At 41.4% G+C, this 144179-nt stretch overlaps 1 protein-coding gene and 1 long non-coding RNA gene across 6 annotated transcripts; one reads left to right on the top strand and one right to left on the bottom strand.

Moving 5' to 3' along the window:
- The first annotated feature begins 17098 nt into the window (after nt 1–17098).
- Nucleotides 17099–22422, top strand: LOC309444745. Its single transcript, XR_014185151.1, has 3 exons — nt 17099–17238; nt 18088–18227; nt 22341–22422. It is a non-coding gene; the product is annotated as an uncharacterized lncRNA (long non-coding RNA).
- A 17635-nt stretch (nt 22423–40057) lies between these two features.
- Nucleotides 40058–113186, bottom strand: ADAMTS18 (ADAM metallopeptidase with thrombospondin type 1 motif 18). Of its 5 annotated transcripts, none has more exons than XM_082062591.1 (23): nt 112855–113186; nt 112612–112690; nt 110450–110766; nt 85149–85431; nt 83913–84112; nt 83102–83185; nt 82108–82267; nt 81377–81482; nt 78509–78646; nt 76892–77045; nt 75795–75890; nt 74678–74826; nt 69948–70120; nt 68090–68220; nt 67830–67953; nt 66374–66618; nt 56303–56444; nt 54697–54823; nt 49740–49944; nt 47301–47492; nt 46812–47024; nt 45243–45390; nt 40058–42066 (listed from the first exon to the last, which is right to left on the bottom strand). In XM_082062591.1, exons 1-23 carry the CDS (start codon nt 112954–112956, stop codon nt 41951–41953), a joined length of 3684 nt encoding a protein of 1227 aa, XP_081918717.1. In that variant the 5' UTR covers nt 112957–113186; the 3' UTR covers nt 40058–41950. The 5 variants fall into 5 exon arrangements, with proteins under 5 accessions (XP_081918717.1, XP_081918716.1, XP_081918718.1 ...); XM_082062590.1 differs by having other exon boundaries at nt 112804–113186; XM_082062592.1 differs by having other exon boundaries at nt 112851–112955.
- Between the last annotated feature and the right edge of the window lie 30993 nt (nt 113187–144179).

The raw sequence follows: 144179 nt of genomic DNA on the forward strand, positions 1-144179 counted from the left end.
CAATGCATGTAAATGTCTGTTACAGTAATGTTAGTGAGGTTTTTTGCCTACTTCAAATCAGGAAACTGAATAAAGTATTATGTCTTCTGTGAATAGTTTGCTGATGAAAGCAAGGGGGGAAAAAAGAGAACGGATGAAATGGCAGGTCCAGAATTACTGGGCAGTGACACGTCCAGGTTTCCTGATACTCTGCCCTGAACCACCTGCTTCTCCCTTATTGCTAATGATGTTATTGCTACTAGTAGTATTATAAGTGTGATTATCATCATCATTACTTTTACTCTAAGCAACTGCATGCATGCATGCGTGTTTCACTTGAAAAAAAGTAACTTATTTAAATAGTTATCTAATTGGGACTTCTGATGACATAGAAACTCCAATAATTATCTCCAGCATGTGTGAATACATACAGCCCTGAACAAAAGAGAATGGGCCCATCCCCAAATTATTCCATCTGGCAGAGTCACTACCTGCTGTAGTTCACACATGAATAGCATCAATTTGCATGTAAATAGAGGCCTACATGCTTCTGTGGAGCTAAAAGCTGTATTTCAACATTTCACAGTGGAATTAGGCAGTGGGCACATCACTACATGATGGTTCAACCTTGTAGTGACGTGCCAGCTAAAATCATTTTAAATGCTCTTCTCCATATTTCCCGGTAGGATTATTTATTGAAGTAGTGTGTAAGAGCTCAGAAGAATCCTCTATTGAAATGCTGCCAGCTCCCAGCTACGATTCTGACATTGATGTTGTCAACTGAGATTAAGCATTGGTCTTAATGAATGCTGACAGTCATGTTTCTTAGGTATGGTCTTTCAGCAAAGAACCAAAATAGAAAGGCTGGACATGAAGAGAAAGATTTAGTAGCCCTGATGTTTACCTGCTACTTGAGCTTTGTTTTTTCTCATTTCTGCTGCTTTCCTTGAGAGGTGCAGCACTAACAGTTAACGTTTTCATATGGAGATGTAACAGCAAATGATGCTCTGTCAGTTTCAGGTAAAATAAATATATGTGCTGTGTTCCTCCAGCAATGTTTTCGGAGAAACTGGGAAATTCCAAACTGACTATACAGAATAAAATGAGCCTGTTTTTCCACTGTGTTGATTCAGTATTTCCTTTGAGAGGCTGGTTAATATTTCATTCTCCTTGCCCACATAAACGTTAGGTTTGATCATGTTTGTCTTTTGACCCCTTTCAAATGTATATAGGGTTGGGATTTGTTGACAGTGTGCCCTGTAGTTAAGTCCCAGTGGTATTCAGACAGGTGCTCAACTGAGACTCAATTTCAGAGCCTGAAACTTCATGTGATTTTAAATTGGTTTAGTTCATTTGCACATAGTTCTTGGGACATCCATAGTCTAGAAAGCTCCTTGTCTGTGATTGCAGGGAATGCTTTACTTTGTCATTTCACAAACATCATGTTTTGTTGCAAAAGGAAGGTGAGGCTGTTAAATTCAATAGCATCCCTTTCATGCCAAAATCCTCCTGAGCAAAACCTCATGACTAACTCCTCTAGTTACTGCATATGAAAAAGAGGGAGGCAAACAGTGATAGAGACTGGGAGCTGCAGAGTGCAAGGAACTTTCCTCTGGGGTGAACATCAAGGGTGTTCCTGCTCTTGCGAGAGCAGGCGGGCCCATCTCTGAGTGTCAGCAGCCAGGCACACTTCACTGGGGAGACAACAGGGCAGTGAAGGATGAGAGCAGCCAGAATCACGTCCACCTCGGCTGAGGGGCAGGGTGGACCGAACACACAGGGGGATCAGCCAGGATCACATCCACCTGGGCTGAGGGGCAGGGTGGACCGAACACACAGGGGGATCAGCCAGGATCACATCCACCTGGGCTGAGGGGCAGGGAGGGACCGAACACACAGGGGGATCAGCCTCCAACAACCCACCGTGTTCCCACATTCTCCTTCACTGGGAAACTCAAAAAGAAGTTGCACTGAAGCACCAGGGATGTGTTTCCTTATAAATGTTTATTGCAGCTTTAAGGCAGAAATCAAGCAATTTCAGCAGTGGCAGGATTGAAACCTGAGTGCATAAAGTGCCCTTAATACTTATCCAACCCACAGAGGGTGGTACATGCTCTGTGTGTCAGTAGCTGAAAGTGGATCAGGACAGACTTCAAGGTATATCCCTTTAAGTAAAACAAATAGATTGCGCTTGTTGTTTCTGCTCCATTGCCAACATGTTATTAACAGCTTGCATATTGAAAAAAAGAAAGCAGTGACGGAGAAATAAAAATCAGGCTGGCCTTCCAGAAACAAGGTAAAGTTTTGCTGATGATGAGAAAAAATGTTCCATGTAAGCACATGGCCTGGGCTTCTTAATGGTTTGCTGTGAGATTTGCAGTCCTGTGTCAGATAAGAAGAGGTAACAAAGAGTAGACAGCAGGATCATCATGATGGGAAGTTAGAACTAAAGGACAATCAGGGTCTGACTTCCATTTGACATTGAAGTGGCAGCGGTTGAATTTGGGCCATTACTGTATTTCAGTGAGTACAGAAGCCCTCCCTCTCCTTCCCATTACTTTTCTACTGTCAGGAAAAAAGCCTGCATGGTAAAACCTCATCAATTGGCATGCACAGTTACATCTGGGTGCATACCTTTCCTCCAGCACATGAAGAATGGGTCAGTATAGTGTACCGGGTTAATAAGAGTGAAGAGGGCTGCATGAAGCATTACTGTCAATAGGCAATTGACCCCAGCCTGCTCTTTGTGCACTAGCACAAGTGGCATAAAGTGACACATCCTTGGGAGCGGCTCGAGAAACAAATGCCCCACCCGCAAAGCTGCTTCTGTTCCTGTTTATTGTCATTGCCAATTTGTTTCAGAAAGTTAAGTGGATGAACGAAATACCCCTATTGACACTTATCTTACAGGGATGCCATCACATTTTTGTATTAACAAAATTCCTTCAAGTGCAGGGCAATTATTGACAGTTCTTTAATATCTATCTTGGAGGCAATCTCCAGGTCCTTACTTTGTTTTCTTTAAATATACCATACTATTGCAGAGCCAGGCTATTTGCACAAAGAAATGAGTTATACCTTTATACCAAGTGCTGTTAAATAGGATTATAAATAGGCTTTAGACTACAGACTATAGCTTTGCTTTACACTTGGAAAAATACATCAATCACCTGGCTGAGACTAAATCCTAACATCTCACCTTCCTAACAGATTTTAAAGGTCACAGATGTATAGAAATGTTCAGCTTAATCTTAAATGCATTGACTAGTCTGGCAAAAGCATTTTAGGGTCTTTTCCTTTTTATTTTCTGCTAGCTATTTAAATTGTGAGCAGAGTGTCACTTCTAACCAGAGAGTGGATCTTTAAGGGAAGGCAGAGGATCAGAGATCAGGCTCGAATCTTGGAAAGGTCTCTGCAGCTCTGCTCTGCTTCTCAGTCAATCTGATTGGTGGTGTTTACAGATTGCACTGGTTCACCCCCACTCCCTCCAACGGGTTATCAGCAATCAGCTACATGCTGAGGACAGAGAATAACTTCAAATGACGTCTGGCCTAAAAATAGCCATTTTCAAATTAAAATTTGGAATCAGGCAGGAGAATGGGTTGCAGCTGGGACATCTTTTATTTGCTTATGTTACTAACGGCAATCACCTACGACAACAAAACCTCTTCTGCATCCTAAAGTTGTTGGGATTCTCCTTACTAAGTGCATTTTATTTTGAAATGATGTAATAGAAACACAAATTAAGCTGCAAGATGATTTCAGATGCCTGACAGTGGAATAAATAGGGCCATTTTCAGTCTACATTCATCTCAATATAACTATGATTAATGTTCAAATTTACCCCACAAAACTGACACCTAGGTAAGGAATGTACCTGCTGTATATATATTGCTGTATGTTAACAGAAATCAAGAGGCACCCAAAGAAGATTCAGAGCCTATTTGATCTGAGGTCTCCTCCAGTGGTGTATAACTCACTGTTGACAGTATAATGAGACCATAGGTAACATCCCTAAAGTTCAGGCTATTATTTTCAAAAAAGTCTAGTGAGAGACACAAGATAGATCTGAGATATTTTCATTATTCTTGTCCCTTGTCATTGTGTCTTTTTCACTCCTCTTTCCAATCTCTGCTTCACTTTTTAAATTCCACCGGTTGCAAAACCATTTGGGAAAAGATCCAAATGGGAATGATGCCTTTTGTAGATCCTCTTGCTGAGTGATTTCTTCTTGGTACTCTAGTCATAATTTCTGAAGGAATATTTATCTCATTGAGTAAAGGTAGAATTCTGGCAGGGGGTAAGGGCAATGGCACATGGGAGTAGTATGTCACAACAACCTAAGTTTACCTTCCCATCCTCGGTGGATTAAGTTCTAGCACGATGAAATGGAATAGAAGATGGCTTACTGGGCTGGGTGCCTAGCCTCGTAAGCATTAGAGAATGGAAGGAAGCTGGATGCCCTCCTCAAAGATATGCTATAATTCAGGCACAACTTACTGGATCTAAGGACCGCTAACGTGGTAGGAAGCAATAATTCATTTGATAGCAGGATTTATTGGATGAAATTCTTTGGCCTGAGCGATGCAAATGAAAGTGGATAGTCATAAGTGCCTTTGCTTACTTTAAAATCCATGAACCCTGCGGGCTGAATCAGCTGGTGTTTGGTGAGGTTGTGTTAATTTCCTTATCTCCAAGGCTTGCTGAAATAAGACCTTAGGAACGGACATCTTAGACTGCATGTATTTTAAAGATTGTGTAACAATTGTTTAGGAACAGACATTTTATCTCCCTTTATCTAAAATTCTCTCTCTTTTCAGTGTTGTTTCCTTTATGTATCTCAAAGGTTTAGTAACGGTAACAATATGTATCTGTTAAGAATCTAAATGAAAATATTCAAAGCCAAACTATATCCTATTTAAAGCCAAGTTACATAGAGTAAAAGTAACAAAAAGTACGCTTCTGATAGTGTCCGTCTGTCTGCTTATTCAGGAGTAATTTGACTGTGGTGGGTTCTCACACTGCTGTTTCAAAATGGGGTTTATTCAATACCAGAGATTGGTTATCACAAAGATAGTTTTCATATATCCTTTTGTGAGCACAAGATCAGTTAAGCTGCTAAGATGGCAAACGATGGCAGGACCATGGTGTGAGCATCCTCACGGGTGCATGGGCCGTCTGCCTAACTGGTAAATGAACTACGAACAAGCAATAGTCATTTGCTAAAAATGCAGTTTCCGATTTCTTTCACATTCAGAAGATTTTTTGCTTGAAGAAGGAAAACTAGAAAGAATCGAGTTTTTGTTTCTTACATTTCAGAAAACAATAATTTGAATTTGTTTATATATAAATTTACTTAAAGGTCATTTAGATGCTTATGAGAAAAAAATCCTGAAAAATAAACCCCGAAACACTTGTGTTTTGAAATTAAAAAAAAGTTTCAGTAGATTCAGAGGAATTTTCTCATTTTGAGAGAAAAATCCCCGCACTCATGATTTATAATATTAAACTAAACTGGAGAAGCATTTCCTCCTGCTATTTCTATTTGGTTAGGACTTTGCCAGTGGTGGAAGAAAAGAAGGTAAAGGCTGTGTAATAAGGATGACTGAGCAGTATGAAAACCAGAGGAAAAACAAAAATACAAGGATTTGTTTGAGGAAATCCAGCTTCCTTGAAAGGCAAAAACAGGCTGGGGGAGACATTCACGGGGTAAAGCGACTGCTGCTGAACAAAGAACTTCTTGACCTAAGGACGTGAAGGAGTGTAAGTTGTCTCCAGTCTTCTATGGCTGTGAGGCAGCGCATCTCACTAGCCAAGCACTGGAGTGTGTCATTAGATAAGAATAATAACGTAAATAACCTGCTTGTGTTTGGTTTCATTTTCATGTGCTTTAAATTTTTGCTGCATGTGCTTAATAATTTACTTGCTTGATAAATATAATATTGGTAACAGGATCCTGAGGAGAGAAAAACACATATCTGGTTTGACCTTCATATATTAATCAATAAAAACCAGGGCATATAGAGATCCATATGAAAAATGGAATACCTACACTAACAGGGAATAGGTGCAGCCACAGAAGTCAGGAAGGAGATGAGAAGGGTAATTATTTCTATAACTATGACACTTTACTAACGGCATATTTAGAATATTTTTGTAAATAAGTAGTTGTTTAGATCCCATCATTTTCCACAGTGACCTCCCAGCACTATTAGTTCCTGGTACACGCATGGAATAAATATGGATATAGCCTTGAGCTGCCATCAGTTGCCATTACACTTGGAGAACTGGCATTTGCTTTGCAAAACAAAAGCAACATTGCAGTGCCCTTGGTTACCCTTGTAACCATTGTACTGTACTCGGGTTGAAAAAGGTAGAAAGGCTCCTTTTGAAACTTGTCTTCTCTTATCGCGTATGGATTTCGATACCTGGTAGTGCAGTATGTGGTAAGTCTATGTATCAGGTGAGATGCTCATGGAAGGGGAAAACCACTTGGATTGACTTAACAAGCTTAGTCTCCTGGCCATGATACAAACTGTGGCAGTATTGTCTGCTTGTTCTGTGGCATATCCTGGACCAGCCATTCTGAAATATGACATGATGCTTTTTACAGGAACAACGTCTCTGAACCTTAGAGGGAAAACATAAAAATAACTCTCCCTTCCCTGCAAACCCTATTTGCATTATATAACCAGAACTGCACTTGCTTACTAGATATCTCTCATGAAATAGAGCTCTCCTCTCCCTCCTCTCAGCTGGAGTGGTAACTTCAACACAAATCCTTTTCTGTGAAACATCCTGTCTCCAGAGTGAGCGGGGTGGAAGATGAGGGTAATGTTTAAGGAATAGGGATGTGACAGTGAAGTTTTTCCATCATCCAGTGCGCTGGACTTGCTGCTGTTGCACGTGGACCAAAAGACACCAAAAGACAGACTTGTTTTTTACTGAGGTAAAATAAGGTAGATGACTCCACGACTCAAAATCTGCGGGACTTCAACATATACAAGGCGTGTGCTCAGTGATCCACTTAATATAGCCAAATTATATACCAATGACAATGGATCCTAAATCAGATTTTAAGTTTTTTTGACATCTCATCCTAAGTATTTCTCCAGTTCATTCCAACAACTGCTGGTAAAGGCTATAATAAGGGGATAAGAAGGAGGGAGGGTGGGAAGGGTCTCTAAGAGCTGAGGTGACAGCCTTTTCCACTCTGTCGTGAACAGTCCACGGTCACCTCAGTGCCTGGGGGAGCACACGTGGGCTCCTCTTCTTCCTGCCATGCACCGATGAATTCCAGCAGAGGAGAGGCTGAAACTACCTTAGTTGCCACAGGTTAATTTAGAGCCGGTGGTGACCGTGCGGCGGATCTCTGGGCAGGCTCTCTGGCAGGAGTCAGCCAAAGACACTGAATTATGCGGTAAGGAATTTACATGCTTCAGTGAGCAGATGATACCCTGAGTGTGTCCATGGCAGAATTTGCTCAGAAGCTCAGCTCTAACCACTGTTTTGTGAGTGCTAACTGAAGGTGCAAGGCAGGATTTCTTAATGTGTGAGGAGTGGGAAAAATGCTTAGTAAACCAACTAGTTGAGAGATATGCAAAGATATACAAAATATACAGATTAGTTAACCCATACACAACCTAAAATGTAAACTCTGCATTAGTGAGTGGGGTGATAACATGAATCTGTTAAAAAGATACAACTAATGGACGTCTCTGTTGTAGTAAAGTGGCTTTTTTCAAATCCTAATGCAGCTGGAGTCAATATGAAAAGTCCCACTGCCTGCAGTAATTCTTGGATCATGCTTGGAAGAGTAAGGCTGCATTGCTTTATCCAATTGTCTTTAGCTTTCATTACAATAGTACAGAAGGAATGATCTCGTTTGCGCACTTATAGAGAAATAGTTGAAGTTAATTGCCCTATTAAACAATTAATTCAATAAGTGGGTGTTATACACTAGCATTCAGGTTATACGAGGTAAATTGTCTAAAGCATAAACAGAAACTATGGTCCAAAATAAGAGTCATACACAAGCACTCCAAGAGTGAGAAATGACATAAAAAGAGAACAGGTTTAGAGAGACCTCTAGTGTTCCTTAGCAAGAAAATGTATTACACAATGCTGTTCTTCTAACAATCAAAAGTGCTCAGCATAACCAGATCATTGGTTCTATTAAATCTCGTTCAGCATTCCAGGGTATTTTTAATACAATGCATCAAAAAATAGCTATACACTCTCAAGTATATAAATATTAGCCAGAACTCCCATTTCTGCTGTACTGCATAAACAGCACTGATGATCTAAGGCTGTTGTATCAGAGTAGTCGAAGTGGCCCTAGGGTAACAGAGAATCAGACATACGTCTTTTCAAGTAGGTCTTCCATTTAATGAGCAATCTTAGCATGAATACATTATTATGGCATCTTTCTTTCGGCAAGCCATCAAATTATCGTCTTGCTAGGTGTGGATTTTTTCAGTTTAAACAATTGCAGTATCATAAGGATTATAACACACATTTCTCAGAGCATTTCATTTTTAAATTGTAACTTCGCTAAAAATCGTGATCTTCGTACTGCCTGTAAATGTGAACAATTTTCTGTGTACAATTTATCTTGTGGCATTATCTGCGTAAGAAAACTTGCATATTTAACTATTATATAGGCTTACATGGAAGCTCTTAAGACCGCCTTGCTCTGATGGACAATAATGAATGTCTGTGTTGGCAGCTTTCAGAATTAGTCCACCTCCTCCAATACTCTGCTGTAAATTAAAGGTCTGATATTAGGCGAGCAGTGGAAGTATTTATGAAGAGGGGCTCACTAAGGTGATCAACATGTTCTTTCATGTTCAGAGGGCAAATTGTTTCCCTTGGCCCTTGTTTATTACCCTAAGCTGAGGGGGAGCGAGCAGATCACGTCTCGCTGAAGGAGAAGACCCCACGGGCCCGCTTGTCCCCGGGCTCTGTGGCAGACGTGCTCTCTGCTGGAGCACAAGGTCTCGTGAACACCCACCAGCGTGTCCTCCTGCCCAGTGCAGCATGTCAGCGGTGCTGCCCTGGCCGCTGTGTCCCCTTGGCTCCAGAGGTCCCCTTGTGAATCTCCTGATGCGAGAAGACGCTTCCATGTTTGCCTGGCCGTTCGGTCGCTGAGAACAGCTGGCTAGAAGAGATTAGGCTGGCTTTTCCTAACTGTACAAACTGATAGCTTCATATTGCTGAAAGCGATAAGAAAATGCGTACTGAAGCCCTTGTAAAACGGATGGAGGAGGTGAGGAGTTTCTTAAAAGCAAACAGCTCTCCAGGATACTGTTTAGGACTGGCTGTTAGTTTTCAGCCCCAGTAGTTTCTGCTAATTCACTTGCTCCCACAGCTGAGGTTTCAAATTACTCAGAAAACCTTCAGGTCAGCAGAGTTCCTCTACTAGTCATGTTCTGTAGTCTTTAACAAATGCTTGGATGACCATCCCAGTTGACCATCCTCATTTTAGTATAAAGTCAGTTAATTCGATCTGAAGGTGAAAAATCCCCTTGTGCCCTAACTCGCCGCTTCTGTGAACACCCCAAGGATTTGTTTCTTATCCTTCAGAGATAACTGCATTTAAATAAATCACTGAACAGGAATAAAACTTGCTTGTGATGCAGTTCCAGGGGATTTTCTTAACCCACCACTGACAGGGTGTTCTGCTTTCTCAGAAATGTGCGAGTATTATAACAACTGAGAGAAGATCTGTTACAAAGAATGTCACCCTAATATTTTTCAATAGGCAATTGGTATGTCGTGGAAAGTGAAGATGGTTTTGTTTGTACCAGCCTAATGGGGGTTTGGCGTTTGGTCACCTCCAAAAACTGATGAAGCTCAGCTGAAACAAGGCTGAGACACCAAGAGAGTGAGTTGTGACGTTACCTGATGTATGGGGAACAGTGAGGAGCTATTGCTACTCCAAAGGTGAGATGTAATCAAGCAAATTTGGCTATTTGTGTTTCTAAGAATGTGTTTTGTCATGGGTTGATTTTTGATCTTGAGATCTCTCCTGTTCTTCTCGTGTTGCATTTATGGCTTTTGTTCTTTTCATGCAGGTCTAGGATTTCTGAAGTGTTTGGAGCATGAGGCATGTGGACAAGAAGTGGTGGCATTTCCAAACAAGGTATTTGCCATATCTGTTGTATGCCTCCATAACTCCAGCCTTCTGCCATTTCTGCTTTTAAATATACTATTTTTAGTAAATGAATAAGCAATTGCGAAGATTAGAATTTTTTCAGAGAAGAATATGTTGAGGGCCTTTTCCTTTTCCTCAGTTGTTTCTGGTGTGTTAATAACTCCATCTACAGTTCATCACTGAAATAGTTCCAGAAGTACTGGAAATATGAGCCTGAACCAGCTCACTAATAAGATAAAACCTGGATTCTGTTCACATTTTAAACAACGGCCTGAGTGAGGAGAATACACTAGTGTAAGGTAAAACTATAACATTTGGATGTGTTTTGCTGGCACCATGGGACTTTTTCCATGGGACAGAGCAGAAGGAGCAGCAGCACTCAGTTGAAGCTGTTGTGCAGTGGGTGTTGGCCAGTTTCTGGTTTGGTGCTGGGGACTTCACGGGCTGTGGACAGATGTCGGTGGGAAGGGTGCTAGCGCGCTTTCTCCCAGTGGGGTAGTAACGCCCTGAAACCATACCCAGAATGGGCAAAACAAGCACTTCTCATGCCAAAGGCAGATTTGGAGGGGAAAAAAAAAGTGAACAAAGCTGTGATCAGATGCAGACAGAGCTGCATTTGCTTTCCCCATCCTGGAGCGGGAAGGACAAGCCGGTTTGGTTCTGGCCAGGTGTCCGCGGGCTGTTGATGGGCTGGCACACAGCTCCCAGACACTGCTCTGAACTCCATCTGCGGTTACAGCCCCAGGCACCGCGCTCTGGTAGAAGATGGACAACAGAGTGCTTGATAATGGTCAGTGATATTCCCATCGTACACAGAATTAAATTTTCACTGATTATTCTTCTACTCTTATCAGTGATACTTTTGGCAGTAGACCTGAGTAGCATTAAACAAACATACAATCCTTGTGCATGGACTACAAAAACTCTGTGTTGAGTGTTTTCATGTAAGCGTGCTCGTCTGCTTGTGACCTGCATTGCCATGTCCAGAATAGATACGTGTTAAAAATTACCAGTGTGTATTCATGTAAAAGAAAGAGGTATTGAACTTCAAAAAGAAGTTTAAGTACTAATCAGTTATTATTATGCCTGAGGTCACAATATTTGTGTTAATAAATCAGTTTTAACGTGTACGTCCACATGTGGGCAGATGTATTAAAACAGCTCTGCTTTCAGAGAGGCTTAAGATTTGCAGCTTTCACCACCTTTGGAAGCTGTGGGAACTCTGTGCTTCTGGGATCATTATTTTGTAGGAATCTAAAGGTGTATTCCAGTATCTTAATTACTTCAGGTTCCTCCATTTTTTTTTTTTTAATTTATCAGTCAAACCAACTGTAAATTTATTAACCAAAGACTTACATAGTAAGTGAGCTGCTTAAAAAAACATCACTGTTAACAAATTTAGGCAGACAGAAATATAAAATGGTTTTCTAAGACCAAAAAACAAGAAGAAAATAGCCAGGGTATCATGGTACTCATGTGGTGTTTTTTAGCATGTTATAAACATAAATACCTTTTCTGCCACAGCAGGATTTTGCAATAGGTACCGTATTGTAGGTGCAGAGGTTAGACCGCTGTAAAAACCGTGGCCCGATGCCTTTCATCCTTGTTGCTGGTGAATTCTCATGTTGCACCATCTTCTTCCTGTGTGGTTGTCTTTCAACACTGCTGGCAACTTTGGCAAAAACCTTATGACAAAATAACTCTAAAACCAGTATTTGAGCGAGGCATTTAAGAAAGTAATATAATTTATTCTAAACAATCATGATAGTTAAATATTTTCTTTGAGAATCAATTTTTTCCTGGTGTTATTTGCTCTTGAAATCCTTGGGAATTATATTCTAGTGACATCTGTTAACACTGCTGCACTTAACACATAATTAGGAAGGGAAAAAAAGAAAACAGAAAACAAAAGCCTATGCCAATCTAAACGTGCTTGAAAGGTGCCAGATTGATAACTCTGGGGAATGGAGTCCTCTGTTTATCCTCTGAATTAGTGCAGCAAAATCAATAGCGGCACAAGCTTCCTGGTGTCACCCTGAGCGTCTGGTGCTCGCTGAGCTGTGGGGGCAGCCTGGCCCCGGTGGCGCCGGCAGCCCGTGGGACGCCAGCAGGGACGGTGTGGAGGATGCCGTCCTGTGCTGGAAGGACTGTACCGACAACACTGAACCCATTTCACATACATTTCTGACTGTCCATCGGAGGTCAAACTTTTGGCTGTACTTTGCAGTTCCAGCATAGATTACAAATGGTGATTTTGAACTAAAAGGCTTTATTGCGCTTTTCCAATCTTCAGCCATCTAATCCCCTGGTGTGTTTTATTTAATGCATAAACTTCCATTGACATGACAGAACCAGAGGCATTACAATCTATCATGTCAAGACTTCATACATTAACAGTTCTTGTTAGCACGCATTGGCACAATACACTGTAATAGTTCTGAATTATGCTAATGATCCACGGATAATGGGTCGCCAGGAGGTTTTTGAACTGTACCTTTAAACCAACGCCACAGTGCTTTTAGGATGTGTCAAAGTGCACGGAGGCTTGGCACTATAACACGCTTTAATGCATCTTCAGAGCACCTTATCTTGTATGCTTTGCTTTAATTGAGATTAAATGGCTTTGAAGGACCTAACACAATTTCAAGGACAATGCAATATCTCATATTCTCAGTGAAAGGTTTTTAATGTATTTCCTGAAAACCAAGACAAATATTCCATACAAACACATTACACTAAACTGATGTTAAAGGTCTGTCTCAAACTTAGAGAAGCCAGCACAATTTGAATTAAAAGCGTGGCATAGTATTCCTGAGGATGTCACTAGGATGGGGTGAGAATATTGCATAGGATCTTGAGTTCTGCAAGAGTCCCAGTTATACAGGTAGCAAGAGAAGCAACGCTTTTTGGAAAGCAGAGGTGCTTAGGTCCTCTGAGTCAGACTGAATTTGTGCCAAGGAAAGCTTGTGAGAGTTTTCTTCTGGGGGTATGTACTCTGAATTCAGTGCACGGTGTCAAGGCAGAAGCAAAGCCATCCTGAAAGTTTGCTTTAGTTTGTCCCCCAGTCTTTACTACATTCCTGTAATAACGGTTTAAGAAAATTTAGAGAGATGTCGTATGAAAACAGAAATAATAAAAAAGAGACTGTCGTCGTTCCCCCCCCCCACCTGCCTCTTTTTGTAGTTTCAGTTTAATACTTGGCATTTTATTTAGTTGCAAACTTGTCCTCTCAGCCTTGCTTCTGTACTGATAAAAAGGTGCTGCAGTGTCTTGGAAGATGCTGTTGTATTCCAATAACAATAACTGTGTAGTTTCATGAACCTCCTGAGCTTACACTTGAGGACTCTTTGGAAAAAAACACCATCATATCACAAGGATGTGAAGTGTAATAGTGCCAATTTTTTGAATTATTCATTAGTTGGAAGGAAAAATAAGCAAAAAAGATACAGGCTTCCTTTTATTTATGGTTTTATTAATCTTTATGTTTCTTAAGTGAATACAAATTTTCCACCTTTTCCATAACAACAACTGAAAAAGCAAAGAAAATGTGTATGCTTGAAAAGTTGGGATTTCTGGGAATACGTTTTCCTCTTTTAACTCACATTTGAACACGAGGTAAAACATTTTTTTGACAAGGTAAGTAGAGTAAACAAAGATCAGTGAGAAAGCAGGAATTATTGAAGTACTGGAAAAACTGCTGCAGGCTACTTTTTCACACATTGCTGCTCAAGTCAGGATTACGCTATGACAGTTCTAACTCTCCTGCTGACATCCTTATAGACTCTGTTACATTATTTACTTCTTGTAAAATAACATTCTATTACAGCTCCTTCATGTCCTGCTGCTATTCCAAGTTCAAGGGGAAGAAATTCTGCTCAACCATAATTCCTCTCTTCCAGCTCGTTAATACCGCTCAGAGGAGATCATTATTAAAAAGACTGATATGCAGCCTCTATTTCATGCCCCATTTTCTGGTGCAGCAACAACTGTATTTCTAGGGTGTTGGTCTTCACTTAAATCAACACACTGCATAAGATGCATTAGTGTGTGTCTCGAATATCAGATGAAGCATGCCCACCCTGTGCTGAAGACAGAATGTCATTTTTCCGTCTGTAAGGGAGAAAGCTTTCAGATATTTCTCTTGCTTTTTCATTGCAGGGAAAAGCAAAGCCAGGCATGCAATCATACCCAATTTCAAAAGAAAAGGAATTGATTCTCAGTAGACTTGCCAGGAACATCTGTGGACAGACCAGGGTTAGCAGCAGACAGGTTACTTGAACACCGAAAACTGGCTTAGGTCTCTTTTCCAGTGTCAGCAGATAATCACACACATATCACTGAGTCCCACATAAAGGGTCTGTTGAAATTTGTTTTCTGGGAAGACATACTTATTAGTACCCAGAAAATGAATTTGCCTATTGTCTCTGCATTCCCACTGTAAGTCCCATTAGCAGCTAGGCGTACCACTAGCAAAATATTCCTACAGTGGGGGAGAATGCTCCCAAAGCACCGGCCTTTGAAAAGCAGCGCTTTCATGACTGCCTGAAATCACCCTGGCAAGTCAGTCGTCAGCCCTGCTGCTTGCAGCGTGAATCATGAAAGCAGCACTCGACACTTAAGAACTGGCATCAAACCAAGCAGCAGTGACCACACGCTTTGAGATGGTCAGAGGACAGGGAACCCCTGGCACTACACACACAGCTCGGAGCAGTGCACTTCATCAGCTTTCAAAACCCATGTGGACCATCCCTAATGAAATGTCGGTAGCATTTCATCAGTGATAATACCGACAACATGATAATTATCTAATTATCCAGTCCTTGGGAAGAGATGCTTAATAAACTTCCTAGCAAAACGTGAATCATATGTGCTCTTTCTTCAAGGCAAACACTGAAACAGCTACAAAATCAGCACTGGCTACAGCAGCATTGCATTATGTATGTGGTGAGTCCAGATAAGAGCAGTGCAGAGCGTTTGGCAGTGGATCTCTGAAGTTTGGCAGGGACTGTGTGGGAATTAAGGGTGACTTTTGCCATGTACCTCTACCTGAACCAGGACTTCAGTCACTCTCTATTATTTTCACAGTTTGTTGCTCAGTGTAGAGTTCTGGCACTGAAACTGGGACTAAAGTTACATACATGAGTGCGCTGGGTCAGAAGGTGGTGATTGTTAACTCTGCATGGTGATGGCCATGGGTAATTAAATACCTCATTCACCAGGAGGAGGTTTTCTGATGATCCTTCCAAGAGGCAAGAGGTGGGAGTGGCCAAAGGTCCAATTTCAACAATGTGGGTACTAATTCTACTAGAGTAATCAAATGGGATAGATACCTCATGTTTCTTTCAGATATGGGGCTCTTAGTCAACCTGAAAGAATTCTTTAGATTCCTGGTAGCCTTTGATTTCAAGGGAGTTTGGGACAGATTCCCATTATTTTGCTTCACAACCTTCTTTGTGGGTTATTCTGTGGAGTCCCTGGGTGGGTCACATAAGCAAAATATGGCCACATATTTATCACCAGCAAAGAAAAAAGCAGGTTGCTTGCTAGTGCTTCAGAGTTTCATTTCCCTTAGGCATGAAAGATGATCCTCTTCTTCATCCACTTACCTCTCTATTTCCCCAGTCTGACCCGCTTCTTCTGTAGGGAGGGTTGATTCTTCTCTGGGAAACACATTTTGAAAGAATTTCGGTAAAAATACCATGAATTTCGGTAAAAATACCACGAATAACCAGCCATTATAGCCATTTAGTTCAGTGTTTTTAAGATTAGTGTCCTAGCTCAGTTTGCACAGTTAATCCAGTCTCTGAACCAGGGAGTCATTATGTTTATCTGTTTGGGTTGGGTTTTAGATACTACCAATTACTGTTATCAAAACATGTTGAATTAAATGTGTTCTAGGAAAGCAGATAATTTCACTGCAGACTGGTAAATATCTGTTTATAAATGAAGCTACCTTTTATTTATTGCAAAGGCTAGCACATTCATCAGCATGCCTAATTAAAATTTAACAATTAATAAGCAGTGGCAGACCCTGTATGAAGGTCAGTAACAACCTAAGCAAACTTATCAAAAATGCAAAGGGGTTTAGAGTTTTTGAAAAGTTCATTCTGTCCTTAATTAACAGATCTAATTACAGCTCTGCCATAGCGAAATGCAAAATGATCTCTTCAAAAGACAAGAGGTCAAAGGTTTAATAGTGCAGATAACCTTCTTCTTCAGTACATAGCGACCCAAGTGTAGAAGGGAATTTCACCAAGCAGTCAGCAGAGTTGATTGGATGGCTTTGACAGGAACTGAAGCCGAGCAATACACAGAAAACCCCAAACAACAAAGGAATAAAAACTCTTGTGTCTTGGGATTTGAAATAACACCAAGTCAAGACTTTGGATGATCTCCTTTCTTAGCAAGTTGTCATTGTATTTATTCTGTGACATTTGCTGGTTAGTTTTGAATAACACTTTCTGTTCCATAGACTGTGTTTAATTATCACCTCATTTAACCAAAATGGACATTACAAAAATCAAGCATAATCTAGCACAGTACCACTAAATACAATTGAGAGAAACGCTTGAGATTCCTGCAGTTACTAGTCAGCATTTGGGAGCTGAAGGGCAACTTTCCAAGTGTCACGGAAGGGTTTAGTTCTGCATTACTTCTTCCAGGAGACCAAGAAAAATCTGAGCGATATGTTCAGAGTTGTGCAGGAAGAGGATGGAAATGAACAGAACTGGATTCATCAGTAAGCAAATTAAATCTTCCTGGCTGATTTATGTGGGCAAGGGTCATTACATGTGGGTAATATAAAGTGGCTGAAAGAAAAATTAGGCTGCTTAAAATTAATAATATATAGCTGAAATGAATTGTTACTATTCGTCTCTACGTTTGGATTAGCAGAAGGAACACCAGTATGAGAGGCGAGGTCTCTTCAGGGAAACCTGACCTGTGTGAATATCCTGATTGTTTCTTTTCCAACCCCGCCAATGAGGAAGTGAATGCAGACCTACAGAACATAGGTACAGAAAGTAGAAACTATTGAATCTCAGTCATTGTCTTGGAGAGGCTCAAAAATACAGGAGCCATATTCATCTTTCCCTGGAAATGAAGTAAGTGATAACAAATATTTCAACCAATAGGCTCATTAAACACAACATGAAAACAGAGAGTCTTTTCTGAGCATGAATTGTCCTCTAGCTTCACAGCTGCACCATCCTGACCTGGATTAATTAATGTGGCATGACAATTTTCTGTTGGCTGTAGGAGGAAAAAAATGAAGCTCACCCAGACTCAGGAGCACTTTAATACTTCTATTTCATTGTTTTTCTTAAAAATCATATAATCTGTTTTTTAACTGTCTGGCTTGAACAGATAGGTAGCATCAACCATCAATAACGTGCCATACTAATGTTGCCTAACGCTGGTCTTCTGGCGTATATTTGAAAGCAGAAACGGTGGGGCTTTTAAATGCAACAAACACATTCTTTTTCTGCTCAAAGGAGCCAGATATCCTGTGTGGCCATGACATGATCCCCACCTCACCTTTAAGGAAATTATAGTTATCTGTCTAAAATGTGGTTGCTCGAAAAGAGTTTTAGCTGCTATTTGGTCCTTCTCTGCAACCTGCCTCAGCAGAGGAGACAAAACGGGTCCTGCCACATTGCTTAAAAACACAGAGAGCAGAAAACACCACATTATCACATTTCTTTCTTTGTTACCAATTGCTTTAAGATAAGAAATGAAAATAATTACTTGAGTTCTGCTGGTGGAAATTAAAATCTAAGAGGTAGGCATTGTTACTGTTGTTGTTGTTGTTGTTGTTATTATTATTATTATTATTATTATTATTATTATTGAAGTGGTAGGAAGTGCAGTGCTATAAAAACTCTTCTAAGCAATGTTACTCCTCCTTACAGACCATTAAAGGTTCACTTCACACTTATATCTCTTTTTTCCAGACTGGATCCCGGATCGTTAATTTTGCACTTGATGTTCCTAAAAGAAAGCTTTTCTGAAGCAAAACCTTCTCTTGATGTCTGGACGCACCCTGAAGATGTTCATCACCAGAGCTGTAAATTCAAGACAAAAAGCCATCCAGGTACCTTGAATTTATTGAGACTTGAAAGCAATAAGATGCAAAGACTTTTGTTTTCTTTTCTAGCACCATACAATGTCCAAGCTTTAGACAATATCCTTTATTCATAGCAATCTGAGAAAGCAAAGGTGCTGAAAATAATATATGGCCCAAGACACTATATGAAAGGGTGATAAACTAGATTTATGATTAAAGGGAATCAAACCTAATCCTTTCTCCGCCACCTTGCCAAACTCAGCTTACAGATCAAGTAGCTTTAAAGATACAACTTAGAGAGTAAGGGTAAGTACAATCTTTGGGTTCTACAGGTAACATACCCCTAACGAAGAGATAATTTGGTTTTTTTATATTCTACCTACCTCTATAAACTTATTTTTATTCTTCTCTTTCTCCCTTGATTTTCCCATTTTCTCTCTAATTTCCTCCTTTCCTTTCCTTTCCTTTCCTTTCCTTTCCTTTCCTTTCCTTTCCTTTCCTTTCCTTTCCTTTCCTTTCCTTTCCTTTCCTTTCCTTTCCTTTCCTTTCCTTTCCTGTCCTGTCCTGTCCTGTCCTGTCCTGTCCTGTCCTGTCCTGTCCTGTCCTGTCCTTTCCAAGAGATTTTTCTCCCTTGGTGCTTCACCAAGATCCTTATTAAATCCAGAGATCTTAAAATCAGATTTAAAGGATTTTGACAAGAATGAGATACTAAAAATTTTCTAAACTGTCTATAGGCATTTATCTACATCTTTCAAAATGAAACATCTTTTAACTGTGACCCTAATCACTTTCTGAGGAGAGTAGACCATGACATTCCAGTACTGGGTGTATTACATGACACTTCTAAAACCCATTTTGCCAACATTTTTATGTGTCTCCTTGACCTGTCTACAAGAAATTAGTATTCAGACAGCTTTGAGAGGATGATTTAAAATCTGATCTTCAACAAGTCACTATTTTTCTAAAAAATTGCAAATGTCTCTAACATTTCATGCTCTGAAACTCTTTTTTAAACGATGCTCATAACTAGGTTTTTATGGTGAATCTTTATGATTCAGAGAAATCTAATCTCAGAGTGATTTGTGCCCCCCCACCTTAGCTATGGTTATAGCTTTATAGTAATCTTAGGATGTGCACTAGTTGTCTTTTATATTCAAGGCCCATTAAAAGATTTATGTCTGAAGCCAAATGGGTAAATGCACTGCAGGTTGCACAGTTTCCTAGTGCATCATGAGGCCAATTGTCTAATGTATGTGGCTGGAGCGAGAGGTTTTCCAGGCAGGAGTTCCACCAGCGCCAGGGAAGACTTCAGAGCAGCCACAAAAACATCTGAAGGTTTCCTTCATAGCCCACAGCAACTGCAGCCATCACCGTTGTAAACACTTGTCTCCGTGGAGGAACCTGTTGGGGTAAGCACAGCAGAGAGGCACTTGGCATCGCTCTTCATGTGTGTTAAACACATTTCTACCAACGTGAGAGGAGACTTCACACAACCCAACAAAAGACACAGTGTGGAAATAAGCTCTGGCTGTTTGTTTTCTGTTGTGAGGAGCACAGCTGTACTGGCTGATGCTAATGAACCTGCCAGCTGTGATCTCTGAGCAAAGGAACCAGCATGGTGCACAAGCTCCCTTCATCTGCTGGCTCTGGGACGCTGCTGCCTTTGGGTCATGACTGAACTTGTTGCACTCCTGATTTACTATCGAGCCATGCACAGTAGTAGTGTATGTAAGGAGGATTGCACCTTTACCTCTAGTTTGAACTGGACATGAACAGGATATTTTTCATGGTCAGAATGCAAGGGCTGTTTAACTTTGGGGGGATTTATTCCTTAATGTTAGCAAAAGCAACCCAGACTGGAAGGTGGGCTGCTGGGGAATGCAAGAAAATCCTTCTGAGTTCAGAAAACTTAGAGGTCATTGCTTGCACCTGCCTGTCCCTGTGTTCTTCCACTCCTGCGCCAAAATGGAGCCACGGACAGTCATCCCTCCATACTCATTAGGTCTGTTCCCTGTGTGACTTTTTCCTTTTATATGGCAAAAAATCCTTTAGTCCTGTAGAATAAACAGAGTGGTCGGGAAGTAGTTTGGATTATTTTTTTTTCTCTCTTACATTAACAATAGAGTTTTAACTAATACACCACTTCAAAAGAGCAGTAATGAAATGCACAAGTCAAGGAGAACACAGCTGTGACTTTCAGAGTTTGCAGGGCTGTCAGCGAGAGAAGCCGCATCTTTACCTGTAAAGTGGGAAAATTTATTCTGTAAGACTTTGAGAGAAAATAAATTTGGAACTTCACAATGCTATTTATTCAGAGTCACTTTTCAGCATATAACTACTTCTTAAAGTTCTCGTAATAGTCAGTAAGAATCTCATAAGCATCTCAATGCACCTTACATTCTTACCTCTGTCAAGAGCCAGCAACCAAGTTTATAACAAGACCTATCTTCTTTTATTTTGCTGGAGAGACTCTTTTAATCAGTTCACAGCTGCCTGGTATGGGTCTAATTTTATGCAGGAAGAAGATGAGCATATCCTTACTGACTTAGCAAGTTCAGAGGTATTTTGCTTTGAAATTTACAAACAGATAGGATCCATGACTGGAATTACAAATGTAGATAAGCATAACGCATTTAGAATTGTATTGCTTTTCTTCTAAATTGTTTCTCTGCAGCTTGTCATTGCTTGTGTAACATATCAGCAGACTCAGGACAGGCTCAGGAACACAAATGTCATTGGGCCACAGAGCAGGATGCAAACTCTGCTTTCATATATGCAAATACATATTTTAAGATTGCTCACATTTTAAAAGAAAGCTGTACATGAGATATATGGGAGAATAACAAGGAACTAGAAAAGTTCAGCTTTAAATGTATCCTACCAGTATGTCTGGAAAATCTCTACTGTATTCTGTAGAGTTTAAATCTGTACTGAGAAAATAATATGCCCCTGGAAATAGCACAGGACTACATTGTGTAGGTCTAGGCAGGAGCATGCTGAGCTGGAAGAAGAATTGGGCCTGTGTGGTTTCAGACCGTAGTTTCTGCCTTGAGCCCCATAAAGCAGAACGACAGCTAAAAGCCTGTATTAAGCATCATTCTTTAGCTTAGAAGCTAATGTCTTAAGGGTTTTGGTGGTATTACATATACCTCCAAGCAGGTACTTACCATCTAATGCATTTTAATGGAAGCAATTTGATTCAAGACTTTAAATGTTAAGTGGTAGCTCATATTGGGTTTTGAAGGTCCAAGTAGCTTAAGCCTTACTAGTTTTGGTACCTAGGGTCAAGCTCCTCTTCGTGTTCTCAGAATCATACCTGTCCTTTGTGCCTGTAAGGTGTGAGCACAAGTGTGACCTGGCCTTCACATGCTGGGCTTCTTCTAACTAGAGAGCAAGAGGGTTCAATGTGGAGGGCTGCACCTCTTAGGGTTTGGGTTCACACCCTCTGAGGTACATGGCCTTCAGCTGGCACAAGAGGCAAGAGGTAATAGGTGCTTATCTTTATTTAGGGTCTAGATCTCAGGTGCTGGAACCAATTAGCTCCTTAAATCACTGCTGAATGGAAGGTGCAGAATGAAAAAACTTTTTACCTTCAGCATAGTCCTTTCCAAATTAGGATGAGATGTTTGCTAAGGATAGAAAATAGCTTGACCATGCTGTAGTTGCACTATACCTGTTCCATAGCTACGCAGAGCACTCACAGTGCTGGCATCTCTCCCAGACTCTGTTTCAACCAGTTTAGTAGTAAAAGATTCTTCTTTTGCAGTAGCTACAAATATCAGAATTCCCACTGTGAGGAAACATTTAAATATTCAGAAATTACCTTTCAAAGCATTAGTTGAAAACCACTATAAAATATTCTGCTCTTGTCTTTGTCTTTTATCTTGTGAAGAAAAGCAAAACCATAAAACATGAAGAAACAAAATCTGTCTTTGACCTTGCTCTTGCTTGGATTGAGCACACACATATATGGAACTAGGGTACTGTTAGTCAGCAACTGAACGCGTTTGCAAGTTTAATGATGCAGTGGCCAGCCTATTCAATTACAATAATAGAGCTTAATCCCACTAATATCAAGCTCTTAGAGACCTGAAAGTCATATTCTGCTGATACTTGCGACTTTTCTTCTACCTGTTACAGAGCACTTGGGCATCCGCTACCTTTGGCAAATTCAAGTTGACGTTGTCTCAGAGAGGCAAGAGAAGAGCACAGCTGCGTGCCCTGATTGGCATTCCAGAGAACCTGAACTGGGCCAGCTGTGGAAAATCGAGGCGCTTCCTTGGTTCAGTGCAAAAAGAATCTGGTAAGTGCTCTTCTTGTTGACTGTTTTTAGGGCAGAAGGGAGGTCTTTAGGGAAAGCCCTTAGGTGAAAACACTATTACAGAAAGTTTTTCAGAGTTTTTGAGTTCTGTGTTTTAGTTCTTGATGACTTTCTTTTTAATGGTCAGGCTGAAGAGCTGTCCCTTTGTTCTTAAGCTCTGTGTTTAGCATACAGGAAATTACTTGTCTTTCTAAGAGGCTATAACTGTAGGCTTTGAAACTGTAGTTGGCTTGATATGTTCTTAGCTTGCTGACTTTGCTTTATCCTCTTAACAGAATAAATGATCTCATGTAATAGCAAACCTGACAGATCTTCATAATTGATCACTATTCCTCGCAGACAAAGCGCACAGGATGCAAGCGGAATGAAGCAATGTAAGTATTGTGCAATTTAAGTATTGATTCTTTTAATAGCAGTGCTGCTTTCCTCTGTAAGTGCTCACCTCAGCAACAAGAAATTATGGAGGGAAAAATAGAAGTGGGAAGTAAAATTAGACTTAAATGAAAAAAAATATGTATCTGATAATTCACTGAAAGCCTGCCAAGGAGTCTCATTGCCTAAGGGTTCAGCTTTACAGAAGGTCCTTAACTATGCTGATAGATTCCTTTTGGACTAGTGAAAGCTAAAACAAGTATAAGTGGGGGAGGAGTGATAAATCAGCCCTGCTTGTACTAGACACAATTTAGTAGTGTTCAAAACCCCTTTATATCATTAGAATGATTTAGAGATGGGTGATTGGCATGGGCTAAGAGGTGCTGTGGGTAACGGGTAGTGTGGTGTGGGGAGGGTCGCTCACACCTCGTACAGCAAAATTATAATCTAGCAAATTGTACTTTCAAAGCCTGATATCCTTGATTAACAAGAAATGGCAATACTTATTAAAGCGTAGTCCAATCATTGTTATACCCTGACACTGGAAGAGACAGGTGTCAGGTTCTGTTACTGCTGAAGTTTTCGCAGCATCCCAATGATCTCTTTGGAGGTGTGTGAGAAGGCACATTGGCACAGACGGTGTGCACACCTATTCCCAAACCTGCGAAACCACTGCAGGAGCCCTTTAACCTGATCCTTCATCTTCTCTTATACACCACCGTTGTCTTGCAATCTGCTCCCACTGAGCATGCTGCAGTTGTCTAATGAATTTCACATTCAGATGGTTGACTCACATTGCACTCCACAGGGTCATATAAATGTTCTGAAACTGACAGTTGTGATTACAAGTTAGTTGGGTAAGAAGAGGACCCCTGGGCGCAAATCTCTGATGTACCTGAAAATCTTTTTGGCAGCAGTGACTAAATCTATCCCAAGCCTACAAGGTCAATTTGCAGCTCGGTTGCCATCTGTATTTATCTGCATCACACATTGAAATTTTACTCTGACAGTGATTGGATCTCTAGGAAATACCTCAAGTAGATTGTTTCCATGGGTAGCCTGTAATCCTCATTCTCTTGAAACAAGCTTCCAGGATATGTCATTCTCCTGATTATTCCATCTTATGTGAAGTTTTGGGGTTTGTTTTTCAAAAATTACAAATCTCGGTGGCGTGTAACTTGGTACAACTTGGTCAGCAAGTGTGGGCATTGTTCTGCTAAACAGTGGAGGGAAGGGGTTGGCTGCTAGAAGGGACAAAGAATACAGTGCAAGATCATTAAGTAACTTAAATTTCTCATGTTAGTTGTGAATCATGTTGTGAGGGCACTTACAAATAGAAAAACATGGAAAACGAGGAAAATCCAGCTACACATACAGTCTCCTTTCTTCTAGGGATCTTCAGTTTCTGATAATTTGTCATTAGGAGTTTCTGCTGAGAACTAATATATTTAATGAGAGTAACAGTGAGACAAAACACTAGATAACTACAGTTATGAAAGCAATCATTCCTACGTGTATCGTGTGGATTTTAGAAGCAAGTGGAGGGCAGAGAAAATCAGACTCTTGAAACTGGTTTTAAAGCATTGGGCAAGTTTTAAAGTATTTAGCATGAGTTGTTTGAGTTTTCAGATGAGTCTCTTGAGAGAACCACTTGTCTTGGTCCATGATCAAGGCTGTATGTGGCCTTCTGTGGTACAGGGGCATGCCTGAAATGGAAGAAGGTTTTCATTAGGATGTTTTAATTCACAAAATGAAATGGTTGATCCTTTTCAGCTCTCAGCACAAGCCACTTCTGAACTGTTAAATATCGGAAAATCTGAGACAGTCGTTCCTTTGAAGTATCTGTTTGATATTGAGACAATGCAGGTGGGCAGCTGGTACTTTTGTCTGGTGTTTTGGGGGTATTTTGGGGGGAGGAGGGTTTGTTTCTTTGTTTTTTCAAGAACAAAAGGATGTAAAACAAGGGGGCTGCTCAATGGCTAGGAAAAAAACCTCTTCTTTTTTTTTTTTGGTGGTAGACTGTAAAATGAGCACTGCATGGGAAGGAAAATAACTTTCTCTAGCTCTGTCTTATACATGTTCCTTAAGTTGTGAAGTATCTGTGTAGCATGAGGGTTCAAGAACTTCAGCATTCAAATGCTGTCACTGCAACTAACTGCACCAGGGGCCTAGTAGAACGTGTGCTGAAGGAAAGAGTCCTGTTGACTTCAGCTAGAATGGATGTTGGATCAGGTTCAACACAACACAGAAATGCAAGCTCTGCAGCTCTCGCTCTCAGAGGAGCTCTCTATGGTGTCAGCTGAAGTAAACTCTCCATTAGCTAAGTTCATATTGTCATCTGCAATACTGAACACAGACAATTCTTCAAAATAAGCCATGTACTAGGAGGTAGGGATAGGCACTAGATGTAGGTGAGTATAATACATATCTTCAGAAACACCATCTCTGTGTGTATGTGCTATGATGCGCATTATGCAAAGTTGCTGCTCAGCAGAATTAGTCTTTATTATTATTTAATTTTTGATATTTAATCAAAAGACTGTATTTTATAGCTAGTCAACAGGAAGTGTTCCATAAGATAGGGAACTAACATGCAGGGAGATGGATGTGAAAGGTTTTTTCTGTACCTGTGCATTGATGTTCTTCATGACCCAAGGCAAAGTTGCTGTAGCGTCCTCCATCATTATTCAATTGCTAAAATAGCAATAAGGCTTAACTAGGGGCCACAAAATGCTACCAGTGTTCTAGTGTGATTGTGTCATCTTGCTCTTCACAACCTGGAATCTTAGTCCTGTGAAATTTCGCTTTTTATTTACAGCTCTCTAAGTACATTTCTAGGGCTGGATAAAACAGTCTTTGTCAGAGTTACAAGCAATAAAACATTACTATATAGCTGGCATCTCTGAAGCTAGAATACAACCCAATCAAACTGACAGAACCGATAAAATTCAGTGCTGCAACTCTCGCAAAGTGTTTGCAGCACTCTGAAGTGCTTGACTACAGAGTGGTCTTGAAATCAGTATGGTTTTGCCATAAAAGCAGCCAGCATCAGTGCCAGAGAACAGTGTCCTTCATGGCACTGAGTTAGATCTTCAGGCCAACCCCATTCTCATCAGGAACTGGTCACCAGGGACAGCTCCAAAGTACTTTGCTGCTTTCATGCAAGAAATCTAAATTAGTGGAAGATTCAGGTGGAGTTGTATGTTTTCTTTTGCTACCAGAAAAACCTCTGTCCTTCACATCAATAAAACCAATTGATTGTAAATTTGATGATTATGTTGAAAAAAAGGTTTTATTGTACTCTCTTCAAATCTAGTAAATGGGAATGGAAAATGATAGTTACAGTAGATGGGGTATCATGTAGATGGTGAGTCACAGCCTGTTGGGGTGGTGTTTTGTTTTAAGAAGTAATCTAAGGCTATGTTATAAATGTACCTTCAGCACAGAGTATTCTTTATCACTTTTCTCTTAAAAAGCTAACTTTGTATTAGGTAGCAAAGTATTCATGTGCACAGGAAGAGGAGGTTTTGGTCTCATATTATCACTGCCCATTTGATGACAGGAGAAAATACTAACCATGTGCATTTTTGAGGTATCTGTGGTGATATGGTACCCAGCATCACAGGTGCCACTCCTCCTCTATACAATTCATTAAAGAAATTCACTGATTCTTGTACCTTATTGAGCCTGAAAGCTCATTCAGTAGCTGCATGGCTTTTAACCACTTGGACTTTTTGTCCTCTCTTCAGCCCCACAGGAGCAACATCAATTTAAATGAAAGATGATTCATAGTGTTTAGAAATAACATGGTATATGTTAACTTGTAAGTGTCAAATATCATTAGACTCGATGGGAAGGATGAAAATGATTGTATTCTGTGCACTGTTTGTGACACAAGCTTGCAGCAAAAATCCCACCCCAGCATGTTTCCTTTCCATTTTGCTGCAGGTGATACCAGAGACTTAAACAAAGAGAAACAGATTTTACTCTTTCTAAGTTGCATCTTTCCTTCTTTCATCTCTTCTCTGCTTATCTCTCGCTGCTGTTCAGATCCCCCTCTAGGAGGAAGATTAAAGAACAATATGGAAAAACAAAGGAAATAGCAAGAATGTTTTATTTTAAGGAAACTTTTCTCAGAGTCTCTGCTCTCACACGCTTACCTTCAGATTTTAATTTTGCTGTTTGTTTTTTTGTGTTTAAACGCATTCCACTCTGTCATAAACACTCCTCGTACTCTTTCCAGCGCGAGGAAGGAAATCTGGGGCTTGAATTGATTGTGTAAAGGTACAGTTACAAGGAGAAGCAGATGGAAGAGAAAATGTTGGGAGAGATTTTTTGTCTGTCCAGCCACCCGTTCATTTATTGTTCATTTCCATCTGTCTTTGCCTGGATTCCAAGATTGCATCGTGTATGTCTCTAAGTGCTGCTAAGTGCCAGAGATTTGACTGAGTGTGGCACCCATGCTACCCTGGCTTACTTCAAGAAGAAATAGTATTTAGTTATACTGAATTGGGTTTGTGTTCAGTGGTTTTTATAGCTTATTTTTTTTACACATAGTTGTTCATGGATCTGCAGAAGACTCTTGTGACAGGTTTATCGTGTAGCCCATTTTAAATGAAGATATGTTGCCTACAACGTAGGAATGTGCTTCAGGGTTATTTTGCTTCAGTGCTCATATCTTTATTTGTATTGAAACTTTTTAATCATTATTCTACTTTTTCAGCTAGATTGCCTCTTGATACTTTTTGTTATTTTCTTTAAGATTTATTCAGCAATGTATTTTGAGACTTTGTTAGCCTGGGGAAGGAAAGGAATTCAGCAAGGTAGCTGGGATTACATACAGGTTTTAAGGTGAATTTCCTGAATTCTAAGCAGGTCCGATCCTATTGGCAGGTGTTACTTTAGAAGGCACATAAACTGGAGCATGGAGATGCTAATGCTGCTTTCTCAATGCCAAATGGCTGTTGAAAATGATAGTTACCTAGTATTAACTGCTTACTGTTGTACACACTGTGCTGGTAGTTGTAAAGCACTGCAGCCTCAAACACTCACAAAACCTGGCGGTTTTAAGCCCACTTGACACTTTGTTCACATAAACACCAGTATTTTACATGTAAAGTGAAAATCTGTGTATGTGTATATATCAATATGCTAAATTCGTTGTTCAGATTACCAGCAGCTTTGGGTTAGAGAACTGAAATGACCCAAACCAAAACTACTAAAATGTCACTGAATCCTGCTTAGAATAACGATGGAAATGTGCAGTGAGCTGAATGACGCAATGCTAACAATTCCTGGGTATAGAAAGTGAGATATAGCTACTGTAAAGTCAGCCAGCCAGGGCTAATGGCCAGGGGCTGATGTCAGGAGCTTTTAGGGAGAGACAGGTCAGATCTGCACCTGGGAGGGGATGTGTGTTTTGGAGGCAAGATCAAGGGCTGGGGGTACGGGTACTTATCTTCAGGTCATCACAGCAAAATGGTGGTTTTAATGACTTAAAAATACAAATTCTGACATCTTTCAAAACCTACTGCTCTGTTCTCGGTCTGGTTCTCTTTTAACTCTTCATTCAATCGCTCATCTTTTCTCTGATTTCTTGTCCTGAAATAACAACTGTATGAACTGACTGGAAAACTCCACAAAATTACATAAGGCTCTAACAGGTTCTCAGCCTTGGGGGGTGGGATCCTTCTTCCTGTTTCCAAGATCCTTGTCGCTTTCCTCTTGAAGATAGGTGCACTGATTTCTTCAGTTAGCTCTGTTTGGGAAAGAATTAAATGCTGCATTGAATATCAATGCAGACACAGCTCAGCTATGATATGCCACACAACCCTATCAGCAATTGCTAAGCTGTTGTGAAAAAAAAGGATCATAGGCAGGTTCTTTCTCAAGTTTGTCTCAAGACAAACATCTCACTTACTGTCTCAAGACAAACATCTGTTTCTTTGTGAAGCTTAAATATGTTACTAGTTTTTTTCATTATTATTTTTCCCTCACTTGAGAGCGCTTCTTTATGCAGTAAACTTCAGTGGAAGCCATTTGAGGAAGAATTATAGGATTAAGAAACATAGGATTAGAAACTTTCTTCATGGAAAAGATTGTTGTTTTCTCTCTAAGCAATTATTTTTTGGAGTTTGACTGGAAGTTCCCCAAAAGCTCATACCTGCATTTCTGAAAAGAGTAATTCATTCATGATCATTTCCATATGTTTTATAAAAAGAAATAGCTGTCTGTACTCAATTTGCTTCAGCGATAGGCATTAAAATATTTGTTATATATTCATAGTGGACATAGATACAGCATATATTTTTATGTCTTGTAAATAAATATTGTTTTCTGTTTCCTGGCCAATTTCTTGGTATCAGCCTTTCTGAGATAACATGTCAGCTAAGGTTTCAATAGGATGGTTTGTCTCCTGCCTTTTTATAACAATTCAGTAGTTTGGGACTTCAATTATAATACATTCCTCAATCTGATTAATTTTGTTACTTTATTTCTAAAGTTGCATGGTGACCACAGAGCTGCCTCGATGTTCAGAGTGTCCAACTTGTTTTGCAAACTTGGCAACAGGAAATTATGAATTGGTGTTGGCATGTACTGTTCTTTAGTATTCTCAAGGGAGTTTCCTGGTATGAGGAGTCTCCAGTCTGCGTAAAAATACCACAACCGGCTCCTTTGCCATAGAGAATGTGAGAACATAGAAATATTATGTCTAACGTCTGCTGAAGCACTGCATTCTCCTTAATTGTTTATGAAAGAGGAAGATACAGCTCTTACACTGCCATGTCTTTCCAACCCCACAGTTATCTGGCAATAAATACTTGGATAGGAGTAAGATTAAGTTGTGAAATTGAATCATATCTCAACAGATAGTCATAAGCAGCCTAAAGATGAGGTGAGAGCATCATATGTTTGACTTGACTCTGAGAGCAAAATTTGTACAGTTATATTCTACCTTTAAAGGAAACACCTAAATACCTTTGCTATTCTAGATCTGTACTACATTAACTCTAAAAGACACACAATATCTCCACTGCACTCTAAGGGAGATTATTGGTTCTTCTGAGCCAGAGGACATGTTAAAAAATGACAAAAGGGAATAGGATCCTATTGAATTTACCAGATCAGGTTGATGAATTGTATGCAAAAAGGGAGGCTGGAAGTATAAATATGTTCTACATCCTTTCCATGACAGGCCATGGAGTATTTATTATAAATGGAAACATAAAGCAGGAATAATCTTCCCCATGACCTCACTGTGACAAACTGGCTTTCTAATTCTTGCTGAGTGCTGATTATTACTTGGCTAACGTTCTGAGCTCAAGATGAAGCATGTGCTAACTTGCAGGAATTCTTACAAATAGGCTGAGCTGTTTTCAGAAGGGCAATTTTAAGGACATATTCATGTTTTTACTTGAAGGACTATTTTTTCTTAAAGCATATGAGTAGATCCACGTATGTGCAAAACCTTCATGCAAACAATACGCATGCAATTGCTCACTTACATATTGTGTTTAGTGTCTGGTTCAATGAAGCAGGTTTGTGAAGTGGGGGTTAGAGAGTCTGGTTACATGCTATGAAGGCACTCTTATGAAACATCTTCTTGGAGATCTATATTAAAGGAACAGGTGAAGCATTAATATCAACTGTGAGAGGATGCTACTGGCAAAGGTAGTTTAGAATAGATGGGTATAACTAGAGTTAAGAGGTTCCATATTAAATTTCGTCACTTGCTGGCAGCAACTGGACTATATGTACAGGCTTTCCTCATGGAAGGAAGCAAGGACCCTTCTTCTTGTGGCACTGTGGCTGCTCTGCCATGTGTTTCTATACAGTGCTTTCAGAAGGCTGGAGAGAAGAAATACAGTGAAATCACAGAAAGAAATAGACAATCATTACTAGTTCTGTGAAATTAAGAATTGTGCCATTCTTCATGCAAGGTTTCCCCTATGTACCATCTTGATGATTTTACCATGATCTGAATTAAGCCACAGCTGCTTCTGGTCTGTGCTTTGGAGGTGGCAATGACCTTAAGCACAGACTTGCCAGATCTGTCTGACCGTCTCCTCTCCAGACCTGTAACTGTAGCTATGAGGAGCCAACCGCTCTAGTGTGCTCTGAGCAGTGTAACACAGGCTTTATACTGCTTAGGTTTAACCTGGACAGAGTTTAACCTAGCAAGCAGGTCAAGCCAGTGAGATCTACCTAAACAGTTGTCTTGTTGTTCCACACCTTTTCCATGTTGCATGATGTGCTCTTCCAAATCTCACACTGACCTTTGGTCAATTCCTCTTATACTTACATAGCAATGAGCCATAGTCGGGGACCTCTGCAAGACCTTCTTCCCCTGTTTTCAGAGCCTGTTAGCGTTAACCTCTGGGCAGTTTTGTTCTGCACCCTCTGGATGTGTAGGTACAGGAACAAGGGCAAAAAAGGTAAAGAGTTTTCAGGTCTTACTGATACTGAATAGCACACTTCTGGGATGGTGGTTACAGCATTTCTTCTAATAACGTCCAAAAAGTGTTTAAGGGAAGAATTTATCAATCATTTTGTAATATGCTAAACACCTGTAATTTGCTTTCAAAGTTTTCCCATATGACATAAGAGTTTCTCTACAACTTACTCTACTATCTCACCATGCAGTCGGCTTCTGTGATACAACACTTCTGTTCTGGAATTAAGACCACTAGGAGAGATCAGTGGAGGGAATTGTCTCACATGAAGAGAGTAAAACATCAAACAGAATGAGCAAACACCTCTTTTAAGTTCTGGATGAGCTGTGGGAAGTTTTTGCTTCTATGAAGTTTCACACACGGATTTTAAATCTCCTAAATCTGTGAAAACAGCGAGGTGGTTTTGTTGTCTTGCTGTGTTGTGTATCTCATGTTCACAGGATAACACAAACTTCTACATAAAATATATTGGAGATCTAAACATATGCTTGCTTAGTACTGTGGGTTATCCTGCAGGTCAGATTTTTAAAAAACGTAGTAAAATAATTTCTGGTAAATGTTTAATTTCATATCCGTGAGAGTTATGTTGAGCGTGTTATGTCAATGTACAGTGTTATTCCTGTAAATGGCTTTACTCTGACTTCAGAGGTGCATTTCAGTGGTTCCATGCTTCAAGTTCTCACCAGCTTCAGCTGCAATTTCATGGTCTTGCCTGCCTTCAAAACTTAAACAGAAAACCTCTTGTTTCTATTGGGGATAGAAACAAGAAAATAATCCAACCTCTGTGTTTTGAAATGTCTATGAAGTTTTCAAAGGAATGTTTCTGTAGTTAAAGATCTGGGAAGCAACAAAAATCCACCAAATTGTCCTCTGTGAGAGAATTAATAGTTCTAATTTTGCCAGTCCACTTAGAATGTTTTCCAGAGGCTTTGGGGGATATCAAATCTCCATTTACAGGGTAGTTCACCAGAGAGAATGGCAGCATTTATTTTTAAATTAGAAGAGCCCGGAGAGATATTTTTGCCCTGAGTCATTAAAGGTTAAACACCTGATCACAGAGATGTTCACTCAAATCCTGCCCTTATTTTCAAACCATGGAAAGGTGGACGTAACTTAATGGTCGTTGATATGAGAAGTTGGATATTTTTCTAGGGGTCACAGAAAGTTGGTCTGCTCACAGTTCCTTGGGTCCTTTCAGTTCGACTTTTCACTGAATATGGCAGGACAGTGGTATTTAACAAATTGTCCAATGAATGAACCCAAGTCCTAGAACAAAATTGCAGGTTATGGCTGGACCTGTATGTAGGCTCAGAAGTTGTTCCCATCATTGTTTCTTCAAGCCTAAACTCTGCAGTGTCTTATGGCTCTTAATTGGTACCTCGTGGGGTGATTCTAGTTACAAGGTTGTGTCAGAACAAAAGGTCGTGGTGGGGGGAACCCTGAATCAGGCTTCAGGGGAGAGATGTTTCTCCATAGCAGATGTCTATAAACATGCAACACTCAGCCACCTTGCAGGATCAGAGGTCAAATACTCAGAAAGGGACCTCTAGACACGTCTGCTCCAGGGGAACACAAGTATTTGGCTTGTGATACTTAACACAGGATATGTTTGAACACATAGTACAAACGCACACACAAAATCAAACAAAAAATCTGTACTTAAATATACTCAGGACCAGGAAAGGATAAATCATACAAGAACAAGCTGCAGGACTTTGTTAACTAGGACAACCAGTATGTGTTATACTGAAGAGGCTGAAGTAATTCTAGTATTTGTAAATATCTACTTGGAGCAAAGAGGATACGCATATCATTCCAATTCTCGTGGAGTATAATTTTCAGTACTTACTATCAATAAGTATGGCTGGGAAAGGGGGAGGTGGAAGAGACTACTTTAGAGATGTCCTGGTTCTTTAATGCCAGAGCCTTAAGTTTGGGTTGGAACTGAGGGACTGAGAAGTGCTTATCTCGCCTGTCACCGAACACCACAGCATCGTGGCACAAATTCCTCCCTGGCTACAAAAGAGATGAAAACTGAGGTTTGTGGAGGGAGATGGTGTAAGCACACGTTTGTCAGCAGCTGCTGTGGTGGTACCCTCAGTGACACCCTCCGTGTCTGCTGAGCTGCCACCAGGATTTCAGTCCCTTTGCCGTGTAAGGAAGGCAGCGAGATCTGAGTTTGTGTTCCAGTGGCTGGGCTGATGGAAGAACCGCTTGTGCCCGTGGGAGGATAAAGGGGCTGTGACTCTTATCTGGGATAAATAAATACTGTTTCTCCTCCTCCACAGATCTTGTGTGGAAGCTTTGTGCATATGTTCAGCTTCTGCACAGAAGCAAGCCATATGTGCAGGGTAGCTCTTCCTCAGGTACAAAAAATAAGAAACTGGTAAATGGCAAGAGCCCCACATGTCTGGGGAGTCTCAGAACTGAAGCTCTGAAGGCTGGGTGACCATAAATTCTTAAGGAATGGGGAGAAACTGGGACAGAAGAGCAGCAAATAGTGTGAAAGGGAAAGGACCTGAGCACAGCGTGTGATCTCGGTGTGACCGAGCGCTGCGTGGGGAGCTCAGCCATGTGAGGCCAGCGAGATACTGAGTGAGACCTCATTAAAATCATCTGCGCCTCATAAGGGAGAGTTCTTTTTCCTTGCAATTATTTTGTGTGTGTCGAGGATATTTAATTAGGCATGCAGACCTGATGTTTCTGAAGGGAATTTAAAGTGCACTCACAGCTATTTTTGATATATTATTATATTGTTTGACTTGGGGATTACAAACACTGCAAGTCTATAAGAACAAAGAAACTGTATGTCCAAGGCTGCAGCAATGGTTCAGGAATGACTTGATCCATAGCTACGGCAGTTATCTGTGTGAGATTTTTGGGAGGCAATGAATATCTAAGTAGACATTCTACAGCATCCCAAACAGAGTAGCATCTGCAGGGTGTAATCGTTTCTTCTTTGACCTACTCACTCCCCTGCAGCTATTCTGTGACATACTAATAGTAGGTGAAACTTTGGAGAACCATGGTTTTTATATCATTTTCCATAGCATCTTAATTTTTCATTTCAGCTGATTTTTATTTTTCTTTTCAATAACCACAGTTATAAAAAGAGACCATCTCAGAGATTTCTTGTGTGTGATCTAGTGGTCTTCATAGCAAGAAGTATTTCAGCAAGCAGTGATTAATGGGCAGCTGCTGAAATGATGAGGTGCAAACTGGCAGCTTCATTACACTTGCGCTCGTTCCGCATCTTTCTATCATGGGGATAAAGTTGCACACTGTGGCTCTGTGAATGTCCAGAGCACTAGTGCAGATGTGAGACCATCAGTGTGTAACTTTGTTGGACTTCTCCCCTGAATAACTGTGCAAAGATAAGCTCAGAAATCATACCTGAATGTTTTTCTGTGCACTCTTTAGGTTGAGGGCTTTCTTTCTTCCATTCATAGAGCTGGAATTTAGCACGCACAACCAGTGAATGCAAATGCTATTCTTGATATGAACTGGACTCATAGGTTCTCTTATCTTACTTGAAAGATAGCAGGAATGGTAGAATACAAACACGCCAGCAAAGTGTGAATTCCCAGGGCAGCTCTGAGGATCTCTCCCTCTGGACTCTGCCCATTTTGTTATATTGCACGGTATAAGGGTTTTCAGTGAATAGTAATGTTTTGATTTAGAAATGAGTACATAAGAAAAAGGTTAGGTGAATATATATATATATGTGTGTGTGTGTGTGTGTATATGTATACATACATATACACACACACACACATATATATATAAAAGCATACACGTATACTTGTTTCTAAACGAAATTTTGGAAATCACTTAACCCTCAGACATTACTTTTAATACCTGAACTCTCACCCAAACATTCATTTCTAGAACTGTAAAATGATCAAGAATCTTGTGTCACAACTGTTAAGTAATTCAAGGGTCCTTCTGCTCTCCTACTGTATTTATTATGAGGTAGAAAGCCTATCGAATCCATTGCTGACTTTAGCGCTGTAGTTGTAATGCATCTCCCATCTCTGGGGGAGCTCCCTGGATCTCCGTTGGCTCTCGGTTCCCCGCACAGCTCACTAGATGGCTGTCTAAGCACACACATGGTGTTTCACCAGCCGAACGGCATCTCTCGCTGCCGTGCGGTTCTCCGGCCCCACGCTGGAGCGCAGCCTCTCCCCAGCCACAGCGCCGGGCTCGCTCCGGCCTGAAGGAACCCGGCCCCACACCCACTGGACACAGATCCCTTCGACTAAACCACCTTGTTCTTCAAGGCAGAATTGTTTATACCAACGAAGCCCAAGCCTCGCTTGAACGACTTCTTGCAACACCAGATTTTTGAATTCTCTGCAGTATTCACATGAGTTAAGTAAAAACGGGGAATAGGTGGACTGTTCATAACTAAAGCCAGTTTGTCCTTCCAGTAAGCTGGAGAGGAGTGAGGCAAAGCAGCTTCCAGAATCTGGAAATTGTGGTTTGTACGTGAAGGAATAGATTATGAAAAAAGTGCTCTTTGCTTCACAATCCTTTTTGTTGTTAAACTCCTTATTACCAGATGTGGCTTGAGTTTGGCTCGTATGCAGTGTATGGTTATGAATCCTTTAGCTTAAGGGAAATTATTTCTGATTGAAATGAAAATTGGACCCCAAGGCTCAGGCTGAACTGAAGTTCAGGCATGTGTCTCAGTTTTCCAACGCTCTTCGTTGGAAACCCTGACTGAAGAAGGAAAGTATGCATGGATCTATCTCCAGCCCGTGTGTCATCCTATTGTCTGCAGTGCTGCAGAATACAAAGTGGGGAATAAGACCACACAGGGCTGCATCTTTCTAAAGCAGCTCTCAATCTTTCTTGCAGGGTTTGTGTTACTCTGTACTACCCCAGAAAGACGAGGTAGGGAATAGGCAGCATATTGTCTCCTCTAATGCGATAGCAGCAAAGCCCAATCGACACATGGCTGGGAATGATCTGAATTGCTTATGCACGGAGAAACAAAGGGGAAGGTGGGATAATAATAGGGACTATAAATATTATCTGTACTTAATCAGTTTTTCCCCATCACTCTGTTTTCAACAGGATACTTACATTCCATAAAACCATTTTTCTTTTAGTTTAGCCTTGTTGAAAAAGCTAGATTTAGCTGACACTTTAACAATTTTCAGTTGGAAGCACTGAAACAAGATACTTAGTCTGAGGGCTGGGTCCATTCCATATCTTCCAGAAAATCTCAGACTGTGAAATACTTTGTTTCCTGTCATCAGGACAGAAAATGCTGATTTACAGCTCTCCAGTGCCTCCTGGGAGTTGTAATTCGCTTGTTCTCTGCCCAGCTCTGGTATTTTTTGGCACCTTGCAACTACACGATACCTTTTCCACATGAAGATAGATACATAGTTTTAAGCCTTCGTTTGCCATAAATCTTAATTTGCATATTGCAAGTTTAGCTGAAATAATAACAAATTGCCCAAGTGTTTCTGCCTGGCCGTAAGGCGAGCATGAAAGCTTGCATTCTTGGCTCGGAATCTGCGGGATTAACGTGAAACGCTAAAACATTATGATCAAACCGTGCAGCCTACACCTGAGGGGAATTTTTCTCATGGAATTCATAAAAATGTCCTTATTTTCTCCTGATTAGATGTGACTGTTAAGGTTTAAATAGAAAGCAGCAACTCGTACTTGGACAGCAGTGGGAGCTTTGCTGTTCCAAAGCCGTAACTTTTAATCAGCGCTGTTCCCTGTCAGAGCACATTACCCCAAGACACTTCACAACCCGCTCTGCTCCCCACCCCCCGGTGGCTTCGGGGGGAGCCGTGGGACGGGAGGAGAGAAGCGGTGAAAGGGGGACGCAATTGTCCGAGAGAGACGGAGCTACGTGCCAAAACGTCTGAAGGTTTCAGGGCTCTATGATTCTCACATTATTGGGACTTCATTTTTTAATCGACTGCTGTTTTTCAAAAGGCAAATCCACTGTTTGCCTTCCTCTTCTCTATAGTCAGTATGCCACAGTAACACAATTTGGAAACTGAGGTGTAAACTCTCCTTTCAGGAGTTCTTTGGTAGCTGAAGGATGCTGGCTGGGGTCCATCCAGTAGACACGAGGTTCAGAAGGTTAATGAGAAGTGCAGGGAAGAGCATTTACAAAACCAGCACCAAGAATAACCCAGTTCTTGAAGGACTCTGTTCCTGGGCAAAGTTTGATTGTGCAATTGAGGAAGCTGGGAACTAATTTACTCTGGCTGTTTCCTGAATAAGGAGACATAGAATATATGAAATAGTTTTGGGGTTTTTTTCTACCTTAATTAAGTTCCTTATATATAAAAAAAAGAGCTAGGTTAACAGCCTGGAAGAGTTATACAGTATGTATTGTATAAACGTGAGTAAGAAGAGTTTTTGAGTGGCCAATCCCAAAATTGGTCTTATTAGAGGAATCTTTACTCTGAACTAAAAGAAGACCTTTAATCTCCCTTTGTCACGATCTCTCAGCAGATTGATGCTGCTATCAGTACCGGTCAACACAAGGGCCCCGTTGCATTTGCCTTCCTGCAGGCACGAGGGGTGAGTTGTGCCTGCCCTAAATAAAATCAACCATTTAACCCAACTAATCAACCATCACCCATTATATAACCAGCTCATTGAACTTGTGGCGCTGACGAAGTGTTGTCAGCGGCGCTCAGGACCAGCCGCAGCGCGGCACAGGGACCTGGAGCCTTCAGCTCTGCCTGACCAACAGCAGCGTGGCTGCTGGAACTCGGCAGGGTTCTCCAAAAATGTGCAGTCTAGGGTAGAATCACTGTGCTAAGGAAGAATTGAAATGGCTGGTGAGCGTCCCAGATGTTAAATGTGTCTTAGTGAGTTACGTGTTTTATATCAGCTACCTGAGAGCTGCTCTCGTATGGTCTCCAATCGGTGGGGCTGATGTAACGTAGGTGTAGTCCCACTTAGCAGACTGTTTCTGACACGTGAGCAAGCTGCATGCTTATCTCAACAGCAAGCTCATCACAAGTTCATGATTTTCATCACAAGCTCATTGCAATTGAGAAATAAAATTTAAGAAGTCAGCATTAGATGTTAAGTGGCCACAAGGCACAGCAGGAATTCCCATTCAGAAGCCGTATATCACGGCAGCCCCAGAGCCCAGCAGTGCGCAGCGTTTGCTTTGCAAACAGAGTCAAGATAAAGTTCTTGAGTATGGCTCTCTCAGCTCTTATCTGCACGGAGCTGCGTCTGAACTGCTCTGCGGTGTCCACACAGTGAGCCACCAGCAGCACGTGTTCTGCTCATCACAATGAGCTCACTGTTAACGGGTCCTTTTCCCATTGTTTCCGGCTGTGCCGTTGGGACTGTAAGCCTTTGGTGACATGTGTACACAGTGTTGTACACAATGGGATCCTAGTGACTCAGTAGGGTTGGACTTCTGTTACAATAGAAATAATAATGTTTATTTATTTTATTGATGCTTCTGAATAGGATTTGTTGAAAAATGAAGGGAATACGGGATGTAGATCATGTTACCGTAAAACCGCATGCAGGGAATTGTTCATCTGTCTCCGACATTTCATGTCTTCTGGGCATCCGAGATAGTTGAGTTTGATTTACACAATCAAGCCATTCATTAAATATCTGTTTGAGTTGAGGCAGATGCATCCTTTACCTGAGTGATGAAATCTGACTACAGGAAGTGGAGTATTCGTTTGTGAAAAGAGCCCATTCTGCTTTATAAAGTGAGCCTTGCAGCAATGTACTTCTAGAAAACTGCCAAGCTTTGTATACCAAATAGCGTTGGAAGGGCTCGGCAGTAAAACAGTTGTGGACTTGGGACTGATCCAACCCCACCATAGCACATCTTTATGCAATATTTCCTCTTTCAACATCCATCTCCAACACTGTAATTCACTGACAACCGTCAGTTCATTTAAATTCCAAAATTCTAGCCCAGAACACAAAGTAGTTTAGAGTCTGAATTCTTGTGTGGGCATATTAATTATTTAAATCACTAGTCCAAATCTTGTTCAAAGAGAGCTTGCTGGGAATCTTTCACGAGCAGACTGATCTATTGCTTATTATTGCCTAGTGGGTGATGCTGTAAGTCAGAAGCATGCTCAGTATTTCCTATCAACACTAGCCAATCCTGCCTTCTGTCGTCAGAGAACCGAGTGTTGGTGAATGAAGGGAAAAATGGCCAATATATGTTAGAGAAAGTCTGTATAAAACGATCCAGTGAATTTACGTCGTCCCTACTAGGGGCTGCCTGGGAAACTTCTTAGCAGAGCCGTTTTTAGAAAGATACAAGTATCCCAGGCAGATGGGAGAAGCTGTGAAACCTAATGCGATGTTGAATGAGGCTTCTTATCTTGCAAACCACCTTGCAGAGAAACACGTGCAGGGAAGAATCGCGCTGGTTCTGCGACGCGCAGGTTTCCGCTTTCCTTGCTGAGAGGAGCTATAGGTCAGTTTTGTCTTGCACATGGGGGGAGCAACTGTATTTCTGTGTGTTTTAGCGTTTGTGTTGCTATGAAAATAAGCCCATGAAGTCAGGTCCGTATTGCCTCTTTGTGCCTGAAATGGGCACAATCCAATTGCTTCAATGGTAGGGTGGTCATCCAGATGAGAATCATCTTCTGCTCTTAAAAGGCAGCTACAATGTATCCACGCTGTTGAGTAGCTACTACATGACAATCAACACAAAAGCAAATAAATGCATGTACAACTTCTATTACTTGATATTTACTTATAACCTCCATATTTTATTCTTGAATTTTACAATTCCAAATATAATGAAACAGTTAGAGTACTTTATTACAAAGCTGATAAAATAATTAAATATTACACTTATATTTTTTGCTTTTTTTACACCATAATTCATACTTTGTGACACTACCATTTCCTGTCCTCGGATGTCACTTAAGCAAGTGAGCAAAGAAATATAAAGGAAAAACTATGCATTAATAAATTAATTATTTTACATCAAATAATAAAAAAGGACACAATTGCAAAAACAAAACAAGAAAAACCTCATAGTTTTCCTAGGAAAAAAAGGTTATAATTACACAATGTCCAATTTTGAGACAGAGCGATGTAGGTTGAGATATGTTTCCAATCATCATTTCTTAAAGTATCATAGAATAAATGTTTTTAATTTAAATTGTTCAAAAGGAACTGCTAATTTTAAGTGCCCACTGTCTGGTATTAGTGCTGAGCTGGCTAATCTTACCCTGAAAAGATACTTTAAAAAACCAGTAAAACTGAACTACATTCATCAAACAAAGTTGTGGGATTGGGTGGAATTAGATAAATATGCCCCTCATAGGAAATTACAGCAGGACGCGGCTCCGTCTCCGAATGGGTTTGGCAAATGGGTCGGGTGTTCTTTCAATGCAGAAACTTCTAAGTTGTACCATTTGATATATAGTGTCACCAAACATCTCAATACTGAATGAGTACAAATATCATTATGCTTACAGTTCTTTTGTTTGCTGGTGCATTCGGAGTTAAATAAAACTATTAGGAGGATGTATAAAAATAGAATTGATTTTTATTCAGTTAGAATAAATCATCCACTTTTTTTTTTCATATAACCTGTGTGAATAAATAACTACTTAGAAAAGTTTAGCATGAATTAATGGACTGCAATATTCTTGCTATTTCCTTTGGGTAATGGATGAATCAAATTTGCAGAGAGATTTAAGACTGAAAGGAAGACATTCTTCAGTATCTCGGCATTCCAACAACCTAGCTTCTGAGAAAACTACTTTAAAATATCAACTTTAAATTACAAAATTACATATCTAATGAGTTTAGAAAGTTGAAAACATAACCAGTGAGCTCAATAACTCTGAGTTCCTTGAGTTAGTTGCAGTATGAAATTCTATTTTACTTGTAACACAGCAATATTAAAAGTCCAAATATTCTAATGGTGAATGTTTCTAGGAATACGTTTCAAGTTGCTCTTTAACCACCTCTGAGTTTCCACACAAAGCAGAAAATGAATTCTTCAAAACTTGCTTTTCCAGCAGCAAGTCTAAGAGAAGCACCATGTATCTCTGTAGTGCACCATTGACTCCTCGCGGCCCCAGGCGTGAGGTTGTGTTCAACAACAGCCGCGGGCGAGCGTCCTTCGGTGAGCCTGTGAACACCTTCCTTACCCTGGGACCACAGTACCATAGGAAATAAGAAAGGAAATGCTTTCGGTAGCAGGATCTGTCGTGCTGCCATGCTGTAACCTTCCTCCTTGAGCTCCCGATCTCTTCTGCGTTCTGGTAAATTAGCCAGAAAAGGCTTCCTTACCTTAATTTCTTCCTCAAAACACACAACAGTGCAAAACGACACGTCTAAAGAACGAAGAACTGCCCCTCGAGTCTCAGTGTTCAAGTGATCTGGAGTACCCTGTACTTTAGCGAGGTCAGCAAATAAAGAAAAAAAAATAGAAACATTCCTTTTTCAACATATCCAACAATTACTGCACCTCAAACGTTCCCTCAGAAAACACGTCTCTTCCATCAGTGGTTTATGTGGCACCATGTCTTGCCTCAAAGCAAAGTTAATTCCAACGTAAATTGAAGAAGAGAATGCTGTCACTGAAGGGTTCAGATAACACGCTGCTATCAGTTCTTCTTTGTGCAAGATTTACAGCATTGCTTGCCGTAAAATTTGTGGTTACAGACACCATGCTGGGGTACCAGATGACACCACGTGAAGAAATCCACACAAGAAGGATCGTCTGAAGGAAAGAAAGCCAAGCAATATGGTAAGACGGTGTTTATTGAGACTCCAGGTCAGGCAATAGTTCCGCACACCCGTATGCATTTGGTAGTACTAAAAACACGATGGGAGGCTCAATTCAAAGAGGAGCTAAGAACCAGCTTTCAGCTCACAAATACTAGTTGCTTTTTTAATTTGTTAAGGGATGTTTAATTTGTTGATTTGTTAGAGACAGAGCTAATGTAACAGGAGGGTCAGAGGCTAAAGGAATTAGCACACGGTGCCAGCCACGTGCTGTGTCCCAGCGCTTCCCACAAGGACTCATTTCCCTGTTTGACTATGCGGGGAGGCCCAGAAATCTCTCTTCTTAGACACTTTAGTTTGGTGGCATGAATCAGGCTTTTAGGAATTTGACTATAGCATGTTGGTGAAATCTTAATTAACTGCAATGGGAGATGAGACAGGCTGACGATGTTTAGTTCTGAAAAGCCTAGCTTTTAATTGCAAATATAAATAAACTGTATTTTTCAATTAAGATTTTATTTCACTTAAATTTATGTACAGACCGTTTCTCCATACAGCCCAGTTGCTTTAAAAACATTTCATAGCTGCTGTGTTCTATAGTTTTGTAGTGGATGCTTTCTGTTTCTTTAAAAGAGCAAAGTGATCATTCATGTGGATGATTTATAAACAAATTCACCACGTCTGCAAAAGCAGTAAAGACATTTAAATGAGGTTTAGCAAAATTTATAGCTAAGCTGCAATCTCCTGTGAGCATGGGAAAAGATTCCAGTTCACTCTCAGAACTACTGTTTACATGGTCAATAAAAGGAATTTAGAGGGAGACAGTGAGGAACAATCTGGGCACCGCTGTCTGTGCTCCCAGATCAGCTGAGCCACACAAGGTAAACGCTCCCTCCCCGACAGCTTCTTGTGGGCCAGGACTCACTCGGTCCTTCTATAGGAACTTCTTTTGATTAGTCACTACTTGCTTGGGTTTGTTTAATTCCCTTTTATATAATGGCAAAGGTGGGTCTGTATACCTCTGTCAACCTCAAATTTATTTGAATGAATAAGAAAATAATTTAATAATAATAATATATTTTAAAGATGGCATTTTATTCCTCTTTTTAAAAACAAAAGCCTGTCTGTAAATGCTAAAGGTATGTAAAGAAAATACCCCCGCAGCCCTTTCCTGCAGAGCATTGCAGCATTGCTTGTGTTCAGCTGGGTGTCAGAGGGGACGGAACGGGGAGTTCAGCACAAAGCGAGGAAAGCTGTTCCGATTAAGTTAGGAAAAAGCTCTCCTGCCATGGAAGGTAATTTTGTTTAACAAAAGACTGTATAAGCGCGGAGGAGGCAAGGTTCATAAATCTCCATGTCCCTTTTGAAGATGGGAGTGCAGTGCTACCATTACAGAGGTATGGCCAACACCTTCACCCTTGGGACCTAAGCCAAAGACCATTGGAGTGAACACAAAGAGTCCCACAAACTTCAATGGCTGTGGCTCAGGCCATCAGTTCCTTATTTTTATTTACTCAATATTGATATGTTGTTTAAATTTCCCTTCATTTTAAGCAGTTGGATTTACTAGGAGTTATGGTGACCGTAACTGCATCTAACAGAGGGATGGAAACGACCCAGTTTGTCTAGGAAAGTGTAAACTCTCCCTGAAACAATAATTTCTTGACTGTGATCACTGAGCTGGAGCTGCATGGCTGATAATAGAGACTGATTTGCTTCAACGTGATTCCAGCACAGCTGGTTCCCTGTTTTCGCTGGTTTAGACAGAAAGTTAGAGAGCGGTGGAGAGAGAATTGATCTCTAGAGCCTGACGACCCAGTTAAAATGAAGGGGAATGGGCTCCTGCAGATGTGAGGAGAGAGGAAAACAGGCCAAAGCCAAAATTAATAACAGACATTACTCCAGACATGAAATATAGCAGAGGAAGGCAGGGCTGAAAGAAAAGTGCTTGCTATATCGTGACAGAAAACAATGTAATACAGAAACTCCGAGGTACAGCAGCACTTTTTAGGAAGGTTCATTTGAAGTGTTGAGAACATTCACTTATAAAAACAGCAGAACTATTTACTTATCCCTCTTAGGACTGTTTCATCTCTATATCCTTGTTTGGATTCAGGTCCCCTGATGTATCAGTTTGACACTCTGCATGTCTGGAACAGTCTGAGCGGAGCTGGGTGGGTTTTACAGGGTGCTGTGCACAGTGAGTGCCGGGAACCCGCACGGGTCAGGGTGCTGCTGGTGTCGATTTACGGGGTGCAGGGCCAGTGTGTGCCCTTTGTTCCCAACTCCATTTACCCCTTCTCCTGCAATCCGGCCTAAGTTTCATAGAGGTTACTTTCAGCTCCCAGTTTTAAAATGGTAACCAGACAGTTACTGTATGGTACTTTGAAAGTTAATGTGTAAAGTGTTTTAGCAAACTGAGCTAACCAGTGAATGGACAAACCTGGACCTCCATGAGCTTTTTTCCTGCAGGTAAGTCACAAACTGTGATCAGCTTGTGAGCAAGTACATGGCATGGGGCTAATGTACCTCTCTCTGTGGTGTCTGAGATCATTTCACTTCCATCATTCAGAGTGACACAAAACATCTGATTCCTCCGGCTCCTCTAGAATCCCAAACACACTGAAGGGGCAGAAAGGGACAGAGCAGCCCCAGGTGGGACAGAGCTTCATTTCACATCATACGCTGATCAGAAGCAATAAGAAGAGGAAGCACATTCTAAACCAAGCATTTTTTGACTCCTGGGATATGGGTGCAATCTGAAGCTTGGGTAGACTGACAATAAATGGCAAGTTCTTAGTGCTTAGTTCAAGAGTTGCTATTTTTAATCATAAAACATTAGCAGCATAGTATTCTCCTGTGTTGTTCAAAAAGATAGCGTAAAGATGCAGAACCAAATGACATGCCTTTTTTTTTTTAACATATCCCTGTTTTAAACTCTCCTGTCTCACGTACACTCCCAAGTCTGCTTTAAGAGGGTTCACTTTGAGAAGAGAGATGCTGTAGTATCAGAGAGTAACTGGAAAGCTGGAAAGTCTGGGAAAAACTAATTTGTGTAAGGAACACACCAAACAGTAAATCTTCAGCAGGTGTAAGCGCAAAGGGTGATTTTTGCCGGATATGGAGTTCTAGGCAAGCAGCGCTGCTGTGGCATGCAGAGCGGAGTTTTACCTCTTTTCCCAGGGATGGGGCAGAAGTTGGTGTTGCAGGCTCTCAGGACGGCAGGTTTCTGCTGGGGCGAGCACCCTGACGCTGGTCTGCCGAGGCGCAGGCACTGCACGCTCCGGGTCTGCACTCCCCCTCCACACGTCACCGTGCACTGCACGAAGGGACAAAGCAAAGTCGTCTTTCACTGCACAGATTCTCTGGGAGCCCATGAAAGCCGAGGAGTAACTTTCAAGGGCTTCGGATGAGGCTTTCAAAGACAAAGGGGTCAGGATTAGGTGTGTTGCCATTCAGCAACCCCCGTCAGGACCGACTTTCCAAAGATGTGTGCATCTGTTCTCCCTTCGCAGAGTTTAGTTACATAAGGACTCTGATGAAAATTTGGTTTCTTACTTGGGCATCAGGACAGAAACTGAAAAATGTAGAAAACCTGTTCCTGATTGTCTGCACTGATTTATTTTGAACGCTGAGCCCCTCGGCCCAATCCTGCTGTCTGAACAAAGAGAAAACTCCCACAGGAGCCATAGTTATGGCAGCATCTGGGGAAAAACGCTATGCATTTACAGCAAGATCTATGAAGTATTTTTTAAATGAATAAGCCTTTTACTTGTATGTGTTTCATGAAAAGTTGTCTCTAAGATAAATGTGATCATTTTCATCTGATTGCAATTGTCAGGCATACATTGTTTCATGTAGATGTTATTAAATGCGTGTGTGTGTCATTGATATGTGACTCATAAAGCAGATAAGTTCCAGAAATACAGAAGCTTGTTTGCAAGAATGTAGAAACAAATACAGACTGATCCCATAATTAATCATAGTATTTAGGGAATTCCAGGCAATCTGTGCAGATGCTAAAATACACTGTGCATATAGATATGTAACAGTTCAACCACAGTGCAGTTTGAAGAAGACTGAGAAACAAGCATTGGAAAATGAGTGTGGAATGTAGTGCTTCTTGAGCATGAATAATATTTTTAGGTGACATTCTTCAGTTTCAGTAAAAAGAAATGAGCTGCAGCAATGGCACACGATGGACCAGCTGCATCATGTTTCAGTGGCTGAGTGGTGTGACCTGTGGGGAATGGCGACATGCAGGGTACGCCTGTGGACTGTTGGTGCTGGAGATGTCTCCTCTGCACAATTGAACGTTGGACTACAGCTCACTGTAAGACTGGAGCTGGCTTTACTGCAGGGAGCTTGGACTCACATTGCTTAAAGTCACAGTGGTGTGGTCTTCAGGATTTTACACCTGCCAGGTGTTTGTGCCACTCTCACAGTGTCCATTCTGGGGCATATGACACGGACTCTTCTAGGTTTGGTGCTCTCTAAGCCTGTACTGCAACCTCGGCTTCTCATTACGGTGGATGCACCGTCCAAGAGTCAACAGACACATCACCGTTGTTCTGTTCTTTAATGCTGTGCAGTGAAAAGCACTGGGGGATGCTACTTGAGCTACTGTGTAGAGAAACTTGCCCCTTTTTGTAAACTCCATAAAAGCCAAGACATGAAACAGTGCTAGAGAAAGCGCTAGCTGCACAGGGAGAGAGAGGTGAGAAAGTTTTCCATTCCTACCTGCTGCCAGGGTGAGGAATACCAGCCAGACACCATGTTGTACACTGTTTGTGATGGACAGGCTCCCTTGTTACACGCTTCTTCCAAGTTCATGTTTGGTTTCTTGATGTTCCTACATCTTCTCTGAGGAAAGGTGATCAACTTCCCATTGATGCTTTTCTCCACGCATTTTAGTTCTCGCTTTTGTACACCTGGGCCACAGGAGGCTGAGCACTGCAAAAGCAAAGCACACCTTGGAAATCTACAGAAACCCTTTCAGACAAAGGAGAACATATACGCAAGAGACCCCAAATTATGCGAAACTACAAAAGCATTATATAACTAAAACCACAAACAGCATGTTTCATAATGCGTAAACTGAAATATGGATCTAAGTCAGTGGAAGTCCTGAAAAACAAAAACATAGAGGGTACATCTAACCACATCCGGATGTAAAGAACTGGCAGCAAGGGCAGGCAAGGGAGATGACAAGGAGCTGCAGCGCTTTACCTCGCTCCAGGAAGAGATCACCCACTGGAGCCGCTCGTTTTTGGGGCAGCGTCCCAGCACACAGCTCTGCTGGGATTCGGGTTTGTGGTCTCTGCTGCACATACTTTCGGGCAAGATCTTAGCATTGGGAGAACCGGTACTTTTGCAGTAGACATCCCGCTTCTTAACACCTCTCCCACAAGTCTTGGAGCACTGTGAGGGAAAGAAAGAGTCATTTGAACCAGAGGAAATGAAAATTGCCATTATCTGTATTTTATAGCAGAGCATAGAAACTATGGCTAATGTGCTGTGTAGCTCCCATTATAGTATAAGTAAACTTGACATTTTATGGGTAAATAAGTAACAGTAACATCTGTATGTCACTTCTAAAACATTGTTCTAAGTGCTCTCTTAGTCTAAACCGTGAGCTCTTCCAGTCCCCATGTAGGACAGAAAAGCAATATCTCTCTTCCGCAGATGAGGAAAGCTGGACTGTGAGCAAAACGCTTTTTTCCCTGGACGGCATCATTGAAAGCTGGTCCTGACTTCCCATCGCACAATCTCCCACAGCAAGACGTTCTCAGCTATTTGTTATTTTGTCCTCACCTTGGCCCAGAGGGATGAGCCAGAGGCAGAGAAAACCACCCGGGGAATCTGTACATAATCCTTCACCAAATGAATCTCGCTACAGGACAGAATCTGATACAGACAATGGTGAAGAAGTTTGACCAGATGTATTTCAATTGCCAAGATTACAACTGAGGCTTAGGACAAGTTGCCAGTGAATAAATACACATTGCTGCACTTCGGTTCAGCTGAAAAGACATTCAATAGTTTTCATTGCCTTAGCGTACAACAAAACGCACAAATGAGCCATTTCTGATGAAATGAAGAAATAAACAGTCCTGAAATAATGCTGCCAGCTTTACACCTTCTTGCATCCTCTTCTAATTGTCCTCCCTGTTACTAATGACTAAGGTGCACATTCCAAAACAGAATCCTGCACTATCACCCTCCGTATTAAATCCCAACTGTTTTTTTGAAGATTAACGAAAGCAGAGTTGTACTGAGGATGCAGCAGAAACATCCGCATGCTGAAAACCTGTGGTTTTAATCTAACTGCTTTCATTAAAAGTTCCTCTCATTCGTGCAGCAAGGCTGGGGATTTTGCATTTTTTTCCTCTTAACTCCTTTGAGTCTGCTATAACAGCTTTCAGCTGAATCTTCACATCCTCACTAACTCGTGCGATAGGCCGGTTCACTGCACTTCAGCAGGACTTGTGAACTTAATTTTTATAGGCTTATTTGAAAATCCCAACTTGAAGTGTACACGTCCTCAAGGGAAGGAAAATAGCCTTTTTAGTATTATTTTAATTTTAGAGGAAGGAAAGTTGAATGTGTTTAAAGACTCGGCTGTTGCTTTCTAAGTATCTACTCATACCTGGTTTTTATAATCTCCTGCCACACTAAGGTTTCCTTCACATACACTGGAAGAAAAAGTCACTTTTTGGCTGTTCAGACGCTGTTAGGATGGACTATGGAGTAGTTACTCATCCACCATGGGACACTAGAGCGCGCTGCCCTGAGAGGCGGCTGCGCTTCTCCGCTGGGAACGCTCAGGTCAAGGCGTTCTCGGACGCCTAAAGAGTAACAGTACCAAGAAGTGTACACACAAGGAATAGATGCTCCAGTAAATTTAAATCTACATTGAATCGCACTAAATGAAGGTGGAAGAATAAAAATAATGTAGCTCCTTTTGATATAAGTGTACCATGAGCTCTCTCTTAAATCCCAGGTTTCCCAGTACCTCATTTATCCTTACATTAACAGCTTATACCGGCATCAACAGTAATGAAAAAAGGGCAGAGATGAGGTTTGTGTAAGCGTGTGTGTGGTTTTAAACTGGGGCTGGTTTAACGTCAGGCGGTTCATGGAGCAGGGTGTGTGCACACAGAGTCTGCCCATGGCAACTCACTGCAGTGAGCTCTGTCTGCAGGGGAATAGCTACTCTAACAAAGGCAAAGATACAGAAGAGATTAGCGAACGTCAACCAGAAATTTATCAACCCACAATTCACACATATGTGTGCATGAATATGCAATCTAACCCCAGTTATTTCTTCGTCCTTTGAGTGCCTGTCATTTCTGAGAGAAGTTAATATTGCTGTGGGAAGTAGTCTCAGAGGGAGGTTAATGGCTTTGAAGAATGCACAGAGCCTTAAGTTATGAAACCAGAAAAAATTATCCATCTACTTGTATGTACCAAAAAGGACACGTGTCCTCTTCTGTCCTGGTACCTAGGAAGGCGAGTTAAAATATATACATAGCTTATGTATTATCTTAATGAACACTTGAGAAATGCTGATCTTCACAAAGTTTGCACTATTCCTTTTGAGCAAAGTTTTGGGCAATATTTTCATTATGCCAGCAGAAAGAACAAGTAAGTTTTTCTCCCAGTTACCTGAGACCACAGCCCAAGGCTCCACTCGGGGGGGCAGTCCTGGCTGTTGCAGGGCCGCACCTGCGCGGGGGTGCTGACGGGACACAGCGAGTGCGCCACGGCCTCCTCTCTTTGGAAAGCCCTTTTCTGGACGCATTGAATGAGACGGCTTTGTTGTCCTCCTCCACAGGATTTGCTGCACTCGCTCCATTCACCTGTTGACCAGCTTAAGTGAGAAAAATATACGTCCATTTAGCTTTGGAAAACCAACACACATGAGCCACCTATCAAATGTGAATCGCTCAGGACTCTGCTCAGCCCGCTCTCGGATGCACTGATATCTGTTCAAGCAATCAAAAAGCCTCAGTTACATAAGCTATCTTTAAGGCTTGGAGCATTTTGCTAGGGATGAAATAGAAGTCACAGAACTAGAAAAACCAGTATTACTTACGTACAGTTCCCATCTACCAGAACCGACTTGCCCACAAACCCGATCTGGAATTCCACAGGGACTGAGGGAGATGCTGCTGTTGAGGCTGGTGGGATATCTAGAAGATCTAAGGGTCTGGCTAACAAGTCACCATTCCTTTTTAACCACATCTAGGCTTTTAACTGAAAAAAATCTCTCTAAAACAGAAGAAGAATGATCCTCTGTCACTTTACCTGCTGGAGAGACCTCTAAATACACGAACAGGCGTGAGGCCAAAGAAGCCAGATAGATGGAGAGGAGTTCAATAAATCCATGAGGTTCGATTATTGGAAAGTTCTGCCCTTTGTCATGACATTTTTTTCCTTTTTACATCCCTCTCATAAGACAGGGTGGAGGAGGAAGATTCACCTAAGCGGATATAAGGGAAGAAGGGGCACGGCAGGGAAGGACTGGGACCAGTTTAGCTGAACATGCACCTCCCAACGCATTTGTGTGCCGTTACACTCACACCGGGCACCCAGCGTTGGCAACAAGGTGCCATCCAGGGCTGTTTATGTCAAAACTCACTGGCCTCTAAAAGAACTTGCTTTCTAAAATCAGCACTCCTGTCATTCCTGTCTGGAGGGTTTAAATGTCTAATAAATTGGGCAGACAGATGATGCGGAATCTAAATAAAAGAGAGGAAATTTAACAAGCAAATGCTGTTGGGCAAATCTCTACCCCAGTCGCAGGCACCCTTCAGTTACGTGTCATGGCACTGAAGTTACACGAAGTCTGAAGAACTATTGTGAACGTCTCGGGTTTGAAATGCCAATAGCTGCTCAGTATTTCTACTACTGATGCACTGAGCCGTCCCCAGACCTTGTGGACACTTTGCTAACGTACAACCAAGTGTCTCTGTCCTCCAGGCTTACAATGGAACACCATAAATAACAACGCAATGATAGGAAAACAGAAGTGAAGAAACAAAGGAGATCATGACTAAATTATTATTCAAGTTGAGAACTCTTATTCAAAGGCAGGACTGAATTTAAACTAAAGATTTTAAACCAGCACATTGCCACTAAAAGGTTCTAGTCTCAAATTCAACTGTGAAATTAAACCCACTGCCTGTCTCTTCATGTCTGCCTGAAAACAAAGCTAATTTTTGTTTGTAAAAAACATATAAAAAGCCTGTTTCGGGAAAATCCCTTTGGGAACAGAAGAAATCCCAACTCTCGGTCTAGTAACTTCAGCAACTGCCAAAAGCAGTGGGAAATATAAAAAGCGCTAATTTAAGGACAAAGACATACTAATGTGAAAAGTCAGTAGTTATGTAATTCCAGAACACGACAGAAGTTTCCTTTTCGTCTGTTTTATAAATATCTGGAGCATTGCAATACACACTTCTAGAAAAAAACTTATTGTTTTAACCCATTCTACAAGTTTTAATTGTTTTGCCTGGACGTTTCTGACAATGGCGATGGGTAGAGCAACCAGAAGTGTTCATTCTAACGGTTTACTCACTGTAGCTGCCCGGGACATTCCCCTCCTTGCAGAGGAGAAAGCAATAAACCTACTTGAATGTCCTCTAGTAAACCGCCATTTTCCAAGAGTATCTGGGCTGCGATCCAAGAGTATCTTTCATTAGCTCAAATAACCAAATAATTATGACCAGATTTGGCAGCTCTGAAATCCAACAACAACAGCGTGCAGTTCTGCCGCCTCTCTGTGTTCTTACTGTTGGGACGGTAGTTTGTTCCTACTCAGACTAATAAGTCTTTGTTCTTATGCAGCAATTATTCCTCTCTGACCTTTATAAGTCTGCAGTCTCTTTTATGTCACAAAACTGACACGCTTGTGTCTCATCTACTATTCACCTCCCTCCCTTGCCTATTATTCTTAACCATATTTTGTTTTGCTTTATTTGTTGGCTGTTAAGTATTCTTTGTTTCCTCTGTGGTATTTAGGAATACATGTTTTGCTGTTGGCAGTCTTGGTTCTATGGGATGTATTACATGCCGTGACTTTCTGGGCAGAGCACTCAGCAGAGATATTCTAGCATAGTTTCACTCAGCTGAATGGCAATCTGTTAATTGAAGACACGGTCCCACATATAGATCCTCCATACATGAATATATCCCAAGGATTTTTAAAATAACTAATTAGCGAGTTGAATAGATGGCTCGAGGATTTTACAATTTTTCTTTCTGTAATCATTTTAGGGTTCAACTCACTAACTGTTTTAAAGTAGTAAACCTAAGAATATCAGAGCAATTTCAGCATAAAAACATTTCCCTGTGAGTCAAAATTCAGCATTTTCAGTGACAGTGAATATTCAAAATACACCGTGATCTCTGGCTAATAGAAATGGGAAATTGTGTGTGTGGTCAATAGAACTGACTCTGATTTTGGTGAAGCTCTATAGCATAGCGATGCTGCATCAAAGTGAAGGTGTGCACCAACAGCTCAGGAAGACTCCTGGGAACATGACAGACACATTTCTGCGCTCATTGGATAAAAATACTTCTGGCAGAAGATAAGTCGCATATGAACAGATTGTGTTTGGCTACAAACATTACTTAAAATCGATACTGAGAAAATCATGTGGCTAAACACAATCTAAAGAAACTGCTGAAGCAGGAACTTGGGGCTCTCACGTCACATCTTACAGTTATTTAAATTTTCTCTCTATTGTTTTGTGGTCACAGTGTATAATTTGCCATTTGGATTTTGTGTACTCTGCTGTAATTTTTAAATTTTGCAGGAAATTCCAGACTATTACTGGACTATTTTCTAGTGTGTTCAACATATTACGATCTATGGATTTTTAAGTAAAACCAAAACCACTGTAGAACATATACATCTTTCTGCTTTGCCCCATCATCCTCTTCCAGACTAGGGGAGATGGGGAATGCTTCCTATTAAACTTCATTAAATGTGGTGCTTTATGAAGTATGGGGGGTGGCACTTTGCCAATTGCTTTTACAGACCATTGTGTTTATGACCGCAAAGCACAGCCCAGAGATGACACCAGGGCTGGAGCTTCCTCCATGTCCTCTGCCTTCTGCTGCCTGTGCGCCTCAAGGCATCTCCAACTGTCTTTATTTTCCACTGAAACACGTTAATATTTTTCATCTTTAGAAAAATCTCCTGTTCTGGAAGACAAAATGCCTCATCCAACATAGTACAGCTTTTCTGATCTCTAATATAAAATTAAAATAATGCTAAGGTTGCAAACTTAGGAATCCAGAAGTGAAAAAACCAGCAGAAGATGTCCAATGTGTCCTTAACTCTACCTGTTTATATTCTAAGCCACTTAATACTGTCTTTAATTATGTGAGCACACAACATTTTTTTTCCAAAGGACCCTTACCGCAGCTACCATAAATCAGTGTAACTCCCTTGTTTTTAAAGGAGCTCTGTTGATTTAGACCAGCTGGATTCTAAATGCTTATCTATACGTCAATGTCTTCCTTTGCATCTCACCTTTCTTTTCTTTTTCAGAAATTAAGATTGTTCACATGGGCAATGTCACCATATTTATTTTTGTGGGTGCCAGGAGCATTGCTCCTGGGAGCACCTCCCTTATGAAGAAAGGCTGAGGGAGCTGGGGCTCTTTAGTTTGGAGAAGAGGAGACTGAGGGGTGACCTTATTAATGTTTATAAATATAAAAATATAAAAATATAAAAATATAAAAATATAAAAATATATAAATATATAAATATACAAATATATAAATATATAAATATATAAATATATAAAGGGTGAGTGCCATGAGGATGGAGCCAGGCTCTTCTCGGTGGCAAACAATGATAGGACAAGGGGTAATGGGTTCACACTGGAACACAAGAGGTTCCACTTAAATTTGAGAAGAAACTTCTTCCCAGTGAGGGTGGCAGAGCCTGGCCCAGGCTGCCCAGAGGGGTTGTGGAGTCTCCTTCTCTGCAGACATTCCAACCCGCCTGGACATGTTCCTGTGCGACCTCACTTGGGCGTTCCTGCTCCAGCAGGGGGATTGGACTGGATGATCTTCTGAGGTCCCTTCCAATCCCAAACATACTGTGATATGGTGATGATTTGTTTGGTTTAGATAGTCCTCGCCTTGGTATCGTAATACTCTGTGGGGCATTTTGTCCAAAAATCACTAATTACACTTCACAAGATCCTTTTAAGCTCATCTAATCTGTGGAATCTGAGTCACAGGGCCAAGCTTCCACGCAGGGAGAACCGCTTTACTCGGGAAATGGCCTTATTGCTTCAAGGTGAGCAAAGGTGGCAGAGCAGGCCTCCAAGAGCCGGAGGTTTGCTGAGCGCACAGCCAACCCCGCGCGGTGCCGGAGCCGCCGCGGCCCGCGGGAGCTCTCGCTCAGCAGCCCTACAAGTACCGCCTCATTATTATCCTTGGGCAAAGCCTACACAATTAACATTGTTAAACAATTACTGGTTTACGTTACAGAATAAAGCGGGTTCATCCAGCCGGCCATACACCTCTGTGTGCCTATCGGAGAGGAATGCTTTTGTGGCAACACATAGCAAAAAGGTACAAAAAAAGAAACAAAACTCACAACGCTGGGCAGGGATTAGTGTTGCATAGTTTTGTTTCACTTAAAGGCTTCGTCCTTGGGCCACAAAAGGAGGAATTAACTCGTGTACGATGATCTTCTAAACAAATTGCTTTGGCTGTAATGTGTCCTATGGAAGTAGGAGAAAAAAATACAGTGAAATAAACGTTTACTCAAACTATAAGAGAAAAAGTAATAGGGAAGAATTTTAACTTAACAAGCCCAAGCTCATCCCTTGTACAATTACACTGACTTGAACTAAATAAAATAGGATTTAATTTGGCAACACCTTTTTAACATTAATTTCCTTCTCTGTAACACAGTTACTATTGAAGTCAGATGAAACATTCTAGTTATAAACAGCATATTTGCAGAATCTTCCCCCAGCGAAAATGCGTCACTCTTCAAGTCCTAATTCCTTGCAGAAACCGGCAGCACCTGATCAGAGCTCTGCTCATGCACATTGAACTGCAACGGAACGTTCTGCAGCTTTTTACAGTATATTTTACATGCTTCAGAATTCCACAGGTTCCTGTACCTGAACTCTATCTAGTGTCAACATCAGGACACATCACAGAGAAGACTTCAAATGCCTTTGATAGATTCATCCTGTGAGATGTATCATTCACCTCACACGTGGTTCACTGGGCACAGCAAGTCATATTTGGAAACAGGATTGTTTCCATCATCTTTGTATCTATGCTGCAACCTTCACTTGTTTCAAAGGGAAGCAAGAAAAATACAGGTGTCGTGTTTTATATCTGCAGTGCTGGTGGTGGGTCTTTCTTCCATAAACAGTTTGACAACACAATAGCAAGATACGCCTGAATTTCACCTGGACTTTTTTGCCAATACAGGAGCACAACACGGCATTTCCTTGGTCAGCCATTCTTATTCTTTGATATTAAAGACAACTGCATCATATTATCTTATTTATATGACCCAGTTCCAATTTAAAGGCCACTAAAATTTAAATTCTCAACTCTTTGTAGGACTCCCCAGATGCCAGTTTTCTGCTTTCATTGCACCCCAGAATTACTTGCACTGACAGAACAGCCTGGATTTAGAAAAACAAAGCAATGGTCTGCACAAAGTGAACACCTGGAGGAATATGGTGCTAAGAAATCCTCAACTTATACAGAATTTCAGACTTTGACCTGGCAGAACTCAATAGTTTTAATTAAACAGAGGAGCAGGGTGCAACTGTCAGTAAAGGTCTTGATAATATTTTTGTCTTCAATTACTCTCTACAGATAAGATAAATTTACTCATTATTTGGTATCTTTCTGCGTTCCCAAATTACAACAACATCAAATGACATATTTAATCCCCGCATTACTTCAACAGCAAGATATCATATGCATATGGATTGACCTAAAGAAAAATGACCGAGTCACCGTGACAGGAATTGAGAGTGCCATGACATTTTTACCACAAAGGAAGCACAAAGGTCCTTCATCTATAAGTTGGCAGATTAAAAAATAAGGTCCAGGTGTTCAGTGTAACCCCCTGTATGTACTGATACACATTTGCAAAATTAAAAGCAGCTGAGATGTTTGCGATGCTTTAAAAAGCGAAAAAGCCCGCTGGCGCTCCCAAGGTCACCTACCGCCAGCACAAGTAGCCGAGCACTCCGACTGCACCGTCACCCAGGAGTAGCTGTGCTTTCTGACAGCTGTCTTGTTTTCACTGTTGGTTTTGGAAAATGTATATTCCCAAGCAATCCCAGGATTCTTGCCTTGTAACAGGATCTATAGAGGGGTATTTGGGGTTCGTTCAAAAAAAAAAAGGGGGGGGGAGTAGAAGAAAAGGATTCTGTCATTCTGAAGGAAGATAAACCAAACATAATAGACACATAATATACTTACACACGCCATAATTGTTTAAGAAATTGCAGGAGACCTATTTTTTGATAAACTGAAAACCATCAAAGTCATTCCTAAACGGCAAAGCGTTTGCTTGGACTAACACCTGCAGGGCGTGTATCAGCAGCAGTTCAGCACCACGCTCCGCCAGGTCAGACGGCGTTGGGGGGCCTGGGTGCATCAGGGATCGGGGAGGGCGAGAAACCGCCTCCCACCAGCAGGCAGAGCCCGGGGGTCCTCCCGCAGGGCCTCCTGTGGACCGAGAACCCTTTGCCCGTTAGGTAAGCAAGACTCGTGCTCTACCGAAATAAGCTTGAGCAAAGCAGCAGTATAGACACGGGGAGGGAGCAGAGGTGCGTGGAGATGGCTTCCTCCCTTCTTCAGGCTGAGGGTATAAAACAGGTTCATTTCTTTTTTCCTGTAAAACAATATTTTTCTCTGCAGATTGGTTGTTGGAAGACCCTCAGCTGGTATGTTTCTCATGATGACTGAAGCTCCTACAGCTTCAGTCCAGGAGGGATCCATCCCTGAGGAGCTACAAGGGAAAAAGGATTGGAAAAAATCTTTCATTCATTATTTTAGCATAATGTGTAGAAAAAAATGATAGAAAGTGTGACTACTGACTGTAAAGACAGTCTGTGTCATTGAGCTCAGGGAGCCTGGGGCTCACGGGTCTCTGGTTTAGTGATCAATTATATTGCAGTTTTCATTTCGGCTACTTTCTAAAATTCACTGTATTCATTTCAAGTCTGAACCATAATCAATGCAAGATGCATGACCATCTGACATATAACTCAATTTGGAGAGAAATTTCTCTTTAAAAACATTTTTAGAAGCTACTTTTGGCAGCAAAGTGCATTTATAGTCATGCTTAATAAAATATTGCAAAAGTTTACAGTTACAGAGCTCTGCTAAGTTTTAATTCTTCACCAATATCAGCCTGGTCCTAGTAATATAAAGAGCAGGTGTAGCTAACCTCGGTTCCTAAATATGCTATTGAGAAGCACTAGCATTTCAAGTACAATTCCAACCTATGTTAATGAATGCCATTCAAAATATTAATAAAATATCAGTTAAGTTCACATGTTGTCTAACCCGAGGGCTTAAGCCATCCATATAGGTAGAACTGAACTCTGTATAGACTGGGTTCATAAAATAGCAACCAACTTGCACTTCTGCCATTTAAGACCAAGAAATATAATAACACTTTGAAATGCAGCCAAGGGTTTTAAAGTATTCTGAAAATGTACTTATAGGAAAACAGAAATTACCCATGATGGTGAAAATTCAGACCAAATTTACACGACCTGCAGCTCAGTAATGCTGAACGCAGGAAGGAGCTGGGCTGCGGACTGTTGGCTTTGCTAGAAGAAAGAAAAATTGACGCTATATTTGCCATTCTTAGTGGCCAAAGTTTTTATTTCAGTCAGTGGACCTTAATAATGATCCAAATGGAGAATATAGGAATTAGAAATCTAAAAGGCAAAGTACTTCCAAAAGAGAGAGTTTGTGCCGTTTCATTGGAAGAGTCACATTAGAAGAACTTCCAAGCATGAATACATTAAAGTCTTTGATGTGAAGGTTTTCATCTCACCCATCCAAGCACAACTCGTGAGCACCTCACAGCACCTGTGGGATTATGGAAGGAACGGATCTGAGAGTGATTACTGACCTCTGTATTTTTACTGAATATTCTTGATAGAAATAGTATTTCTGTATTTGCTTTAGGGGTGAGTCACATATGTCTGTTTACATCACAACTGTTTTACAATAACCGTATTAAAATCAAACTCTCTGAAATTATAGGACGTTAGATCTGAGGCTGCTGCGTAACCTTGCGCTGCCCGCACAGATTCACAGATTCACCTTGTACCTTCTTGCCAGAAAGCCTCTGCCATGCTCACAGAACGCCCATAGTTTTTATGCTCGTTCATCAATGTGTGGTTCTGTGCCCTATTTGCCGGGCTCTGTTCAAACTGTTACCAACGGAACGTCTTTCAGGACCTTTCTTCTTCCTTCACTATTCACCACTATCTGATGTAAATATTTCATAAGATTTAACAGCCCCTTCAGATGAAGGAAAATGGTTCTTCAATACACACTTTTATTCTTACAAAGCTGTCCAACTGCTGATATCAAAAAGTCCAACTCTGTTAAAACAGCTGTTCACAGTCACTTTGAATCTTGAACATCAAGTCCACGGGCATTAGAGTTTCTAGGAAAACCAGGTTGCAATAATAGGTGTTCACTCTACTGTCCTTCTCTTAAGGACAAATTGAGACAAATATCTAACGTGTAAGGTTTCTGAACATGTGCTTCAGGAAAAAATATAGTGCATTAACCCTTACAAGAACTGAGCCCTGGAAAACTATTCCTAATTAAACCAATTTTACTCTTTTTTACAGAGCAGACCTCAAAATGCTTTAATTTCCTTTTACTCATTCAAAGGTCTATGAGTCCAAGGTATTAGCACAGATCTCAGCATCTTGGGCAGCCAGAAACAATGTCAAAGAGCAGCTTTATTTTCTCCTTTCTTTTAGAAAAGATCTGGCTAATGTATGAACAAAGTCAGATTTCTCTTTCATGGTCCTATGGGGAGGCACTGTTTCCCATTTCAGTAGGTGCTCTGTGTTCCTTCAAGTGGAGACTGAAATTCTATCTGGCCTTTTAGTAAGTCTGGAGTCAGAAGAGGAGGAGGTTTTGTCCTTACCTCAAGACCTTGTGCAAGGGTTAGCCCTTGTCTCATTTGATTCTGACAACTGTCATAAAACTCTGCTGCGTCACTGGCCAAAAAAAACACTAAAGCTTAAAACTTCTCTAATAAAAATATCTCAATGCATTAGACTGAACACTTGTTTTCTAAAAGTGCTCTTTACGTTTTTATAGTAGAGGCAAGAAACAGAACAAATGCATCCTGAACAACAGAATTCAGAACGCGAGAGGATGAGAAGGGAAAAGCAGCAACCAGTTTTACTCCTGTTAGAGCAACATTCTCCTGGTGCTTCAGCAGAAAGAAGGAATGAAGAGGAAATGATCTCGGACGAGTCAGAACAAGACACATTCGCACCTATCGCTTCAGAGAACAAGCAGCCAGGGATGCAGAAGCTCGCAGGCTGTGGGTGAGAGCTGCACGCAGCCCGGCCGGGCCACACTCCCCTGCACTCCTGGCCCCAGCCCCTTCTCGCACTTGGGAGAGCGGGCACATGGTGACGGGCACGAGAAGCAAAGTTCCTCTGCGGTTCCTCATCAGCAGCCCAAGCCAGAGCCCCTTCCCACCCACCGGCCACCGGAGGGAACGTTACCAGAGCAAGAGCTGCATCACGGTCAGCTCTCCCACCTCCTGTATCACCCCAGCCACACAGAAAAGGGCAAAATCAAACTCTGGGAACGTAGTGGAGACAAAATACTGTCGGGCACAAAATCATATACATTCAAGTCCCTGGCACTCAGCTGAAAAATAGTATAATCTAATGTTCAACCCAGTTTTCATCAGGACTGCAATACTATTGCAAAGTTGCAATTTTGCCAAAGTAATAAGTGTATAAAAAGTTTTCTATCGGATTTTCAAACATTCATTATAAAGTCCTTCCTTAACAAGCCAATAACAGGTCTGCACATACAGCCAAGTTATCAGACCTACAAATTTGGAAAGACCTCCAGTGCTAGTCTACTTAACTGGATGCATTCCAGCATCTCTTCAGCCAACTGGCATTTGCTCCCAAATTTACAGCTGGCAAACAACCTCCTTAAACATTTCCAGTTCCTCAACAGAGCTGTTTAATGTCTACCTTGAACACAGCAGCCACCTGACTTCAGACACAACACTCAGCAGCTCTGACCGCAGGGCGCACAGTTATAAAATTTACAGCTTCTTGAGTTTGAAAACCACAGACTCTGTGGCTGGAATCTGCCACATCTATTGTGAAGAAAAAGAACTGTGGGCACAAAATGTTAAAACAATGGATAAATTGAATTCTCCCTCGTACCAAACCTTTTCCCTTTGCTGCTGATTTTGATTTCAAAGCTAAACCAATAAACTTTCTAAACTAGCTGTGCCTCTGCTCCTTTGTTGAGATTGCTTTTTTGCCCACGGCTATCCTAAGTTTCCAATACAATACACCATTTTGCAGGTAAAATTTTAAAAGAGCCTATTGACTTTGCTTTGTTATGACTGACTCTGTGCTTTTCAGGTGTTTTTTACTGTAAGACGTGTACGTGAAGCTACTTATAACACACTGAATTAAAAGAGATTAATTTACACAAGATAAGCTCCTCTTTGTCCTGTAATGTTCTGTCCAAGGTACGGGAAAGCATCCTAACGCCTGGCATGGAACAAGCTGAAAAAATGACTCATTATCTCTGTAAAGGACTGACAGGTATTTACAAATCATGTACAGAGTGAAGCTGAGCATAGAGAAAAAGCCAGGTAAAGGAATAGCTGCTGTTGACCCATATGTGCTTCCTGTAGTTTCATCGTTACTCATTCTGCATGTGCATAATTTACAAAACAGGCCCAAACTTTGAATCTCAGCAAACATGGCAGCTTAGGTCTGAGTCTTCAGATTGCCTTCACATTTCCTGGGCCACCCCCGTGCTCTGTAAGTCTTTGGTAATTTCTTTAGGTGGATGTAACAGTGAAGTGGTCTGCAGTGAGGCCCCAGTCACACCAGTAAGGCAGGAGCTGGTGTGGAACAGGAGCGCCTGCCTGTGTTACGCTTGGGAGACCTGCAGTTTTCATCCACTATGACTTTCACGAATAGTGTAACAAACATCCACCATCCTACGTCAGATTCCATTTTCTCTCTCTTAACTCAAGATTAATTCCATGGACTTTAATGAACGTACTCTGTTTTCAGTAGGGTAAATCTAAGCATGCAGCATATGATGCTGGTGGAAACCTGTTTAAAACAAGTTTTAAAACAAGGTTGTTGTCTTGAATGGGCATTTAATGGATGGGATCCTCAACAGGGCCTAATACCAGGAGCTTCAAAGGAAAGAGAGAGAACACCTGTTGGAAAGAAACAGTGAAGGAAGAATTACCCAGTGGTTACTTAAGCCAAACCTTAAAACAAAAGGGGTTTTATTCCTTCAATATTTCTAAAGTCACTTTAAAGACAATCTTAACTAAAAGGAAACTATTGTTTTTGAAGAAAGGTCATTAAAAGGAAAAAAAAAGTATCCTAGAAAGGTCCTGTATGATCTCATATCTGCTTCAGCTGTTTCAAATTTATCTTCTCTAAATGTATTAAATGTACAACTGTCAGGGATACTGTCCAGCTAATCTCTCCTAACTACAGGAGAACCCCTTTATCCGCTCTACTGAATCAACATCTGTATCTTGTAAGCGCATCTTACCTCTCCTTAGCTTACTTTCTCTGTAGGGGAAATCAGTACAAATTTATGATCTAGTAGCTAATAATAAATGTAATGCTTTATAACTGCAACTTGGCTTTCTCCCAGTGGCAGCGCGATCATCAGCAAAGCCGTTCCACCTGGCCTCCTTTCTCTTTTTTCCCCTATTGATAAAGAGGAAGTGATTTACTGCTTTTAGACCTCTTCCTATTTTGAAGCTCCATTCTCCTTCTCTTTCAGTGCATGTCTGTCTTTCTGCAAACCATCCTTCCATCTGACACTTACTGCTGTATGTAAAGAAACAGTATTTTTTCACAAAGATTTCACAATTCCTTGATTCAACATTTCACCACGTTTGAGACGAACTTCAGCGAGGGCACTGACCCTCCATCTGAAAAACTTCCCAGTGCTTTCTCAAAGTGGCTTTGAGTTTTCAAATCAGTCACTTCTCCATCCATTTATTGACAGACTGGAAAACCAAATTACTGAACTCCTATGTCTTTAAGTGGGTCTGTCAATCCCTGCTCATGCAACATTTTTCAAGCCCACAGAGCAGCGTTCTCAGCAGTTGGAGGTTCCCACCAGCAGCCCTTATTTGCAAAGCTAAATAAATGAATCATGAATTTACCGTTTGTTTCTCCTGAAGTTAAACATTTTTCAGTTAACAGAAAAACACTGACAAGGTCTTTAAATAGAAAGTGCTGACCTTAGATTACCTATGACCAAATGGCAGACAAATGAGCTGAATATATTCAACTACCTTAAAAAAAATCCAGCATGTTCCCATTTAAGATGAGACAATTATGCTACAGACACCACACTTTAAAAACATGGTATTAATTTCTGATCCTAGATTATCATTTAGCTATCATATTTCTACCCCGTTGTCTGTTATTTCATCTAGCCAAATCTGACCATTTTGGGAACTGCTTTCTGAATTCAATAATAGATTTCACTTCATCTTTTATTTGTTTCTACATACCCGCAATCACCAAAGTATCAATAACACTAACTGCAGCTTCAGAAGGATGCAGAGACACAAATCCTGAAGGGCACTGGGTTTCTGGGTCACCTCCTTCGCCTTCCCTCCACCTCTGAAATTAGTTCTTGAACAATTCAGAAAGGGTTCTGATGAATTCTGACATCTCATCATGCATCTACACTTCCAGTAGTTGTGGTGAGGAAATACTAGTCCTCCTAATTCCACATTCTTCTCACAGTATTCGTCTCCTCCTCAGAAAACATTTGGCCACTGCAGTTTGTATTTTCAGTCCCACAAGCTAGTTAAATTACAGATTCACTGCCCTTTGTCTTCTTTGGTATGACTCATTCCCAAAATTACATACGTTTAATACACGTAAATATATATATATGTGTTATTTCTCTTTTGTGACATTCCAGGGTAAATTTAAAAAGTGCTTTATCAGTTTCTTTCTTGTCTCTTATGCATTTTTAAGCAGCGTTTAGGACTGCAAAACCTGATTAAAAGATACAAGCTCAGCTGGACTATTGAAAAACCTGACAGAAAAACAGATGTGTAGGAAGATACTGTACAATAAGATATCAATACAAAACTTTTCATGGAACTGCAAGCTGAACTTACATACAAGGTTTTGTTGTTTGGTTGGTGTGTTGGGGTGTGTGTGTTGTTTTGGGTTTGTTTTTCCTCACTCGGGTCTCCTCCTCTCCCAACACACGCTGCAGGTGTCTCCTCCAGGATCACACTTTGGCGGGTGGGTGCGTTTCCAGGCGGTGATGGCCCTGAGCGGGGCTGGCCAGCCCTGCCCGGCCCCTCCGCGCGGAGCTCCGGCCGCGCACACCCCGACCTGTGGACCCCGCGGGCTGAGCCGCGCTGGCAAACAGCCCCAACCCCACTGCCCGAGCCAGCGCGCTGACGGCCAGCACAACCACCACTATGGAGTTAAACAGGCACAAGGGGTGTCAATCTGTCTTTCAGATCGTGGTGGAATAGCAATAAATACACCTACAAAACCTTGTATTTTCTGCCCAACGGAATAGTAAAAGTTCCTCCATTTATGCCTGCAGTTCATTCCATTTCTCGATACCTGCAGTGCGCATTTTTACAAGGGCTCGCACTGGAAAAACACTCATCTAGAATAGAAGTATTAACTCTATTTTGAATAGAACCTAATTAAAAAATGAAGAAAAAAATATACCCGTAGATTACAGGAGCAAGTTGAGGTCCAAACCCTGGAAAGCCTTATCTTATTGCAAAGCAACTTAATTGGATACCAAATTGCTGGTAGGACTTTGTTTGTGTGCTGCTTCGAAAATCACAGATAAACACAAAGTGACAATGAAGTACAGCAAACAATCCCTCCTTACACCCTCCTGGCAGTTCCTGGCACCTGAAGTCGGATTTGGTTTATCGTAACTGCTGCAAACAGACCTTCAGCAATATGTGTGTTTTCTCATAAAAGCACATTTCTTTTGTTTTCTTTGACATTTTTGCTGCTTAAGAGTAACTGGTAAATCACAAATAATGCAGATCTCTGAACACTCAAAATTTTGCATTTTTTCAGAATTCAGCTTGTTGAATGTTGGTTAAATTATTGAAAGGAAAAAAATCTTAACTGCAGCTCATAGATATATATCTATATAATTGGGGAATACGTAACTGCAACATTTTCAGTCGTTAGAATCCCTGGTTACCAAGGCCAGTGGTGGAGGTATTTCAATAAAAATACAAGGGAAGTTTAAATAAGCTCTCGAAGGAGCAATAGCCTCCAGTGAAATGTTAAATCTTAATAAAACTCCTTAGCATAATTTGATAGGATGAAAATAGAAGAGTTATTTGGCATTAAAACATTTTTCTTTAATCTTTATTCTGCAAAGTATGTGCAGGACATGCAGCCAAGTAAGTCATCTTGCAGGCCATTTATTATTCATACTTTAGCTCTATAATAATACAGTTCAATCTACTTTGTATTATGACAAGATTCCTGAAAGTTCAGCTTAGTTCATAGTATTTATAAGAGCGCTTGTTTCTTTGGTGTAAGGTCGTTTTGGGGATGATTTGCAGGGAAGTCTGTGAGTTGTAGACCAAACTCTTCCTTGGCCTAAAGCTTCCCTATTAATGCACATACCCAAAATGAAAATTCTTCAACTTTTTAAAAGGCTTTGCAATCATGATAGTCATTTGTGAAAATACACGGCCTTAGCCCACGAGAAACTGTTGTTCTAAAACATGTGTTCACCCTAAAGTACTTTAACATGTGTTCACGGTCCATGAACTTCAGTGGTTCTTAAAGCTAGGTTTAAGTACATTACTCAGTATGAGTAGCAGCAAGGCTCTTCAGTATTCCAAATAAACCCTGTACGGAATAGTTGTGACAGTTTAACTAATCCTTGAAGAATACATGTCATGTCCCAGTTGTCAGTGTAACAGAGCACAGCCGTGTTGGGGACGGGGAGCGCTCAGCCGCCGGCTCTCGCTGGGTGACGGGGTGAGGAGCCGCAGGGCGCTGCCCAGAGAGCAGGGACAGAACGTGCTCTCCTGCTCCCACGTGCACGCCAGAGACAGACGGCCACCGTGCGACAGGGACCCGAGCAGAGCAGCGCTGGAAGGTGCGCGAAGGGACGGAATCCCTTCTGGGGAGGGCTCCTTCCTTCACAGGGGAAGGTTCATCAAACAGGCGTCACAGAGGAGATACAAAGCCAAGCTTTCTAACAAAGCAGGAAACTAATGCAGCTAACAGGGAGCAATGACTTTGGCGATTCAGCCAGAAATTGACCCTCAGATGTCCTGATGCGTTTTGAAAGAAAATCTAGTAAAGCCACCTAATGCAGAAAGGGATTTTTCTTAGAAGTATTAGTGGCCGATCGCAAAATTGGAACAAACCATGTAGGTATCAAATTTGCTTCCTAGTAACTATATTTTCAATACAGCACACCTAGCATACAGAGCAGGTGGCACAAATCTGACTGGAAGATAAACATATATGAAGTCCATTATTTGAGATCCTGTGCCAAACGAAGCTGAATCAACAGAAATTACAGAGCAGCCTATGTGAGGTTCGTTGACCACCTGTGTCCCCAGGCAGAGGTAAAAGCGGCTCCATGCACCTGCTGTTTCAGCAGCATTATTTGAAACTGTTACCATTAGGCCTTGCCATGATGTTACATTCCATTTTTACATTGTGTACCATTTATGGGACGTGTTTATAATCTCTATTACCACTGTGCAGCAACTGAGAAATAATGCTATATGGTGTGTTTAAGGCACTTTCCTTTCACTGAATTTGTGACAGCTTACTGAACTTCAGACCTTGATAAACTGGTGAAAGGCCTTTCAATCTAGCATGACCACACAATTAAGTCTGAATACTGTGGTGACTCAACGCTATTCTTTAATCTTGCTGAGAGCTACAGCGCAGAGCTAAAGCTGTCGTTACTAATTCTGTAATAGACATCAAGGGAAGAATAAACAGAAGAAAGCTTACTTCAAAGACCAGCGTCTCATTAGTCGGTCCGGGTGCGTAGAGACTCTCTGGATGGTTAAAAGAGCGTTGATAATCAAAAACTGTTCCAGCAAAAGAGAACTTTCCTGGCCAGTCAATTGTCCAGTCTCCCGTCAGATAGTACTTGTTGCTGAGGCTGCGCACTGCAAGGTAGCTGGTGGAGATTTCCATCTCGTGGAGCCGTATGCTGCGCGCTCCTGCCGGAACGGTGACCACGGCATAGTAGTCTGAAAGGAAAGAAGCAAGCGACATTTTTGCAGTTGGTGTCCAGACAGAGCTGGTCTATCACTTCTGAGCCAATCTGAAAACGTTGCAGTTATTGCAGACAGCCGTGCTGATCCACCCAAGTTACTTCGTTTCCACAAGGAGAAACCAGTTCTGATTTCAACCCCCTTATGCAGCCTGTAATCAGAGTAACTCAGAGGTACTTCAATTCCTGGAATTTTCCTTTGTGATTAAAGACAAGAAAAAGCAAGTTCACCTGAGAAAAATGCAGAACAGCCTAATGGTTGTTTCACTGTAATTGTTTTACCATGTTTTCCCTGTAGTGCCCTACAGTAGTTGGAAGGTACTACATCATGGACAAGGCTTTTGGGGTGAGATGCACTGGGGTGGAGAGAGCTTTCCCAAATTCCCATACTCCACTGGATCCCCCTGCTGTGAGCCACTCTGAGCATGGAAAAACCTCACCCATCCCACAGCCAGACGAGACACCGCTGACCATCGCCATTAGACACCACACACAGCTGGGGTTGCAGAGCATTCTCTTTAGATTATTTTTCTAGCATTGTACCTCTGTATTATTATATCCTAAACAATTTCCTGGCCTATATCACTGCAGTATTGACTTGTCTTGTGATCAACAGTAAATGGATCCTCAAGGTACCCCCATGGGTAAAGAAACATCTGCATTTCTTGCCTGAGAAACTGCAGCACGGTGAGATTACTTCACAAGAAGCCTGTGACAGTCCACTAAAGCAAAGTCCACCTCCCAGTTACTGGATCATCCACTGCATCGGCTGGACAGCTTCCAGGCAACTTCATTTGAAGTCGGACATGGAAATACTGTCATGTTTGGCATTATGCTGTGTGTTGCTTTTTATATCTTCTACAAGCCCATTCCAGTCAGAGTTGCTGACAGCTATTTTTTCACTTGCCTGAATCCTAAAATCTCTTTTAAGAGGAAATTCACACGTAAAGGGAAAATGTGGCTTAAGAAAAAAGAGGAATGCTTGCAAATTATCTAATCAAGACTTATGGTCATAGCTTTCCTGTTACCAGGAAACAGGGAAACTGTGAACTCTCCTCTCACTCTCCCTGTGATTTTCAGTTCACATCTGGACTTTTAGCCACTGCCCTAATGAGCAAGGAGCCATATATATTACAAGGGGTACGGCAGAGCAATGAGTTGATGATCATGTGGAACAGCTTTCCTTACCATTAGCTTTGTGCTGGATCAAGTATTGGCCTTTAAAGAACTTGCACGTTGAATTATCTCCTTTACAAACTCCACAAGCATCCAATACAGCTTTGGAACCAAGTCCATGATCACACCCTACTTGCTGCAACCAAAAGGCACAAGTGAAGGACTCAGACACAAGGGAATTTGAAGAAACAGCTGCATTTTCCATAAAGGAGTCAATTGCTCACTTAAAAAAAATTGACATTAGGATTGTAAGAAACTTAATTTCATCTTACTTCACATATTCCATCAATGCAAACATCATATTTATTTGGAGAACACAGAGTTCCATCCTTCACTTTGCTGGACATTGCAAAGAAAAAGTCAAAGTCTTCAGCTGTGCAGTACAATTTACATCTGTCTTCCTCTGGAAAAAAAAAAAAAAAAAAGAAAAAAAGGAAGAATGAGCAGACCTGCAGCACAGTTATTGTGTTGGTTGGGTGGGTGGTTGGTTGGTTGGTTGGTTGGTTGGTTGGTTGGTTGGTTGGTTTAGCACCCTGCTATTGTTTCTTCCTGCATCCTCGACAACAAGCCATAAGCATGAATTGTGTGTGATGAAACTTGTTCGAGGTGAGGGTGGCAGAGCCTGGCCCAGGCTGCCCAGGGGGGTTGTGGAGTCTCCTTCTGTGCAGACATTCCAACCCGCCTGGACACCTTCCTGTGTAACCTCATCTGGGTGTTCCTGCTCCATGGGGGGATTGCACTGGATGAGCTTTCCAGGTCCCTTCACCCCTGACACTCTGGGATTCTGTGATATTAGGACCCCAAGATGGGAAGAAATATAGTCAAATACAGTAGCTTATATTATGCTATTTTTAAAGAACATGTGGCTTTGACTGTCCACACATAGAAATTAGAATTCAAAACCAGTGTGAAAACATGCACGTTGCATTAGCTCTGCTGATGTGGCCCTGATTTTAGTTCCACTGGTCCGTGGTTTCCAATTTCATTTTTATTATGAGAAATGGGAGACTGCAATAATTTTATTTAATTTTTAGTTATATAAGATGACACAAATGATCGGCTCACCTGAAATCTAGGACTGGGCTCAGATTTTCCCCTAACAAAAGCACTTTTCGTCTAAAAAAAATCCCAACCATTGCCAATCAAATTTCTTCTTCTATATGGATGGTATGTTTTGCTTATTTTCCCTATTATACAACCTCCACTGTTCATGCTGTGAAACCGTATTTCCTCTTTCCTCTCTTCACATTGGCTATTAGGACATAGGTTTCTAAATACCCACAAAAATGCCTGCAAAGAGTTTTGAAGAAAATGTAATCAGGCTATGAATGAAAGTTACCTGTATGGTTATATCTGTATACAATGACACACGTACCATCACAAGCACATTTGAACAGGCACTAAAGGAAGCAGCTACCAATGTGACATCATCCAGCGACTTTTACTCAAGTAATAGCAATTGCAGCTACAAACTCTGCTTTCAAACCGCAGAAAACATTTGCTCTATCTGATAAAAATGAATACTGATTCCAAATATTTGCAAAATTAAGATATGTAAAGTAAAAATGAACTTTGCTTGTACAAAATAAATAGTTGTTGAGACTTGAACTTTATAAAGACCTCTTAGTAAAGGATGACTTAAAAAACTTATGCCAGTACATGGTTTGTTTTTCCAGTTCTCATGGGACTATACCAGCAAAAAAGTCAAAAGGTTGATTTATTGTTACATGTCAAAATCTGAGAACATTCCGAAGGAAGGAGGATTTCAGCAGTGTTATTGCGGGAGCTCACATTTCCCATGATGAAGAAGCCATGGAAATTGTTTTGTTTTGGTTTCACACTAACTGATATGTAACATAAAATGAAAGAGGGGGTAGCAACAGCCAGGGAGTCACGCTAAGGAGAAAGACTTAAACTCACAACCAAAATCCATTCTGCATGTTCATACAGGCAGTATCGCACAGGAGGCCGGATTCAACTACGCTAGAAAGCAAACACATCTCAAACAAGCCAACTGAGTTTCTGTTTGCTTACATCAGGCTGGTATTCGCCCAAAGAGTATGGATGAATTACAGCTCGTAGCTCACTTCCTGCAATGGCTTTTGCCCATCAGAGCCGTGGCAGAATTACCTTCCACTTTAGTGTACGGCTTCCACTTGTAGAACCAGCCCCGGAAGGGTTTGCTGTTGTACTCCGCGCACTGCTGGGCACGGAAGTCCACGCTGCCCGCCGGACACGGCTGCTTGTGGCAGAGCTGATAAACACGCCCGGAACCCTGGCAGAACTTACCGCCGTACTGGGGCCTACAAAAGAAAATACAAAACAATTATCTTGCGAAACCTACTTTCTGTGTGATTGGCGTGTTACACGTGTATGAGAATACAGAGCAAAGGAGAGGGCGTATTGTCTTAGGACATCAGTATTTCTTAAACGGGCCATTAATTTTCATGGTTTCTAAAACCAAGCAAAGCAGTTGCCATGAATTATCTGCTTGCATCACTGCAAACTCAGCAAAGATGCGACTGTCTAGAGGTGAGGCATGTTTTCAGTAATTTAAGTTTATAGGGCTATTTTGTATTGCCTGGTTTCAATCCTGTTACGCAGCCATTTTCACTCTGCTGTAACCCAGGAATGAACATGTGCAAAGAATTACCTATCACAATAAGAGTTAATAAATTATAACAAAACACCAATCAAACATCAACAGAATGAATAATTACATTTGCTTGCTCATTTGTTTTGTAAAGCATTTTCAACAAATGTTCTTTTAACCAGTCAAAGGAAACAAGAACTACGCAGAGTTGTTCTGTGTTTCGGAATTCATGGAGAGCTTTAAACATGTCACATCCACTTCAGCAAATCCTACCGGGGCATTTTCTTTAATTTTGGCCAGAATTGAAAGACCATATCCTATTGCTCTGCTACTAATAGTACCTTATCAGGATAATAGTTTTTAACTGTTAGGTCTATGCACACGGCTGCAAAGCAACGTAAAATGTACAACTTGCTCTTTTCAAAGTGACCGAGAGGTCTCACAAGCTGCTGAGAGATGTATTCACTCACTTCTCTGTTCCGTATGGATCTACATAGGAATTCATGGGTGTGATTTCTGCGGTTTCACAATGCTCAGGTATACACCTGCGAGTACTGTGCCAAACCTTCAAAACACCGAATTCTGAGCACTCTTTGCCATAATATACTTTTTTCTTTTCATCACATGAAAAGAAATGTAACACTGCTGCATTTGCATACATTTACATAACGATTGTTAACAGCTTAGGGAATACACATGCTTGGAAGACATGCCACGATCTTTCAGTGGACAGCTTGCCCGTGTTACACACACAGAAAGGAAAAAATAGAATACCGAATAATAATAATATAATATTAACTAACGATAATAATTAACAACACTATAAAATATACAGATGCAACAATTTAGCCTGGAGTTATATATTTAAAACCCTAAACACTATGTTACAATTATTCCCCACATCAAGTATCCCATGAATCTTCTCTTAACATGCATCTGACTGGAACAATATGGAGCCAGCTTGGCGCAACGTGGAGGAGAAAATCCCAGTGCTTTTTCTGTTCGCTTCATTGAAAATTTTAGCCCTCATTTGTCTAACCCTCTGACCACAATGGGGCTTGGTTTTTCTGTTCTGAAGCAGCTTTGAATGTACGTAATACCTGGCTTTTTCAGAATTCTGGGCTACAAAACAGTCTTCAAAAGGAAGAGGTGGAAACACACCTTGTTGCTCTATTTAAAACACAGCAAAATGTGTTGTGGAAAACAACAATAACAACAAACCAAACCAAACCAAACCAAAATGCAAAAAAAATAAAAAAAATCAAGGAAACAACAGAAAACCCACAACAAAAAAACCCCACAACTTCAGTGTCTTTTCTTGAGGTCACCTACTAGCTACAGTGACACCAGGTATGATGGCAAAGGTATTATGGATATTATGGATATTCACTGCAACACAACACAGTGAGAAATGCTGGAATTAATGTGGTCAAGGAAAGTATTTCGTGCATTATAAAAGGAATTAGTCTCCAAAATCCTTGACTCCTATTTCTTCATGTTTTGTAATCATTAGATTCAAGTGACAACACTTCTGCTCATGTTATGACCATATTATCATAGGATCACAAAGCTGGACTATTTTATTCTGCGTGATTTTGAAAGGCCTACAAGGTTTTTCACGGTCTTCATTTTTAATTAGTATTTTAAACAGCATAATTAATTCCTATCAGTTTTCATCCGCATTTTCTGTAATTTTTGTTGTACACAAAAGATTGGAAAGATGTGTTCAAGCAATTTGATTGCATACATGCCTAAAACTCCACTCTGCTCTTGCTGAACAATGCGCTATTGTGAAGTGGGCAGGACGCAGTCCCACAGATATGATTTCGGTATTAATTTAAATCTCTCGGGCACTCTTCACGTTCTTTCCCAGCTAAACTATTAAATTATGCAATCTATTTCTATCTTGGAAAAGTACCTCAACTGTAAAATGTCATGATGTATGAAAACCAGATCCAAGAAATTACACTGTGACAATGTACAGAAACGTAATGATTTTAGCAAATCTGCGTGGCTGTGTGTTCCACAGCTGAGCTCCCCGGGTGTGTGAGTGCGGATTCATCCCTCAGCGAGGTGGCAACTCAGAAGCCGTTTCAGAGCTGTTCGGGACTGGTCACGAGAAAGGGATGTGAATTGCTTGGATATTATTTGCAAGAGAAGAATTTCACATGCAAACACGGGCAATGAGATTTTCATAAGCAGCAGCCTGAACTTGTGTTCTTCACCTGTCTTTAAGCTCCTAATTAGATGCATCACCTTTAAAATCACTGGAAACATAGAAATCGCCCTCAATGTTCATAAGGAGTCAGTTGCTGTGGAAAATGGCCTGCTTATTTAACAGCCTCATTTCAGAGTCCAGTCACTTCTTCAGAGACCTGTGCCCCTTGTCCTCATCTCCTACAGAAACACATTTTATTCTTTGTCATTCTCAAAATTTTGCTATCCCAAATCATCAAGCTTTTGAACAAAATAAACATTCACTCCTGCACAAATCTCGATTAGGGAAAGTGAAATAAATCTATTCTATTTGAAATAATATACAGATATGTACTGGAACATATAAACATCTGAAATATATTTCAGGAGTTCAAAAAGAAAGGAATCATTATTCTTAGTTTCTGTGTATTTATAGAGGTGAACAGTGAGCAGTGACCAGGTTATAAATCATTCTGTGTGGTGTAACATTGAAAATAGGTAGTATCATTTTTCTAATGAATCTACATTATATAAAAATGCTATGATGGGAAATGCAGCTACCTGGGTGCATTTCCACACACCACTTATTTACCGTCCTGTCATTTCATCACTCTAACTCCAACAGACTTAAAGCATCTTCTCTTTGCTCTAACTGAATTATCACTAACATAAGGAAATTAAATTTAGTATTAACATGATGCAGTTTTGGTATCGAGTCTTTCTTACTTGGTTACATCAAGTCTTGGATCAAGTCTTACTTTAATTACAACAGACAAATAATTCTGAATGCCAGTTTGAAATGCAAAATGCTACAGTGACGGACACTCATGTCAAAGAGCTTCTCTTTGGAGACCATTTGAAATCAGTGCACCAAACTGAAACATTTTCATCACTGGACACTGATCTGTCACACAGGGAGTGCAAGGGAAGGCTTAGGAATAAATGCAGAGAACAGTGTGCGCACAGACAAATTTAGCAGGCAAAACAGCGACCAGAGCAGGAAGACCAAAATATATGTATGACTTGTAATGCAGACTCTGCATTCTCTTGCTAAATAGTTCAATAAAAGAAACTATCCAGGTAATTTTATTTATCAGAATACACTGAGAAACAACAGAAAAGGTTGAGAAAATGCTCTGCTGTGGATCTGCAAAAATTGTCTTGACTGAGGGTAATAAAGACTATTTTAACTAATTCACATTTTCCTATAACATAGTATATGAAGCGTGGCTGTTATTACTGCAGCACTGTATAGTAGGTGTGAGGCCTCTTTACAGCCTCATGTAAACTGTGTCATATTTTCTCTGGTTTTATTACTGCAGTGTAAATGCTGGTTTTATTGTGTGCAATGAGGAATACATGTGTCTATGCCTGTTGAAGTTGTGTATGAAATAAAACAGTGAAATCCTTTTTCCTTGTAGGTTGAAGTTAATTGAGTACTCAGGAAAGACGCTGGTCAGATAACGCTTTACCTCAACTTCAAAACAGTATTGTAAGGAATAGCAGTATTTACAGTGATAACACGTTCACTAGAGGAAAATACCAGAGATGTTTCATGAGTTCTAGGGTTCAGCACCTTTATTCTGACCTGTGAAACATAAAAGAATGCAAAGAACATGACAGACATACAGAGACATCTGTCTGCAACCATTTTGATATTGACTTTAAACATTTTTCATTTATTGTCCTGGATAATACAATCTCATCAGAAGTCTTAATAGCTTTTAAGACTTTTTTTCCCTTGCTCTTAAATTATTAGGTGTGCATGTCTGTGTGGCGTTTTGTAACTTCTGTAGGTATTTGATAAACTGCAGGGTCACCAAATAAACTGAGAAGGCTGGGCTGTCAAAGTTCTAGTACTGTAGCAATCTTCAGACAGTCACTGCTTTCTAGGATCAGGACGTATTTCTGTCCTTCAGCTACTGACCGGTCATGCTGGACATGAAAGAAAGGCCTTAGAAACATTTTCACACATACTATTTCCCTACAGGAATGGACTCTGGTATTTTCTTTGTTCCATAAATTCGAATAGTTAATAGAAAAATAATACCTTTTCATATCTATGCCTTACTTTGGATTATTGCAGTGTCTTTCTTGATATGTGACCCCACCTCCACAAGTGCGAGTGCATTCTGACCACTCGGACCAGGCAGACCACTGGCCGTTCACGGGCTTGGGTCCGTGATCACCGTACTTGACACACTGTCCTCTTCGACACCACTGCCAAAAGAAGGCCAAAAGACAGCCCGGCGTTAGGGGCACCTACTAGATGCACAAAACAAAAAGTCTACATTCAAAATCTCCAGTGCTTAACTCTAATAAACATGAGGTCACCCACTGAACTCAAGGAGAGTTCACAGTGGAACAAGGACCTGAAGTAGGACACGGACCCACACAATAGTATAGACAAGTAATGTCCTAAAATTTGTCCAAGTTCTGAGTTGAAGATCTCTGAGGTACAAATTTTCAATTCTGTTCTCTTGGAGAGTATCTTTTTGGCTTAATCTTCCCCATATTAACTTCTGGTCCTGTGCTGTCAGAACCTCAAAACTTCCCATGTAATTTAAAAATAGCCCACTAATATTCTGCTAGAATTCCTGCCTTTTAAAATTTAATTATGAAGTGCTACACAAAGAGAAAAAAAAAAAAAAAAAAAAAAAAATAGAACATTTGTCAGTAACTTGAAAATCAAACCAATATTCTACTGGAAGAAACATTACAGCAAAATAAAATATTTTGGGTAAGTGTAGATGACTGTAAATTAGAAGGTTCAGCTAAAACCAATAACCATGCTCTTTCGGTAGTGATCACTGACCATAATAGGCATGGTAGCCTTTGTATAGCAAATATTATGGCTTAAGGAATGTTCATATCGCAGTGGGATTTCAAGCCTTCATCTAACTTCTATTATAATTAATGGATTTTCTTACTGATTTAGATTTACCAGATGTATTTTATTCCACGGGTCGATGGGAGAGGCATCACTCCCTACCATCAGACAGATGCCACTATAAGGACCAGTCCTGACTATGCATCACAATGCGGTCTCTTACAGAGCCATCCAGAACTCCGTGACAGCAAACCCGGAGGGATCTGGATAACACTGGTTTTGACAGGAGCTGGTATTTGACCCCATAAAGTCTAAAACCAAGTTAGAATGACATTGTCCTCTTTATAAAAACACTTACCATGCTTATCCCACAAGCTGTTCCTTCCGCTGCTGGCATGAACTTTGTCTCGCACCTGTGACCCACTTTGTGACACCAGAGAGATTTGCATATATCCTGAAAAGAAAGAGTACTCGCTATAACACACATAATTGCCATTATTTCCTGGAGTTTAGAAAGAGTAAAAAATGATATAAACCTTTGCTACCATAAAACCCATATAAACTTTTCTGATTTTAGAAAATCCAGAGCTTAAGATTCATAGCACAGCCATATCTTGTATATCGCCTTCATGGTTATACACCATTTCACTATATATTTCTTAAAAACTACTTTGAGTGTGAGACTATAATAGAATAAAAACTGTGTTAAGAAGTTTAAGGCTAAAATTTTGATGTCTACAGTGACTATAATGCTGTGGAGATACCAGATTTTCTGAAACAGAGGAGATATCTGGAAACAGTCCCTTCCCAGTGCTGTTCACTCTCTCTTCTTTGGTTATTAGGTGTAGAAGCAACAGAGCTGCCATCACCTGATAAATGTGGTTAGTATAAAATCAATCAAAATACTCCAGGATAATAACAGCAGTAAAAGAAATTATAATACTTCTTTTCAGAATGAACACTCCAGATTATTTAATAAAATGTCTTCTCTGAGGAGATCAGCCAGGAGTGTAGCAGTCACTAAAGTAATGGGTTAATTTAAATCAATCCCTCGTCACAAAGTCATGGGTATAAGTTCTGTTTTTATTGTTCTAAAATAACCCTATAGATCTTTTCCAGACTTTTCAGTCAATGCATAAGGATCAACCAAAATCTAAGAAACTTTGTCCTTACCCCACACAAGTTTTGATCAAAGCTCTAGTGCCTGCTCCTTTCCCTTGGTGTAATAGGGAAGGGCTCACGGCTCTTACGTGTTCAGCTCACTCCTTATGCCTCCTGCAAAGAGCACATTTCCTCTGCAGCTCCCCCGTGACATGCCCCAAAAGAGGCCAGTACCTTCAAAGCTAATTGCCAAGTGAGATAAGGTAGAGAAATAGCCCAGACCTCTGAAGAATGCCATATTACTTGCACTTATTTAGTGTAATTCTAACTTTTCAAAAGTGTATCAGTAGGTACCTTTACAAAGCTGAGGTTGCACAGTTTTGCTTTCATTCCAAATTGCCATTTGCACTGGGTATCAGCATCATAGATCTGCCCTGGCAGTTTGTCAGGGTATTTGTACTGTCCTGTTTGCTTCGGTTCATCAATCAGGCAAGCAGCTTGAGCTGTACTATAATGAGAATGTATATTAATCACGATTATGATCTTCGTATAAAAATATTTAAATTTGTTACAGACCAGCAAAACCACATCATATGGCATACAATACCTTTAACTAGCTTTAGAGATATGCACTGAAATGAGAATATCTGCTTGCAGGAGCCTAAAGATCTTGACATCTTGGTGGTAGCCTGACCTGCGAAGTTTTAAGGAAGCAGGAATTTCCAGGCTTTGGGACTGTTGTGACAACAAGAAAGAATGATGTCAAATTCTTTTCCTCCCTTTAATCTTGTGTAACCAAGAGCAAGGTGATCTGGTCTGCTTCTTTCCCTTAAATGTATTCCCAAAATAAGGACTCAACAGGCACACCGTCTCATTTCGGCATTTGCTTTGTGTGGACTGACAAACAGACGGCGGCAGCAGCTTGTGTGCTTTGGGTTGCCTGTATCCACCTTAAGACAAAAGGTACCCCCATGGTCTAGTTTTCTTTCCTTTGTATCTGCTTGAGAACCCATGTATGCAGAAGGCCACTCCATGCTGGATTTACCTTGCGAGGGTCAGTCTCTCGGAACATATTACTTCTTGGAGGTCTTACGTGACTTTTTAGTTTACAATTTGTTTGTGTACTCGGAACATATTGCATCATTGCAGCAGAAAAACATCACCAGAACTGCGTCACCTCTTCTGGCCACTGCTCGAAGATACTAACTAGGAGTTCAAGGATCAGATCCACAGAACTATCTAGTTGCTCAATTCTCACTCTAAGGAATTAACATCTAAAAGGCCTGTATCGAGTCCAGCTGTTAGTACCGCCTACTCATTTTTTAATAATCATGTATAGTCTACCCATGTAGGGCAAATAAAATAAAAGGAAAGTTGTACAGGAAAGGACTGCAATTCTGATGACATTAAACATAGACCAAAAACCAGCTCCTTTAAAGTATCACTGAATAGTGCCAACATGCTGGAGAAATAATTGGCACCTTTGTCTTTTTCCCTCTTCCCTCGCTCCCCCCAGAACGAGCCTATGAAAAATGTAAAATGTCCTTACGCCATGAGCTAGATCAGGAGCGAAATTCCAGTGAGCAAGGCCACTAATGTTAATTTACATTTTGTAATGGCTTTGGTACCGCTGTGTCTGCCCTCTTTTGTGTTCACTTCCTACTAATTCTCTGCTAAACTTGGCTGCTGACAGGAATGCCTGGGAAAGAATGATATGCCAGCCATTACTGCAGGACATTCACGGAGGGTCAAGTTCATTCTTGAAACGAGGCAGGACAAAACCACTTACATGCCATACCACCTCGATGCTTCCTAAGTCCAAGTGTGTGGGCTTAAATAGTACGTTGGTTTGAGCACATGTTAAAAGAGGTGAATTTCACACTTCACTAATTTTTATGTCTGTTCAAGAATTCAAGCCCATTTAATAAAGATACATTCCCTGGCACCAGCCCAGATTTACATCTGACCTACCTGAGAAATTTGTTGAGATACTGCCTGCTGCATACAGACCAAGAAAACACTCCATTGTTCCCTGTGAGTGTGGGAGACATAATATTACCCTCAGCTTTTCTACAAGGATTTCCTTCTCCATCATGAATCATACCAAAGCTGAAAAGAGAACCAGGTGTGAGAGTGAAAATCTATAGATTAATCACAAACGAGACAAAATTTGGGGCAAAAGAAACACTTTCTGGGTGACAGCTCTATGCTTGAACTCCACGGGGAATGTGGAACTCATCCCTTTCAGTACAAAGGGATGAAGACATATGCGCTATACAAATGACTGTTAGTATGGAACAAGCTCCAATTAACAGCATTCAAATGCTATTGTCATCATACACTTATCTGATGAGAAGAAGACAGTCAGTTTTCTAGGTACATTCAATCTGTACAAAAGAAGGGGCATTGAACGAATCAAATACAAGGTATGAATATAAAAATATGATTCTTTTCCTAATTTCGGCCACCAACTTGCTATGTTATCTCAGGTAAATGACTTTCTTTTCCTCGCCTTTGTTAGACACTGTCACTCACTTTGTCTGGACTGTAACCACTTTAGTGGGAATACTGCCCCTTGTTGGGTGCTTTGCTCGGTCTGCAAAGTCTGCTTTCACTAGGAGAGGTGTGAGGATCATATAAAGAATAACAAGCATTAATAAAAACCATGTTAAAAATGATAAGTTAGGTGGAGCTTATGGATATAATAAAGCTAATTTTCAGTCTTTTTCCTTTCACTGTTTTATATTTACTCACTGTACAGGACATCTGTGGCTTTCAATGTGTTTTGAATAGAAATTTCATAATCTGTTACTTCAACATTGTAGCACATTGGCGACTTTATGGATGTAATCTGTGCACATGCAGGGAATATCTGATTTACTGGACTCCATCCTCCACCGTTATAAATCACTGCAGGCTCATCAGGGTTACTACATGCATTGCGACCAGCTGAGGCTCCAAACTTGCTAAAGTATATGGCTCCTTCTATAAATGGACAAAAGAAGTCCCAACGGAGCTGGTATGTGAGAATCAGTTATAAAATAATAACTTTGTTCACATGCATTGCAGCCGAGGAACGCACAGTTTATATGGCCACTGACACAGCGGGCTCTGAGCTCCTGTTAAGCTTTCAGGTAAAAACACAAACGACTTAAAGAAAACCACAGAAACGTAAAACTGAAGCTACTCGGTGGATCACAGAGTGTGACCTATACAGTATGCAATATTCTCCTACTACGAAATCCTTAGGTTAATATATTCCCAGCAGAGCTCAGCACCCCTGAGGCTGGCACAGAGCTTGTCCTCCAGGAATCTCTGTGTCACACAGACCAAAATCTGTTGTCTTCCCTCACATAGAAAATTGTCTTAAGAACATGGACACAAACAAATTGTAATAAAGACATGTTGTATCTGGCACAGATTTTGTCCAGGAGGTAAGATTCATGTTATTGGACATAGTATGGAAGTATCCCAAAGAAAGGCTGAAGATTCATATGAGAATCAAAGGCAGTGGTAGAAAAAAAAGATTAAAAAAGTAAAAGATTTCCAAGCACAATCGGTCAAAGCAAATAAGAAAATAAACAGGAAGGAGACTAAATGGGATAATTCTTTAAAAATAAGCTAATGGCCTGATTCTCTCCTAATACTGATCGAAGAGCATTAGAAATGTACTGAGGTCAGTGAGATTGCATTAGTGCGACGGGATGATCTGCCACTACATATTTTACATATTTGGTCCCATTGAAAGTGTTGGCACAATTTCCACGGGCTCTACTGGTAGCTGGATTATTCTTTAATTCCGTGTTTGCCTTTAGATGTACAGAAACCTGTGAAAGGGTCACTTATGTAGACATTAGGTCATAGTATATACTGTAGAGCATATTTGTACAATGAAAACTAAATAGTCCTGATTCAGTCATGCAGAATCGGAAGGATTCATGCCTTGATCAAACAGCAGAATACAGTACCACTGCTTTTCAAAGATATTTTGTGCAGTCATGTTGCTGCACAAAATAAAGATCCTGTGCCCATGTTTTATCCGACTCTTGATTTCAGGCTTGTACCACAATGATAATCTATGCTTCTATAGAGACAGTGGTTAGGCAGACTTACCACAGAAATAAAATGGAAATCCAATGGATATAGTTACAGAAAGGCAGAAATCACCACAAAGGAGGTTTTTAGCCAAATCATGCATTATATAGGTAGAGGGAATCAAGAAGAACATGTCACGAATGGTTCCCAGATCCTGCTGGGAAAGGGACCTCAAGGAGACTCAGAGATCACTGCTCCATCCTGTAAGCTGCAGAGCCCTTTTCTCTCTCTGGAGCAACCACACTGATACTAGAAGCAATTTGTCTACCAGAACACGGCAGCAGTGTGAGAAGCTTAGAGATTACTGCTGTCAGCTTTACTGTTTGTTCTGGTTATCACCTGGAATATATAAAATGTCAAAAAATAAAAGGAAAGCAGCCTGGGCAGGTGATTCACCATTTCACGCTGAAGGACACACCTCTGAGGGAACAGTCTTGACTTTCTTTGCCCTCAAATCGCCTATAGTTTCCCATCAAATCAGAAAGCTGTAAGGTACCTCTATCAGAATAAGGTCCCTCCGCCTATGGCAGTAAAATTAATAAAATCCCACAGTAGTTCTTTTTATGATTGTTGGAGAGACAATATTTAATAAGGCAAATGCATTAACTGGATTGCTCTCTATATGCTAATCATTATATAGCTCTCTATAAATGACCCGTATTTAATTTATATTAACTGGTGCAATGTTTCCATTCACTTACATATTTATTTATAGAAGGAGCATGTAAGACTCCTGAAACTTACTTGTGTCCAGATTCATGAGCAATTGTAAAAGCCAGTCCAAGGCCTGTATCTTCATTAATGGTGCAACTACGGTATTTGCTGCACATGCCACTGATGGGTGCAAATCCTGAGGGAAGGACGCAGTAGATTAGCTTGTTCCTCTACAGAATTCCGAACACATACATCATCTCCACTGGTCCTAATAAGCCAGTCTATTGTGGTGCATGAGGATGGTTGTCTACTTCATCAGGTTTATCATGGAACAATTACAGCAGGCTTTCACGTGACAATAAAGGGACTCCTGTATGAGAAGTATAAATCAAACCTAACCTCCCAAAATACACTTTATTTGTAAAGACTATTCTTTCCCCCCTCGTGCCTTTAATTCTCCCAAGTTAGGGAGGAATCCCATTCCAAAAGGGCAAGTAGGCACAAAAATTAAAGAAAAAAAAAAAAGAGTTGTTCAGACATATTGTCAAAATCAAAAATATTCCTTGAAGAGGTGACAATCCAAAAGGATTATATCACATAGCTTATTTTACCGCTTCTGGGGTAATGACACCAGCAATACTCTTTCTCTGCTAGGTACCTCAAAGGCAAATATGTACAAATACTACTGTTCTTTCCTCTTTGAGAAGGCTAACATTATGTGCAAAACTGGGCTTTTTAATTTTAAAACATCTCAATATCTATTAATTAAGATGCTGCTGTTGCTATCTGAAAGTTTTTTAGAACGTGTTTTCATCCCATACCTAAGGTATCACAGGGCTCGTTTTTCCAGGAGCAGATATCAAAGCCCGTCAGCAGGATGGCGTGGTCGTGGCGCTTCCCGTTCTTCCCGACCAGCGCAGATTGCCACTGACAGAAGCTGTTCAGCGACTGGTCTGCATGGTGGTTGATCAGTAATCCGCCCTGTGGGTATTTCAGACACAGAAACAGGGTGCTTCCATCAGTCTTGAGAAAGGCGATTGTAAGAATAAGAGCCAGTTAGGGAGAAGGGATTACTTTTTCATATTTATTCTACATAAATTTCTGCATTCCCATGTTAACTATCTGTGATGACCAATTCAGGTGATGAGTAAATCTTTTACAATTGTAAAATAAAACTTCACCTCTCTCAGATATTTTCAAAGTCAGTGGTTGGAATTACAGTATACAAATACATTTGATTCCTGATAAAGCCAAACACTAAACCATTTCCAACCTTGTGATTAAAATGTTTGGAGATTTTGGTGGAGGAAAAGTATTGTCCAAGTAGCTCAACCCATCACACATTTCTTTTCATCTTTTGTCTCAGCACCCTTGCCAAAAGAAATGGCTCCTCTCCCACCTTTTGTTACACTCTATCTTCAGTTTGGGTTTTTTTACTCCTTCCCCCTTCTGATCATCACATCCTGGAAAGCCCTGTTCAAAATATTTTATCTATTTAAATAGTACATTTCTCATTCCAGCCATTTCTGTTCAAGAAGATGCTGGAAATTGTTAGGTTTTATCTTACCAGAAGCATTTCAGTGTTTCTAAAGAACATTTATATGAAATGAAGATTCCAGTATCAAAACCCGAGAAGCACTGAAATGCAGAAAAGTGTGATTTTGGAGTGTTTTGTGATTTTATTCTTCTTCTCATGCTTTACGTCTTAAGAAACCTCTAATGGAAGTTCATGCACATAACATGGGGACACTCGGTGCTCCCTGTGAACAGAAGCAAATGAAGCACATACCACACAAACATTCCGACACAACTTACAGGCTCTTGTTCCAAAAGAAGAAGGCTCACAACAATAATGTTTATATCACTTCCAATTGTTCCATCTTTAAACAGACTAGACACCTGCAATGATTATGGAAGAGGAAATATCATCTACATGTATTTTTCTTTAGCCTATTGAGTTATTGCATTGGGCTTCAATTTTCCATACAAATTAATGGAGTTATATACCTTGTAGGATTAATCCGAAAGAGCTTAACCCAGAAGAATTATGTCCCAAATCACAATACTTATTCAAAAAGCCTGAAGACCTTATATTATTTTCAATGGGCTTTGCTCTGGCCTTGCTCTCCTGGATCAAGTATAATCAAGTTCAAAGTTCAGGTTTTGTAATGCTGAACTAAAGAGCAAAGCCACAACGGAAAACATCTTTCTAGGGAAATTATACTCTTTTTCTCAAAATAAATTTCTGCCGTCTCAAATAATTTTCGTTTCAAGGAGCGACAGCAGGCAAAACTGACTAAGCTTCATGATACTAAATGGAATTAAAGCCTCAGTTTCACAGTATCTGCCTTTTTCGTACTATACAAGAAATATTTGAGAATAGGTTTTTTGGTTTTTTGGGGTTTTTTTTTAACCTACAGTACTATTGCCAGAGCTATGATAACCTGGGGTTGTATCTTTAAAGAGCTTTTTTTGATTTTGATTTGAGCATTAGATGAAGCTCGAAGAAAGGCTTGCATAAGGTGCCCCTGCTCTTTTTGGTATCACTATCTGTCTAATGAAAGATCCTATTCTGACATAACAATAGTCCATGGGCAAAACATATTGCAGTTACACCACATCTTACCATATTCATAACTGTTAAGATGTAGGTTGTTACATTTTCCTTGCCATGTTTCTCCAACATTTTTTTATCTGCCACAACAAGGGTTTCAACATTTAGACTTCCATTTTTCTGAATTTTAGCAGACGACCTTTTGTACCTTGCAGAAGCCCCATACTCATCCGAGCGAACGTACGTCTCTTCTGTGGGTGGCTTGGGTGCATCTACAAGGAAATAAAACTCAGTTTGGAAAGAGTTCAGATCGCCCATCAACAGTTTCATCAGAAAATTTAGTATCAGAGGTTCAGAGCGTCAGCTTATTTTTACACCATGTGATTTAATACTTATGGCCAAGTTCTTGTATATTTATTAAAAAAGACCTGATGCATTCCTGAGGGAAGAGTGGCTACAGGGAGAGAAGGAAATGGGAGCACCACATTCGTATGCAATCAGCTGCTTAAAATAAGGAATTAATCTAATAAAACAGTAGCATCTGTGGCAAAAAATATACACAGAATTTTTAACAGAATATCAACTTCTTTTCCTTCCTTTTGATAACTACCTGAGGTGTTTGACACGTGCTACTTACACAGCAGGTGGTAAAAAACCTCCTTTCCACACCAGATGTCCACCGTCAGTACAGAAAGGAGACACACACCCGAGCAAGATTCCTGGGTCTAATGAAGGACTCAGAATAAACCTTGGCAGGATAATATATTCCAATATGTTTTTTAAGAGGTGGCTGCGAAACCTTGTTTAAACAACTTACATGGGAGGTTCTTTTTGAAGATGTCAGTTACCAAAAATTTCATTATCAAATGGTGAGTTCTGAAAGACTTATTCTCTGTCCTGTCAGAAATTAATGATTTGGAAGACATTTTCTCCATCTTCAAGCCTAATTAGTTATATTTCCTCAAACTAACAGAGAGCATTTCAGGGACTTGGCATCCATCGCTGTGCAAAAGCAGCAGTCTAAACCAGAATTCCTTACTGAAAACTACATGAATGTCAAGAAAATCAGGCAAGGGATCTTTTAATCTAGGTAGAAAATAAGAAAACTAAGTGTTGATTCTGATGGCTTAATAAAACAGATAACCACATCAACTTAAAGGAGTTTTCTCATGTCTATTTCACTTTAGAAATGTGTAATTTAAACGTAGTATGTCGCCATCACAACCATGACAATGAGCCACACCTCAGAATCACCACATAGTCTCTAAGAGCCTCTACCAAACAAGGAGTGAAAGTTTCCTTACATACATTTCTTGCGACGTCCACAAAAATGCTGCTTTTGAACCCTTCCGTGGTGGTAACCATTCGCTTGAGCATGATACTTGTGGGCACTGGGAATTCTGTGATGACCAAAAGAAAAGTATTTGGGATTGGACTCTACTGTGTACCGGTGCACCTTCTCTTCTGCGGTTCGTTTGTACAACACGTGAGGATGGTGTCCAGCAGGTGACGTGTAGTTGTGCTCCTGCGCTAGCTGCTGAGGTAATGGAGATATAAGGAACTCGATCTTCTGTGTCCTTATCAAACCTGACTAAAAAAAGAAACATCACCACAAATTAGAGAAAAGACTGCCAAGGTTGGGAGCTGGAACATGCTAGCTCTTCAAGGGAGCTCCCTTCAAAGCCCAGACAGATTGAATTGTGCTCCTCTAAGTTACATTTACTCAAGATATAACCCAAATAGTCTTCCCAATTGAAGTGTGTATTGTTTCACTTTGCAGGTGACCAGGTTTCATGTTTGGTAACACACAGAACGAGAATGTTGTAGAACTGGCAGCACAGCACCTTTGCACAGGTGCATGAATAAGTTAATAAGCAATATGAATCCATTCTTCACAATATAGATTTGTTTGTGTGTTTGTGCACAGGATATACAGTCTCGCACAAAAAGAAAATGCTTTTGGAAAATGCAACTTCTAATAAATGCATATATTAGTAAAATTAATTGTTTGAATTAAGATTCAGGCTTTTTGCAGCACGAAGTATTTTCAGATGAGAACCCCAGACTTAGGGTCACTCTAAGCAGAAACGTGAGCAGATTATGGTGCAGCAGCACACACTTGAAGCATCTGAACATTTTAATACTATCATTCAGTAATCAACTCATCGCAATTTAATCATCATAAAGGCAGTTTAAAATCTATGCTCTCCTACAACAGAAAACTGATCAGTGAAAGCAAGTATCTGACTGTTTTCCTTCTTGGATCCCTGAAAGACAGAAGTAAGTATGGGAAAACTACGCTGTATTTTTCACATAGTATCTGTGCATAATACTGCACATGTGATGAAGTGTTTCCAGGATCAGGGCCAGGGAAATGTGGGTGGCACTGAGGAAGTATTTCCATGCAGCTCATTAATCAGTTATGATTTTATTTCATTTCTTGGTTTTGTAAAACATGTTGTAATAAACACCCTTTTTCACAAAGTCAAAAACCAAGAAGAAGTTTCATCAGGTAATTCTATTACATTATATATACACGTAATACTAGATACAGATTTTTGGTTTGGATGAGTGAGACTCTACCATATGCCAACACCCTCCTGCCAAAATTGACATCCCACGAGGACTATAGATCTCATGCTAAAGAAAAATATGTGCAGACAAAGAAATGTCAGTTGCAAACTATCCTGCCCGACATCTTAAGTCCTCCCAGATCATGATTCCACCTCTTTGAAAATGCACCCATTGGACATGTATCCCCTGGGCCCTTCTGAAATGGACGCTTTCCTTGGGCCTGACCGCCAAGGACCAAATGCCAAGGGTATCAGAAACAGAGGAGTTTGAATGCCTAACGTAAGCACTGCATTTCTTAAGGACTTGTGGAATTCTCTGCACTTTCAGAACTGTTTCCCATGAGGAAACTCAACAGAAAATTAAAAGCAAGTGAAAATAGAAGTTACACATTAAGTCTTCACATCTTTAACGGTTTACTAAGCTAATGGTAAAATTGACTTTAAGTCTATTCCGGCTGAAAAGATTTCTCAGACATGTACAGGTCCTCAACAGTCCGTAATCATCCATTATGTCCTTTCCATGGAAACTCACTTCTGTCTTTCCAACTCAAAGGTATCTTCGCAGCACTCCCTAATCTGGGCGTCTTTCACAGGGGCCTAATAACAGCACTCGTTAAATCATACTGTCATCTTAATTTTGAGAATAGAAGAGATTCCATATTATGAACTGGGAGGGTCTAATTGCCTCCTGAAAAATAATATGAAAACAAACACAGATGATATTCTGATTTTCAATTTGCTCCCTCTCCTTTCTTCAGCATGAATTCATAATTACTTGTCTCAGCCTACATCTACCTAACATTCTATATGAAGGTTAAAATTGCCTCTGTCAATAAGAGACAGGCTTTAAATAATTGACAAGAATTTAACTTGCCTGCTCACTGCAATGAGTTGGCATATTTCAAATGTCAGATCACATTTGGTCATGTCGAAGTACTTTCCTTTAAGGAAGAAGACTAATATTTTTAATCCCTATGATGTGTGTCATCACACAATTTAAAATGGTTCTGAGAGGCAATCTTTATCTACTAGAGTGCCCTGATAACTGGACACTGCTAAACGACTTCTTTTCTCATCTGGAGAACAAAAACATAGCGAATCTGGTTTTTATTTCCCCATTTTAAAGGTTTCAACATCTGAAACTATTCCTGTAGGATTCATTTTGTAAATGATTCAAACCATATGAAACAAAGGGGTTTCTACATTTTTGCTGTAAGAAACTGTCCCTGATGTACACCAAGTTTCAGCCCTAAATGTTACTCCTATATTTAACATTATAAGGGTGGGATGAGAACTGGGGGGTGGGAGGAAGCGGAGCCAATTCTGGGCTCCACTCTGCACGTATGCTGCTGCACCTCCACGCGGCCTCCAGCTGACGGAGGCCTTACAACTGCACTCTATTTTCCAGCACAAATGACCTTAAATTTCCAATCAGACTTCTTCCCTTTGGGTTCTACATCAGACACATCCTCCAAATTCAAAAATGTTCTGTCCAGGAGAGCTGCCTTTTTTTTGATACCATCCAGTTTTATGAAGTTGTCAAGAAGACAGGGGGATTGCCACAGAACGGTCTCAACACTCATTTACCATTTATTCCAGCTACGAGATGGATTCAAGGATTCACATTGGTAGCTTCAAAGTAACGCTGAGAATGCTGCCCTGGCTCCTGACAGAGGTGCAGGCCTCTGGGCGGCATTGGCCACGAACTGTTCTTGTAGGTTCTTGAACTTTAGCCTTAGGTGCAGCAAAGTGGGCTACAGCTGTGGCCATGGTGGCCGGCACATGGGCCAGCTCAGAAATGCCAGCGCACAGAGGCACGATGCTAGCACAGAATAATCTTTACTAATTCTATACTGCTAAGAAACCCTGGTTTGTTGAAGGCCAGATTTGGGCTGGTCTAGAGCCTGGGGATTGTGTTGGGGGGTTTTCGTTTTGGTTTTGTCTTTTTGTCTTGGTTTGGTTCCTTTGGGCTGGTTTGGTTCACTGGGTTCATTTGGGTTTTTGTTTGTTTTCTGGGGTTTTTTTTAAGGATTTTTTCTATAAATACATGAACCATCTCTATGACTGTGAGTTAGATGCAATACGTTTATCTGGCTCAAATATTACAGGAGGTGAACAAATGCTGTCAAAATTGTCACGGAAATGTATGCATTTGTTTTTCCGAATGCTAGCACAGCTTTAAGTATACGCGTGATTTTCCCTGAATCAGAACTCAATCATATCTTTCCGTTCATTTGATGGGTTTGGGACCCACCAAGGAGAGGGTCAGGTAGGTCAAAACTCCATTTTAATTTCAGATTCTCTGCAACTATAACAGGATGAGAGAAAGCGGGATGACAAAATCTAACGTTTTTACTAAGTCTAGACAACACAGCATGAAAAAGACCAGGGACTCCTGTCTACTCCCTCTCCCTCCCGCTGTGGCTCTCACTAATAATAGTAGTAATTGTGAGAATATGGTGGGAAGGAAAACCCAAGAGATTGCTCAGCTGGAATTTGCTGTTCGCTTGTTCTTCCCTCACAACACATATTTGCTGTCCTGTAAGGGATGTTCCACGCCTTTGGAAAGTAGACAGAAAGGCATACGTTGATCTGTGTAGCTAGCAAATAATTCTGAATCGCTAAATTAGAGGAACTTGCAGTTTGTTTGCGGAAAAGTTGAGAAGAAATGAGAAGGCCACATTCCTCCCACTTATTATTTGTTATTAAATGTTTGCTTAGCTTTGGGCTAAAGGAATTTTCAGATCCAATATGTCTTTGTGAAATTCCTCGGTATCAGGGTGTTATCACCAAGGTAAGGCAGTTGGTTTGTTGGTGTGTCCCAAAATGAAATCTGGACAAGGGAAATAACAACATATCTGCTCCAAGAACTTTTTGAATTGAAATTAGGCTATAAACTGAAAAATGAGAGAATTTTTTAAACCACTGAAATGTCACCTTAACTATACAAAACCAGGTAAATCTCCCACTGACTTCAGACCCACATGGAATGGTTTTGAGAGCCATGCTCTAACATACCTGGGACATTGGCCTCTGACTGGGACAGCACAAAGGCTGCTCCCATTTGCCCCCCTGCGTTCTTAGACTCCGAGTGCAGCCTTTGGCAGCTCACCAGCCTGTGAACCTAATTCACTTCGAGGTTTCAGCATCTCCAAAAGACAGCAGTGAAAGCAAGGGAAGGATTTTCAGAACTTACATTTCATGCCTATATGTTAACAAAACTAAGTTTGAGATAGCAGACAAACTCTTGCTCTAAACAAGAAGAGTCTCATGACTGTGGGTTCTCTGCATACAAGGCATTTTCATTACATGCTAATTAAATTAAAGGCAACAGCTTGGCCATATGCATATTTAAGTTACAAGGGTTTCATAAACCAGATGCAAATAATGAGGTAAGAAGCACAATGAAGTGAAACTGAGAATTAAAACACATGAAAAAATGAATTGCAATGTCTCTGCTAAACTTAACTACTTAATACTCATTAAAGCAAAGTTAAATTACAGTTTGTTGGAAGATGGTACTATCTCAACTAAAGCACTATGAAGTTTACATGTATTGTCTAAGGAATACTACTTATATCTAGAGTACTTTATTCAATGTTATGAGTATATACATAGAACTGGGTGTTAAACGAAACACCGTGCCTTAACTGATAGCAGCTAAAACAATGGCCACAGAAATCAATGAAGTCTGTAAGATCAGATGGGTGTGCATGTACTCAAGATGAAAAAATCTCTCAAGAGGAGGAGTTAAATGCAGTTTCACATCCATTAAAATAGTTCCAAATATTCATGCAAAGTTATAAAAGACTTGACAAAAGGCCAACTGAAATTGGCATAAGGCTTCCACAGACTTCAGTGGACATTGATCCAAGACTTCTGTTGAGATATTTCCCAACTGTCCAGCTCCTAAAAAATACAAATCATTGATTCGAACACATCTTGACGAGAGTTACAGCACGTAAAGTACAGACACATAAAGTACAGGTCTGAGTTCTACTTGAAACTAATAAAAATGTAAATTAAGAACTTCCTTGAAATACAAAAAATAAGAAGAACTAATGACCTAAGAACTACAGTTGCTGGCTATTTCAAAGTATCTGAGGTCAAAGATGTCTATGTATCTAGTATTCACATCACAATATTGTTGGGACCAAGTCATGTCCCAGCATATCCGAGTCTTTCCTCATTCACTTTGCAGTGAGATCTCATGGAATTATCATAGCTGCAGTCCATTTTAATCAAACTCCCTCTGTCTGCCCTGATGCTCTGCTAAGTCTCTGGCACTTTGGCATCATAAAGGAAACACAACAGACCTGTCTCTGCCACCTCAGAACGCCGCTGCTGGAGGAGAGGCTCCTGTAGCTCAGATGTCCCACCTGGGGCATTGTCTGCCAGAATATTTCACACACTGGAATAATGAGCATCTTAGAAGCAGAAAGGGAGTATGATACAGATCATAGAACATGAAGCTACTCACACAACTTAGAGCTACCTGACAAAAGCCATGAGTTGCCTTTGGGCCCTGACTGGCATCTAGAATTGGGCAGATGGCAATTTTCAAGCACCAGCATACCGCACTGTGTGCTAGAAGAAGGGAGAGGTCTCCCCATAACTCCTGGACCTCTGCTCAGATTCCACCCCAGGCTGATGGGGAGATGGGGCGCTTCCCTCAGGCTTTATAAGCAGATAATGGTAGTGCCTTCACAAAGAACACAAGTGATCTTCATGTTGCGATCAGCCGTCCATTTGCTCTGCACATGCGCCAAGGCAGCTGGTGGCAAGCCAGCTCAAACTAGAAGCAACGCAGCTGCTAAGAGTTTGGGTTATTAGCCCAAGCACAACATCACATTTATGTGTCTACATGGTATTTTGTAACATCTAGTCCACGGCTAGAAGCTTGGAGAACAGAAACAGTGATTTCAGATCCGTTCCAAATGCATACTGAGAGAAACCCATGTGGAGATGGCTGCGGACTGTGCATCTACCAGCAGCCTGATACAAAACCCTGTCAAGACAGCAGGAAAAGTGCTGGCTGTTTAGAATGGGTTTGGGGTCAACCCTGGAAAACAGGGTAAAGTTATCATTTCTCACACATGCCACAGAATACCAAGGAGAATAAGGTCCTGTTAAGTTTGTCAACATTCATCTTATGGGTTCCTCTTTCCTCCAAAGCAGAGACACTCAACCAATACTAGTATGAGGCTGTTCAAAGCAATCCTGTCTCATGTAAGCAGTTTAAATAAATTATTGCTTCCTTAGAGAATGCGTAATGAAGTAGACTCACCTCTTGGGATGGGTTAAGTTGGTAGTCTGAAAAATATGTGAGACTATAACCTTGCTAAAGTCATAAGCAAAACTACTTCCAAGAATTATAGCCAGCAGTATAGTACAGCCTGACCTGGAACTGGAGATACCTGATATCACTAACTGACTTTCTGAGAGATGGGTTATTGAGCACCTCTCAGGTTAGGGTCAAAATGTCAATGCTCTGGAAAATATAATCAAAATGAGCAAATAAAGATGTAAAATTAGGTAGAAAAAAAAAAATGGCAAGCAACATATCTGGCGAAGAAGAAAGAAGGAGCAGGAATTGCAGAAAGGGTTGCTGAGGTGAAAGATATCTTTACTCTCGGGAAGCATCATGAGCAAACAGCCAAACCAAAGGCAGTAAATCACGGTAATTAAAGAAGTTCATTCCGTCTCCACTGTGACCTACAGCCCCTTGCCTGGGTGTAACTGCAAACGGGACAGCGGCAGCTGAAGAGCTGAGGCGGATTCTGCCTCCCTATGTCGTTTCTGTTCCCCCAGGCGGGCACTTGGCGCCCCTGTGCCCACGTTACTGCAGCGCTGGGCCAACTAAACCTGCTTCCCAAGCACAGGGACAGGGACATGATCCATGAATCTCCAACAAAAGTGAAAGGTCTGCACCCTAAACCCATACACAGGTGGTTAAATAAACACTTTTAAAGAGTGTTAAGCACCCAGGAGCTCCCATTGAGCTGAACGTTGTCTCTGCAAGTATTTCCAGAGTGCATTTATACCAACTTGGGAAAGAAAATGTTCTGGGAAACTAGTGAGAATGGACTCTCATGAGGTTTCCAATAATACACATGTATTATTGTAGTCAGAAATCCCATGAGTATGTTCACATTTGATCCTCTCCCAAAGCAGGCAGCACGAAGGCATGCAAACACACTAAATGAAAGAGAGAACTTAAGTTAACTAAACTTTTCCCTCGCTTTTATGTCTGCCAAAGAAGTTCAGCCATCCTTCAGAAAAGCATTGAGTCTGTACACGGGCAGTTCCTGATGACCAGTGCAGAGTCAGGCAAGTAAAATGTCATGTTTTACTAGACCAGCTCCTTGGCTGATGAAAATAACCTCAGCAGACCTTCACTGGTTTTCACCAGATTGGAATATCTGGCTCAGTACCACAGCAAATGTTTAGGTTCAGTTAATAGCCTTTACACACACTAAAATATGTTTATCGTGACAGAAGCATTAGAATCACTGGTTGTCTATTCTGCCTTGAGAATTGTACGGCAGATCACCTCTTCCTTTAGATTCTAAGAGACAAAAATAACTCAGTTGATTCTCTTTTCTAACATAATACAGATTTCTCACAAAGGTAAAACGCTAAGAGTTCTTAACAACACAGCATTTTACTATCTGAGGATCTGACAGGAGGAGAGTGCGATTTTTAAATTGCCAGGCTGAGTTCGTAATGAAAGACGACTCTGTTCAGTTGCTCAAAAGAAGTGCTATGCAGAACATTCAGCAATTATTAAAACAAGGTAACCAAATTTCATGTCTTTAATTATTCCCATATGAACAAAGACAGTGTTATCTCTGAATAGTGCCTTTGTATTTCTGCAGTTGACTGAACTTGTTTAAAACGTTTTTATGAAACCCTCTGTCAACATATGGCAAATAAGGAAATATTCTTATTTGTTCCTCCACTTAAGGTAATTGAACCAGTCACATTGGTATTTAAATGTATTAAATTGGTATTTATTGCAGGGTAATGAGATATTCTAGAACTAACACAAATTTGATTGCTTTGCCACAGATTAAATCCTTGCCTGTCAGTATGTGAGCTCCCTCACTTCGCTTTTTGTGTGTGTTTTGTCTTTTCTTTTTAACAAAAGCAGGAGTAGGTGTGATAAATGAACACAGGAGAAAAATTACAGCATTATGACACTAACTATACACTATATAACTGTATATATCTAACTATACACTAATAATATTTCAGTTAGGTGCCAAACGGTTACCAAGCTGCAGTCACGATCACTTCTTTAATGATTCCATCAGTATGGTTTGCTATAATGGTTCTGGAAAGCAATTAGCTAAAACCAACAGCTCCAATTTAGGCTTGGTAGCTGTATAAGCGCTTGGGTATAGCCTGTTTAAGCAAATCCCTGCAACTGCAAGATAAAATCTAGATATTTTACTAGTTTCGACGGTTCTGAAATCCATCACAAAGTGAACAGGAACCAGCAGGATTGTTTTATGAACGTATTTATGCTTCACTTTTCCTAAAAAGAGGCAGCCCACTCCTCCTCACGTGCTGTCTTACAGTTGATTTGTTACTTACGGTAAATTGAGAGTAACAGAAAAACCAACCTCGGAAGGTAGTTCAGTCAGTCGCCTAATCCAGCGCCCATGGAACCGGGTGCACGCTTAAGAGCATCCTTAGAGCGCGACAAGAGGTCACCCTGCGGAAACGCTGAAGCACAGAAAGCGCAGGCCTCTCTGCCTTCTTATTCTGTGTAACAGCACAAAATAAAAGCACCATTTACGTTCCTCTTAAATCTCTGAAATGTGACTTCAAGATGCCTAGATCTTTACCAGGCCTTTGGACAGGGCAGAATTTCACCCTAAGGGTGGCTTGCTTTGAATTATTCATGCTGCTCAAAGGATTAGGTGCAATGAAAACGTTCTGGCAAGATTCTCCTCCTCCTTCGTGTACAGTTAATCGATTTTATGTGGATGGAATTCAGATGCACTAATATTCTGGGGAAAGAATATGCCTACTTAATGAACCTCCCACTCCCGTACTTGTTGATAAAGGCTAAACCAATGAGATTATGGCATAGTGACACAGAAAATGAATAGTCAAAAAAATAACTGATGATAGATAACTAAAATCAGCACTTGGAAATTCTTTTCCATAGGTACTTAGCATTAACAGATGCTTGCTTGAGTGTTTCTGATCAGGAACATTCTTCCTTATCAGACATGCAACTCCAAACATTAAAAGTCATGAATCAGGCCTTGCAGGAAACAACACTATAAATTATGAGATTTTTTAAAATAACACTGAAGGGCTTTGGTGTTTTATTTTCTCTCTGATTTCTCAAACCCTTCTCAACTGCCTTTTTAAGAGGGTTTTTTTTTACCCTTCATGATCATTTGTACTAAAATCAAACTTGGGTTTTTTTTTTAGTGAAAACACAGCTTTTCCTGTGATGATGGGACCTTGGCAGCTGGAGCCTTCAGAACATTCTATATCATGAGTGAGAGTGGCAGATAAGCCCGTAAGGCTCGCTCTCCCTTACAAAACACCCTGCCGAAGCTGCAGCCAACACAGAGACACCCAATGCACTTGGACAGCACACAGGGCTGGCTGAAGGTCGACCCTCCCCTCTGTTCGGGCTCTTGGTTTCAGAGTGACTTACACTGATTGCCTCCGAGCCCCAAAGCAAAAGGTCTAGACAGCGGCGGTTCGCCACCCATACCCACTTTTCCCAGCGAAGATCCTCCAGATAAAAGCTTCAGCCTGGCAGAGCTGATGCAAATGAATCTGAGGGGGCAGAAGATCTGAGCCTGTCTGACCTGGGATAATTTGCATTCAAACAAAATAAATCCAGCTCAATTCCCATAGCAATTTTCCTTTGCTATGAATAGCTCGGGCAGCTCCAATAACGAGGAGCTCGGGTTACATCTGATTGCCAGCTGTATTGCTTACTAAGAAGTTAGGTCAGTGGTTCCCAACCTTTTAATTTTCCTTGTTGGAGTATACATTGCTATGGATTAGTTACATGAGAGAGTGGTCACAAGGAACTCTGTAGGGAGCAAAGTATCAGCTTTGCTGATATTCCACATACACAGACATATACATATGCTGAAATATCTATGTGGGAAGGAGAAAGGGAGGGGAACAAAAGAGCTTAGGCCATTAAGGGAATGGAAAACAAGAAGCAAAGATGGCCCACAAGTGAGAATGTTGGGCTGGCGCCTGGGTTATCTGGATTAAACTCCCTGGTTTTCAGCAATTCAGCCTGTTCCTTATTTCTCAGTTTTATAGGCAGGCTTTTGTACTCAACCCAGTAAATGCTCAAGAGAGACTTTTGAAGGCTCACATTTGACCCCAGTTGGGTTGTTCTATTAAAACGTCTCCATCTCCCTCCCTGCAAACCGACATCCCGAAGGCTGGGGCTGCACTCGGTATCCTGACCGTGACCCAGCGCAGCCGCACCGAGCGCGGCAGGCCCAGCACGGGCAGGGTGGCGGCACCGAGCGGGACTGCGAGACACGCTCCTCAAACACAGCTCTGCCCGCGGCCTGTCCCTTGTCACATCACCGGGGGGGGGGGGTGGGTGACCCCATTCGCAGGAACAACAACGTTCCAGGGGAGTGACCCAGAAACCTGCAGTCGCATTCACCGGGGTCGGAGAAGTTTGCTCGTAACTCAGAACTCCCTCACTGTGACGCTTTCTGTTTTCCACATGCCCATGCAGAACATGGGATTGCTTAGCATCACTGTGAAAGGAGGAGCAGGAAAGAATAAATTCCATCTTCTCTTCCTTTGCTGTAACCACCTCTCTGAAATCGGGCAGCAGCCTACGTGTGTCTAAATCACCTTTTTTCCCCCCACTACATGGAAAATCAGTAAAACCTTGAATGCAATTCATACTATTAAACTATAAACAGGGCAGCAGCATCTAAAGCTCCACTGAGTTAAAATAAGACCTCACGATTTTCTGGTTTTCATAACATTAAGAAACCTCTACAGCAGCAGCTCTGTTAAGCATTTAGATAACCCTACAAACATCCTTGCATCCAGATCTTAGTTTACAATGGACATTTAAACAAGCAGAGAGCTGTTTGCTAAGATAAATGTAGTAACTTACATCTATATTCCATGTCATGAAAAAGCCTCATATTTGTAGGCACCATTTATGACCATGAAACCTGCCTTCACAATACTCCTTCATGAAAGCATCTGCACAGCAGTGTTTTCAGTGCACTACCTTACGTATTAGGCTCTCAAAATATAGTCTGTGCAGCACTGAAGATCAAAATAACCCTGTGATGATCTCTGAAATCTCAAGAAACGGGAAAGATAGAACGACAAAGGGAAGGTTGTGCCTGAAAGCAACTTTTTCTTCTATGAAATATTCTTTACATTAAACTTGTCCAAGAAATCTAGAAATCTATTGCCACAGATGTTGCCACTATGTTAAACACTATAGACCTTCTTATTGAAATAATAATACAGTAAAGGAAGTCACAATTACATGGCGTTTGTTGAGAGCTCAGCACGCGGCAAACTTACAAAAGGATGGTTAAAAACCAAACAAACAAAACACAAAACCAACAACAACAGGAGAACATTTAGGATGCAAAATTTCCTCAGCAGCCTGACCTTCTTTCTGCAATGAATCTACTGCAGAGCAAGCTAAGCAAAGATCAGGTTAAACAGAATCACAGAATGGACTGGGTTGGAAAAGCCCTCAGAGATCATCGAGTCCAACCCTTGGTCCAACTCCAGTCCGTTTATTAGATCATGGCACTAAGTGCCATGTCCAATCTCAGTTTAAAAACCTCCAGGGCTGGTGAGTCCAGCACCTCCCTGGGCAGCCATTCCAATGCCTGACCACTCTCTCTGCAAAGAATTGCTTTCTAATCTCCAGCCTAAATTTCCCCTGGCAGAGTTTAAGCCCATGCCCCCTTGTCCTATAACATAGGTTAAGCAAAAGGCTCTAAGAGGAATGTGCTGTCAGGGTCACAGAGGCTCTGGGACACCAGGGGCGCGTGTGAATTACAGACACTTCAACCTCATCTGCAGTTCCAGTCCCAGGGCCCCATTGTGGCCTCTGCTCTGTCCCGACACCACGGAACACAGACCCGAGTTCCCGAGTTTGCTCGCGGCCGCAGCGCGGGCAGCAGCTGCTCCGAGTGCGTCGGGCAGGACTTGAGAGCAGCGCTGCACAGCTCGGTCACTCCTACACCTCGCTCCCTTGCTGAGAAAGCAGGGGGCATTTGGTCTGCTGAGAAGTGCTGCACGAGTCAAACCAGCAGCGCATCAAAGCGCACCAGCTCCCACAAACAAGAGGTAATTTGTCTGCTTTCATAGGCAAGAATTAGAAAAGTGACAAATGCGGTCCTCCCATTCCGAGTCTCTCTGAAGCTCCATGTTGCCTGCACAGCCACTGACGGATCATTCTCAGATTCTAACTTCATTGTCAGAGCCTGTCCTCGAGCCCCTGGCCCTCACATCAGGGTGTCCCTGACTTCTCCCCCAAAATAATCTGGGTGCTCGCTGGCCACTGAGGAGGCGCTGCCTGCCGCGAGACTGGCACAGCGGTAGTCAGGGCCTATTTGTGCCCACACATTTTCCTGCATGTGCCTCCAGCAGTTAAAGCGCAATCCGGCCCCTTCTCAGTGTGAGTTTGCCCAGCTTCACGTGCCGCGGCCAAAGCTGTGGCTGTTCCTGCAGCCTATCAGGACCAGCAGGCACTCGCTCCACCTTTTCTTCTTTCCAGGTGGTAACATAAACAGAGGAAAAGGCAGAAGGACCTCTGGTTGTGAAACATTTCCTCTCTTCGCAGCGTGTTACACTGCACACTCCTCCCACAGCCTAAACCAGCTGTGTTAATGGAAGTAAATTAGTCACAAATAGCACCATAGGGAACTTGAATATTCTGAATGTATACCATATAATCAGGAAATGCCCACCCTCTTTATCTGTCAGGAACAAGGAAGTTGAAAGCTTTGTAATTTTAAACAGCCCGTCAGTTGCTATGAATCAATCAAACATCTTGCTGTGGGGAGCTGGTGTGCACCAGAGCCCCGGGAAGATAAGAGAGGGTTTAGCGTGCACTCCACACCCTGCTGGAATAGTCTCAGCCCAAGATTGCACACCTGACCGCCCTGTCCAGAGCTCCTCTTCATACACCCCCACTGAACCCCCGAAAGGACGAGAATAGAACACTGAACTTTCATCGGTTTTCAAATGATTTATACTAATTCTCACAAATTTCACCCATTCAAAATAAACTTGTTTTTTTTCAAGAGCAAATAGATTTTGTAAGATAGTTTGATTTATACTGACTTATTCCCTTAACATATATTAACATACGATGGAAGTCATGCAAGACTGCTATACATCCTCAACATTAGCATTTTTTGCAATAACCCTACGTCCATCATGTACTACAAAAAACAGAGAAACATCACATCAAACTTCTCTTTAAAATTTAAGTCCCTTCCTGGAAGAAACACAAAAAAGTTGATTTAAATGATAATTACTGTTTTGCTAGTGCATAATATTGTCATTGAATGGCAGAAGAAACACCACCTCGAAAGCACTGCCTTGTGCAACTTCATGGAAACACAAATATACTAATATTTCACAGAAAGTTGACACTGAATTGCACTGTCCTTTGTAAAATCAAGATTAAAGGATTGGCACCAATTCAGTGCATTGTATAGATATGTATGCACGTATATACACTTATCTTACTTTTCATCGGCAAGTAAAATGCAAAAGCTTGGGTGCAGAGGCTAAGCTGTCATTAAGGGCCCAGGGCATATCCATGGGAGCATTTTGGAACACATGGGCACCATCCAGAGCAGGAGGCAGCCCCATGTGGAAACCCCCCATGTCTTCTGTTAAACCCAACCCAGGAGCAGGGCTGTGGAGCCAGAGCGACCTTTGCTGTGCGCAAACGCTGCTTTGCAGAGGACAGACCTCCATTCTGGGTGAATAAACCTCCTTCTGTTTTGTTTCTCACACTAGAGCATGTTCCTGATTTTCCCAAACTGCAATCTTAAAAATTATTAAATAAACCATGTGAAAAGCCACAACAAAAAAAAATATACTATCCTCTCAGCCCTCAAGCTATTCCCAACTAATTTAGTGTTGCAGTGCTGTTCTGCACACCAGAAAGCTAGTTTTCAAGAAATGCTTAGAAAATGACAACAAAAATAAACTTCCCATGGTACTATAACCCAAAGAGAACCTGTAAATAGAGCTGGTGTAATACTCATCGGCCAAGACCAAAGTCTGACACATTTCTGTTCCCAGCTTCAACTGCCCAGGGTAACCAGCCACTCTGATTTGGCTTCTGGTCCAAATTGCCCTTTCACTGGTATTTCATCTGTCACCCAGGCTGGTGGAGAACACCAGCCTTTGTCACTATACCATCAGTCTGATGTTCAGCGACACCTGGCACCAACTGTATGCTGCTCTGCCACAGCTCCCACCCTGTACTTGGGTTGACGCATGGTCTCCATTAACCGAGACCCGCAGGACACTGTGCCCCAGGCAGTGGAAGTGACCACCAGCACACCCTGGTGAGCAGAGGAATCACAGGACACAGAAGAGTCAGTTCACTGTTTTTGTAACAGACTACATGTTCTCATCTCTGCAGTCACTCGGCTCTCCTACCAAGAGCAGAGGATGAATGATGCTTTGCCTCCTACAGGTTGTTCCCAGAATGACAAGAGATAATATTGAAATGAAGAAATACTCTGCTGTTGAGTTCATTTCTCCACTTCAATATCCTTGCACATTTTGGTAGATCAAAAACTGTGAAGTCCATCTCCTGTCTTTCAAGGGAAACAAGCCTCAAAAGCTACTTTCCTCTTTTACTCCCAGTGCCAGACTTGACTTTATCAGGACTTGAATGGGACTGGGTCAAGTCACCTCTTTACATTTACTCTTGAATTTGTATTCGTGGTGGCCTTTACTTCTCCATTGTCTCCATTGTCCACTGTGGCAACATGGCAGAACGAGTAGAGTTGGCGCTAGTACACTGAAACACATTGGGAGCTACAGGCACCGGACACCAAGCACTCTGGTGCATTTTCTAGCAGCAGTAGCAGCAGCTGGTTCTCTGGGAAACCACCTGAACTCCTGCTGCATTGCAGTCCTGGCTGTTTTGGTGCGAGCAGCCCAGGAGAACAGCATGGGGCAGCCTGCAGACGGTGTCTTTGCTCTTCAAGGAAGCCATTTCCTCCACCTCAAGATGTGTTTTGGGGTCTGCCAGTAGAAACAGACATGCTTCACCTTCTTGATGAGCAAGTGGTCACTCTCCATTTGAAATATGTCTTTCTAAACCAGACAGTAACTGTAGTAATGTGTCCCAAAGAATGGTGTGGCGCCTGACTCGGGCCAAAATGATGTAGGGAGGAAGGAAAGAGATCTCTCCTGAGGCCAAGTTCTGATCCAAACCAGTCAAAATAAAACTCACCACGAGCTTCAGATGAAGCCCATAAACCAGCAAACACTTGTCAATGTGAGGGGGAGATACTGTGCTGCGGGAATCAGCTGCTCACTTGTGCCTCAGCCTGGAAATTGCCCTTTTTCCATCCCTTTGCTCAGGCTTTTTGCTGTTAGAGGTAAGATAACAATCCAATCATCCGTACGTGACGTTTAGAGTGCAAAAAATACCCATATGGCCTTCAGCACGGCTTCTAGCATGAAGCGAAACATTAAAACACTGGAGGCTGGAGAAACTGTCATGGTAGGCTGGTCTCTACATTGATTTCACAGGCATCTATGGCACACAATCGTAATAATAATGAAAAGTACTGTAATCATCCACAGTGGGCTGCAAAACATTTATCTTGGCCCTATCCCAAGACTGGTGTTTTAGTCTTTAAGTTATACTTGCATCTAACAAAAACAAAGAGCATAACTTTCTGTCAGCTGTTAACAAGAAGGGAAACTGAGGAGCCACATTCTTAGAAAAGTTTCAACTTTCTTCTCTGACACTGTGCTATGGCATTTATACCCATCCCTTAGAGCGCCGGCTGACGCTTCAGTTAGAATATTAACTTGAAATATTTATTGAGGTTTAGCCCGGCCTAATTTTTAAAACTTAACAAAGATGAGTGTGTGGCATAATACAAGCCTGCTCAACATAGAATTATTTCTAAATGTTCCCTCTTTTCACTGAAGTGCAATAATTTGCATGAAGAAAAAGGAAATCTGTTTCTAATTTCATTACTTGAAAAAAAAAAACTAATTATATTCTGGTGTTATATAAATTTTATCTCTCATGGCAAAGAAACTGCAGATCTGAAGAATAATCCATGTTTCATTAGTTTGTGTATTCTGCCACAGAATATAATATTACGTTCTTAAATTAGTTGGAAGCCACACTGTGCTGCAGAGTATAAAAACAAAAGTGAGGGCTCAAGCTAGGTCAAGCATATTTTGTATAGGTCCATTAAAAATCTCAGCCATTAATATTAATAAAGATGCTGAGACACAAAAGTCCTTCAATTAACATACATTAGGCAGGCAGGCACAAGCATTGAAGTGCTCCCACTGTGAGCAGCGAGGACGCAGCCTCAAAGGCGAAGCCGTGAGCGTGCTGCGTTCATAGAGGGCAGCGAGAAACGCTAATGCTGCCCAAGAGTGAAAAGGCAACACCCGATTGTCTGTGCAAATAAATATCACTTTATTGCCTCAGCTTCCTCTTCTACTGAGCAAGTTTGTGCTGGACCTTGTTATTCCAGTAAGAATAACTTCAAGACCCATTATCCTTGCCATCAGACTCTTTTCTTCGACTAATTTTTGGCAGGAACTAGCTGGGCAGCCAGATATAAGATTCAGGAAAAGGATTTCCATCTGACTGTACGACTTGTTTGTAGTTTTCCCTAGCTTATGAACTAACATTGTAAAAAGAAATTGACTTGCATGTTCCAGAAATTACTCTGGACAATAATGGTTCCCACGGTACTGAGCTTCAACCATCAAGACTCATTCACTTGCATATGACCTGATTATTTGACATTTCTTCACCCTCATTCTCAGTGACTTCCGAGCACGATAAACAATAAAAGGTTACTGATGTCAACCTATTATGAGCCAGGATGCTGTACTGGAGCTTAATTAATACATGTTTGTACACTGTGCTGAGCTGCAAGGCATTATGATTCCAGGTTTCTTCTGTAAATGTTTACTTCGAAGCTTTACTCAGTGCTCTACTGTCTGAACCAAAGATAAGTTGTGCTTCCATCAGCTATTCACATAGCTGGTCAAATCCCTGTCAGAGCAAATCAATAGGAAATTCCTTTAGCATACTGTAATTTATGGTAGACCTGCAGCAACAGAATTGGGATTAAAATGGGATAAGAAAAGGCAAGAAAGAACCAACATTTCTGCTCCCTGTGACATGATCAAAAAGACAGAGGAAAACCTTGTTTGTAATGTAATTATCCATTAAAGTTCAATTCAGATACCATTTAAGGGCTAGTCAGAGCCTTCCTAACACAAAATGAGTGGTTTTTAGAAAAAAGACACTGGAGACTGAGCTTCAGCCACCATAACTCCCTGCAGGTCCCTTGCCAGCACTCAGCGCAGAGATAACCCAGTTTAACCCCCTCCTGCCAGCTCACCGAGCAGAGACCATTCCCAAGGAGGCACACAGAGCTCACACCTGCCGTACGCGGGCAGGACTTGAGACAGAGGGAACACTCCTGGTGACTAAAAGGCTGCTGACCTTAATGGGGCCACTGTCAGGTTATCACTGGACACTGCAGCTTCCAAAAACAGAAAGGAGATATTTTCTAGAAAATCCTTAGAGAGCTATAAATCTGTAAGTCATCACTCCTGCACAGGAGAGAACAAAATCAGATGCAAATAGCTCTGAAATTGTCTTAAACGATTGAGCAGTATATTGTAGGCCTCCCAGCTCTGGATGCCTGTTTAGTACGGCGCCAGCTTTTATCTTGCCCCCATCCATGTCCTGCAAATCTCAAAAGCACTGACCCTGAGAACAGCCTATAGACCTCTGTCCTCCTCTCACTGTTGGCACTACTGGACAGCAGCCCCATGACCAAAATACCGTCTCTTTTGAAGAGTATGAAATACGCTGGGCATCAGAAACACGAACCCTTCCCAAAAAGTTGCAAACTCAAAAACATCATCTTGAATATTTTGTAGACTTAGACATAACTGTGACAACCACAAACTGGAGGTGCCAAAATGACCGAGGGAATGATGGAGCTGGTAACAAACTCGCAGTGCCCATCCACACTGGGGATGTCCGGGCAGCCTATGTTGAATCAAAGTCAAGTTCCCAGCTGAGTACAAGCGTGCAAGTCACAAAGCTGTCATCAGAACCAGGGCACTGGTGTTGCAGAGAGGCCAAAAGGGAAGTGAGCTGGGGGAGAAGAAAATGTTAAAAAATAAAGAAGAAAATTAAAAAAAAAAAAAAAAAGCTTAAGAACAGTTTTGCTACCACTGTCTGCACAGATTAATGGACTCCGGCAGGGCCAGGGCACAACCAAAGCACTCCTGTGCTTTCCACTCACTCCGCTGCCAGGGCTGGGCTGCTGGAGCTGCACTCGAACTACAGTTCCACAGACTGTCATTGTGTTTTGGGTAAACAAAAGCCTTTACAGTCCAGGTCTGCAAATCTCCCTCAACCACTTCTGAAGCGGAGGAAAAAGGGGAAAAAGACAGAAATAAAAACTTCCTTAGGTGAATTATTATTGACCAAAAGCAGCTATTAGTTATTAGAATCTGCATCTAAAAAGAGAAATACTTTTGGCTGTTGAGCAGTTTGCAGCTGTGAAGAAGAGAACATGTTGCATCTTGGCAGCAGAGATGGTATGGTCCAAATGAAAATAGTGGCACTTAAAATAAAAATCCTCATTTACATCAAAGACATCCTGTTATGAAGAGGTCAAGTCTGCACAGACAGGTCATCCTCTCCTGACCCTTAGGAGGGCATTTGACTATAAGCGTCTCTCTAATGGACGAGGGAAAGTGTGGGAACTAAGCTCTGTGGAAAGACTTTGTCAAAGCAAGAAAAATGCTTCTGTTTCAAGTATAGAGTCTACTAATTGCTTTAGAAGCTATGATGGGACTGCTGCTTAACAAGAAACGGCCAGGATGAACTGCCTATCTGTGTGCAACGGGACGGCTCCCTGTTCCCGGAGCTGCTTTAAGGCTGCAAGCAGCAGCGCTCTCAACGGCCTGAAGTTCGGTCCGAAACGCACCGACGAACAATTTCAATGCTCGTACTGCCAGCTGAGCAACAACGACAGAGAGAAGCAGCTCCTGTGGGCACTCCTGTGGCTGTTCCACAGCCCACTGTGCCAGGCTGAAGGAGCCAAAGTGCTCTCAGCGACATGTAGGTTCAAGGGGTCCAGAGTTTTCAATATAAAAATTGGAAGAAATGCAACCTCTATTACTTTTCCCAGATTATTTCTCCTCCATCATTAATCCTCTTTTCCATTTCTTGCCCATCAGGAATCAGCCGGGTCAAAATGCCTGGGATAACAGTGGCTTTGTCTTGCAGAGCTAAAGCCGGAGTTAAACAGAAAGCTTATCAGACAGATACGGAGAAGGGCAATCAATAATCTAATCACACAATTCATTCCCCATCAGCAGTCAATTTAACGCTGAGACCAGAAACAGTGTCTTCTGTTTGTCTAGTATAATGTAAAATATCTTAAAGAATACAGCTTTTTCCCCACTGTCACCTCATTTTCCTGTAAAGACTTTTCTTCATGTTATATTTACCATATTATGGAGTGAATAATGGCAAAATGTCCATCCAAACAGTGGACAAAATGATGATCCTTTAAAGCGTGGTCTGTTTTTTATAAAGGATGGAGATGCAATGGTGTGTGAAGAAAGCCAAAGAACTCACGTGCCAGAGGCTGTCCCTGTTGTGCTGGTATAACAGCAGAAAATGTAGGATTTGTATATTGACTTGTGGATGGACTAAAAATAGCTTTGAGAATGAGTCACATCACCAGCTTCTCTTCAAGGTCCCACTGGGCCAGATTTTGTCCTGTTTTTCCAGCCATAGGTTTCTAAAGGAGCCTCATTGCAAACAGCAATTATTTTGTACTTTTACCAGCAGCCCGGCTCACTGAGTTTGATGGGAGCTTGTCTGCATAAGAACCCTGGGATTTGTCTCAACATATTTAATTGGACTTGAAGTGTGAGCTCTAGGAATAAGAGGCTGTTGTTAGCACGAACTTAAATAACGCTAACACAGGGTGCAATTAAATGACTACAAAGAATGGGTACACAAGTTGCCTTGCCTGCCTCTTAGGTGGCCAGACTGCATTAAGAAGCTTTAATTTTGTGGCTTCTTTGATACTTTGAGCAAAGTACTGCCCTCAGACATGCACACACAACCTCCATTGAATTAATGCATCTCCTGTTTATCTCTCGGTGCTGCATCTAACCCTTTCTCCAGCCGCAGCCTCCTCTGACAGCTCAGTGAGTGTAACATGATTCACCCTTCTCTCCTCTTCTCTTCCCTTGACTAGACACCAACAAACATATCAGAACTTGAGACAAGAGAAAGAGGCCCCTTATAATGAAAGATTCAGTCACATATTATGGAAAACAAAGGAGGGCACTCGCTGGTGCATGAAGCTGCCTCCACTCTCCCAACCGAGGTACGTAAATAAAAGGGGGAGAATGGCCCAGGTGCAGCCTCTCAGGTCTCTGCACTAGTGCTTTTGCTTGGGCCCGAATTTGGCCTCAACAATAAAACTGTGGATCATATAGATTTAAAGGACCTGAACTGTTAACGATGTGATGGCAGGAGGGTTCCTTTATGTTGTACGTGCATTTCTTTCCTCTGGGTACATGTTTTGTACTTGTTATGTACCCTGACCTGCCTCCTCCAGCAAATATCAGCAACATTCCCACAAATGCTATACAGTAAACTACTCATGCATTATGTTGACTGTTTAGTATGTTGTGTATCGGGCTATAGTGTAAACTGTTTTGACTTTGCAATAGAGAGTTCTTGTTCACAAGGGGAATGTGACTTCTGCTCCTAAACGCAGTTATAAATTAGAAGACAACTGGACCACTGACAACTCAGTTCTCTTGTATTCTGCCCTGATTTACTGCGTGACTGCAAACAACTCACTTTGTACAAGAGATTAGGTATAAATTGACCTAACACAAGCAGCACATAAGGAGACAGAACAGAAACAAAAAGTAGCATATAGCGAGACAAACACCACAGTTTATATACAGACTAGGAATACAGTAGTAAGGCTTTTAGAGACAATCTGATCATGAAAGTGGAGTTAAAGATGGTGACTCTACAATAGATCTCTTTTGAACGCAGATGAGATGGCACAACGTGTGGATGAGGGTGGGCGGGAGGAATGAGGTAGGAATACAGATACAGCCACACTGAGAGAGTCCCAAAAACTATTTGTTATTCCAACAGTGGCCAGCACCGTATCCCTCAGCAAAACTGGAAAACCCCTGCGTTCTGTGGAGCTGGCACAGTCTGCCTCCCAGTTACATAGCTAAAGGCCATTGTAAGCAATAACATATTACTAAATAATAATAGTAATAAAACATATAATTAGAATAAGTAAGAATTAGCTCAAGTTAGGAGTTCAGAAAAAGAAATAATTTGGGCAGAATGAGCGGCTTGAACTGGAGAATGTAAAGAGAGGATGAAGCACGAGGCAAACCAGTGGCATGGATACGTGCATTGAGAGAGCACAGGGACTGAAGGAAGCTCCAAGAAGTCATGTTGAGTAACAGAAGAGTTTCATTAAAAGTAATAAGGAATATCAGTGGAGAAAGGTTGAAGATTTTGCCTTCATTTCTCTTTGAGTCACACTAAGAAGATAGAAACCAGTTTTGTATTTACTCACATAAATGGCCTCATTGACCCAAAGTTGTAAGAGTCCCCATTCCTGAGAGTGAGAATGTATTAACAAAATACATGAAAATGAAAAAGATACATCACAATTTCTTTGGAGGGAATGTATCATATTCTTCAGTCAGGAACACGTTTTTCTGAATGCGTACAAAGTACATTGGTCTTTGAGCATTTTGATAAAATGACTGAAAAAAATAAATCTATGTGATGTAGAACATAAGCCTGAATTTTAATCAATCTGTCACACTCTCATCACTAAGCAAGTATGATGCTGCTACTCAATGCCTGATGATGAAACGGACACTTAGGAAGATCTAAACAAGGTTTTTTGCATACAAGTTAATTTCACTAATATATAATAATAATAAATAAATAAATCACAACTTTCTTGCTGCATAACAGATGCTCCAGCAAGTAAATATTGGTAACTGATGCTGGCTGAAGCTGGAAAGGGCAGGAGACAGAAGAAATCAAGTTTTCTGTTGAAAATCAAAGCACCTAAAAACCTGGATGATGAAAAGGCAAGAGACACTATTCATAGTAAACTCATACACATTCTCCTAGAATGCTAACTTAATGTATTAGAGCGAGTATTCAGATAAAGAGCATAGATCCAGTTCTGCCTTCTGGCACATCAGGAAAATTATGTTGACTGATTAAAACATTTGCTCTCAAATCAACAAATTAGCATAAAAATGTGGGGCCTTACTGTCAACTGAGCTATTAAGACACGACTAAGATACACACATCTCCTAATAGATCTATACCAAAGCAACAAATTCTTGCTCCTTTCCAGTGTTAAGGTCATCCTGCCTAACAAACCGTTTCACATAGACTCTCTCAAAAGTCTGCTCTGCGGGCAATGGCAGATAACAGACAGCTGAATGACTGAATACTCTAGGTCATCCAAAAAATTAGATCAAAGAGTCCCTGTAGTCTATTGAAATGCAATTGCTTCCAAATCACATTGTGGTGTTCCAGGCTTGAAAGAATGGGTCACTGCAGTTTTGTTGTAGAGAAGCTATTGCTAATGAAAGGAACAATGGAAAGATTAGTGCTACCAACCATATAGAAGAAACACCACTTTCGGTTTAATTGCAGTGAACAAAGCAAATAGGAAAGAAGGGTAACCAAGTGACAAAAGCAGTTGGTGCAAAGAGGATATAGAAGCTATTCACAAGGCTCTCTTGATGAGAGCACAGCATCCAGACTTAACATATGATTACTGAATTTGGATGGCAGTGAAAATGACGTGGTTGTTGTTGCAGACAGCTGACGACACATTTTTAAGAATGCAGCCTCGCAAACTCACAGACTAAGAATCCTCTTGATAATTTGCCTGGGATTCATTAGGTGCACTGAAATTAATAAATGGATAGGAAGAAAGGAACAATTATACTTTGTAATACCTGCTCTGCAGGAGGTTATTATAAGTAAAGGTTTACTTCATTTGCCAGTTTAAAATAACAATTTAAGGTGAAATCTATTGAAACTTGGAACTGATTAAAGAGAAAGAAATTCTAACTGGTCACCGTCTTGGTACTGAAGAAGGTTCTGCCATAATAAATTTGTTCATGCCACAATATTTCTTCTCTTTTGATCAGTTGCTGTATCTTTTCTAAGTGAAGTTTACCAGTCATAACAACCTCTATGTCGAGACAGCGGTAAAAGCTCCATTTCAGCCCCAGCTGAGATCACCACATTCTGTCTCTCTGTGACCTGGGGCAGACTTGAACCTTCCTTCTCCAGACAAGAGCTGACAAGCCCAGCTCAGAAAGCAAGTTACAAACCAAACCGTGACCCAACAGGGGAGCTCACCCAAACTGTAACTGGCGTGTGTATAGGCAGAGCACTTCCCTTCGAGGAACAGACAAACACCACAATAAAACTGTTGGTTTTCTGTTTTTGTTTTCCGAGTAAATATGGTAAACGCTAGCAGGTGTGAAACGAACCTTCCGCAGAAACAACTGAGCACATCCCACGTTAACAGTTCAGCACTACAAACACAACAACTTCAGTCCAGTTCCTGGCACCTGGGCCAAAGTCACATCTGCAACTGTTCCAATGAACTGTAAGACGCTAGTTCCTCTGACTTGCTGAGAAAAAAAATAGAGCATTCAAAATACAAGCCAGACTACTTCAAGCAGTTATTAGTGCTCCACAGCTCTTCCTAACGAACCACGCTCTTCTCAAGTCACTGATTAGTATTTCAAAGGAAACACTGGGTGTCTCAAGTGCTCCTTTTTTGGTCCCATCACACAGTTTAATAGCCCTTATGGACAAGTACCTTTGCAAAACAGACTTCGAGAGGGCGACCCAACATATCCTCTGGACCTCAGCCACAAAGCATACAGATAAATAGCTTCATACACCCAACACTTAAACATCACTGCTTTAATCTGCATCCATAGGAGGCTGCTTTGCAAGTGCAAGGGCTTAAAGCCTAAAAACCATCAATAACTATGAATTCTGTAGATGACTCAGTAAAGACTTCTCTGCAGGCAATGAGCACCGTCAAATGTGTTTTGAAGAAAATCATTTTTCATGAAGTTGGATAACAGCCATAAATGGAAAATATGCAATGATAATATTTAAAACATTCAGAAGAGATCAACTAATCAAAACTTATAAACCCAAATAAGGCTGGAATTGTCAAAGAAATCTAAGAGAAATTGGTTCACAACTCCCGCTGAGTTAGGAAATTCACCCTTCCCTAAAGAAATTGACAAACCCAGGTGTATTTTTTTTTCTCATAAGCTTATGGATTGATCTTTTTTTCTTTATTCATAGAAGTTCACAAAGGCAGGAAGAACATTTACTTAAGAGCAAGCAAAAATGTATGAACCATCACAAACTATAACAAATAAAAACTGCTATGTGATAATTACTAGAGCTACCAGCCAGTCTCCTGTTTGTTTCCTGGAAGACTGTGATCGAAAAATACAAAGGGTGTGATGCGGTTCATCGGCTACAACTAAACCGCTTGTTAAATGCAATAGCAACTAGCTGTACTAGGAAAAATCACCAAATGGTGTACAGTATCTTGAATATTATACGAATGACATACCTTCAGCTACTATTCCACATATGAAAATACTTTGAATGCTGATTTGTTGTAAATAAACACTTACCAAGCCTACACATGTAGATATTGCTACCGAAGAGGTGCTATCGTTCCTTATAAATCCCTGGTAGAAACACTGCTCAATTTCATGTTCCTGAGAATCTGAGACTCCATCTTTCCCAAGTACCTGGACAACAAAACTGTTGCTTAAAATGGTCGAAGGTTTAAGTTCTAAGTGAAGTTCCTGTCCAAATGCTGAAAATTTGTAGTGCAAGGAACTCTTTGAACTCTGAGCTGATCTCTTTCTCCTAGTACTGTGCAAAACATCATGTGAAATGTACGATCCACTGGAATCCACTTTGACAGGTGTCACAAACACATAATCTGTAAGGATAAAAAGTTAGCTATCAGGTTTTGTATCCAAAAAATAAGGCAAGCGTCATTTTTACACAGTAAGCATCAGGCTCTCGCTATGGCATGAACCATCCCCTCATTTCGGGGGCAGCCTGAGAGCCCTGCAGGCCATGTGTGTACAGACTGACTGCATGAAGTCACCCCTGCAAGGCACACAGGCTCTCAACAGGGTTTGTTTCCTTTCTGCCCCACTGAGAGGCGCAGAGCGAGCAGCAGAGCTGTGAACATTCCCACAATCGCTCTTCTGAAGACGTTTGTCATCACCAGCAGATCTGTGGACTTTTCCCCTCCCCCTGTATTAATTGCTGTCAAATGTGAAGGCCGCTCTGGTCGGAGAAGTTTTTTCCTTCCTAAGAATGCAGCAAATATTATATCACTGTAGGGGTAAACATGACTGAGACTTCATAGCACTGTACCACTTGTTCAAATGGATTAAAGGATTAATTTATTAATGCCTTAACTGAGACCTCATCTCTTTGTAGTGACTTGATTAGACTGGGTTTCAAATTGTAACTGACCTTCAGCAGAAAGAGATTACACCCTACCTAATAACCTTTAGTCAGCCATTGCTAATTGCATGTCAAAGAAGTTTATTGTTTTGGATAAAATATGTGAAAAATTACAAAACTATTTGTGAGAAGACCAAGATCTACTCACAGCCACCTAAGAGAGGAAAATACAGAGGCCATGATTCTGCTGGCTCCATAAGCAGGTACCTAGATTGAAATACATTACCAGTGCTGCTGATCCAGCCCTACAGGGATTACTTGTATCCTGGAAGCTGGGTCTGAATTTTAGCTGTTTGCTGAACTAGGACCTTTGCACCTATTCCTGGTTATGAGCAATTACACTGAATAAACTGCTTCCCAACCCCATTTCATTTTTGAGCTGTATTCTTCTGTGAACACTTCAACATGTCCATGCATTTGACAGCAAAACAATGCATTTCTCTTCCTAAATTGAAATAACACCATTAAAAAGAAGAAAAGCCCTTCCTCCTTGTGTTGTAACAGATGTTGCTAAAACTATCAATCTCTTTGCCTGAATAGGCTTTATTGGACACACATTAAGCTGAAAACATAACCAGTGATAGGTTGTTTTTCCTTAGTGGAAACAATACATCAAGAGCTTTCACTTTCCTCAAGTGGTGTTAATCAACCGCAGGAGTTGAGGACGCTAAGCAGGCTGGTGGCCAAAAAATGCAAGCAGCTGCTGGAGAGAGGGAATCCCCAGCGAGCAGACAGGGTGCCAGAGGGTTTTCCTTTCTGCACCCCGGTGTGCTTCTCTATTGTACTTTGTTTCCATTCGCACCCGATAAAAAGCACACACTGCACTCCAAACTTCCCCAAGTCATCAGCATTCAAGTGTTAGTCTCTGCAACCCGGGAACAAACAGCTCCTGAGCTCTCCAGGTTTGTTTTCCCTTAACCTGCATTGCCCGGCTTCTTCCGCTCTCCCACCCAAGTCTTTTCACTACTTCAGTCTCATTAACAGACACACAAGGTTTTGTTGTTGCGGCTACATTCACATTCATCCTTCTAATCACTCAGGTAAATACGGATGAATTCACCATCTCATTCATTTGGTTTGCTGTTACATATTGCTCCTGTTAGCTTTTCCACACAGGGCTTAACAAGTTAATCTCTGCTCATGATTAGATATTTTACAGCAGCCAACTTGCTTTCACTTCATGTTCCCCAAACACTGTGGTTTCTTCCCTTTAAATACTCAATCCACCAAAAACAAAATAGAACAAAAAAAAAAAACCATCCATGCAAATGTTCATATACACAGACACAGAAAGAGCTATACAAACCATGATTCAATTCATTGATGCTGTCACTGGTTAAAGTTGCTGCATGAGACATGCAACAGAGGCAGCACAGCTGAAGGGTCTGCAAAAGAAAAGAAAAAAAAGAGAGAGAGAAAAGGAGTATTGGGCGAGATGTACTTGACAAGGGAAGGCAGAAAGACAAGGCACACAAGGCACCAGAAACCGTGCAGTAACCTGGTATGAAAGTACACTAGGTGACTGCAAAATAAAGTGCTCTCGACCTGCCTTTACAGCGCTTCCAAGCCACGGGAAGGTCGGGAATTGCATGGAGCTGCCGCTGAGAATCGCAACAGGTAAAGTCCAGACGACAAGCAGGAGACAGTCCATGTTCCGCCGCGCACCTGGTGTGCTACCTGCTCCCCGAAGCGTGCGGCGGGCGAGCCCGGAGCCCCCGCATGGTCACCTGGGCGCTGCCCCGCCGGCCGGCCCGCAGCGCCGCAGCCCCGCCGTGCGCGGCGGAGCCCATGGAGCGGCGCCCAGGTGAGCGCGCCCTCGCCGCCGCCGGCGCGCACGCTTTAAGCCGCCGCCGCCGCCGCGGGCAGCGCTGCCTCCGGCGCCGCGTCTCGGCGCGGCCGCCGCCCGGGGGGCGACGCGGAGCGGAGCGGGCGGGACCAATGGGGAGGCGGTGGGGCCGGGCCGGGGCCGGGACTCGCGGGCGGGGAGGCACCTGGGAAAGGGGGTGGCGTGCGGCCCCCCCGGCCCGCGGGGGAAGCGGAGAAGCGGCTGGGCCGAGCAAAGGCAGCGGCGGTGCCGGCACACCTGTGGGGATCTGCAGAGAGACGGGGGGACCTTCACTGCGGCAAGAGGAGCGCAAAAACGGGGCGCTGACCCACAGGGCTTAGTCAACAGGACCAGAGTTTTCGTGAGGATGCTGGGAGGAGTGGAGTCCTGTACCAGCCATCCAGCTCCCAAAACACCGTTCGCTTGGAGAGAATATGCTGTTACTTTCTATTCTTTTTAAAGATAGCTTCATGGGAAAATAAACAAACAAACAAATCAAAGATGGGGTTGCCTGGGAAGAAAATACAACTGTGGTAGCCAAGACCACTTCCTGAATACTGAATGCTGATGTCCACAAAAGAGCGGCCTTTCACACATACTTTTACGTGTGTTGAGCCCAATGCAGCACCAGGTTCTGGTCTCAGTCTATTATACTGGGTTACACTTTCCCTTCTACAGAAAACTTCAGGAAAGGATCAAAGATCTAAATAATCTGTATGGAAACTTAAGTATTGAAGTGAATGGGAGCAGCCCAGGTTGGAAATCAATACAGAACTTGTTCCCGAATGGTTTTGGCTGCACTTGGAGAAGTGTTCCTCACCTCATGATCTCCCCTTTGTGCTGGACAGTTTTCCAGTACATGTCTCAGTCCAAAGTCACTCAAAACCTCCCTTGTCCCAGTGCCACACCATGAAAATAAACAGTAGCTGTGTCAATGGCAGGTGCCTGAGTGCTCCAGCTGGCACACGGGCTGGGGAGCCCCACGGAAGCCGAGGTGGGGTGCAGGTCATCATCTCCATCTACCTCCTTCGCCCGGGTTTTGTGGTAACTACTCTGGGGCAGTGCATTAGACAGATCAGAGATATTCTCCCTTCTAAAGCATTTCCTGCCTTTAAACAGTAAATAAGTTCCCAGGGGTGGAATTTCTCCTTCACCTCTCTATTTCCCAGTGGGTTTCACAATATCACCTTGCTGAAAATATCGTGACAAACTTTCAAGATCTTTTTCAAATAGCGTACCTCTCACCGCCCACTGAGTATATTCAAACGAAAGAGCTGGGTACAGATTTGTGATGGTCCCAGTGGAGCAGAACACATAAAACATTCTGTGCATTGCTGATAAGAAGAGAAAAATGTACAATTATTGGGCTGTCACTTTATTATCGGCCCCCAACACCCCGAAGAGACTTGACTGTTTTCGGTAGGTGACCTGACTGGGAAGACTGACATTTTATCTACTGAGAGGGGAGGGAAATAAATACAGTTCTCTAGCAATTACAAGAATTGTTTAAGAAAGAAAAAGACAACTTCACCATAAGCCTAACACTACTGAAGGGAGTTCAGCTCTTGATTTCTGTGCAGTTAAGATTTCACCCAGGAGATTTATAGTTTCTGAGTATGATCAAAGAAGAAGAAAAAACCAGTGATGCTCCTTTGTGTGACTATAAATGACATGCATCCAAATTTGAGTTGGCACTAGGCAGGGCATCCCAACCTTCCTAGGCCTCTAGGCAGCAACACTGACCAGCCAACATGCTCAGACAATATCGTACTTTGCTCCCTGAGTCAGTCAAGATCCCAGCAGTGATGGTCATAAACATCAGAGAATCCTGCAGGCAGCTCGTTACCATGTGCAAACATAGTTACCATGCAAAACATTAGAGAAATAAAGCTCCGCAGTCCACGGTGTAGCAAACAATGCAGGGAGGCCTTTTCCTCGCCCCACTCCCTAGCAATTCCCACCTCAGATGACCAGGAAGCACATATTCCTTCAGCCATAAACATGACCATACTGCAGTGTGTTACTGCACTATTCTCTGTTCTCCTTAAGCTGTCAGGTTGGATGTTGCTACCACTTTTTGACGCTGATCAGTTTTGTCATGTTTTCAGTACACCTTTTTCTTCCCCTACTTGTTTGTATCCACCTCTTTTAAGTGCGTTCCACCTACATGAGAAACTGCTCCATTACTGGTGAATACAAGAAAGTGTGAGGACCCAGCAGAAGCTTGTCACCCAACAGCCTTCTGGGGAGGGATCTCCAATGTAGAGAGATCACTGATGATGTACCATGACTCATGAAGTCAGGATTTCTCTTGTATCTGCAAGAGAAAGTAGGGGGTTTGACACTCTGTACCAGCAGCAAGCTTCACTTTCATCACCACACCAAGGCTCACGAGAGCATAGCCCAAGGTTCCCCAGGTCTTCTCATCCACCTGCTCTAGACAGATCACACCTGCATGCAACGTGTCCATTGTCTTGATGTCTACATGCAAAGACGTTGGATGTTCTTGTCTCTTTGTGTTCATCCTCATGAAGATGTTTCACTCTCGTGACGCACAGAAGTCCTTTGCCTTCATTTATAGTAAGCGGTGATTAACCACATGCTGGGTGAAACTCACTGGGGAGAAGTCTTCATGGAAATCCTTTTACAAATGAAAATGCCCGTCTTTAGAATGAGCTGGTAGTTTTCAAAACCCATCAAGTTCATCTTTGTTCCAAGAGGCTCCAAAGTGAAATTGTGCTCCAACGCTGGTTATGCTCCATATGTACCACAACTGCTAAGGCAGCTTTTCTTTAGCATGGTATTAGTCATTCAGTGATCTCAAGGTATTTTGTTAATTTATATAATTTGTCTAAATTGTTCAGCAGCTGTAACTCAGCTGTAGCAGGACAAAACCTCTAGCTGAAGAAAACACGAGCAAGTGGAAATGAACTTGTGGAAGGGTTCATCCAGATTAAGTGTAGTTGCAGGGATATGTTCATCTGTTATCAAATGACATTTGCATGGAGATGTGTACATTATCTAAACCCACTCAACATCATACAGTTTAGGATATGGCCAAATCCTTTCAGCTGGCATAAATGATCACAGCTCCTCTATCTGAGTTACAGAACCTGAGAAGATCATGTACTGTGTCCTTCCTGCCAGAAAGATCCCTTGTGCAGAAAGGAGACTGGGAACAAAGAGCGTTGGTGAGTTACATCCCAGGCACAGGGAGCACCTCACACATGGCACGGGGCACGGCTGGAACACCACCCAGCCTATAGACTGATGCTGGAACAGCACGAGCACTTGCTCCTACTTCCACGGGATAGGCTTATAAAGCACCAGACTGTACTGCAATGCCCACTAGCAGCAAATCCACTCCTATACCATAACTGTACTGCAATGCCCACCAGCAGCAAATCCACTCCTATACCATAAGCTTCCCCTTCCCCAGATTTTAAAAGGCTACTTTCATAAAGAGGACTTCCTTGTTTACTTCCATGAAATCTGCAGCTGACCACAGTATTCTCAGGAATGGAAAATGCCAGCCTAGTGCGTTCCCAAAAGCACTTTTCTGCATTTCTAACCAGTGTTCAGTTTATAATATGAGCTACTGTAGTAAAGCTGCTTTTGCATGACAGCTAATCGCATTCTTCGGTGACACTTGGCACATGGCCTACGGCGCATCACTGGTTATTCTGTTTATGGGCAACTACATTTCAGCTGACATGGAAACTGTATAAGAAGCAAAAACATCTACTGGTTGACTTAGTGTGGTTCCTCCATTAATTCCTGTTCCTTAAGGGCCTAAAAGTTCACAGAATAACATTCCACCAGTTTCTGTATTAAATTCTGCTTTCTGCAGAATCCTCCAAACGTGGTGTTAGGACCGAAGTTATTTCCTCAAAGAGTCTCTAAACCCACAGTTTTCAGTTTGCATCCTATAAATTCTGGCAAACTCCACGTAATAAAGAGTAATCTCTGTGGAATAGGTTTTCACCACGGTTTACAGTAATATTTTCTGTCAATACGCCCCTAAATTCATTTCACATCGCTTTTTAATCACAGCCACCAGGAAAGCAGCTCGATCCAGCACTCCCGCTGTACCCGAGCTCCCAACGAAATCAAAGAAACAAGGTTTACATTTTTTCCTCACCCAATTTGCACGTAGCGCTGGGCTGTTATAGTCCCAAATAAACGCTTTTGATTACAAATATTAAACACAATTTTCTGCTTACATGCATTTCTCTGTATTGCACAGCATGTCCATCCTAATTTGATTAGTTCTACACATTTATTTGTGCTAGCTGGACATCCTACTTTCTGGCATGGGATATGGAGTTCCAGCTATCCTGCTGACTTGTTACCATTGTACTTGCTGTGTCCTGCTCCACAAGAGCTTCGGGCTCAGGAGCGGAACTAAAGGCACCTCCACACAGCAGCCTCACCCAGCAGCCTCCTGCGCTTCTCTGGCGGTCAGTGCTGGAGGCTACTGCTTAGATTGGAGAGGAGATTAACCGACTTGCATTTCTGGTGTCACCAGCAGTTTTTAAAAGGGGGAGGGGAGACCAAGGATGCGAGAAAGACAACCTAAGAACTGCCCGGACAGCGTTGATTTGACCTGGATCCAAACGTCACAAGTTGCTGCCGCAGTGTCCCGACACTCGGTGGCTGGAAAGGGAGCAGGTGGAAGCTGCAGCTCGGTACGTGGGGGCTCTGTCACACACTCAGACCAGAATCAAATGAAAATGTCCATCACTAATAGAAGAGAAATAAAAGCTGCCATTGTGGGTGGCCCGACTCGGGCTTTGCAAGCACTACATTTTAGAAGAGTTTTCCTGGAAACTCGCCAAGTGTAATTAAAGCACAGGTACCTCCAAACTCACAGAATTCTAATAAAAACAATTATGCCGTTTATAATGTTGCGCACATGCCAAAATTTGTATTTATACAATGGATCAAAAATGGCACGGGAGAAACCGTGCAGTCCGGCAGGTTCAAAGATCCGCCTTGAAAAGGCACTACGCCCGCAAGGCTGGGCAGCCTGCACAGGCACAAAGACACATTGAAAACCCCTGCAAAGGACTTCTGAGACACTAGGATTGGTTTCAGACGTACTTTGGCATCACGTGCAGGAAGGAAAGCCCAGTCTCTGTTCCAGTCAGCCAGCATCTGCGCCCCAGAAAAGGATAAACCAGGCCAAGAAAGAAAATCCATATGGAGGTTTCAACCTCTGTCTTCCATGATAGGAATGTATGAGGTTACTCCCCCCCCCCCAGAACAAATGGCATTGGGATGAAATAGCACCTCATTCATTTCTTATTGCTGCTTCTTTTCATCTCTGTAAACAAAATGTATAACACTTGTTTTGTCCAACAGAGGCTAAAAGGTTTTTTCTCCCATACTCCTAGTAGTGCTGCTTCATCTCACCCGAGCCTGACATATTATCTCGCTTTTTCATTCTATTTCTCGAAGGGAAAGGTAACTTCAAGGATGTGAGTGGTTCCCACAACTGCTAGCAGCAGTTTGGATTGCTCTGTAAGATAAGATCTCTGATGATGATTTTCCTGCTTGTATCCAGTCAGTTTCAGGGTGGGAGTCTGAGCTCTGGTGTTGGAATCTCAAATGCACTCTGGGGAGTTCAATTTTCACAGTGCCAGGGATGCACAGCCCCACTCGAGACCAAGGGGAACCCAACCTGCTCCGCACTTCTGACCATCAGCCCCTGTACTCTTCTGAACAACACACCCTGCAAAGAGTGTTGCTGGGAAGATTTAGTCTCCAGGTCTTTTTACATGTGTTTCTTCTTTTATTTGCTACTAATTTCATGGGCCAAGCAAAGAAGAAAATTGGCTTCTCTCTCCTCTGAATTTCATTATTTGCAGATTTTTTTAATACAAGATAATGCTGCTTTGGCTGGCTCCTGGGATTCCTCTATTAAAAACTTCCCCCTCTTTTCACATCAATGAGCCTTTGTTACTTCAGCCTTCTCGCTGGGAACTGAGATTGCAAAGAAGTCCAGGAGCCTTTTCAGTCCTTCGGTGTAGCAGTTGCAGAATACCCACAAATACTTTGTTTTCCCATTTCCTATGAAAACTGGGCGCTTTTGCTGCTGGTTCAGCGTGTCCATCCTCCCTTTGTAGCTGTCTGCCCAGACCCACCACCTTCATCTCTTTCTTACTCAAGACGGACTTCTCGGTGGGAATTTTAACTACAGCTTGGCAATCAAACAGGAAAACGTCTCCCACAGAATTATGGAGCTGTTCCATATTTGCTTCTATAAGAAAGGGCTTACAGCACCCTGCAATACTATACAAAGAAGGCGTTGTCTCATAAATCTGCATAGATATTCTATTTGCTGTGTACTGAAAGCCCTCAAACTCTTGTACTATAACAAGAGTGGGGTTTGTGTTAGACATTGCAAAGCTGTATTTTTTGAGGACCAAGACTCTCGTTTCTTGTAGGCTATTTTGCACCACAATGGCAGCGAGCAATCACTTCACAGCTTTGTGTAAGGGTATTAACTCTAAATATTTAACTTGCTTTATACTCCTTCCCCAGAAAAACAAGGCGTTCATGATCCACCTTTTATTTTCTGTGAATAAGGACATTTTTGCCACTATTTTTCTTGCCAAAAGATGACAAAAAAAGATGAAAAATATGGTAGCAGTAAGTGTACAGGACCCCCCGAGCCAGGTCCTGAACACATGCAGAACAGAAAACGAGTCCCTATCCCAAAAGCTCAGCTCACAGCTTTTAATTAACCACAGCTTTCTTTGCATCCCTAATTTGCAAACAACATGATTGCCTGACCGTGGTGGAGATTTCCAAAGGGATTTCAGCGTGTTGAGGAGTCAGTTGTTTTACAAAATCAGTGTTGCACTGGTTGCTGTGACAACGTTCAATAATATCTTCCTCTGTGTGTGTATTGAGTGGAAATGGTTTGATTTTTGTCTAATTTCAATAGAGCTGGATGTTGGGAAGAAAACTGAATTAAATCATTTTAGGCTGTATGCCTGTGACGTTGGAATTACCAGCCCCTCTTCAGCTGAATTCAGTACAGGTAGCATCTTACCTTCATGGTGGCAATTCTGAACTTAAGATTAAGACAAGAGCTCTAGTGGAGCAGGCGCTAAAGGTAGCTGGGAAAGCTACAGCACAAGTGATTTTTAGGCATATTACAATAAGAGAAATGTAGAATAGAATACTTATGAAAATCAAAGTCATGCAGATTGCAGCTCTACTTGGCAAACCCTTACACATGAGCCTAATGCCGGGTATGTTCATGTTCGCTGGGAGGTGTCTTAGAATCAAAACCCTTCCCTTCCTCTCCTTTAAGAACTACAAAATACTGTGGAAGTGCTCTTGTTTTGCTCCATGGATGAACTCTTCAGGAGTGTAACATTAATAAAAGTGATTTCACGGCCTTTTCAATCACTTTACTTTTAATGAGAGAAGCAGGTTTTTTTTAGCTTGGATTTAAATGAGATTTAAACCTTCCTGGCAATGAAGACACTGCAACATTGTGCTGGAGCTTCATAACCCGAAACTGAAGCTGATTTGGGAGTAACCTGATTATTTTTTAGCCTTGCTGGCGGGATGACTTTACTGAGTTGCATCTAGCAGAAGAAACGCGCTGAGTTCAGCGCTGCCCGCTGCCCCACAGCCACCATGTGTCCTGGGCTGGGCACGGGACCTCGCAGGGACTACGGAAGAAATCGCGTGTGGAGCAGACACGGAAAGGGAGAGTTACAGCACAAGTGATTTTTAGGCATATTACAATAAGAGACTTAGCCAATAGGACTTAGCCATGGTCAAGCAAAAACTATTCTACAACTTGAGTTACCCTGGCCTATTTTTAAGATCCAGAATAAAGTGGAATTAAAAGTAAACAAAAAAAAATGTAACAGATAAAATACTCATCAGATTGACAAAGTACTTTTATTTTTTACGACCTGTAACAGTCAAAGCTGCAAGATTATTTTTTTCAGGATCTTCCTTTTGTGTCCATTTGATTACATATACACGCTGTCTTGCTCATTTGCAACCACACACTAAGGGTGTCAAGAGCAGGAACGTATAAATACTGTTCTCACGAGTAAAATTCTCTCATTGCAAACTGAGGAAAACAGGCAGTTTATTAAGTCTCTGTTTTCCAGATACATTTTTTCTGAAAGCTGCCTCATCCCAGTATAGAGACAACGCGATCTGAAAGCATATTGCTTTGGAAGAGCGCCAGCCATCTGGGAACCCTTCACAAGTACCTGAAATAGAAATAAGGTAGGGCAGACTGAGGTGAGCGGCTTCCAGATTTTACCTGAAAGCTCCGTAGGTGGCCTAAGGCCACTTGAATCGAATCCAAACCAGGCACCTGGCTCTGGCCTGGCCGCCTGCCAGTTTCAGAGCACAGTCTATCCCTGAATTACGGTGTCTGGACTGATTTCATGGCTTATTGTTGTATGTCTTTTAAAACTAATTCCTCACTGAAAGATGTTTGAAATTGAAAGCTTTCTTCAGTTTCCCACTTTATTCTGGAGCTGCAGCCACTTGCCTTACCGGGCCCAGGAAAAACCTGCTCTAACAGTTGACTAAACAGAGCTTAAGGCTTTGGTAGTGTGCAGGTTGTTGTTCTGGGGAGGAGAGAGAAAAGGCAGAATGAAGGCTTGTGTTCTGGCTTTACCTTGTTGATAAACATGCCAAGCTATAACGTGTGCAATGTCAGAGTTGCACTAAGTGCCTGTGCTGCTTAACTTTCAAAGCACTTTTTTATAGGTGTAAAGGGAGCAATCTACTCACAGTGATTAAAGCTTGGTTGTTTATTAACTACAAACGTAGCTTGTACATGCTAGCCCCTGAATTATCACAGTGCTTTTATTATGGCTCAGTCTTTCATATTTCAGTGAGATTATTCTAACTTCTTCCTTATGAGCTGCCCGGAAGCAACTCTACTATGGAGCTTCATGACTATTGGACTTCTTTGGAATACTAAGTCAGATTTACTCGTACTCCAAAACTCTGAGTGGAGAAAAGAAACCTCGTACAATCCAAGTAAGAGCAGTAGAGTTGATGTTTCCTCCACAGAGAAATAAAATACTTGAAATACTTAAGGGAGAGTTTAGCAATGGGTGATACATGTAAATATGAGAACTTTTCCTTGAGAGCCACATGTTTCGCTTTTGATGTTGACATATTTTAAGTGGAAAACACTATGGGATTTCTTAGTGCTACAAGAGCAGCCTAAATGGTAATGTATTCATCTTTCTTCTCCCTATCAGGTCTGTCAAAATGGTTTGTATCTTCATGATTTTTTATAACCAGCAAATCTAACCCTTACCAGATGCCTAGACTTTATATTTCAATGTTGCATACTCTCAATTATGCTGCTATCTGCCCATCTTAATACTTGATTATTATTATGACACTAAGCATTCTACTTAGTTGAACTTTTAAAGAAACAGAAAGGCAGATTTCTGCAAACTCCCTCCCTAAATTGTGTTGCCTTAGAAAACATGTTGCCGTTTAAACAGCCTAGAAAGGAATTACCTGACCAGAATAAATATCAACTGCCTTAGGGCATGTTCCCTCTCAAACGTTGATTTGAAATTGCTGATCAAGTGTTAGATTAACTGAACTACTTACAACTCCCAACTAATAAATACCAAAGCAACCTGGCTAAGAAAACAACAGAGACCATTAAACAAAGAGAACAATGCCTACAGCTGCAAAAATCACTTGGAGTGGTTTGTCAGGTACCAGGGCATTACAAAGAGAAGGGATTTCTACTGAACCATCCTCAGAGCTAAATCAAAGGGTGTCTGCTATTTCTTACCTAGAAGTCTAATAAGTGACTCAAAGGATTTAAAGACTGTTGGGCCTATAGAAAAATTGCAACTAACTGCAAAGTCAGGGGAACACAACCTGAGATTTATGTGTTGTATCAACAATAACGGAAAGCCCAAGACAGACTGAGGGTTCAAGACATCAACCTACTACATGTGTGTGTGGAGCGTGGAATGTAGGAAGCTTAAGGCTACTATATTTCTGTCCATGTTTTCCCAGACGAAATGAAATGCAGTGAGACTAATGTGTCTGGGATGCGTCCTTGATTTATACACGTACAGTAAGTTCAGAGTCAATTGGATTTACTGTGCAAACACAGGTCACCTATTCAGTGCACACACATTAGATCCTCTGCACCCTGAATGCATGGGATCCAGTGTTCATACACTGTAGCGTAGATCTGACCGTATGCAGTAGATATGTTTGCATATAGCCCTCATCAGAGTCCCGAACAGGCATCACATTACCTCAGTTCTTCCTGGACAAAGTATCCAGATAGAAAAAGAGGACGTACCTGGAAAAAGTCAGATGCAGTCCTAAGTAAACTGCGCAAGCACAAATTTCATTTGATACGCTTAGTAGTATCATTAGAAATACATCTTAAAATATCATTCATACCAGCTCAAAGAAAAAAAAAGAACTGAATCCATAGATGCGTGAAATAGACAATGCTATTTTATTGCCCTGAGTGCTCAGTGCAGAGAGATTAGAAAAATATGTCATTGTCCACCCCTGTCTGAAGAGGGACAGAAATAAGTGCTGGTGTTCAAGACAGAGATACTCCTTGAAATATTAAAAGGCCAGTGAGCCATTTTCTTTACAGTCTAATTGATGTGTTTGATTCCTGTACACTAAAAATCTTGACCTTGACCACAGATTTTAAGGATTTTAAGCACTTTTTGAAAAGCACTCCAATAAATTTGTAGTTTGAACAGGCTCTGCAGTCCTCAGATGAGGAAAGACGGTGCTTTGTATTCAGTAACTGAAGTGCTCGGAACTCCAGAATGAACATTCGCACATTCCCTGCCTCGGACTATAGAACTGGAAAGTCAAAAGATGAAGTAGCTCTACCCTCAGCAACGTACTATGAACATTTCAGTATACTCGAGGAAATAACTTCATTTGGAACAGTGAGCCCAACATGAACCTCCAGGCATCCAGTGCTAGAGGGACACTCCTTGTTCAACTCCAAACTTAAGTAACCTAACTAAAGCACATCCATAAATATTTCTAAAACAGTACGAAAATAATGCCAAGCAATTTTTCTAAATTAAAATGGTCGGATTCAGGCAGTCACAAACCCCGAAGCACTTATCTGGTGACTTTTGCATCTAGTCCCTCCGCATGCTCTGGCCTGAAGAGCAGTCAGTGTGGAAACGGTGGAGCTTGCTACACACATCCAAAGGATATGCTAAGCCTAGTATATGCATAAAGAAATTCTTCTATTCTACACCATCATAGCATCTTATATCCTGTTTCCACCACAGCCAAGAAGCAAGTCAAGGGAAATTCCGTTCTCCGGGAAACCTGAAATTCCACGCAGCAGATGCCAGCAGCGAAGCCCCGTGTGCCTCTCTTCAGCTTACACGCTCTTCTCTAGCTCCTTCCAGGTCATTTACTGAACTCAATGGACACGAAATGTAGAAGACAAAGTCACTGCATGGGTCCATTGGGACTTCTGAGGACAGAAAGGCTCATAAGTAGAAATGAAGGCAATCACTCTTGGTGAGTAAGACTTAGTATTCAAGTAGCTTACACTTGCTATGGCAGCCCAAACACTCTTCTCTTGTTTCACAGGAAGACTTTGCTGAAAAAATACATTACTGAGGATTTTGTTGTGGAAGACAGTGCAAGACTGAAGACTACTCTAGAATGATCCCTAAGATCGAAGACTATTCTAGAAGGCTATTCTAGAATACTCCCTGAGACCGAAGACTACTCTAGGTTGCCACTACCGCCACCCGAAGAGCTCATCCCAGTAGTATATCTATAGTTGCTGGGGAGGACGATGGTCCTTCAGGTCTAAAAGGGACAGCATTCCAGAAGAGCCTCCAGCAATGGCAAAGTGTTTTTCTACGCTGGTAAATATAACATGCAGGTTTAGGTCTGGCAGTGGCCTCAAAATCAGCTACACAAGGTCTGTTGAAACCTTGAAATAGCACCAAGGCCACATGCTCCATTCTCTCAGAGCCCTGCTCAAAGACATAGGTTGGTGACATTCGTTATACAAAAGGGGTAGAATTTGTTCAGTGCCCTTAACTTCAAAGAATTTTAGTAGTTCATTTTGTTTGAAAACTTCTCATTCCAAATTTTAATCTGTAATTAGCTGTTGTAACTCTTCAGGTTAAACTTATAATTTAAATTCAAGAGACTTTAAAACTGTCTGGACAAATTAGATGTGTACTTAGAATGCTGGCACTTCTCCAAGCCAAACAGTGTCTGTTATTATCAACAGTGCTAATGTTACCAGAATAATTAGGAAGCTTTACAAATCAGCATGACAAATTAAAAAGAGGAAAAACAAAAATTTCCGAAGGCAAGGAGTTTTTAGCACTCATTTAAATTTAATCTTCATGGCTAGATTTGTTTCCATAAACATACGTTTGTTGTAATTAGCTACTGAGACCGGAGCTTGATGAGTTTAATAAATATTCCAGGCTGTTAAGAGATGGAAGTGGCACTGTGGTGACTAGAGATTTTCTGCAGTTCAATGAAATATAAATGTAGAGGAGAAATTAATAATTAAAAGATAATTGGAATGGCTGAATCACACATTTCCTCAGGGCACCACCCGAGTGGAAAAAGTTACTAGGAACTGGCCATGGACCATAAGCTTCTAAACACTCGTCCAGCACAAGCAGAGCAGAGCAGTCTGCTGGAGGTATTCATTAGGGGAACCTGAACAATTATGCCCAATGCAGACAGAATACTTTTCCCAAACAGGAGACTGAAGAGCACAGTGGAGGTATTGCTAGTTGTTTCAAAACTATTGTCACTGCAGCCCTGTGAATATCACAGAGTTTGATGATGCCCGGTGAGGAAACAAGTAACAGGAGCCACACGCAGAATTACAGGGTTCAGACGTCTTCAGACAACACCCCTCCCTCATTTAGCCTTCTGGCTGGTAAAACACCTTCCTTTTTTGGTTTTTTGTTCCTTTATTTCAGAATATTTGGATTTTGAGATGTTATAGGAAACACGAATTTTCACACTGTTTGGATTTTGTGGTCTAAAGTATAGATGCAAGCATGTTTCACCTCCATGGAATGCCGACTGACAGATGGAGGCCACCTCTCCCAACTCACATACCCATGTCAGCAGAACGCCCAGGAGGCCAAGGCACCACTGCAGTGCTAACCGAGCATTTCACATCACAGCAGATGCACGAGAACCATCTTAAAACCATGAGATACATGTACAAGTCATTAAATCCTTAGGAACTCGGGACATTGCCTCCTCCTGACTGCCATCACTAAAGTTGATAATAAGCATCATATCTTAGACCTAAAAAGCAAACTTTTGGAATTTGGAACTTCCTTTTAGTACTGACTGACTGTTCTTAGAGCAAGGACAATTTTTGCTTTTAGATGATGAAACCACTCATCAGAGAAAATAAACTACATACTGCTTGTTGTGAAGGTTCTGGGTCATATGCTGCCTTCAGGTGCCTGTGGCTAGAGACACTTCTTAAAACCGGCCAAGCAAAATTCACTTCCATAATCTTGGAGAATGCACTAAAGCAGACCTTGCAGTTTGATGTAGAGCGTGTGCCCGGGCTCTCGAGAATCTCATGATTTGTGTTGCATGGAAGATGATCTACGGATAATTTAGTCCATACTGTATAATAATTCACTACTTCAAAGGAAAAAGAGAACTGTGCATTTATCAGATAACTGTTATGTCATGAAAGGCTGAAAGATATAACAATAAGATTAAACTACAGAGATAGGAAGTTAAGTATTTAAATGTTAATGTGGAAACACTTGCCACATACCATAAAATCCATAAAAACTCTTATAATAGAAGAACACACCAACAATGGAGAGCTGACTTCAACCCCATTCTCAACTGTTATTTCGGTATTTGATCACAGGTTATCATTCAATGCTAAGGTGTAATCTAGCAAGCAAAGAGCATTTGGAAGGAGACTTTGGAGAACTCCCCCCTACTTTGATTATCAACAAATACTGAAGTTGTTGCGTTACTGTGGAGTGCAAATGGCACGTCAAGGAGCACGGGTGAGGCTTTCCCATTACCTCCTCTCCGACTCCATAAGTGACGATGTTAAATTGGTCTGACTCACAGACCAGATAAAACAGGTGAACAATGTAAACTTGTGTTCTCACTCCGCCTTTCCCCGTTCCATCCAGAGGGCTGCAGACAGAGCAGACGGAGCACCAGCAAACTCGAGTGCCCGGTTCGAACGTAGCTCACTCCATATGCAGATGCAGAAGAGGGGAAGGGGGATTTCTGCATGGGCTCTGCATGCCCTAATTTATCCCTATTTTATTCAGTTCAGACAGGCGCTTCCACTGGTGAAAATATTTTGCAGAGTACATATGTCTCAAGAAATACAGCAACATGTTAACCATGAATATACCAACCACAAAGATCAGCTTATCTCAAGCTGTTCATAAAGACAAGAAATATAATGAATGACAAAATTGGGAATCTGCTGTCATCACTTTGTAGTAGTCTCACCCCATATATTTTCACAATTCCGCGTGGTTAAGTCTCAGAACCCTTTAACGATTGTACAAGTTGTGTGGCATGAGGTGGAAAGATTTAAAATTGCTGAAAGAAAAGAGTAAGTTTCCTTTCTTTTTTCCTCATGGATTTGACAAGTTTCTCATCATCCTATTAACAGAGGGCACAGTAGCTGGAAGCTGCTAAACAGCATATTCAAAAGAATATGAGCATGGTTCAAACAATAAAGATTAATAAAAAAAGCAATAATAACTGTAAATAAAAGAAGCTAAACCAAAATATGTTTGACATTTTGCAAATAAATCTTCAAAACTCAAGGCCCATGGAAGTATATTCTCATGCACTCCAGTGGAAAAATGTGATCTCAAACCAGATGTTTATTTTTCAAACAAAGGAAGAAGTAACCAGTCCATTTTATTCCAATGCCTTCGTTGTGGTCTAATTAATCAAATCAAAAAGAAAAAGAAAGGCAATGATTTGCCAAACACATAAAAGAGATGTCTGATGCTGAGGGCTGAGCAAACAACTCCCCCAAACCGGCGGGATTGTTTCGGGAAGAAACAATTTGAGAGTCTTTGGAGCTTTCTGAACTTTTTCTCATAAGTTGTTTTCAAAAGATCAAATACAAATGTACCATTTATCAGTCATATTATACACAAGAATTGGGGGTGTCTTTGAAATTGCCTTCACTTGAATTACTGCATCTACTTAAAAAAAGGATCTGTGGAATTTTTTTCTGCTAGAAAAGGCCCCATTTATTAATAGCTCCACAGAAATATACGGGACTACAAAACTGAGCACAGATGCAGGTGTTTGGTACATCATTTATAACATGCATTCCTGATGAACTCAAGCAAGTAATTTCTATTCATCTCTCAAGTAAAAAGCAAATACCAATACTTGTATGAAGTGCCTTCATTATAAGAATTCAGGGTTTGATAGATGCTTGTTTCTTGCCTTATTTCCAGCAGCTGGCCAGGGGCAGCCTTGGTGCCTGATGGCAATTTACTGACCCATTCTACACCTACCATAACAACTGTTTCCAGTGAAACCCCCTGGTTTTACATTCATGCCGTGTCTATGCTCCTACATCACAGACATGGCTCAGAGACATCACTGAACAGGTTTCCTGGAGCTGAAAACTTTTTCAGTTACCAAATATAAAATATCCCTGAGGCAGAAACAACGACTAGATCCCAGCTAAACGGCAAAGAGTTTTAGCTTATTCACTCCAACTAGAGATACAGAGGGAAATCATATCAAGCATAAGCAAACAGGAGATTGTACATTGGAATAATAAAAAGAATGTGCAGGCACAACTTCTTGAACACTAGAGCCACATGTTCCCACTCAGACACATTATGTGAACCAACACACTAGGAATTGTAACCACAGCCTCTTTGTGCTCCATACACAATATTTGAAGGGCAATCAATCTGTGTGTTCACACAGCCTCTGTGTGGTCTCCTCGCCAGCCCAAGCACATTGCTCATTGCTGGTGCCGATACCTGTGCTCTGCCGGGCCAAGATAACGCACTGAGTCTCTTGTAAGGCTGTTCAGCTGGGGCTTTCCCGCAGAACCAGTTCATGCAGAAGAGCAGGAGTTTCACGGCCTCCTGCACCAGGGTGGGCTTCACCTGTTCCAAAAACTGGTAACACCAAATGCCAGAGAAAATGATCGCAGCACACTGTGGCTGCTGCTCCGTGCAAGGCTGTAAAATGGTTTTCTATTGCTTTATTTGGTTGCAGCCTCTATATAAAATAGGTCAGCACTCTAAGCCATCTTGGTGCTTTTTTTATAACCAAAATCCAATGGAAATTTCACACTTACAGGCAAAGAACAGTCCCAATGTCAAGACATTTTCAGCAAGAACAGTCAAAGGACTAATACATGAAGAAGATACAGAGGTGTATCCAGGGGTATATGCAGATAGCTACTATAAACTGTAGTATACACTGAAAAATGAGATAAGTAGTTCTGTATGTTTGAAGAACTAATTAAGTTATTGGTACTGTACAGGGAAAATAAATTTCTGATAACATAGCTCTTATCTATCACTTTCTTATACATATCAAGACAATGAGCTTTCTTAGTGATATCACCTGTTTTACAGGCAACCTGACACCAAATTATCCATGTTTATGTTCTGCTTAATCATAATTGTGAATGTCCTCTTTTGATGAGTAAATTGAGTATTCCCCACATTTCCAGCCTAGCGGGGGATCCTTTACTAATAGTGATTAATATTATTATGTCTTTCAGTGTCTAATCACAATATTTTCATATGCATACACCCAGAGGACTGTCCATTCCCACAGGACACGTCACAGAAGAGTCTTTCTCAAGAGAGCTGAACATTAGGGTAGCAAACAAATCAGTTGACTGAGATCCAATTGCTTAAAATATTAGTTGTTCGTTTCAGCACGGTACGATCTTTAAGGACCTGAAGAGCCGATTAATTTGTTAATTCAAAATCCCCATTAAAACCCAAGAGCTTTGCCCAGGCTACTTTGCGACTTCAGGTTTCGCACTCGAGGGTCTCTCCAGCCCAGCGCTGCCGGTGCCGCTGCGGGCGGGCTGCGCTTTGGGAACACTGCTCTGGTCATGCAGTCACACTCGTCAACACTGACAAAGGAATAATTTATCTCACTAAGGTCTTCAGATCTGTTATTATTCTTGCTTTAGAACTAAAAATGTCAGCTTTCATCAATATGGTTATAGTTTTCTTTCTGCCATCTACTGAAGTCAGTGAAGTATCTCCATTACGGCCCAACCGAAAAGACATTTCCTCTCAAAAGGAGACAGCGGCATGTTTCATGAAACAATTTATTTAAAGAACATCTGCTTGAGTTTTCCGAATGTCGCTGTAGGATATGGTTACACTGAACTCTAAGACAAAAATGTCTGATTTTACTGTGTTCTGTATCTCAGTTATTAAGTCAATTTTATAGGACCACTTACGTAGGCTGAAAGTTTTCCTAATAAATCATTAAAGGATATTTAGGCCTCTCTCTCCGTTTGTGGTCTTTGTTTGTTTTCCAGTAACCACGAAACATCTGAATTGAATTATCCAGTAAATTTGATTACTTGTACTCCAGAAGTTGTACATCTTCAAGATACGAGAATGCCGTTGCTACATCAGCAACCTCATGATCTAACTGCATGTAAATCACTCGCTTCTTCTTTCATTGCATTGAACACATAGGTGTTCAACCATATGCAAGCAATATTGTACATCTTCAACGTTTTCTGAAGTCGAATATATACATTTTGAAAAATAACTATGCTTGGATCACATCACATGCCCTGTTTGACCTTTTTTAGCCACGAATCGCTGTCGCTGCAGCTGATGAAGAAAAAATAAGCTGGTGTTTTGCATAACGGTACAGGCTATATACCATTACAGACTAAGGGTTCTGAAAGAGGGTTTGTGATGATAGGTGACTATTTTGTCCATTCCAACAGATTCTTTAATGAAACAGAAACAATTAGGTATTAAAGTGTCTGAATGTTCCATGTGGATACGCCTCACCTTAGAAAAATCTGATTGAAAATTTTGAAACAACTTTTAGAGAAAACTCCATGTATTTTTCAGAATTTCGTTTCTTCAAAATAATTAATAGCTGATGCGTCCATCTTGATCCAAAGTGTTTCTTTTCTACAGAGTCTCAATATTTCTTACAAGATAAGGCATGTATGTTCCGGTCAGCTGTGTGTGTTGGTTTTGCTGCAGCCGTGGTGCAGATGAACCTGGCACAGAGGAGATGGTCAATGGGACTGCAGACAGCCACGACTAGTTCCCCTGCACTTACCATCATTGCGATGTCTTCACTTAGACAATACACTCTTCTTTTTGACACGTGAAAGCGAAAGTAAGAAATAAATATCAAAGATGACACAGTAACTCTTAATTTTCATCAACAATATGAGAAACCACTGCTTAAAAGAGAGCTCTAAGTGCATGCAAAAACTCTTAAATTAAAACCCCAAAAAAACAGTTTAAAAAGAGCTTAAGGCACTGGAGAGAGTGTAACCCATGAAATTCATTGGCTATATCCTCGGAGGTGTTCTTCCATGGTAGTATTCTTTAGCAGAGGGAACACAAAAGTTAATTAAATTAGACATTAAATTAAGCATAGTTTTGACACAATACCGTTCACTGGAATTTTATACAATAAGCTTCCCAAATTACTCAGGGTCAATAAAGAATTGCCTCAGCAATCCCCCATGGCACGGACATTGTTCTGTCAGCCAGGACGAGAATGTGCCTCACATTCCACTATTCAAACTGGGCTTTTAAACGTTTAGATTTTTTGGGTGACAGAGCGAAAGAAAAGGAAAACGCACAGTGTTTCAGCAAACAGCTCAATATAACACGATAGGAGCAAAGGGTCTGTCTACCCCGCGTTGCTGGGCTGGCCCGCGCGAGCAGGCGAGGAGGCTTCCCGGCGCTCTGCTGTGTCTATCCCAGCCACATTCCACATTTCCTGGCCTTGGGCACCATCTGTAGTTTGCATATTCCTTTAGGACGCCAAACGTCCCTGGGAAAACAACAGCGAGAAACCAAACATACACAATACACGGCCCATTCTCACACAGCAGAAGCCTCAGCTGGAAAATCTAGACAATAACGCCTTTAAATAAAAAATATTATCTCTAGGCAGAACTGTATGTTCCTGGTCCCCTAGAGAATCTTTCTCTTGTTTCTGGCTTTGTTTTTTGCCAGTGGGTGCCCTGCTTCCCTGTTGTTTGAGGTAAAGAAATCTATAATAATGTCTCTTCTTCCATTAAAATGTCCCTGCAAATGACTAGAGATAAATTCACAGGATTTTTAAATGCCTCAGTGGATACAAAGTTGGAAAACTGAAGTGTTTTATTACACACTAAGAATATTACCCAATGTCACTAAACCTAATGAATGTGAGTACAAAGCGCACAGGTTGGTTCATGGCGACAGTGCCTGGCTGCCAGCAACAGCTTTGTGTTTACTGACCCCGACCCGCAGCAGAGGGGCAGGGGACCTTTCCTGCCCACGTCTCGGCTGTTTGCAGAAGCTTCAGGAGCAGCGGTTACTCTTCCACACACGTCTGCCCATAGTTTTGTCTTACAGATCACTCAGGGCTTTCAGGATAAGGGAATGTTCCTACAGAGGATGATGGTGAACGAAAGCAGAGTAGCACCCTTCCTTAACACTTCTCCGTTTTCAAGCTGTCCCAGAGGTGAACTGCTGAGCATTAAACACATTAGTCACTGTGTCCACATCCAGGGGTTTGGTATGACCGAGCCTCAGGTAATGCTGCACGCTATGAGAAGTGAAATGCCTGCATGTTACATGCACTCAGTTTTGTTACTATTGAACGTTCAGTGTACAAATGATCTAACCTGTGCCTTGGGCAAGCCTGCTGCAGTGCTGCGCTTTCACGGGTCGCCGTGAGATGCTGTTATGGCCTAACAGGACTTTTGTTCTGAACTGCGCCCGATTGTGCGACTGGTAAAAGTGGAGATTTGAGAGCAGCGGGAGAATAGTGCCTGGGGCCTCAGCTGTTCTGCGCTACCAGGGAAGCAGCAGCAAAGCATATAGATCTCCTCCAGCAGATCCACGGGAATCTGGAGATATTCAACCTATACCCTCCCAAGCTGTACTCTTGAAGTAGTTCTCTCATTTTAAGGATCTTAATTAAGGCTCCATCTCAGTAGTTGTCCTGTAGAAGAACATTATCAGGATCTTAGTTCCTTCATTTGCTCCTCTGAGCTCTTTCCATCAAAGATACATCATAAAGCAAGATACAAGACCTCAGCAAGGGGTATGTATTGCACACGAGAGGAATGCACAGTGAACAGATGAGCATATTTTTAGCATCCGGGATCTGTGTGGTTTTGCTCTTCTTTTTGTATGGGTGCATATTGTAAATCATGCTTTAGAAGCCTGACCTTTCACTGAAGAGGCATAAAGCTGGGGTGAGAAGGATTAGGGGAAGAAGAGTAATACAAATATCATCAATTTTTACTACTTCTGTTGCTAAAAGGTGAGTACAGAGGAGAAAGCAGCCTGCGTGCAGCTCTGCCCATCACCTCCCCAACGCTGAGCTGCACGTTGCACTTCATTCTGAAAGAAGCAAGGCTGAGGAAAGACAAATAAATGTTTTACCTTGTCGTGCATGTGGTCTGGCTAAAGCAATAACAGCTCCACAGAAGCAACCCAGGCCAACCGCAGCAGCCATGGCTCTGTTTACACGTCCTATGTGAACGCTAGGGGGTTGCTTTGTTAGATTTCCACAGAGTTCGCAATAGTCCAGCTCCAAAGCCCACCAACATTGGGCTTTTTGTTTTTCAACTTGCACCAGGTTCTCCTGCAGCTCTTTGACTTGTACGGACTCGCACTTTGTTGTTTTGGTTGGGCAGGAAAGGCACGGCAGGATTTCACAGGGAAACTTAAGATGCTCTCAAGAATCTTTGGTTTCAAAGCTATTAGTAGGACAGTTGTATTGAATTTTGGGTGGCTCCAGGCTCAGAGCCCCCTGTAGCAGGCACCCTATGGTACGTTATTGCCTGCTTCCAGGGAACTAGTAGGAGGTGATTTTTTCTTTCCAATATGATACAAATAGTTTTTATTAAAGAAAATATGACTGTAGAAAGGGATGCTGTCTTGTGATGATTAAAGGATCTTTAACCTCTTCAGTGTCAGCACAAAACTGGCGCTGAACAATGTATGAACATCTTCTACCACTATTAATTAATTGCTGCATTTTATGTTAGATGTGAGACAGGAAAGATCACTATAATATATCTCAGAGATACATTTTTCTTTCAGCACCTCTCAGATCCACCCATCAAGTACCTGTCCTATTTAAATTACAAACTCTTTGGCCTGGGACCCTCGGCCCATCCCTGTTGACAGGTTTGCACAGTGCCTGACGCAATAAGCTCCTACCTTCGGAGAGTTCTGCTTTGCAATTTAATGATGTTGAGTTTCCCAAAACTTATACACAAAAGGACATTAAGTTTGTGAAGTAAGGATTCAACAACTAGGAGGTACCAGAATTAAGGTTTCCACTGCAATTGTCTGTATTAGCATCAGACTGTCATTATACAGCCATATGCCTGTACCAGAACAGACAATGCTTACTATTTTGTGTTGTTCCCTTCCTTCAGTGCACAACCTCCTGCATTCCCTGCTGCACCTCATCAGATCCATGAGTCTGCCAAATGTGCTGTGGTGTTTTGGTTGCCCGATTTAGGAAGCATAGTGCTTGGATTTTCAAAGCAATTACAATGTATAGCACATTTCGACTCGGAACAGATGTCAATGCAATAGAGATCTTGCCACATCTGCAAACCAGAAGCATTAGCTTAGATGTCTCAAGTTGGATCCCCAGAAAATGAAGAACACAGCGTTACCACCTCCAAAATCTTGGTTTAAATCACTTACTTTTACTAACTACACAGAAGTGTCTGCCAAACATATAGTTCACCAGACATATATTTCACTACACGAAAACTGATTTGTCCTAATACTTGAATCCTCTGTCTCTTTCACTGTAGCCACAACGGGTCGTCTCAGAGATCTCTTTGAGAGGGCCGCTATTTAGTAGCTTCTCAGAGCTAAAAGCTGATTGCAACCTGTGTAAACTAAGTACCTGAAGAAAGGTACGGTTCTCATTAGATTTCTGTCTGGGAGGAGAATTTGCCAAGGTCTTCAAAGGGAGTCCCTGTGTGATCCTGCCAGGTTCCTAATCCAAATAGTGTGGAAAAACATCGCCCTAGAGCATGCTAAGTCACACATCTGTGGCAGGGTCCAGCTATGGCCTCAGTAGTACAACTCACTGCAGCACCCAAGGAGATGAACTTCTCATAAATATCTACCAAGCAAAAGGCACAGGAGTCCCCTCTAGTTCACCAGAGCCTGATCTTCTATAAGTCTCCATTGATCTAGGACTTTGCTTGTAGCATTGGCTTCTCTGACCTGAATTTGAATCCTTGTCACACTCCTCCTTGCTGTTTTAGGCTGTGAAGGGTGCCTAATGATCACGTTGTTATCTTACAGCAAGATCCACAGAGCAGTGATCTCTCATTTTTCTCTAATCAGCCTCAAGACATAATTACCAGAGCCGTTCCTCACTGTGAGTCTGCCACATGAAAGCAGCGTGACATCTACCTGGTCCTCTATAGAGTCTCACCCTCACAAACCTTTTTCTTTGCTCAGACACTTTTGTTGCCCCTGAGCTCTGTTTTATCCAAATCTGTGAAGCTCGCTGCCATCTTTGAGGACGAGGAACAAAGAATCCCAGCAGCAAACCACCAGGACTGCCTACACTTGCAAATATAATACACATGGACCAAAGAGTGCTTATGTTTTAAAGTTCCCTGATGCTGGGGTGAAGATTCACTCTCCCCTTAAGGAGACAGATATAAGAGTGTCTTCCCCTGAAACTTCTGTATTAATTAAAGAGAAAATAGTGCTTCACTGGAACAAATCTCTTGTGTTACTTCCTAATAATCAATTTACAAGTACAGATCTAAAACACAACAACCCGTGGGTGGTTCTGAGGTCATTAACAAGATATAAATCCTTTAATAAATAATCCTACAGGCATGGCATCTTAGGAAGACTGGTACCAATTTCTACACCATTTGAAAGCCTGCTGTGCAGTTAGGATGGATGCCAGTGCTGAAAAAGAACAGGAGGAAGAACTTGCAGGGGGACAATAGTTCTGGATGTGCTTTCCCTGCTAGCACGGCTGTAAGTGCTGGGTGACCTGCGAGGGGGCTGAATTCAGCGCCCGTCTGACTGGAATGATAATGCCTTCAGGAAGATAACAAATGAGATGAAGCATTCAAAATGCCTTACTAGCCTTTGATGGGATGTGAGGAGCTGCCAGCAGAAGCAAAATATATACGATCTGCATTTCAGCTGCTTTGTGTATGGAAGCGCAGCGCTGAAGCGACGTGGAGGGTGTGCATATATTAATTCTCCCTCCATGTGGCAGGATAGGTAGAAAAAAAGCCAGGAGGAAGAATTATAGAAGTGTCTCTTTTATTCTTGTGATTTTATTTGTAGTCAGCTTTGTCCTTTCAGTCAGTTATTTACAATTCTGTTGTTTGTCCTATGGATCGTTACAGGGCCTTACACTTGGCCCGCAAAGCCAGAGTATTTTGCATGAGGACAGTATAATTTTGATGTTTCTTTTAGAAGTCTTTTTTCTATTCTAAACTGCTTGCTAATATAGAGTTAGTCTATTCTGTTGGGCAGTAGCACAAGGTCTAAGACAGGTTATTGGGGTGTATTACAATGCAAAAGACCTCAAAGGACTGAAGAAAGAGGCTTTGTGTATTCCCTGCCCCAGCTGACGGGCCTGTTGGGCAGGACAGCAGCTCAGCGTGTGGTCAGACCCCCTCTCTGCCTCTCATTGTCCTCTCTGAGACTCGCTAACTCTATATTGCTGAGCACAAGCGTCCGTTTGTTTATGCTCTCCTCCTCGCCTCCACCCTGGGAATATATATAATGGAAGAGAAGTACTTTGACCCGTTTTTACACTTCACAGTGTCCTGGCGTCAGCCAGCCTTCCATGTGTGGTTGCTATGGTTAACATAACAGTGTTATAGTAGCACCTCCCCAGTGACAAGCTGTATCAGTGCTGGTGCTGCGAGGTGCGCAGTCCCCGTGCTGCCGCCCCTGCCAGCCCCAGCTGCTAAAGCCACCGTGAGCCAAACACAAGATAATCAGTTTTTAAAGACGGTATGTGCAGCTCTCTCTGTCCTCCAACTTTTGAACTTCACAGTTTTGCCTGCTATGGAAGGTAGAAATACAATCTGTTACACTGCCTGTTGTTCTTTAAACACTGAGTAAAGACTCTTCATTCACACTATCACAAAAGCTTTTTTCAAGGCAAACGCTAATTCAGTGGTTTAGTTCAAATACTCTAAGACTCAGAAATAGATGTGAAGCTTTAAAATTGAAAGGACTTGAGTTTCAAGGGACACGTGACACAGAAATCATATGACTGGCAGCAGTGGGACACACAATAGAGAGAGCTCGTTTTATCAGTGGGAATATAAGGCTGGGATGTGAGAAGGCCTGAATGTAGTAGTAGCAAAAAATACTTCTTAAACTATTAGTGTGCTCTCTTATTTTCTCAGCAGCAAGCAAGCATCTTCAAAATACTATTTTTATTATTTTGCGTTACATGGGACTACATACATTCTTATATCTCTTACATTTAATGGATTGAAGAAGGGTGGACCTAAACTCATTCTTCTCGATGAGTGAGTTGAAACTGCCTGGAAACAAACAGGCTGCTCCACCGTCTTGGCTCCTTAAACATTGCACTAAAAGTGCATTTCCTCACACAATCAGCCATTTGTCTCCTGCCCTACACCGCTATCTAACTGCTCAGTCCTCGGCAAATCAGTCATTTCTTACACTGAGTAATTTAACCATTTTAGCCACATGCCCTCGAGATAATCTCTTGAACAGGATGTGCAACTGGTTTAGTTTAACAGTAAAGTATTCATAAGGAAGTATTCCATAGGAAGGCACTACTGGACTTGCCAGATCACAATAAAAGAACCATGGCACTTGGTGACAAACGCTTCAATACCCAGCAGGAGGTTTTCCCACTGGCCACCCCAACCCACAGTGCTACCAGATGAGCGTATCTTCCTTATCATGAGATCAAATTTCAGTCTGGCATTGCTTATAAAGGACAGTGTCCTTATAATTTAATTAAGGATTATTTTATATGCTTAGAAATTGAGATGATCTGTGAAATATATATATATATTTTAAGGCCAAATGCCTTAACACCTATGAGAATGCCTTCTTCAATGAAAGATTTTAGCTATATGATCTCTGCTGAAACATTTAAAGCAGCAGCTCCAGTGACAGTAATTGACGGGGCTTGTTACAAGGAATTTCCACTAAGTAGAATCAGAGATAATGATATGTGCTTAAGTAGTTTAGGCAGGATATCAGAAGAAAATTCAGAGTGAGATCTATTAGACAATGAAAATATTGTCCAAAGGAAGTTATAAAAGCCACATCACTTAAAATATTTAAAGCTGGTTTGTTTAAAGCTTTAGAGAGGATAATTATATTGAATCAATCTCCATTCACAGAGAATGAAATCAGCTTCTATTCAGAAGCTTGAAATAAATGACTTAACTGGCCATTGTAATCTCTAACTGAGGTGGCTCCACATTTTTTCTTCAGGGGATGCTGCTTTGTTTTCAGAGAGGAAAATCACTTCTGAGAAGGAATTGATCTGGAAGCCTGGGTGAGACAGCCTCCCAAAGCCACCGCTGTGCTCCCGAGTACAGCACATGCAGTGGGGTAGTCAGGCTGTAAAACTAGTAAGATCAGCTATCCCAGAGTATCCCAGTTCTGCTAGATCCTGTACTTCTTACTGAAATTACCACTATGGACCACAACTATTAATAATATGTAACTGACTTTTTACCTCATCATTTTACTGGAACACAAACAGTTCTTCCGCATGTTGTCTTGTAAAACCCCGTTCTGCAATATTTGAGGGGTTGTCTATGGTCTGTTCTCCTTCAGCACAGTTCATCAGCTCATCTCAAAGTGCTTTTTTGCTTTCCCATTCTGTTGAGTTCTACTGTACAGACGATTACAAACTAGAATCCCTGTGTCATTATAGCACGAGGTCATATCACAAATCAACCACTGATGGAAAATGTTGACAAGAGCGATTTATAAGTTTTCAACTCTGAACTCCATCTGATTGTTTTGCAATTATTCCTTGGAGGAAATATGTAAGAACATCCATACGTGGGGCACTGGTGGGTTCCTGTCTGAGAACAATGAAAATCGTAATTGCGGTACAGAATTCTTATTCTGTTATAAGACTTTGTATTCAGGGCTGGTATCCAAATGGAAGTTTTGAAGCAGACATCTGTTAATAAAATATTTACTACTTTGATATGGAAATAAACCAGCAAGTCTGATTAAGTCCTAGACAATCCTCAGGGCAAAACGCAAAACAAAGTAACCCTCCCAACTCTCAGTTTTAACTAGAACGAACAATGACACGATGCATTGGAGTTATACCAGGGTTTCAACTGTAAGGCCATTTTCCAATGGATTTAAATGCCACATAGAAAAAGGATCAAATTTTGCTACAATGTGACCAAATATTCTCAGTATGGTGCACATCCTTCCAAATAAATGTCTGTTCTTTATAATTTAATATATATTCCTAATTCCAGAAAGACTTGGGTTCCCATTTAACTAAATCCTGGTAGCAATCCACTGATCATAATGAGATTATCCGCAGTTTATTGACTTAAGCCTATGCATAAATCTCCACAGCAATGGCAAAATAATTTTTTGCACAAAGGTATTTAGATTTTATACAAAAATATTTAGGACAGCGGTCTGACTTGTCTACAGTTTATTTTTAAAATTATGCTACCTAATTTTGCAAAATTCTTAGTGTCTGTGCATACACAAACATACGGCTGGATATCATTCCTTTGTAAGGAAAGATGTGTACACAACACGCAAAAATCGTATAGGTATGTATCCAGGTACTTTTGATCTAACCACACAGCAGTGAAATGCATACCTATAGACAAATTTATAGATATATATACAGACCTACATATTTCTGTATTCATAAATATTTATATGCCATAAATATTTATATGTCTGTATGAATAGATACACACCTGTAAAAATAAATACCATAAGAAGCAGAGAAAGTGGAGAGCCAGAGCTACATAGCACCTCAGAACCCGTGTTTCAAATCCATAAATACATGGTATTAACATAGATTAATATCAGAAGGGATTAGGAAGAAAAAGAAACTCTCTCCAATGCTTTTCCGCAATGTCAGTGTGGCTGTGACAGCCGAAGCACAGATAGAACCGAACCATACACCTGCTATGGGCTGCCTATATGATCCTGCAGACATCACCTTGTTCTGGAAACTGCATGTTACGGATCTTCCTGCAATGCAGCCTGTGCAGCTCCATTAGCTGCAGAGATACTCCAAATAGACATTTCTTCCACACCTAATTCATTTCTTCCATCATTAATAACACCCATAATTTGCTTACCTAATCAAAACTAGTAACAGTAGTGAAATAATCTACACTAAGTCTCCATATGATCCCTATTGGTAATATAACGATACTCCTGTGTAATTTGAGACACAAAAATGCCATGTACTTTAATGTTATAAGATTTGTTTGTAGTGATACGGGATGTTTGTCTAGAAATGTAACTCAAGCCCTTTCAATGGGCAGAAGGTCTTAAACCATCACAGATTGCTTTTTGCCTGTAATATCTTCTGGACCATCAACTGTCTGACCTGTTTAGAGGATTTTAAAAAATATTCTTTTGAGGGCAATTGCAATAAATTGTATGTATTCATACAGAATTATATAGGTTCGGTTTTCTTCTCATAAATGCCACTAGAATCTGCGGTAAAAACACTTCAGTTTGGGCATTACTTCTTATCCTATTTAGCAGTGTTGATGTGGGAAGAGTCCCTGTTACCTGAAGTCAGACAGCAGCATTTGCACAGCGGTGGCGTCATGAGTCAGGTTCCCAAAATGAAGGAGTTAACTTTAAGCAACGCAGGTCTGGAACAGTACTATGAAATTTGCTTTCAACTTCTTTAGCCTTAAGGGCTCCCGTTTACATTTTTCTTTCCACGGAAAGACAAGGAAGTTACCTTTAAAAAATAAAATAAGAACTGGGAATCTATTGTAATTCATGCTCTAGGAGCTGGAATTATTTTTTAAAATCCCAATGTTGTAAGAACTGGCAGCTCTGAGACTGGATGAAAATTGTCCAGCATTTCCCCCAATAATTGCTGATGATTTTTTTTAAACTTAATTTATTTCCACAGAGTTTGGGGAAGTACAAAAATGCCTAACATGTCTGGCCTAAGAACCCGAGTGTGCTGTTGGAAGTATGATTATTGAAGAAGCTGTCTTAAACCATTTTTAGATTTTGGCACAAGTACTGAGCTGAGCTATAAATTTTCCTTTCCTTAACTTTTCCTTTGAGCTGCAATTTGTGTCAGTATAAAGCCACATGGGTCTATAAAAGCCGTAACTTCAAGCATGGCGATGTGTGTTAATTGGAGAAGTCAAGGAAGAGAAACAAAATAATATGCAATAGGGACAGGATACTTGCTCCTGAATTCTAGAAATTACTAGAAATGCATTAAAATCTACATGACTCCCATGGGTCTCCGCACATCAGTGCGGCAAATCCAGAATTCTAACGCTCTCTGTGTTAACAGGCACTTGCTGGGTTTTATTTGTATAACTCTTACCTTTGATTTACACTTTCAAAACACAGAGAAAGGGAACTACCGCATGAATGATGGTTCAGTTTTTCCACTCCATACTTAAAGAAGCTAGATATAAAATCTTATATGAAACAGCTTTGAAAACAAGACTTCCTACAGAACTGCTTTTCACCGCTCCTTGAAAGTCACAGCTGAGTGCACTGTACTCACGAAGGAGCGCGGTGTTGCTTCATATGAGAAAGTGGGTTGAAGAGAGAGGCAGAATCTAAATGGTCAATATCTGCCATTCAGAAACAGCAGTGGTAGGCATAAAACGTGGCAGTTAGCTTGTGTGCAATAAGGTACAGTCTTTGCAAAATGTACACAGCTTATCTACAGGATTCTCTCCTGACACCCTTCAAGGAAATTGTTAACCAGCCTTAGTGTTCATAGTCAAGCAGGCAGAGCCGCTCACCCGCGACAGACGCCTACAGCAGCTCCCTTTGCAGGGTGGGGATCAGCCCCGCTGACACCCAGACCTCTGCCGTGCTCCCCAACACCCCCTCTGTCTGTGAAATCACAACTGCTATTTCCTGTGGCACCTGGAATAAAATACCTGTCATCAGCCAGGTAATTACATTTGTTTCTGGTGACTGTTGGGCTTTTCATTGGTCAAGATTTACCATGTTTCTCACTCCAACTGCCAGCCCCCGGGGAAGAGCAGGGTCATGAGAAATCGAAGCAGGGAGGGATAGCTGAATTCACTCTTCACAATGGTTTTTAACAGTTGGTTTTGGCTGCGGACTGAATGGGGCAGCCAAGCGCAGCTCCAGGAAAAGCTTTCGGAAAGCTTCCCCACCGCAGACAGGTGGCAGCTGCAAGGCAAAGGCCCCTCTTTGGGCTGAGAAATAGACCACATGGGAGCATATATTTTAAAATTTTAAATGTACTTTTTCTGCTTTTGCCGTTTCTGAAGCAACAGCTGCTGTGTTCAAAAGTCTCAACATCTTTTTCATAATAACAGATGCATTACTGAGCACTATGAAACAGTCTCTCCGGGGGGACAGGGCCTGCTCTCGGGGTGCCAAGAAACACAGATATTAGTAAAAAGACAGATGATTTGTGAATTTGAAACTGCCTGGTTCTGTCTCTCACTGTGTTAATAATGAATTCATTACAGAAGAGCTGTAGTTCTCCTCACAATCCAAGTGAATCACCTTTTTCTGTCTGGCAAACCAGCACATACTAATAAAAGCAGTTCTGATCTGGAGTGATACAGACCTTGGAGGCAGTTTGTTACTGCACACAGCCTTCAGATTCCTGCGCAGCTCACAGGTTTGCACTATGGATTCTGTGCTACTGACTGCAGGTGGTTTCAGGCTCTTCCACCTGAGGTAAGAAGAGAAGCTACGCCTGTATGGTCGGAACAGTTTGCCACCAACCAGTGCTTCTGGCCCCAATTATGAACAAGGACAATCAGGGAGAAGGAAGTTCAAGACTTGCATGCCTTTTTGATCAAGTGTACCGAAATCTGGCTTAAATTGCAGGGTTTACTGGGAGGTTGCAAGGCACCACCATGGCAGCTTCACATCCTTCTGGCCTCTGACCCCCACAGACTGGCAACATATGACCAAGACAGTAGTTTAGCAAGGGGGGTACAGAACCACCTACTGCTGAAGATGCTGCCTGCACTGGTTTCTGTACAGCTGTATCAGGTAAGAAGGTAGAATTCCAAATTATTAGGAGATTATGAAGTTCTCTGCTTCCAACCTGACATTGGAAGGTTCTGTAATGCCTCTTCCGTGGGGAAGAAAAAGCCCAAAGGACAGCACAAGTGTGTTCAAAGTTGAACAAATACCTGCAGGAGGAGTGTGTGAAGGTACACACAAGATGTGCACTGCTGTCACATCACTGCTGAGCCTGCAGAAACGAGGGGCAACAGTTTGGAAAGCGCCACCAGGACACATGGCTTGTGCTGAGTGACAGATGAGGGCGACACTGGGCTAAAACAAGATCGTGAAAAGATGATTGCAGGAACATTTTGAGAGGAATGGACTGTGGAAGAAACTACTTGTATACAGCTTCACAAAATGAAGTTTATCCTATCTGCAGAACTCTGGTTATGAAACACAACAGCACCATTCTCTTGCAGAGCAATCAATGAAAAAGAACAAATTTTACCCAGCAAGCGATCCTGCTCTTTAGCTGCTGAGTAAACAACTGCTTTATACAACTAATGCAGCTCGCCAGTCTGC

The sequence above is a fragment of the Streptopelia decaocto genome (genome assembly GCF_964273445.1).
Source record: "Streptopelia decaocto genome assembly, chromosome: 11".
NCBI lineage: Eukaryota > Metazoa > Chordata > Aves > Columbiformes > Columbidae > Streptopelia > Streptopelia decaocto.

Bases quoted from the DNA above. Each gene is read 5' to 3' on its own strand.
- ADAMTS18 (XM_082062590.1), bottom strand. From the start codon at position 112,956: ATGGACTGTCTCCTGCTTGTCGTCTGGACTTTACCTGTTGCGATTCTC. The intron at 81,483-82,107 runs GTATGGGATGAA...TCCTTCCCTCAG, and splicing joins CGAGCCCTGTGATACCTTAG to GATTTGCACCCATCAGTGGC. The intron at 47,025-47,300 runs GTAAAGCGCTGC...TTGCTTTTGCAG, and splicing joins TGATCTCTTCCTGGAGCGAG to TGCTCAGCCTCCTGTGGCCC.